The 144,179-nt window shown below is 33.4% G+C and overlaps 6 protein-coding genes and 1 long non-coding RNA gene across 7 annotated transcripts; 1 reads left to right on the top strand and 6 right to left on the bottom strand.

The window, feature by feature from the left end:
• Nucleotides 1-26,750: 26,750 nt before the first annotated feature.
• LOC131637943 (uncharacterized) lies at nt 26,751-27,395 on the bottom strand. Its single transcript, XM_058908509.1, has one exon. It carries the CDS (start codon nt 27,393-27,395, stop codon nt 26,751-26,753), a length of 645 nt encoding a protein of 214 aa, XP_058764492.1.
• Nucleotides 27,396-48,162: 20,767 nt separating this feature from the next.
• Nucleotides 48,163-48,943, top strand: LOC131637945 (uncharacterized). Its single transcript, XM_058908510.1, has 2 exons — nt 48,163-48,739; nt 48,822-48,943. The coding sequence occupies exon 1, from the start codon at nt 48,255-48,257 to the stop codon at nt 48,726-48,728; it is 474 nt and encodes a 157-aa protein (XP_058764493.1). The 5' UTR covers nt 48,163-48,254; the 3' UTR covers nt 48,729-48,739; nt 48,822-48,943.
• A 1,327-nt stretch (nt 48,944-50,270) lies between these two features.
• On the bottom strand, nt 50,271-52,027 carry LOC131637946 (annexin D8-like). The gene is made up of 6 exons (XM_058908511.1): nt 51,955-52,027; nt 51,526-51,671; nt 51,168-51,386; nt 50,873-51,085; nt 50,671-50,760; nt 50,271-50,571 (listed from the first exon to the last, which is right to left on the bottom strand). The coding sequence occupies exons 1-6, from the start codon at nt 52,025-52,027 to the stop codon at nt 50,371-50,373; spliced, it is 942 nt and encodes a 313-aa protein (XP_058764494.1). The 3' UTR covers nt 50,271-50,370.
• Nucleotides 52,028-55,078: 3,051 nt separating this feature from the next.
• Nucleotides 55,079-60,199, bottom strand: LOC131637949 (uncharacterized). Its single transcript, XM_058908515.1, has 4 exons — nt 58,212-60,199; nt 56,593-56,640; nt 55,588-56,152; nt 55,079-55,319 (listed from the first exon to the last, which is right to left on the bottom strand). Exons 3-4 carry the CDS (start codon nt 56,148-56,150, stop codon nt 55,295-55,297), a joined length of 588 nt encoding a protein of 195 aa, XP_058764498.1. The 5' UTR covers nt 56,151-56,152; nt 56,593-56,640; nt 58,212-60,199; the 3' UTR covers nt 55,079-55,294.
• A 129-nt stretch (nt 60,200-60,328) lies between these two features.
• Nucleotides 60,329-62,571, bottom strand: LOC131637948 (uncharacterized). Its single transcript, XM_058908514.1, has 6 exons — nt 62,308-62,571; nt 62,047-62,199; nt 61,406-61,499; nt 61,218-61,300; nt 60,852-61,005; nt 60,329-60,742 (listed from the first exon to the last, which is right to left on the bottom strand). Exons 1-6 carry the CDS (start codon nt 62,494-62,496, stop codon nt 60,507-60,509), a joined length of 909 nt encoding a protein of 302 aa, XP_058764497.1. The 5' UTR covers nt 62,497-62,571; the 3' UTR covers nt 60,329-60,506.
• A 1,780-nt stretch (nt 62,572-64,351) lies between these two features.
• On the bottom strand, nt 64,352-65,991 carry LOC131637951 (uncharacterized). The gene is made up of 5 exons (XR_009294544.1): nt 65,749-65,991; nt 65,454-65,643; nt 65,230-65,358; nt 64,943-65,038; nt 64,352-64,833 (listed from the first exon to the last, which is right to left on the bottom strand). It is a non-coding gene; the product is annotated as an uncharacterized LOC131637951 (long non-coding RNA).
• Nucleotides 65,992-83,615: 17,624 nt separating this feature from the next.
• Nucleotides 83,616-88,171, bottom strand: LOC131637947 (probable WRKY transcription factor 14). The gene is made up of 3 exons (XM_058908512.1): nt 87,151-88,171; nt 86,476-86,616; nt 83,616-86,010 (listed from the first exon to the last, which is right to left on the bottom strand). The coding sequence occupies exons 1-3, from the start codon at nt 87,903-87,905 to the stop codon at nt 85,344-85,346; spliced, it is 1,563 nt and encodes a 520-aa protein (XP_058764495.1). The 5' UTR covers nt 87,906-88,171; the 3' UTR covers nt 83,616-85,343.
• Nucleotides 88,172-144,179: the final 56,008 nt, after the last annotated feature.

Here is a 144,179-nt window from a genome sequence, read left to right as displayed (position 1 = left end):
AAAAGATTTACCATAGCTACACATGCTTGCTCACTAAGTATCAATACCTGAAGGGAATGCTACACTACAACCATCCACACCACAAAGCCCATACACTCCATACTATATAAACTCAACACTTCACAAATCACAACACACATTCATTCCTCACTTTTCCAGATTCTTCATACTCTCATTTCTCTTTCTCCTCTTCATTCTCCCATCTCTCTCCACTCTTTTCCTTCTCTGAAAAGTTTGTTACACACTGTAACAAACTCGTAACCGCCACCACCACCATCAACCATAACCGGCAACCTTCATCATCATCCACCACCAACAAACCACCATAACTCTCTTTCCTCACCTTCATCAACACCACCACCACCACTACTAATCAGCACCATCACGAATCTACCTTCAACCACCACCTCTTCCATCATTCGACCTTCATCTCCATGGGAGCTTCAACCACGATCTCCTTCTCGTCTTATTATCTCATCATCATCATCAATATAGCTATGGTTTGAGAGTAGATATAACCTCTCCATTACTCAAGATTTTGTGAGTTTATTTCTCAAAGATAAAAGCTGCAGCAAGTTTCTTCATCATCACCAACAAGCTCGCATCACATCGTGGAATTTTCTGAAGGTTGTTATTCAAGAACGGAGCAGGTAAGTCGCTGAATCTTTCTGTGCATTTCAGTTGTCATGTTAGGTTTCGTACAGTGTTCGCTTGTTGTTCATAGTGGTTGCTCGTTGCACTTGTCTGTTCAGGTTCTGATTGCCATGATTAAAAGCACATGCGTGCATTTCTTATGTGTAATCGTTGCATCTTGGTTCTGTGAATCATAATGATCTTTAGGATAGTTTAAAATCATTTTCGTGAAAGTTGTTAAGTTAGGGCATAGGTTCTTGGCTCGTGTTCACAATGTTAGAGGTATCAAAAATAAAAATTAGGGGCGTATTTGGAATCAGCGGAGAAATCCGAGTGGATCGATATAGGTTTAAGCTTTTTCTGGGCATAAACATGGTTGCAGACGGTGAGCTTTCGCCGGAAGGGATGACCGGAGTTCTTCTCCGTCGTTTGAATTCATGTGCATGAGGGTGAAGTTGGAAAGCACGCGTGGCACGACGTGATTCGTCTGTGCCCTATTTTATGATGCTTTTTGTCCTTTCTGCAATCATTGGCTTGTGAGGTGGCGTCGTGTGATTGGCCTAAGCTGAGTTTTTGTCTTTTGCAACTTAAAATTAACTTGACCCATTGATATCACTATTAACCCTAATGTCACGTTTTTGTTATTAGTGAATAATACACATGCTGCCAAATGATTAAAAATAAAATGAGATGGAATTGGTTTGTGTGAGCGTTGGGCCTCACTTGTGTTGGACCTGTGATGTTTCTGAAATCATACCCCTCTCTTGCTAATGCACCATCTGCTACTGGACTAGGCCTGAGCGCCCCTATTTTCCACACCCCCTCTTTTAGGCCCAGTTTTGCTATAACATGGTTCTAGTTCATTATCTTTCTGCTGATGCACCCCCTTTGCAGTTAGATTTTAATTTTCATTTTAATTTTGTTTTCTTTTACTTTCAACTCATAATTCTTTTTAATCACATAAAAAATGTATAAAAAATATTCTTGAGTATTTTAGAGTGTGTGAATAATTGTCATAAATTTTGTTGATTTTTCTTAATTGTTTTAGTCCTTTTAATAAATCTTTTTCTTCACAATACATTTGAATTTCCTTGGATTAACACTTCTTTGTAAATAACTCTCTAATAGATTTAGGAATTATTTTTTAGTCCCGATTTTTTTGCATAGAATTAATGGATGTATGTGTGCTTGTGAGTATCTTTTGTTTGCCATAATTCCCAATTTTATTTGTCGCATATTGATTTTCCTTTACCTATTCCATGTATAGTTTTTGTTAATAAATTGTATAGTTTTTCATTTTAAATCCCTTGTATAGACAACTTAGACTAGAATTTAGGTATAGTTCCCTATTGCATTCTTTTCCTTTTCAACTTTTAAAATACTTAATAAAAATCGATGAAGATCATACCGTTGCTATATTTCATGGTAGGAAGGAAATGATTGAGGCGTAGGCCTCGATGTATGTTCTTTCCTACTTAGCGGAGAAGAAATGGTTGAGGTGTGAAGCCTCGATGTATTTCTTAACCGTTATTTAGAGAAACGATTGTGGCGTAGGCCTCGATGTGCATTCTCTAAATATTCACAAAAGAACTCCTTTTTGTATTCCTACTTATCGGAGAAGAAATGATTGAGGTGTGAAGCCTCGATGTATTTCTTAACCGTTATTTAGAGAAACGATTGTGGCGTAGGCCTCGATGTGCGTTCTCTAAATATGCAAAACAAACTCTTTTTGGTATGATCTAAGTCACAAATTAAATCCCCTTAAAAAACACCAACCAAAAACACTTCAAAAAACACTAATAAATGGTCAGATTTAACACAAAGTAAGGAAGTGATGCGAGACCTTGTAGTGGGTTCTCGTCATCATGGAATTACCCTAAAAGACACAAACCAATCTCTCTTTTTCTTCTTTTCTTAAGGGCATTGTTATCTCCGCTCCATTGCATCCTAGGCTGTCCCCTTATGCAAGAGCGCGAGCGTTAACTCCGCCCAACTAAAAAACACAAAAACAAACAGAAAATCGTGAGCCGAGCTACGGTAACTCTGATTCCTGAAAAGGATACGTAGGCAGCGGGGTAGGGCCCGTGCGAGTACAATTCTTATTTTCCCTACATTTTGCATTCATTTCGCATTTAGACATAGACATAGATACACACCCTTTAGATAGAAGCAAACATAGGTGGATACCATCGAGTACGATGGGCGTGAGGGATGCTAGTACCTTCCCCTCGCGTAACCGACTCCCGTACCTTGATTCTCTGGTCGCAAGACCCTGTTCCTTCCTTTGTTAGGTTTTCTGATATTCCTTTCCCTTATGGGATAAATATATTAGTGGCGACTCTGTTCATTTTTTTCGCGAGCGTGCGACAGCTGGCGACTCTGCTGGGGACTACCTAAGCAAGTCGATCCTAGCCTTTGTTTGTTTCTTTTATTGGGTGTTTCTTTGTTTTTTTTATGTGCTTACATTCTGTATATATGTTTGTATATCATGTCTATTTCCTGTTTGCATATCATGTTTACTTTCCGCATGCATCTGGACTATATTATGGGTCCCCGTGGGGGCCACATATTTTCTCTGCTTGCAGGTTGGGTGGGGATGATTCTATGAGGTAAAAGGCCCAATACACAGGCTATGAGTGCACTTTAGGTACCCTAGGATAGAGTGGGAGCATGGTTTGTCTCGAGGTGTACGTCTCGGGATGGATCATGTGACTACGAGCAGAGTAGTGGTTTCAAACGGAGGTATTATCGTCACCCGCATCCGCGCTGTGATGATGCTTACCTTCGGGCGGACCGTATACTGCGTTTCATGACCTTACCCTGACCTAGATTCACCTGTGAGTGGGGAGGGATATACATGACAGGTACCGTTGGTGACTATTCTGTTCTGTTCGTGACTATTGGTTCTCCTGGTATTCAAAAAGGTGTCGGACCTTTGATCTCATGACATTTGACCTGTATCAGTTATTCAGAGGATTGTACAGTGGTTACTCAGATTATATGGACCTTGATCCCATGCCTCTGCATTGCATAACATCATCGCTTTGTCCACTTCATTTATGAGGGATCCTAAAGTCTATTTCAAAAAAAAAAGGAAGAAAAAGAAAAAGGAAATAGAAAAACAAAAAAGAAAAGAAAAGATTCTCTATAAAAAAAAAAGAAAGAGCTTGGGTTCCAAAAGAAAAGGAAAATGGAAATGTGTGAAAGGACTTTAGGATTCTCCATAAATGAAACATGCATTCATACTATCATGCATTTCATGGTTCTTTCAGAGACTTATGGGACCCTTTCTGCCAGAATTCAAGATCAACAACAGATTTGACTTCTCACTGCCACAAGCTCCTAGATCAACTATGGAACAACTCCTTGAGGTTTTTGACTGAGATGAGACCAGAAATGGGGATTAACATGAATCAAGGTATGAAGGCTCTTCAAGTTTTTTCTCTTAGACACGAAGAGTTGAGACAAGTTCCTTAGAAGCCAAATGCAAATGTTAATCTCACCTCAAGAGAAGGTCTTATGGATTCAAACGTCTGAGGCATAGTTGAGATTCCTATCACTCTTAAGAGGGAGATACATCATAAAAACGATTGGGAAATTGAAGTCTTCAAGTTTCCGATTAGTGGAATTGACAAAAGGTTCCACCTCTTGGAGAAAAGATTGAAAGCCATAAAAAGTCATGACTCCACTGATTCAGATGTTGTTGGTTTGTGCCTAATGCCTGATATCAAGAAATGCAAAGATCATCCACTCTCACTCCTAATGATCAATATTGAAGCTAAATTGGTAATCATCTCTTGTACATGTGTGGAAGTTGCTTGGGGCTCCCGCACGAGGGATAAGCAAGACGCACTCTTATCTTGAGCATTGCATCACTCGCATTGCTCGAATCCCTAAAGCAAGGCAAAGTTTACGACTCATGGGTGACTTCGTTGGGGTTTTCTTTTGAAGTAATCTGAAGTATTTGGAAGGAACTGCAGAAAGTATTCAAGCTCAATAAGTCCAGACGGAGCCAAGTCTCCTCAACAATGGCATTCATTTAGTTTCTTCACTGCATTCTCATTTGTAACATTTCATTGTTTGTTTAAGCATTGCTAGCATGTAAAAACTTGTTAATTTTTGAATGAAAATAAAAATACATTGCTTATGTTTGTCTTGAAGTAATCCATTCGTTTTCACTCATAAAATGTTTTTGGCATTACGATACCAACTTTACTAATTGCTTGCTTAGGCAAGAGCTGAGGGAGAATGATGAAAAATAAAAAAGCAAAATCTCCAATTATGTGCTTTTGAATAAAACCCTATTGAGGATGTACAGGCATTGATTCAAATCCCCAAACACTGGAGATATAAGGGAGATAGACCCTCGTTAACCCCTTTGAGCCTTGAAGTAGGAGTTCCTTTTCTAATCATAAAAAACCCTTATTTTAACCCTGGGGCAGGGTAGTGTTCATTTAACTTGATCGAGTGTTCAAAACTCACCAAAAGGGTATGCATCTAAGGATACAACAATGGTTATCCTTCAAAAGGTTGAGGAATGTCAAAACCGCAACGATTATCCTTATTCCATCAAGAGATCGAGAGATGACGATGCCACAATGGTAATCCTTCATCAAATCAAAGGAGTAAGGCAATCGCAATCACCTCCAACAAATCAAAGACTATGCGAGGTCACACGACTTGTTCAAAAAAAAAGAGAGCAAAAAAAAATGACGGAAAAATAATGAAAATAAAAAAAAGATGAAAAGAAAATGGCAAAAGAAAAAAGACGATAAAATTGCCAAGCAAGAACAAAGTCGTGTGATCAGACACCAAAAATGAAAGAAAAGGTGAGCGACCGCCATATCCAAAGAACCTCATTGATTCCTCAACCATTTCGAATTCCTTGTGAGGGATGAACACTCGTGTCGAGTTAACTGAACATAGGAATGGAGAACATCACGAAGGGGGTGGGTACAAATAATTTTGAGCCTAAAAATCCTTTGTTTTCTAAAAACCGTGAACCCGGCCAAATTACAACCCTTAAAAGTCCTAATTGAAGTAGGGTTTATTTTTGAAAGCGCACTCCCAAGAGATAGTGTTTAACTGACTCCCAATGAAGCGAGACTCATATCCATGTTGGTATCGTACTTTTGCTTTATCTTCCATACACAAAAATCGAGGTTGTGTCAACTATTGATTCGGTCACAAGAGGTCGCAACCTCACTTCATAAAGAGTTTTACAACTTCAAGACTAACATACACTTTGCATTAGAATTATCATTCTTAGAATTAACATTCTTTTGCATGCAAAATATGTGCTTAACATCAAGGAAATTTTCAAGAATGAGAATCAGTGAGCAACTTGATCATGTCAAAGTACAAGAGACTTGAGAACTTCGAGGAGGAAAAGCTAATCATCTCAAATGTTGACCATCAAGGGGCAAGTTATCCAAAAAACTCCGTTGGGCATGAACAGTTAATGCTTCCTTTGATTACCCTGAGGGGAAGAGTTTGAAGACTCCGTTGAGTGTGGTAAAGTTGTTTCCATGTTTTTTTTTACTTCAAAACAATGAAGGCTTGAGGATTCTAGTAAGAGGTACCTAATCAGGGGCAATTGAATCGAGGTTTGACCTCTCAAATTCAGCACATGTGGGGCAATCACGTCGAGGTACCTCTCTTGTGTTCAACCGATCTGGGGCAGTTACGTCGAGATTGGACAAATCTCTCCAAGGATCCTTTAGTGAAAATCCCTTCATGGGTCGTAAAGCTTGGGGAATTATCTTATGAGTTGTATCATTTCTCCCCAATCCTAGGAGTTTGCTTCTCCTAGAAAAGTCTCTCCCCAAGCATAGGAGTTTATTTCTCCTGAGAGTTTGTCTCATTCCTCAAGCATTGGAGTTTATTTCTCCTAGGAGTTGTTCCACTTCCCTAATCAAGGCTCCTTACCTAGATTTCTCATCCCAACATGGTGAATCGAGGGAATCTCCTCAAGCTGAAAATCCTCCAAACAGTGGCACATGGTGAAAAGTCAGAAGTTATTCTACACTCTACAAGCCAACAACAAGAATGTGCATCTTACAAGCCAAAGTCCAATATCTATTGGCACTTCCACATGGTCCTTAACACTAAGGGGATTCTCCCTGGTGTTTACCTCACTAATGCCTTTATTTGGCATCCTGCATATAGTGTTCACTGCATATAGCATTACATCCTCAAAAGCGTAGCATATCCGTCAAAGCGGATCATTACGCCATAGAAAAATTCAAACATGCATACAAAGCATAAGCCAGATAGGACAAATCAACGTTCAATCAAGACAATAATACATCCCCACACAAAAAATGTTTTTACAAACTCCGATTGATATCTGCTACTACATTACAAATCTCCTCCAGCCACAGTGCCGATACCTGGTGTCCTCAATCCCCAGAATAAGTCTCGTTTTTTCTCCCCAGTATGGATCGGACACAATGTCTTTCTTCGTCAGAATCGTTGTCGCCGAGGTTATCTCCCATGTGCTACGTGCAGATTAGAGTGTGAATGAGGGTGGGCATTCAACCCATCTCATTTTTCAATCGTTTGAGTAACCATACTTGGTGTGTGGCAATTCGAACGATTGCCACTCTGAAGAGTTACACCCCGCCTTTTGGCCTGAGGGATTAATGTAATTCTTATGCTTCGTAAGCATCAATATCCCCGTAATCCCCGTGGTTACTGTCATCTTATTGCCGAGCCTAGTCGTCCCTAGTCTCCGTGATCCCTTCCCTCGTACGGGGAATTTTTTTCAGATCCAACCCCTGTGTTGTGCATCCCTCGCCTCGTCCAGGCACACCATTTTCAAAACCAAATCCCAATCCCCGGTAAGTCCATCTACCAAGCTTCTCAGACACTCGTCTGTGTCATCCTTTCGATACTCGTCCGTATCTCCTTTTGATGCTCGTCTGTGTCATTCTTTCGATACTCGTTTGTATCTTCTTTTGATGCTCGTCCGGGTCATTCTTTCGATACTCGTCTGTATCTTCTTTTGATGCTCGTCCGTGTCATTCTTTCGATACTCGTCTGTATCTTCTTTTGATGCTCGTATGTGTCATTCTTTCGATACTCGTATGTATCTCCTTTTGATGCTCGTCCGTGTCATTCTTTCGATACTCGTCTGTATCTTCTTTTGATGCTCGTATGTGTCATTCTTTCGATACTCGTATGTATCTCCTTTGGATGCTCGTCCGTGTCATTCTTTCGATACTCGTCTGTATCTTCTTTTGATGCTCGTATGTGTCATTCTTTCGATACTCGTATGTATCTCCTTTTGATGCTCGTCCGTGTCATTCCTTCGATACTCGTCTGTATCTCCTTTTGATGCTCGTATGTGTCATTCCTTTGGTACTCGTCTGTATCATCTTTCGATGCTCGTATGTGTCATTCTTTCAATACTCGTCTGTATCTTCTTTTGATGCTCGTATGTGTCATTCCTTCGATACTCGTATGTATCTCCTTTTGATGCTCGTATGTGTCATTCTGTCGATACTCGTCTGTATCCCCTTTTGATGATCGTATGTGTCATTCTTTCGATACTCGTCTGTATCTTCTTTTGATGCTCGTATGTGTCATTCCTTCGATACTCGTCTGTATCCCCTTTTGATGCTCGTATGTGTCATTCTTTCGATACTCGTCTGTATCTCCTTTTGATGCTCGTATGTGTCATTCTGTCGATACTCGTCTATATCTCCTTTAAAACACTTGTCTATCTTACCTTCCCACCAAACATACTTCTGCTCCAACCACTTCCATGAAATAATCACCACCTTTGAGAACCTTGTATTGGCACTTTGGCTACGTTACAAGCTATCACCGTTTTTCCAATTACTCACTGTAAATATTTCCATCAAGAAAAACAAAAATTCTCTTTCCCCAGCAGATATCAAGGCAGAAATAAAAGGAATAAAAACCACTCCATCTCCTCAGGACAAATTTCAGGTCTTCGGTATTTAATCTTCTTCTACTTCGAGTGTTCGAAAGGCTGGCGCCAATCTCGCCTTCGAGTATAAGACGATTAAATAGGGGCAGCTGTCATACCCCAAATTTGTCCTACCCTTTAACTTCTAACTGGCTTAGGCTTTGCACTCATGTACATACATCACTTAGGTCATAATCCATACCCATGCATTCATATCATAGGTGTTATTCAAGGGCTAGCAAGAAAAAGCTCTGTTGCAAAGAATTTTGATCAGAGAATGAGAAAACTGAGGTATAATCATGTGGCTCTATGTTCATTGAAGTCCTCCTGGACTGGGGTGTCTCTCTGCTTCAAATCAGGGCATTGATTAGAGGGTACAAGCTTGCAAATCATCTGGTTCTTTAAATCAGGGTTTCTTTGACCAAAGTCAACTAGTTGACTTTCTGGTCAACATTTAATCAGAAGTGGCTTCTATGTGTGGAAAACTTCTCATACTGACTGTGTGGATGTGTTTGTTTGACTGGATGTGAGTGGAAGAGATTTAATCGGGAATTTCATCAATAGTCGGAAAAATCGGAACAGTTGACTTTTTGGTCAAAATCGGGAAAATCATTCAAATATTGACTTTTGGTGGAAAATTAATCAAGAAAAGTCGAAGAATGGATAAAATCGGTAGTTCGGTAAAAAGTTGGAAAAAATAGAAAAAAGACATTCCAACACTTAGAAAAATTTTTGATGTCTTAAATCTTGTTGAGCAGTCCACTTCAGCACCAGATTACACGTGGCAAACGACATTTTCCGGAAAAGTTTCCAACATCAAAGTTGTTCCTCTCATGGAGGAGAACAACTTTGTAGTTGGACACTTTTTCATTTGAAGCTTGTATGAAGAGTTAGAGTGGTGTGAAGTTGCTGGAGACTCATTTGAATCAAGTCACATTCCATGTCACAAGTCTGGTCATGACCTGGCATTTTAACAAACACATGACATGCCAAATCTCCAGCCATTTTTAGAGCTTTAAAGAAGTGCCATGAATGCAAACTTGGTATCACTCTCTTCTTTGCCATCTCCTCTATCCATTGAAACAAGAATTGGGATAATTGAACAAATATTGAGTGAGATACAAGCTTTCAAAGTTGTATCCCAACACTGGCCAAACACTGCATGCAGCCAAGGTGTCATACCCCAATTTTTGACCTAAGATACCACCTCATATCATTTGCATATGCATCATTTGCATCTCTAACAAATTGCATAGCTTGTGTTTGCTACTTGTGACTCAGCAGGATTTAATCAGGAAATCACTCATCAGTGCAAATAACACTCAATTAGGGTTTTGTTCTCCCTTCATCTCAAATGAATCATCTTCATCAATAATCAACATTTGGTCCTCAGAGATTCATTTCAACAAGCTCAACAGCTTTGAATCGACTGAATTAGGGTTTTGACTGAAGACAGCACACTCCTGACTTTTGCTCAGAATTTGACCTAATGGCTTGGGACATGATATCAAGACCTCAAGTGCATCATTTTGACCTAATCCATTGGCTCATAACATCTCCTACACAAAGATTGATCAGACAAATCCTCAGATCAGGGTTTTGAACTATCAGGGACTGAAATCAGGGATCACATTTGGGAAACCCTAAAAATCCCCAGGGAGTCAATCAAAGGTTTCAATCATCTTCAAATAATCCCTATGACAACATCCAATGGAAATTACATCTCAATTCAAGATCCACAGTCATCAATTTCATCTGGTCGACAATCAGGGTTTTTGACCTAATTCATTGAATAACTGACTTTTTAATCAGGACATGGTGCCACAACTCAAACCATGGCTCAATATCCTCTAATGCTTCAATATGATCCATTCATACCATTCATTTGGTGAGGGTAGCCTGTTTCATTTGAAATCTCCAGAAACGCGATTCGTCTGAAAAAAGTCAACTGTACAAGATTGCCATTGACTTTTGGGGAATTTTGGTCAACCATGACTTTTGAAGTTTTAAATCATCAATATATGATATGAGAAGTCATTTGATCAAGAAAAATCAAGAAAATCAATCAAGAATCAAAAAGTCAAAAGTTTGACTTTCATACTTAGAAAATTTTTCTAAGTGTTTTTCATGGTTTTTTCCAAACTTTGGGAGGGAATTTCTCAAAATTTCACCTACAAACTGAAAAAAACTTCCAACATGAAAGTTGTAGATTTTGATCCAATGAACAACTTTGTCACATATAATTTTTTTCCATAAGATCAACCATTTAAGAGATATGGAGCTTCAAAGTTGGTATCTTTTGAAAACTTCACTTAAAACCTCATTTTTCTCAAAGTTCATGGATCTTTTTCACCCACTTCCTTAAAGATCTTGAAGAAACTTTCAACTAGGGTTTTGAAGTATGTAATATGAGCTTTCCAAAATGTCCAAGAGCATGAAAAAATATGGAGTGTAGCTATGGTTTTGAATTTTGACATTAGTGACCATTTTCACTTGAAATTTCAAGCCATTTTTGCAAAGTTATGAACCAATTTGCCAAATAATGCAAGTAATGACACACCAAAGCAATGATTGAATGATATTTTCTGGTTTAAGATCAGATAGGAAAGAGATAAGAAGCTTGGCCAAAATAACCATGGTTTAGTTACTTTTAACCATTGCATTAAATGTGAAAGATTCATTTCTATCCCTTAAGCCAAATCATCAAACTTTGAAGCAAGTTGCAAAGCTCTGAGTGCAGACTCTTTGGCCTATAAATAGAGGTCCAAACTCCATTCAAAATCACACCAAAGTCACACAAATTATAGGCTTTCTCTTTCTTTCTTAGAATGCAAGTTTCTTAAGTTTCAAAGAGGTAAAATGCTCAACCTCTAAACCTTTGAATTTCTGACCAAAGTGATGCTTCCCACAAACCACAAACATCATATGGGATGTGTTTGATCCACTCACACACTCTAAAAACATCTCAAACTCAAAATCACTACCTCACTTCTCAAATATGCATAATCTAAGCCTTATCATGCCAAAATCCATTCAAGATCATTTCTGTCCAAAATAACACTTCTAACACCTCACATATATCACATATGGACTATCCAAACACTCACATATGATCTGTAACCTCATAATCTTCAGATTCGATTCACACTCCAAGGTTATGCAGTTCGGGTACCACAGCTTAGCACAGATGAATTCATATGGTTCCAAGCATCCAGACACCTTCCATAATCATCATTGAAGCTATTCAGATTGATACAAAGCATCTGTAACATCTCCAGATCAAAATCCAATTCTCAGTTTGGCCGTTTTTGAGGTAAGTGCACTTGAACTTCAAACTCATACTTGCACGCATCATAAATGAAATATGAGCATACCATCTTGTTTCTGCACCTATGAGGATCATTAACCCTCAATCAATTGCATCATAACATGATCATACACGATTTCACATTGAATTTCAGTTCTAGGGTTCTTCGTGTTCATCAGAAAATTGATAGTCTTAGAGTGAAAATAAATGAAATTAAATGCTATCATCATGTTCCTCGTCCAAAACCGAGCAAGATAGACCCTTCACTTGATCAATTTGGTTCAGTTTCAAGAATTTTCAAAATCAAATGGGGATGGTGTTCTTGGCGCCATTTTCTGTTCATAATTTTTAAATATCAGTTTTCAAATATAATTAAACAAAGTTGTTATAATAACAAGCTGCGCGCGCAGCTGGGTTGGCAAGTGTTTTGGCTGGTAAACACAAGGGCGTGGGTTCAACACCTCTAGGGACCAAAACCATTTTTTTACAACTATTTTTCTTTCATTTTTTAACAAACTTCAATTAATTATTTAACTAACCAAATCAATTCATTTTTCATTCATTTTTTACACACCTCTCATTTAATATATATATTTTAAGAATATCAAAAAAAATCATCAAAAAATATTTATTTGATACATTTTAAATAGTTTTAAAATGACTTGTTTTTTAAGTAATTTTAATACTTTTAAATACTATTTTTCATTTGATTTTCAAACTTAGTAACTTGTAAATATTTTTGAAGCAAATCCTAATCATCTAAGTGTTAATTGAGGGTGATCTTTTGATTAAATTGACTTCTTTCAAAATTCAAATCGTTTTAAAACGAGCGATCGCGATTCTTTTCAAAAACAATAAACCATTTCTTTTTGAAACTTTTGATTAAATCTTTTAATTGATCAATTGGTTTTCAAAATGATGTGGGGCCTCTCGAATATTAGAGAGTGTAAGTCCCATTTCTTTTCTTTTTGTACAGTTTGTTTTTTCTCAAAACAATAAAACTTTTTCAAAACAATTTTCAAATCATTTTCAAAACAACGAAACTCCAAAGAAACAAATTTTTTCAATATACCATGGGCCTCCATGTAGGTATAAGTCCCAAGCCCTTTTGTACATACCCACTCCAGTACATGAAATTAGGTATTTCATTGTACGCCTTTTGTACATATCTCAATCAATTTGTTTTTAACTTTGAATAACAAACCAAAAATGAAGGTTTCTTTAAATCTTCCCAAATATACCATGGGCCTCCATGTAGGTATAAGTCCCAAGCCCTTTTGTAAATACCTGTTTACATAGCTTTGAATAAACTCAAGTGGGTCTCTCCCCGAGTATGAGTCCCGAGCCCCCGTGTATACAAATGGATCATGCTTACAGGTATATTTCCTTCATAAACTCCATTATATACACACACTTTGTCATATATGTATAACTGTTCATATTTGTTCATGTACTTGTTCATGTTTGTTCGTACTTGTTCATACTTGTGATTGTGTTATATATGCTTATTCAACTTAGTACAACACTAGGTTCCCCATAGCCTCCTATTGGGCTTCGTGCAAAGAATCTCCCTAGTTTAGGTTAGGACATAGAGTATGGTTTCCCGGTGAAATCGCTCTAAGAGCTCAAACCAACTATACCATGCCTCCCCTTGGGCTTTGTACAAACGAGTGACCCTCCCATAGCCTCCTCTTGGGCTTACAATGCAAGGACCCTGGATTGTCCCTCCCATAGCCTCCTCTTGGGCTTACAATGCAAGGACCCTCGGATAGCCTCCTCTTGGGCTTCGTACAAGGACCCACGGGCTTCTTATAAGCATCCCCAATATCCAAATCAAATACCCTAGGAGATTAGACATTTATCATCTCTATGATAGGAGTATCTCTTCTATATCATCACAAACAATCAATCAAATCAAACTTTTTTGCCACAAGGCTGGCTAATCAATCAAACTTTTTTTTGCCACAAGGCTGGCTCATCAATCAAACTGTTTTGCCACCGTACTGGATGATTAATCAAAGTTTTTGTCACAAGGCTGACTTCATTGAAACTTTTGCCACAAGGCTGGCTGATTAATCAAAGTTTTTGTCACAAGGCTGACTTCATTGAAACTTTTGCCACAAGGCTGGTTAAACAACAAAAACATCTTTATCATTCTAAGCACCCTAAGTGGCATGGCCCCGGGCTTATAATGAAAAGATTTTCAAACAAAATCAAACAGATGTATGTGATGATATAGATTAGATACATCTAGCATTTAGACGACATTTGTCTATTTTCCTTTGCTTCCACTAGCATAAGTGGGAACTACGATTGCTCTGACTTTCTCAACATCCCTTTGAGAATACGTAGGCACAAGGTCGATCCTTGGCGAGCAAAACAAAACAAAAAACCACTCAAACCTTAGCACCCGTAGACCCCGAGCTACAGATGCTCTGATTCCCTCTAAGGGATATGTATGCAGAGGATCGCGATGATCTTTGCGAGCATAATCAAACAAACACCTTAGGTCCCACCTATTTCACAAGAACCTCCACCACAACAAGAATGGAATAAACAAAACAAAGAAACCTATAGAGTACTATAGATACGTTGGGTGCTAATACCTTCCCTTCGTATAACCAACCCTCTTACCCGGAATCTCTCCCCCACTTTTTAGGTTATTGCAGCTTTTTTCCTTTTCCTCTTTTGGAAACAATAAAAAGTTTGGTCCGTACAAAAGAAAAATCATTTTTATGAGCACTCGAGCCCAAAGAAGGCATCAGGTGTCTCATCCCGAAAAAAAAGAGGAACAAAACGATTTTTCGCCCGCGACACAAGGCAGATTCTTAAGGCATACGCATGCATTTCAGCAAACACATGGTGTGCCAAATGTCAGTGCCTTTTTCTCCCCCCACAAGTCTCTATTTTGAACAAGTTAGATGCTAAGACATTCTTTGCCATGTCCTCTACCTAGTGAGCGCAAGATTACTAATTTTGAACATGTGTGGACCAAGATACAAGCCATCAAAGTCATGCATATGGACACTGTATATGAACTGGGTAAGAGTAGGGCACATGCGTGGGCACAAGGCAGTTACGCATTGTCATGTTTCATTGCATTTTTGAGTGGGATAAAAACCCTATCTCAAGGGCTCATCAACACCAATTCTCTTCCATCATACGTCCTCTTCACATTGGTCTTAAGTTTGAAACAAATGGTGTCTCATGGAAGAAGATATAAGCTCAGAAAGTCATCATCATGATCATGTTGAACCAAGGGAAGGTTGAGCTTTATTTGCAACATACACCAAGTCATTATTTACTACAAAAAGCCATGCACACGCTGCATTTGAAAAAGGCACACAAAAGATTTACCATAGCTACACATGCTTGCTCACTAAGTATCAATACCTGAAGGGAATGCTACACTACAACCATCCACACCACAAAGCCCATACACTCCATACTATATAAACTCAACACTTCACAAATCACAACACACATTCATTCCTCACTTTTCCAGATTCTTCATACTCTCATTTCTCTTTCTCCTCTTCATTCTCCCATCTCTCTCCACTCTTTTCCTTCTCTGAAAAGTTTGTTACACACTGTAACAAACTCGTAACCGCCACCACCACCATCAACCATAACCGGAAACCTTCATCATCATCCACCACCAACAAACCACCATAACTCTCTTTCCTCACCTTCATCAACACCACCACCACCACTACTAATCAGAACCATCACGAATCTACCTTCAACCACCATTTCTTCCATCATTCGACCTTCATCTCCATGGGAGCTTCAACCACGATCTCCTTCTCGTCTTATTATCTCATCATCATCATCAATATAGCTATGGTTTGAGAGTAGATATAACCTCTCCATTACTCAAGATTTTGTGAGTTTATTTCTCAAAGATAAAAGCTGCAGCAAGTTTCTTCATCATCACCAACAAGCTCGCATCACATCGTGGAATTTTCTGAAGGTTGTTATTCAAGAACGGAGCAGGTAAGTCGCTGAATCTTTCTGTGCATTTCAGTTGTCATGTTAGGTTTCGTACAGTGTTCGCTTGTTGTTCATAGTGGTTGCTCGTTGCACTTGTCTGTTCAGGTTCTGATTGCCATGATTAAAAGCACATGCGTGCATTTCTTATGTGTAATCGTTGCATCTTGGTTCTGTGAATCATAATGATCTTTAGGATAGTTTAAAATCATTTTCGTGAAAGTTGTTAAGTTAGGGCATAGGTTCTTGGCTCGTGTTCACAATGTTAGAGGTATCAAAAATAAAAATTAGGGGCGTATTTGGAATCAGCGGAGAAATCCGAGTGGATCGATATAGGTTTAAGCTTTTTCTGGGCATAAACATGGTTGCAGACGGTGAGCTTTCGCCGGAAGGGATGACCGGAGTTCTTCTCCGTCGTCTGAATTCATGTGCATGAGGGTGAAGTTGGAAAGCACGCGTGGCACGACGTGATTCGTCTGTGCCCCATTTTATGATGTTTTTTGTCCTTTATGCAATCATTGGCTTGTGAGGTGGCGTCGTGTGATTGGCTTAAGCTGAGTTTTTGTCTTTTGCAACTTAAAATTAACTTGACCCATTGATATCACTATTAACCCTAATGTCACGTTTTTGTTATTAGTGAATAATACACATGCTGCCAAATGATTAAAAATAAAATGAGATGGAATTGGTTTGTGTGAGCGTTGGGCCTCACTTGTGTTGGACCTGTGATGTTTCTGAAATCATACCCCTCTCTTGCTAATGCACCATCTGCTACTGGACTAGGCCTGAGCGCCCCTATTTTCCACACCCCCTCTTTTAGGCCCAGTTTTGCTATAACATGGTTCTAGTTCATTATCTTTCTGCTGATGCACCCCCTTTGCAGTTAGATTTTAATTTTCATTTTAATTTTGTTTTCTTTTACTTTCAACTCATAATTCTTTTTAATCACATAAAAAATGTATAAAAAATATTCTTGAGTATTTTAGAGTGTGTGAATATTTGTCATAAATTTTGTTGATTTTTCTTAATTGTTTTAGTCCTTTTAATAAATCTTTTTCTTCACAATACATTTGAATTTCCTTGGATTAACACTTCTTTGTAAATAACTCTCTAATAGATTTAGGAATTATTTTTTAGTCCCGATTTTTTTGCATAGAATTAATGGATGTATGTGTGCTTGTGAGTATCTTTTGTTTGCCATAATTCCCAATTTTATTTGTCGCATATTGATTTTCCTTTACCTATTCCATGTATAGTTTTTGTTAATAAATTGTATAGTTTTTCATTTTAAATCCCTTGTATAGACAACTTAGACTAGAATTTAGGTATAGTTCCCTATTGCATTCTTTTCCTTTTCAACTTTTAAAATACTTAATAAAAATCGATGAAGATCATACCGTTGCTATATTTCATGGTAGGAAGGAAATGATTGAGGCGTAGGCCTCGATGTATGTTCTTTCCTACTTAGCGGAGAAGAAATGGTTGAGGTGTGAAGCCTCGATGTATTTCTTAACCGTTATTTAGAGAAACGATTGTGGCGTAGGCCTCGATGTGCATTCTCTAAATATTCACAAAAGAACTCCTTTTTGTATTCCTACTTATCGGAGAAGAAATGATTGAGGTGTGAAGCCTCGATGTATTTCTTAACCGTTATTTAGAGAAACGATTGTGGCGTAGGCCTCGATGTGCGTTCTCTAAATATGCAAAACAAACTCTTTTTGGTATGATCTAAGTCACAAATTAAATCCCCTTAAAAAACACCAACCAAAAACACTTCAAAAAACACTAATAAATGGTCAGATTTAACACAAAGTAAGGAAGTGATGCGAGACCTTGTAGTGGGTTCTCGTCATCATGGAATTACCCTAAAAGACACAAACCAATCCCTCTTTTTCTTCTTTTCTTAAGGGCATTGTTATCTCCGCTCCATTGCATCCTAGGCTGTCCCCTTATGCAAGAGCGCGAGCGTTAACTCCGCCCAACTAAAAAACACAAAAACAAACAGAAAATCGTGAGCCGAGCTACGGTAACTCTGATTCCTGAAAAGGATACGTAGGCAGCGGGGTAGGGCCCGTGCGAGTACAATTCTTATTTTCCCTACATTTTGCATTCATTTCGCATTTAGACATAGACATAGATACACATCCTTTAGATAGAAGCAAACATAGGTGGATACCATCGAGTACGATGGGCGTGAGGGGTGCTAGTACCTTCCCCTCGCGTAACCGACTCTCGTACCTTGATTCTCTGGTCGCAAGACCCTCTTCCTTCCTTTGTTAGGTTTTCTGATATTCCTTTCCCTTATGGGATAAATATATTAGTGGCGACTCTGTTCATTTTTTTCGCGAGCGTGCGACAATACTTACTCTAACCCAAATTATAAGTTTTTAAAAAAAGATAAATTATAAGTTATTTTACAATATTAATATACTCTCTACTATTTATTACTCTTTCTTCTTTCATTTCTTTCAATTCTTTTAACTTCTTTTCTCTATAATTAATAAAAGATAATATCATAAAACCATACATGATTTATCTTTCTCGTACAACATTAGTTATATTTTTTAATCTAATATCTAAAACGTTTTATAATTTAGTGTAGACGGTCACCAATGTTTAAAAAATGTGAGTCAAACTTGTTGAAATTTAATAATGTTTGATTAGTGGTGACAACTTTGTCTTATTCCAAATTTAAAATGTTAACAACGTTATCACGTATATGTTGGCTCTCTTCACAAGTATTATCAGTCACTTGTAAATTGAAATGTTTGAAAAAAAAACAAGAAAAATTGCCAATCAAGACGGTCGTCAAAATAAATATTAATTAAATAAAACATATAATTATTTATATAACAGTATTGGCTCTTAAGTTCAAACAATCAAAAGATAAGGGTCAAATTCACTTAGAGGCACCAATCTTCTCCTAACATATTGGAGGAGAAAGAAGAAAAAAAAGAGATTATGGAGATTCGGATGTTGAAATGTCGTGTCTATAAGTAGGAGCATGGTCACAATCTTTATCAGCTACTTGTATTATCGAGGAAAGTGTGTATTGGTTGACAAAATAAGATCAAGTTCAACAAAATATGCTTGGTGCTATTGAGGAGATCCGGATTTGTAGTCAAAAGCATGGCATTTGGATTGCTTATTAGATGATTGGGGCATTATAAATAAATAGTACTAGTAATTAGTAAAGTTCAAATGACGGAGCCAGGAATTTTTGACAGTCTGGACAAAAAATTTAACTGCAAATTACATGTGATATAATATATAAATAGTCAAAAAGTGTGCTACATAAGAGAGAAGAAACCTAACATGTGAATATTGTGCTAAATAAAATTAGGAGGTAAATGTCCTCTCTGAGACCTCTTTGCGGTGAATGTTCGAATAATATCACATCTTTAAGTGACTTGAATATCTCAAGCTCAGTATAATATCTTGCGTGTGAACTTGAACTCTCAAAAGATTCCGAGTTATTTAATTTATGAATGAATTTAATTGTCTTAAGCTTAATAATAAACTTAACTAAGAAAGAATTTAAGGAGAACTTACAAACCTTATCTTAATGGTCTGTTTAATTCAGAAGGAGTTTACAAACCTCATATTTTTAGTGGACTATTCTATCAATTAATTTATATAGGGTATATAAAACTATTAAAAATTAAATAATTAAAAAAAAACAAACAGTAGCAAAACAAAATTAAATAAAAAATTTATTGAATAATAAAAACCTAATCAAATAAAATTACATGTTTTGTGTTTTTTGAATAAGATAAATAATCTAATAAAATAATAAAAGAAAACATTTATTGAAAAGAACATAGTGTGTCAACTCTAAATGGGAGCTCGGGCGAAAAGGGGTCGGGGGCGGCCACTTCTGGTGCCACCGTCGCCGTCGATGACCACTCCGGTGTCGTCGATACCTGCTATGGGATCTCCCAATCAACCCTCTGGATCTGGTACGAAAGAGGGGATCGAAGGTTTAAAGGCTATTGAAGAAACCCTAAGTTCACCATTGAAGAAGATCGAAGAAATGGAAGGACCACGTAAGCTCTGGGTGGACGTTCTTAGTGAGAATCGGAATCCAATGAAGGGATTATCAATGCAATATGTTGCCCCCAATTTGGTCAATGGCGCGATAGAAATCGAAATTGTAGAGGAGGATATCGTTTCTGAAGTGAAGTTTTGGGAATCTGCTCTGATACTTTATGCGTTGGGAGAAGAACTGAGTATGACTATGGTGAAGACGTTCATGATAAAGACTTGGAATTTTGTCAAACTCCCAGATATGTACTATCATGACGACGGCTATTTCATTCTCCGATTCAGCTCGCAGGCGGATATGGATGCTGTACTGATGAAGGGCCCCTATACTCTCAGAAATATCCCGATGCTCCTAAAGGAATGGAAACCTGGGTTTGACCTTCAGCAGGATTTATTACGGACTCTCCCCCTTTGGATTAAGCTCCCTCAGCTTCCACTTCACTTATGGGGTGCAAAGAGTTTAAGCAAGATTGGCAGTGCTATAGGAATACCATTGGTTACGGATGAATGTACGGCGAGCAAATTGCGCGTATCCTATGCCCGAATTCTAGTAGAGGTTGATATCACAAAGGCACTCACACATGAAATTTCCATCAAAGATTGCGAAGGAAGAAAGCTAGCTTAGAAAGTGGAATATGAATGGCGGCCCTTGTACTGTGATCAATGTCAGAAAATTGGCCATAATTGCAAGACAAAGAGGAAGGAAAAGGAGAAACAATGGATACTGAAACCTAAACCTCTGGAGAATCAGCTGGAGAAGGAAAGTAATGAGGGTGTTCCAAAGGTCCAAAAACCGAATCATGAGAATGAAGAGGTGGAAGCGACGTGGACTACAGTGGCTACCTCAAAGAGAGATAAAGGTAAGAAGGTTCTCTTTGGCTCATCATCTGATTCTGTGGAATGTGTGAATGGTTTTGATGCGTTAAAGGTTTCGAATGACCCTGCTCTGTTCCCCTTAGGGGATCCATGTTAGTTTCTTGGAACCTAAGGGGGCTCAATAAAACGGGTAAGTTGCTTGAGATTCGCTCCCGTCTCAAAAGCTTGAACCCCGAGATTGTTATTTTGGTAGAAACGAGAGTTAAACAAGAGAAAGCCATTCTGATTAGAAATAAACTTAGTCTTTATCAACATTATGTGGATAACTACAATCATCATGTAAATGGAAGAATTTGGATCACTTGGGATGACAATAGGTATAATCTGCAGCTTGTTTCTAGTACTGACCAGTATGTGCATTGTGGAGTTTATGATAAGATGGGTAGTTTCAAGTTCTGGTTGACTGGTATTTATGCCCTGAACCAACTTGAAAAGAGAAAAGTCTTATGGAAGAATATGATAACTCTTCACCAGTCTATTAGAGGGCCTTGGTGTGCTATGGGCGATTTCAATAATGTGGCAGGGGCACAAGATAGAATCGAAGGGAACATGGTTGTTGAATCTGAGTATAAGGATTTCCAGGATATGATGTCCAGTACAGGTTTGAGTGAAATGGACAGTGTAGGGGATTTCTACACTTGGAATAATAAACATGTTACAGGGGTTATTTACTCAAGAATTGATAGAGTTTTGGGAAATGTTGACTGGTTCCAAGTTAACACCAATACTATTTTGAAGATTCTCCCACCTAGTGTATCTGATCATGCACTTTTGTGTGTTGAAGATAATACTACTAAAGGCATCAGATCTCGCAGATTTAAGTTTTATAACTATCTGACTGAGCTACCTGGGTTTGAAGAGGTGGTTAAACAGAGTTGGAGTCAGCCCATACAAGGGGAGCCCATGTTTGTTCTTTGGAGGAAATTACAAAGATTGAAACCTGCCTTAACTAAGCTCAGCAGGAGTCGTTCCAGCATTATTGTGGAGCTTACTAAAGCCAGGAAAGCTTGTTGTCTAACAGGATGGATGCTGTGGCCATAGAAAAAGTTGAAATGCTAACTACAAAAGTGATCGAATGGAATGAGCTAGAAGAGAGTATTATACGGCAGAGAACCAAAATTGATTGGTTGAGAATGCAAGATGGCAATAATGCCTACTTTTATGCCACTTTAAAAACCAAGTCCCAACACAGAAGTCTGAGTGTTCTACATCAAGATGATGGTACTGTTTTGACTGGTAAGGATGATATCCATCAGGAGGTGTTGAAGTATTATAGAAGTATTATGGGTACTAAAGCCCAAACTCTCAAACATGTGGACATTGATATCTTGAGAAGTGGTAAGCAAATTACAAGGGCTCAGGGTGATAGTCTTATTGCACGAGTTACAGAGGAGGAAATTCGTATTGCTTTAAATGGTATTGGAGACTTGAAAGCTCCTGGCATTGACGGATATGGAGCAAAATTTTTCAAATCCTGTTGGCATTTTATTAAGGATGATGTATTGGCTGCAGCTCAGGTATTCTTTGATAATTGCATTCTCTTTAGGGCTTTTAATGGCACTGTAGTCACACTTATCCCCAAGACAGAGCAAGCTAAAACAGTGAAAGAGTATAGACCAATTGCGGGCTGTACTACTTTCTACAAAATCCTATCAAAAGTTTTGACTAATAGATTGGGAAAGATTCTTCCAGACATTATTCATCAGAGCCAGGATGCATTTATACCAGGCCAAGTTATTCATAATCACATACTCCTAGCTTTTGAATTAATGAAGGGTTATACTAGAAAAGGTGGAACACCGAGATGCATGCTGCAAATTGATTTTCAAAAGACATACGATATGGTTGATTGGAATGCTCTTGAATGTATTCTTGGCGAGATCGGGATGCCTAGAAAATTTGTTAGCTGGATCATGTGTATGATTACTACTGTCAGTTACAGATTTAACGTGAATGGAGAGTATACTGAATTATTGCAAGCAAGGAGGGGGCTTAGGCAAGGTGATCCAATTTCACCTCTGCTGTTTGTTATTTTGATGGAATACCTGAATAGAACTATGGTTAATATGCAGAGGAGAAAGGAGTTCAAGCACCAGAGCAAATGTAAAAGATTGGCTGTAACCCATTTGTCGTTTGCTGATGACGTACTCATATTTAGCCGTGGCGATGCAAAGTCAGTGGGACTATTACTTGAGGCTTTCCATAGTTTTTCTGAATCAACAGGCTTGACTGTGAACCTAAATAAATGCAGGATCTTTTGTGGGGGCATGGAGCAGGATGTGATAGGTGTTATCCAGAGCTTAACTGGCTTCACTCCGGGTCAACTTCCTATTAGATATCTGGGGGTCCCTTTGTCTAGCAAGAGGCTGAATGTGAATCACTTCCTCCTAGTGATTGAGAGAATTACGAATCGTATTAGGCATTGGACAGCTAAGTTACTCAGTCGAGCGGGCAGAATTCAGTTAGTCAATAGTATAACTACAACCATTATGCAATACTGGATGAACTGTCTCCCGCTGCCAAAGTTTGTTATTCACAAAATTGATGCTTTGTGTAGGTCTTTCATATGGACAGGAAAAGCAGAGGTGAGCCGTAAAAGCCTTGTGGCATGGAAGAAAACTTGTAGCCCCATACACCAAGGTGGACTGAACATTATCAATTTGGAAATTTGGAACTCTATTACCTTATTGAAATGTTTATGGAACTTGTGCAAGAACACAGATGCATTGTGGGTGAAATGGGTACACGCTTACTACTTAAAAGGTAATTCGGTGGAAACTATCAATTGTCCTAACTCGTGCTCATGGATATTAAAGACTATATTCAACAAAAGATCCCTTATTCCTCTTATTCAACAACAGTGGTATACCATGCTCACCAAGGATCGTTTTGTGATGAAGGAAATTTATCTTAGACTTATTGATGATCAAAATAGAGTGGAGTGGCGAAATCTTATGAGAAACAATTACGCTAGACCACGGGCTCTCTTCACACTGTGGCTTAGCTGTCATAGCAGGCTGGCAACTATGGACAGGTTGAGTAAATTGGGTATGATTCAAAACGTGCAGTGTGTTTTGTGTGAGAATGCTGTTGAAAGCCATGACCATTTATTTTTTGAATGTCGCTTTACAAAGAATGTGTGGGCTGGAATTTTAAATTGGCTTGGGATTCCACAAATACCGCTTATCTGGAGGGACGAGTTGAGTTGGCTTATTTGTAATACAAAAGGAAAGGGATGGAAACATGGGATGCTCAAGATGGCGCTGGCAGAGACTCTCTATTTTGTTTGGCAATACCGTAACCAAGTGGTTTTTCAACACAAGAACACCAGCAATACCATAGTTAACAATATAATTGATACTATAGTGTATAGAGGCTGGATAAGGCCAAAGTATAGGAAACACATAGCTAATCTCATGATGTGAGTGTGTTTTTTCTTTGTTTTTGGTTAGTGCTTTTGGTAGCGTTTGTTGGGCTGGATCTTTATGCGATCGCCGTACTGTGTTATCTGTTTTTTGGTTAAATAAAGTTATCTTTTATCCAAAAAAAAATAAAAGAAAACATTTTTTTTTGTGTTTTCTAAAATATTTTTTAAGAATAAACTAAGTAAATTAGAAAAAAAAAGACAAAATAAATTAATTCTAATTAACTAAAAGGGGTCTTGTTTTTCTTTTATTTAATTTGATTTAAGTATATGAATTAAAAATCTTTTGGGTTTATTTTATATATGTTTTAACGAAGAGGGTTAAAAGTGGAGGTGATGTCATGTAAATATATATGAATTAAAAATATTTATGAATTAAAAACATATATGAATTAAAACATATATGAATTAAAAATCTTTAATTTTATATATTTTTAATTCATATATTTTTAATTTTATATATGTTATGTCATGTAAATATATTAACTTACTACTTAGCCTTATTTTTATGATAGTCATAACTAATGATAAAAAATAATACTGAAGTCTAGAAATATATAAGCCATGTGCTATATATTTCTTTTAGGAAAATGCTAACCAGTGCTCCAACTCCAAGGATATTCTTTAAGTAATTAAAATAGTATTTTTTTTAAAAAAAATACGTGTATTTAATGCATTAAAAATGTATTGAAAACTAAAATATTGACATTTATAAAAAAATATTTTTTTTATTGAGTATGCTTAAAGAGTGCCCTAAGGACACTCGTTAGCAAGAACCTCTGTTGTAATCATTGTTTAGTTTTAAGGGAATTTTTTTTAATTTCTTTTTTGATTCATAAATAATTGATTGAGTTGGGTCTGGACCATTAATTATTTATCTGTTTTAATTTTTACACCTTATTTTTATTAATTTTGCCCTTGATTTTGTCTAAAAATCGATCATTAAATTAAAAAGCGTACAAAGAAAATAGGGGTTGAGCCCGGGCGCATGCCCGGGCTGGCTGGGCCATAGAAGCGCTAGTGAGTTCAATTATAAGCAACTGAATAATTAAAATTAATTCAACCACTACAAAAGGCAAAGTGAATACCATGTTAATTTTAATTTTTGATTGAGAGCATGGTGTTTGATTGAGCATGCTGTTAGGTGATTCAAGCATGGTTTAGATTATTGCTTATTTGATGATTCGAGCATGATGCTTCATGGGAGTGAGTAGGATTGGCTAAAAAGAATTATTCAAAAGACTATATGTTTGTTTGAAAGAATTTTAGTTTTTTAGTTTTTAAAAATAATTTTGTAAATCAGTTTTAAAAAAGAATTTTGAAGAAAGAAATAAAAAAAATATTTGGTAATTTCATTTTTAAAAATTATTTTAAAATTGTAAAATATATGTTATTAATGAAAAATGTATCATTTTCAAATATTTTTTACTCTTTCTAATTTTCAAAATCAAAAATCAAGGGTCTGTTTGAAATAGTTTTTGTTTTTAGTTTTTAAAAACTGAAAAGTAAAAATCAAAACACAATTTAGCCATTTCAGTTTTTTGCTTTTAAAAACTGAAAAATTGTGAAGAGTTTTTAAAAACACATTTATAAAATATTATATTCAAACAAGTTTTTAGTTTTTAAATTTTCAAAAACTAAAATAGAGTTTTTAAAAAGCCTTTCAAACAGGCCCTAAAACTTTTAAAAGCTATTTTTGTTTTTTTAGCTTTTTAAACTTACAAATAAAGAATAATGTTTAAAAACGATTTTTGTAAAATGATCCATTTGGGGTGGAGTTTGAGGGCTATGAGGCATTGTGAAATGAAATGAAAGCATCGATGATGATGATGATGATGATGATGATGATGATGATGATGATGATGATGATGATGATGATGATGGATTCTACGACTATCAATAAACTTATAATTTAACTAGAAAAACAAAAAAAAAAAACTAAAATAACTTTCTGATTTTTCATATTGATTAATATAACATTTTAAATATCAAGTCATTTTTAATAGATTTTTAAACGATGTTCCCTTCGTTGTCAACTGAAGGTAAATGATACTCGAACTTCACAATCTTTCGTTTGTTTTTGTAAAATAGGCGATAGTGGATTTCGTCAATAATATCGTCAAGCGAGGTGTAATCGTTGAGTTTAAACGTATGCTCTGGTATTTTGCCGTCAGAGTAGAAGACACTTGTGACATACCAATGGATTTTAATATCATACTGAGACATTTTTGTGTTTGTGTGAAAGACAGCATAAGAAATTCCAAATTTATAGAAAACCTAAGTATGGACCAACCATTCTCTGTCACACTTCTTTCCGTATCCATATCCACGTAGAGACCCCATATTTATTGGTTCCTGAGGTATCTCTACGGAACATTCCCTAAAAATGCAACTTAAGAAACCTTTCGTAGATACATATTCGGAACTTTCGCTATTACAATTTTAAACCAGAAGAGAATAATAAGGAAAGTGAGTATATTTAATGTTAAAAAGTGAGTATATTGCAATATTAAAAAGTGAGTATATTACACTTCAAAAATTCAAAACGAATCAAAACAAGTGTCGCCAGCTAAATTTATTGGTGGTTCCCTCTTGGACTTTTCAACATTCGATTCATTTTCAACATTGTTCAATCTTTCGAATTCGTGCATCCTTTCAACAAAATGATCCGTCCATGTCTCGGCATTTGCGATTGAATGAGTCGTCCATTCCGGTGATGTTGGTGGTATGAAACATCCCGGTTTCAAGTAAACTTGTACAAAATGACTTGATTTTTCAAGCCATCCAATACACATAATGCAATCATTTGGATTTCTAGGTGGTGAGGTGCGGAGTGGAAAAAAGGTTTCCGAAAACTCGTATCGCGTCAAGTCAATGGACACCTTATCATATGCACATGCAATAAGATGCCTCATTTCTTGGAACCTCGTCCATTTTGACAACGGTGCCTGACAACTCAAGCAAGGAACAAGAGATTCATAAACCGCTTCAAGTTTTTCTTTCTCCCCGTACAACCGCGTGTACGATTCTTTACGCATCTTCAACTCTTGGATAAGTTGATGACAGACAAGCGCATGACTATCCTCTCCCTTATCAAGCAAAGCCGAAATGGCCCGGTAACCGCAATTATCGTCCCCCTTAACATTGACGATCCACTCGATGTATTTGTGCATAAAAACCAGCATCTCGTCGATGAATCCATGTGAGCATGCTATCACGATCATCAAACTCTTGCTTGTTATTAAAGTCACCACCAACATCTACCGACTTTACGATAACCCCTTGAACATTCGGAGAAACATCATTTGTAGAAACTAATACTTTTGAGATATTATCGGGGTGCACCATATCTATTTGTAAACAATAAGACAATTACAAAACTACTGTACAAAAACAACACAGACATGTTTCGGAGATGTACATTCAAAAATATCCAAATTACGGATCAAACCGACAGATTCTTTTCAAAAAAGTCAAAAACAATTTTGTTTATACCAACCATTATGTCCAGCCATATTTTTCATATATGCATATCCAAGATGTCTTTAAATGTTTTCGGAGATGCATGTCCGAACCACTTTTTTTAAAATTTATTATGATACGTTCGAACGTACATCTCAAAAAAAACAATTAGAATTTTGAGAAGTGTGGATCACCATAAAGGTGTGATAAGAAATTCTCTTGTGAAAAAGGATAAATATAAGAAAGAGGCACCTTAAGTCCAAAACAACTTTCTCTTTTTCAAGAAGAACCTCTTTTCCTATTCATGGATAATACTTACCCACCTTAATAGAATGAATTTTCCTTGTCTACTCTATTTAGTTTCTAAGAAACTGTCTTAAGAGATTAAAGGGAGTACCGTAAAAATGGAGGTTCCTTTTTTAAGTCTAGCCAAATGGAGAATAGTGAAAAGATGTCATTAGCTGGAGAGGAAAGTGAATTGAATAGTAAAGAAGAACAACAACAAATGGAAGGACATAACCTCTAACTAGATTTTGGTGAGTGACAATGCTCAAAATGAATAAAAAAAAAAATTATTTAGCATTGTCCAAACAAAAAAACCCTCAATGATAATTATATATCTTGAAGATTCTCTCATGTTAGGTTTTTCTTTTTCTTAAAAGATGAGGCATGCTATATATCTTTCAGAAAAAGAAATCTATCAAAAGAGTAATTGTTTCATAATGTTCTTCTTATCATTAATTAATCAATTAATTAAAAATTGAACTTTGAAAAAGAAGAGTATATCATCCATTTTAAAGTAATTAATTGTCTTTTTAACATATAAATTTTAAAAGTTTTTTTTTTTTGAAAATGCTTGTTAATACGAATAGCAACAAACATGAAAAATGACGAATGAATTAGAAAATTTCTTCACCCATCTCCTAATCTTCTTGCTCACCCCTGGTGAATTTACAACATTACCCCTTGTTTCGGAAGTTCATTTTCGAAACGGTACTTTTTTTTGGAAAAAAGGTGTTTTCGGAAATGAACTTCCGAAAACGTGTTTTTTTTAATATAAAATATTGGTTTCGGAGATGCATCTCCGAAATAAAGTTACATTATCAGAAAAAGTGGTGTTTCGGAAGTTCATCTCCGAACGCACCCCCATGATGGAATTCGGAAATGAACCTCCGAATTTATGTCTGGATAGAAGAAAAATGAAAAACAACAACGATTCGCTTTATTTAATCGGGTGAAGATTACAACGATAATATTACTGAAAATTAAAGTTACATATTGTTGAACACGGGTAGGTGGGGATGAGTCAACATTTTGATAACGTCGTCCGCCGATCTTTGAAGTTTGGCGTCCAACTCGATCGGGCCTTTCGAAGAAAATCGGTCGAACGTTGTCCACATAACCGCTAAATCTTCGTCGTTCTTGATCTCAAAAGGTGTGAACTTAATGCCTCCCTCGTCGTTAAGCGATGGCGAGCGGTACTCGAGCTTGACAACCTTTCGATTCTCGGGATAGCGCAAAAGCGTGTTGAGCGACGGTATCAATTCCGCAAACGGCGTGTCGCGCGAGAAGCGAAATTGAAACGGCATCGGGTAGCCGGTTTCAAAGTAGACGAATGCTATGTGGGGGTAGGTTTGTGTCATTTGTGTTTTGTGGTGTGAAGAGGATGAAGAAGAGTGTGTAGTATTTATAGACTTATTGGAGCATTGATGGCCCAACAAACCTTATCCTGCCTCAGGGGACATTTCGGAAATGAACTTCCGAAAATAGGCTCCAGACATGTATATTTCGGAAGTTCATTTCCGAATTATGCAGAAACAGAGGTGAATTTTGCATTTTGTGCATTGCATTCTGTTTTGTGTAAACAATACCAAAAGCATACAAAATAGGCATAAAATAGGCAATGACAACATAAAACATACTTATATTATATATGTATTGAATCGGTCCGATTTTACATGATAAACAACAATACATACAAGAAATGATCGTTACAAACAAAAACGATCCGGAACGAACTAAAATTCATCGAACCAATCGGTGGATCCTAAGTCCAAAATAGGCACGTTCTTCGACCGCTCTCTATTTTGCTCGCGCTCTTTGCTCATCATTTCTTCAAACTCCGCCATCCTCGAAACGAACGGATCCGGCCAAGTCTCCGCCTCATTTGAACGATGTGCCGTCCATTGACAAGAAGTAGCCGGTATAGGACAACCCGGTTTCAAAAACACTTGAACGAAGTGCCGCGATCGTAGATACCCGATGCATATGATGCGGCCTGACGCGTCCAACGGCGGTCGACTATGAAGTGGAAAGAAAGTCTCACTTAGTCCAAACCTCGTCAAATCGATACACACCATATCATACGCACTTGCTATTAGATGACCCATATCGGGGAATGACATCCACTTCGAAACCGGAGCGATACCGGTAAGTGATGGAACAAGTGCATCATGAATTTTTGCAAACTTTTCTTGATTTTCATATAGTCGGCCGTAGATGTCCCGATACGAAGTCAACTCCGCAATGAGTTCCCGTCGGACTAAAGTGTAATTATTTTCCCCTTTACCGAGCAAACCCGCAACGGCCCGATATCCACAATTGTCGTCGCCTCCAACATCAACGATGTTATCGATATATTTGTGCATAAAAAGTGGCATCTCATCAATGTAGACAATTGGTGATTTTTTGATCGGCGGTGTACGAGGTGGCTTCGAAATACGGGCTCCTTTGTTACCACTACACTTAGACTTCGGTGTCTCGTGAATTTCCGGGAACGATGCATCAACATGTTCAAAGTAGGAAGGAGATCGTTTTGTTGACGTGTCATCTTGTGTAATTTTGGACTTTTTCGGTGCACCTTTCGTTTTAACCGGTTGAGATGGCGGTTTCAAATCGGTGGTCTCCGGAAATGCGATCTTTCGCAATTGTTCTTTTATGTGCATTTTTGTTGTGTCGTCCGCTTTAGCAAACTTCTCCATTATCACTTCCAACTCGTCGGAGATGGTGATTTTGGAGTCATTTTCTTTCGGCGGGTCAAAATCATCAAAACGAAGCTTCTTCCAATGGTCGGCTACCTCATCCATGCGTATTGGTGAATTCAACTTCTTCTTTTTTTGCAAGTATACAAGCACATGGAAGGCCGTATGTCTTTCTAATGGTGCACCCACATAATGAACTATCGGGCCCCGTGGTCTCCGACCGCTTAGCTTCATGAAACAAAAAATTCAAACCCGTTCGAGATATGTTGTAAATCAATTGGGAGAATAGAATTTGGCCCTTATACCGGTGTTCCATAACCGTCTTGCTCCGACCGAACGATGTTTGAATTTCATTGTGTTGATTTTCAAGCATTTGGTTCACGGTGTCCCATCCCCGACACAAATCTCCCTTGCTATCACCCAACCACCTCTTGAAGACCGCATGTGCGGATTCAACACGGTTAGTCGTGGTGCAACCAAGATGTCTAACTCGATTTGTCCAAGCGCACACGACTTTTTCTCTAACTTTGTCAAGAATGGTGGATTCGACGTAATGACAAAATGTCCTAATGGAACCACACAAAGACCTAAAGTGTACCAATTTCTCGGTATACACCTCTTCGGAGTGTGCATCCAAAATTTCCTTCCATGCCGACATTATCCTTTCAACCACAACACCGGCTTTGACAACTTTACCGTTTTCATCCGGCCTATCTTTTGTCCCAACCGCGGGTTTCAACTTGCTTCTCACGTTGCAAGTTATGTGATACCGGCAAAGTAACGCAGTCGATGTCGGGAAGACGGTATCGACCGCATTCATCAAAGCATTGTCTCGATCGGTGACAATGACGTTTGGCATAACCTCTTGATCAACTAACAAAGACTTGCGAATTCCCAAGGCCCACGTAAAGTTTTCTTCTTTTTCACACTCCAAAAAAGCAAACCCCACCGAATAAGTCTTGTCCGTCGAGGTCACACCGACGATCTCTAGAAGCGGAAGCCTATACTTGTTTGTCTTGTACGTCGAATCCATGACTAGAACGGTTGGAAATGTGTTGAAAAATTTGATACTTTCGGGATGAGTCCAAAAAATATCACGCACGGTAACTTTGTCCTCGGAGGTTCGGAAGCTTGAAACATAATTGTTATCGCCTAGAAGTTTCAAAAGTTGTTGCATTTCCGACCGAGGGCCCATATTCAAAACCTTGAAATTGTGCTGTTCATTGTAAACTTGCTTGATATTTGAAACGCTATCCGGTTTCTTACGCTTCAAATCGGCAAGTATGTTGCGAGGCGCCACTTTGACTATCGTTAGGTCCGATATCACATTTCTCTCTTCGCGGGACAAACGACACGCCATTGGATGCCCGTGTAACTTGACATCCAAGGCATGATTATGCATTCTACAAATTACGGTTAACCGCCACAAATCATCAACCCTCCGAGTGGCACGCAACTTAAACGGACACCCGCACTTTCTCGATCCTGTGTCCTCGTGTTTTAGCACCCGGTTTGATTGTACATATCTACCACCTCGTTCGCAATTCAAAACAACGAAAGCTTTCCGCCTACTATTTCCGTTGTCCGACCTTAAAATAACAATTCCAAATCCATGTTTGTTAGCTTCCTTCCGAACCCAACCAATCAATTGTTCTCGACTACCGAAACTCCGATCATTTGTAAAATGTTGCCGAACATCGACCGCATTGATCATGGGAGTAGCGTCAATAACCGGATCGTTATTAACGTTGACAATTTCCGGATTTAATAATCCATCGTCTTGCACAATGTTGTCCGGATGCACCATACCTAACAAATGCAAAAATTAGCAAAATTGGCCAAAACTGTTTTTTTTTTAACTGCCAGGGCATATTTCGGAAGTTCATTTCCGAAATTTATTAGGTGATATATTTCGGAAATGAACTTCCGAACCATATCAGTTTTCAGCATAAATTTGTTGAATCAATGTAGTGAAATAGGGGATGAAATGAGAGATGTTTACCTGAAATTGTAGCTTTCTATGCTCCCTTTAACGTGATCAACGGTTTGAAACTTGATTTTAGGGCGAAAAATTGATGGAGATTGATTGGGTTTTAGAGAGGGTTTTGAGAAGTTTTGGAGAAAAATGATGAAATAGTGAAGGAGGGAAATTTGTATATGCAGAAATATTTTCGGAAATGAACTTCCGAAAATATTCACGGTTTTGAATTTTTTATGACTTCGGAGATGCATCTCCGAAAATACCAAAAAAGTGGTGTTTTCGGAGATGCATTTCCGAAGTAAAAAAAAAATCAAAAAAAAAAAACTTCGGAAGTTCATTTCCGAAGCAGGGGCAGTTTTGGGTTTTCGCTGGGGGTGACCCCCATAGGGAGGTGGATAAAGAAATTTTCATAAATTATTGTTGTCTTATTAAATATATGAATACACAGTTTTTCTCTCTCCTTCTTATGTATTTTGTTGGCAACGTTGATGTGTATTTCGTTGGCATATTATTCGTGCTGTATAGCACGGTTCATTTTTTATATAATATTATATTAATTATTATTTTGAATTCTATCCATAAATTGATAATATTTGCACTATAAAAGATTTAAATGCACCTTTACGACAATGACTATGACAAAATTTTAAAAAAAAATTTCTTTATAACATTTTAATCTCTGTAAAAAATCTAGAATCACAGTAATTTTAGAAAAGAATCTTAAAAATATTTAAGGGATACGCAAATTTTTAGATGCTAATGACTAAATAAACCAAATGGTTTGGCCATTCATAAACAAATGAAGTGGTGGGTGGGGGGTTAGAGAGCAAATTAAAAAAGAGTTTATGGTGTTTTCGAGGAGGTGGCAATAACATTTTCCTTAGAACACTCACGGCCCATTAAGTGTTGTGAGTCCATATACTCATCAAAGGTGAAATTATCCTGCCACCTTCTACCCACTTATATCAAATATTTCATATATTTTTATAATAATAAAATATTCATTTTATAATTTAATAAAAAAACAAACGAAAAATTTGATAGTTTAATTGAAAAAATTTAATATATCTAACTTTTTTATAAATTCGATATCTTTGATAGTTTTTCAAACTTTTAAAAAAATCGGTAGTTAATATTCAATAAAAAAAATTAACACTTCCGAATTTTTTGAATATTAGTTTATTGGATTTTTTAAAAAGTGATGTAGCTTATTGAAAATTTCAAAAAATCTAGTAATGTCAATGTTTTTTTTTGGGTCGAATATGATCTATCGATAATTTTCAATAATCAATAAATGATTGGATTTTTCAAAAAAATTGTTATTTTTTCAAATATATACCAGAAATCAATGTGTTTTAATCATAAATTTTCAATATTTCTTCAAAAAATCCAGAAAAACACAAAAAAAACATTAAAAAAAAATTTAATAAAGACATAAAGATAATAACAAGACTTATGTGAGCGTATTAGATATTAATGAAGAATAATAGGATAATTTCTCACATCAGTCACAATGATTTTCATATTTTAAATATTAATTCTTCAAATGTTCTATTTGATTTTGAGTTTAAAGATTTTGCACTATTGTAAAACAATTTTACACATACAACCAATAAAAACTCTTATATTTGCCATGTCATTTCAGTATTTTTAAAATAAAATTGAGATTTATTGTGATACATGTTTCTCATTGGTTGATAATGAAAATATTTTACACTGACATTTTCCTTTTTCTCTTTGGTTTTAGTAGGACACAATGACATGGTAATGAATAACTCGATTTTTAAAAATGTAAATAAAAAACAAATTAAAAATTAATAAAAAAAATATTAATTAAGATGTTCTAAAACATGGCAAACTTCTATAGTTGATGATTTGATTTTATATACATATAGATCAATGGCAAATAGGTATAACCATTCCATTTAGACTCGCCTCGTAAAAATCCGCGAAAAAATGAAACGGAACATGGTGGACATATTTGAGGGGCGGGTCTAAAACTTTGTCCCGTCCTCCAAAAAGTGAAGGCGGGGCGGAACGGACCCTTGAACATTGAATCTTTTAGATCTAAACATTATAAAAGGCAACTTCTCATCCAACTCTTGCCATATGGGACGCACCTTTGAAATCTAGAAAATGCTGCTGGATGAATTCGGAGATACTTCTTCGAACGCACTAAATTCCAATTTTTAAAAAATTTTAGTTTGGAGATGCATCTCCGAATATACTCCTAAGGTAACTTTGCAGATGCATCTCCAAAGTCACCTTTTGTCCATACTATATCAAACTACCATCCAATTTCTTAAGAAATAAGTTCGGAGATGTATATTCGAACTATTGTTTAGTAAATTCGAATATGCATCTCCGAATTCTTGCCTATGTCTTTTTCGAGAACCAGTTTAAAAATGTTGTGGTGTTTTCAATCCAAACTAATATTAATTTGAGTAGAATTGTTGTTGTTTGTTTCAACGATTAATAAAAACGAAAATTGTAGAACTGGGTAATGCGTTAATAAAACCGAATATTATAGAAACTAATATTAGAAAGATTATAACAGTACAACAATTGTTCTAAAAATCAATAATAAAAAAATACAATCAAAAGTATATTCAACTGAGTATGCCTAATCCTAACACCCCTACTCCTCCACTGCATATTGTAACCTAAGGCATTTCGCGCCTTGACAAGAATGGAACCCACTAGCTCAACTGCTTCATCTCCACCTTTCTCAAACAACCCAGACTTGACGCCGTCTCCTGTCATCCGCATAACGTTCTGACAAATCGGTAAGACATCAATGACATGATCATCCCTGACCTGCTTATTCTCTATAATCTCCTCATGAGTAGGCCGAGGTAGACGTCTAGGAGTATCTAGTGTCATGTATGGGTGTGACACAGAATAAAACCATGTCATGTAACCCTCAGCATAATGTCACTAAGATGTGGTGTCCTGACTCCGGTACTTCTTCGGTACCAAACGACACTCAAAACCCGCTAGAATTTCATCCAGCTCTCTGCGGATAATAGTGATAGGAGCAACTTGGAGGGGGGGACCTCGGAATGATTTGGACATACCCAAACTTCTGCATGCACTGCTCGGGCAGATACCTGTACATGATATTAGTCTCACATGCCAGCCATGCGGAATATAAGGAAATATGGTCAAATGGAATTCTATCTCAGTAACTACTGTATGGCATCCAGATAATGTCATCATGCTGAGTCCGGTCAATGTACACACAGAACGGCATGATACTATTATTCCCTCTGCTAGGAAGAAAATAATAAGCAACTAGATAATCTTTGGTATACTCAGGGTCAACCCTAAATTTGTGCATGCGGTGATAATAGGCAAAAATCCATCCCTGAAAATAAAAAAAAAAAAAATATTAGTAACAAATGTGAAAATAAAGTTGTTTGTAACTTAATAGTGAGATTTGGAAATTACCGTAAGTGGGTACATGAGCCTGTCATTTTCTTTGTCGTCCATTTAGAACCTTCACTCGGGTTAGAGTACAAATAAACCAAGCATTCGACACCTCGATTCCACTCTTGAATGGACTCAAAGTCGATGAAGTATTTAAGGTAAGCCACATCCACGTAGGTTGCACTTTTGTCCACAAACATGGACGTGCCAACCAAGAACATGAAGTAGCACATCGGGGCACACTCCCTGTGGTAGGAAACCCGCAGATCATTAGTGTCCGTGTTTTCACCTAACTCCAAGTTATTGTGATACAACTCGCCAATCAAGAGAACTTAGCATGTATAGCCCATATGTTATTACACCGCCTCATGGCTGCCTTAGGGTCAGCTTCGAAATAAATCACCATCATCTCCACTGCCTCAGCCCTAGTGATCTTACCATGATCCAACAACCTTCCTCTGATGGTAAGGTGAAGAGACAATCTATATATTTCAATGTAATAGTTATCTAGCTGATGGGATGGTGGAAAGATGATGTTTCATTATGCCATTTGTCAGCAAATGCAGCTTGCTTGCCATGGCTGATGATGGTGTACCAGAAAGAACAAATACTTGCAAGCCTAGAGTTATGGAGTGCATTTTTGAACCACTCATCCTTAGGCTAATAAAGATGGCGAATCTTTCTTGCATGGTTCATCGACTTTAGACATTCATGTTCCTATTGATAATAAAATACAACAGTCTTAGACGAGTTGAATTTGATTACAAAATAAAAAATATCACCGTTCAAAAATACCTCTCCGTCACATACATGCAAAGCCACATGCTCTTTAAAGTATATTAGTAAAGAAATGTCAATAGACCCTCCTGGGAAAGGGTCTACAAGTGGGGCATGCTCAACAACTGGGACTTGAGGTGCAACTTAGACATCCTGATCATCGTGCACACGATTTTGGGATCCCAACCCTTGTGATAGTCGACTCTTAGAGGGGTGATGCCTCTGTATTGTGGGGCTGAGGAGGGACGACTCTAGCCTGTTCATACTGACTTACCCTCTTGCGGCGAGCAGATGCGATAAGGGTGGGTCGCCCGAGTCTCAACCTTTCGTTGTTGTTAGCCATATACCTGAAAAAAATTAACAAATGAGATTAGTATGAGGAAGGGAATAGTTTAGAGACGTATCTCCGAAAACATGAAGCCGAACACTTCAGAGATGCATCTCCGAAAGAAAGCTTTGTCCAACTTCAATGACATAAGTGTTTCTGCAATTGCCCTAGCCATCCAAACTCATCCAAGATCATCTAAATCATTTAAAGACAGTCTATACATAAACTATTTGAAATTCTAATGTTATCTAATGCATTACAACTAACCTATTTGAGCTAATACGTTAATAAAAAATCAAGATAAGCTGTTAGTAACTTACTCAAAAATATGTTGATGAAGGTGTAACGTGCATCGATGTTGAATGCAGTAGTTGAAGGGATTTGAGAATGGAAATTGCAAGTAAATGTTGCTTCAAATCTTGATCTTGAGTCGAAACTGAAAATGGGTAGAGTGAGGTAAAGAGAAAGTTTTTTTTCTTTCTGAAAAATGAAGAAAGAGAAGAGGGAGGATCTAGTGCGAGCTTTAAATTTGCTCACCTAATTCGGAGATGCATCTCCGAATTAGTTTTTGAATTAAAAAAAAGGTGTATTCGGAGATGCATCTCTGAGTACATCCTATAAAGCCCTTTGAATATACATCTCTTAATTAACCCGTGGTTAAAATGGAGATTTGGTGTGTCCGGAGATGCATCTCTGAAAAATAGTGAACATTTTAAAAATTTCACACATGGCCTGAGAGAAATAGCAAGAGTGCGATAAAAAATTGCCTTATAAGATTATATGAAATAACGCGTGCCTACAAAAGCCCAACATGAAGCAAAATTTTATGAAAAAGATAAAAAATATATATATAAAAGTTTGAGAAAATTGAAAGTAATGATCTCATTCTTGTTATTATATACTCAATCCGTTTCTTTATAAGTGTCACTTTTATGAAAAAAAATTGTTTTAATTTAATTGTCACTTTTAAATTTCAATGGAGTAATTATTATAATTTTGTCAAAATTGCCCCTAACTAATTATTATGAAAGAGAAAAAGTATATTGAAATGATTAAAAGTTGAGGATATTATAGACAAAAAAATTATAGCTTAAAAAATAACAACCATTATTAATTTTCTTAATAATGTGTAAAAACTCAAAATATGACAATTAAAAAGGAAAGGAGGGAGTACAAGATATTAAACATATTGATTTTTTTAATAGTATTTAATCGTTTTAGGTGTGAAGTTATTATTTGTTTGTGGTCATGTGATGCAACAAAGTTTAGTTTTCCTTCTTGTGTCTAGTTTAAACTAGTAACAAATTCGTGCGTACGCACGAGTTTTGGTCTGGTACACGCATTTACTTACATAATATATTTATTTTAAATAGAAGATTAAAAAATAAAAATATTTAGATCAATAATAGATTTTTCGTATATAAAAATATTTAGATCAATAATAGATTTTTTCCCGTATATCATTTTTAAATAAAAAATATTTGGATCATAAATACTATTTTTTCGTATATAAAATATTTATATGAATAATAGATTTTTTTCCGTATAAAAATATTATTTTTGTTTAGGTATAGTTTACAAAAATATTTGTATAAATAGTAATTTTCATATATAAAAATATTTAGATCAATAATGTATTTTTTTGCATATACCATTTTTTAATAAAAAATATTTAGATCAATAATGTATTTTTTTGCATATACCATTTTTTAATAAAAAATATTTAGATCAATAATAAATTTTATCCCGTATAAAAATATTATTTTTTAGGTATCGTTTACAAAAATATTTTGATCAATAGTAAATTTTCGTATATAAAAATATTTAGATTAATAATATATTTTTTCTCGTATATTGTACCATTTTTGAATCATAAATATTATTTTCCGTATATAAAAATATTTAAATCAATTATTAATTTTGTCTCGCATATAAATATTATTTTTATTTATGAGAGGTGAAAACTGACGGTTGATGGGTGAGTTGAAGAATGAGAAAAAGAGATGAAAGTTGCAGTCTGATGAGAAGAGAGATGATCACAAAAGTGATATATGAATAGCAGACTTTTCAACACAGTCTACTTATTATGGAGGAATACTAAGCTTGTTTAGGTTTACTTTCAAATGAGATATGCAAAAAGACATTTGGTAGCAAACTAATTCAATTCTGATTGTATTATAATATTAAATGAATTGGATATGTCATTTGAAACAAATTAGAAGTACTATATGATTAGAGAAAAAGGTAAAATTGACAATATTTGATCCATTTTCATATCGTGGCATAAAATAAAAGGTTATTTTGGTGGAAATTTGCATGGTACAAATGAAAATGAAATGAGTTTAGTTTGGATTAACGTGAAAATGTGTAGGTCAACAAATTCAAAACTAATTAATACTGACCTATATGTGTAGCATCCATATTTAATATCAAGCTTATGTACCTTATTTTTATGAAGAAAATTAATTTTTTTTATATAAATCTTTTGTATCTATGTATCATTTGAAAGAAATCTATTTCCATTGCGATATGGCCGATAACGGCTAGTCCACGGCAGGTAACAGTTTTTTGATTTCCTCCACCTTCCGTCCGCTTCCTGCCTTTGCCTTCGTTTTCGTTTTCTTTTCTCCTTCCTCACCATGGAAACTTCTCTTCTTTTCTCTGAAACCCTCCTTCCTTCTCCTTCAACTTCTGAAACCATTCCCGTGCTAAAAAACAAAGTTGTATTGAAAACCTTTGCCAATGTTGTCTCTGACAACGTCTACTACATCCCCCTAAGCCAGTTCCCTCAAGCCTGTGTGAAAGGGGATAGACTCGTCATAACGATTCCGGAGGAGGAATAAAAGCTCGGAGTCGAAGCTTGCAAACACCATCTTCGTGGCAGAATTGTTTGGTCGAAAGGATCAACACCTCTTACTGTGGCTAATCTGAAAGTTAAACTCACGACACTTTGGCCCTCTATTGGTAAGTGGGGCGTCACTTCTCTGGGAAAGGGGTTTTTTGAGTTTACTTTTTCTTCTTTAGAAGATGTTCAACGGGTTAGATCAGTGGGTGCCTGGAACTTGCCTCAAGGCGTCCTTAAGCTATTTCCATGGTCCAAAGACTTTACGCCAGCAACACTCAAGCAAACCTCTGCTCAAATTTGGATAAGGATTCACGGCCTTTCACAAGAATACTGGAGACCTCGTATAATCTTTGTCATTGCTAGTAGCATAGGAACACCTATTTGAATCGACTCAGCCATAAACAAATCTGTCTTTGAAAGACCCTTTGGACACTTTATTCGTGTTCTTGTGGATCTGGACATGATGAAAGAATTGACCTACAAAATTTTGGTTGAGAGAATTGGCTTTGCATTCTTTGTGGATGTAGAGTATGAGAAGTTTCTAGAGTTCTGCAATTTCTGCTCTTGCATTGGTCACTCTGTTGAAAAATGCAAAAGAAAAGAGTTACCAAAGGATCAAGGAAAGGACACTGAAAACCAAACTAAAGTTGGCAAAAAAGTTTACATGCCCAAAGCGACTCCTGTTGTCGAGAAGCCTGGAGGGAGTAGGATGGTGGTTACACCACTTGTGGAGGTTCTGAATGCTAATGTAACTATAGGGGAAACTTCTAATCCTCATCGAGAACCACAAGAGGCTTTTGAATCTGATGCTGTAATCTGCAGCAACAACAGAAATATATCTCCTCAGGAGGAAGATACTAAATTCGATAGTGAATATGTGGATGCTACGCAATTGGTGGAGTTTGTCCCGGAAACTCAAATTGACCCTAATCTTAAGGATCAAGTAACAAACTTTTTAAATGAATCATGGGCCAATATGGCTGAACGTGAGAGGGAGGATGACAATGGCGTTGATCTCTTCCAAGACAAAGAATTCCAATTAGTTTTCAACAAAAAAAAGGAGGAATAGAAAAGCTTTAACTTTGAGTAACACTAGACCAAGGTCTAGTCCCAACAAACTTTCCTTATGAATTGTCTCTTTTGGAACATAAGTGGTATAGCCAATAAAGCCTCTAGGCTTGCCCTTAAAAAGATGATCCTCAATAATTCTCTGGAGTTTGTGTTTCTGGATGAATCGTGGATGAAGATTGAGAACTTCCCCCTTGGTTGGTTTGACAGGTTAGGTTTTAAGCTTTTTGCTGTCAATAATAGGAATAATTTATTGCCTAATATTTGATGCTTTTGAAAGTCTAACCTTGAGCCATCTATTGTTAGCACTGATGACCAGCACATTGACTTTACCATTGATTTACACAACACCACCTTATGTTTTTCTGTTATATATGCATCCACTAGCTATATTCATAGAAGAACTCTTTGGAATACTTTAAACAATCTCCCTAAGAATGTTCCTTGGACCTTTGTGGGAGACTTTAATGCTATTGTGTGTGCCTCTGAATATAGAGGCAGCCACCAGCCTGCGCGAGTCCCAATGGAGGAGTTCCTTAATTGGTCAGACTCTAATAACCTAATCCACATTCCCACTCTTGGTAACTCTCTCACTTAGTGTAATGGGAGAAAGGGAAGACAGCGAACTGAAAAAAGTCTGGATAGGACCATTTGCAATCTTGCAATGATGAATGCCTGCAATTCTGTTGTTTGTCACACCCTAATTAAGGCTAAATCGGATCACTATCCCATTATGGTTTCTATAAGGCTTGATACCATAGTTATCAAAAGCTAGTTTAAATTCCTAAAAATTTGGACCTCTCATGAGGACTGTGAAATATTCATTAGGGATGTTTGGAAAGAAAAAGTCTTAGGTTGTCCCATGTTCATTCTTGCTTCTAAGCTTAAAACCCTTAAGGCTAGTCTTAAGGTTTGGAACAAGGTCACCTTTGGGAATGTTCAGGATGTTGTTAGCTTAGCTGACAAGAATTTGAAGGAGATACAAGCAGACATACAGAATCTTGGCTACTCTGGTCTTTTGCAGGAAAAGGAAGCTAAAGCTCAACTAGAGTTTGAAAAGGCTTTATACATGGAAGAGGAGCTTTGGAGGGAGAAATCTCGTTTAAACTGGCATTTGCAAGGTGATAGAAACACAAACTTTTTTCATACTTATGCTAAGATTAAAAGGAAAACCAAAATGATCACCTCTCTTATGATTGATGATAAATTGGAAACTGATAATGTGATCCTTGAAAATCACATAGAAAAGCATTTCAAAAACCTGTTCAACTCTGGTTTTGTTGAGAATGATTCTGATTTGATTCATAGAGTTTTTCCTCACCTTGTTAATGAGAAAATGAATGAAAGACTTTTGTGTTTGCCTAGCCCTGATGAGATACACAATGTTGTGCTGAATCTTAACATTGATTCAGCCCGTGGCCCTGATGGCTTTGGTGATATTTTCTTTGTTAAGTATTGAGATATAGTAAAAAATGATGTTATCAATGCTGTCAAACAATTTTTCTTAACAGGTTGGCTCCTTCCCAATTTTAATGCTAATAATCTTATTTTGTTTCCCAAGTCCAAGGAGGCTAATAGCATTGCGCACTTTAGACCAATTGCAATAACTAACTTCAAATACAAAATTATCTCTAAAATCCTTGCTGACAGGATATCCTCTATTCTCCCTATCTTAATCTCTCCTGAACAAAAAGGTTTTATAGCTGGAAGGAACATCAAGGATGGTATTCTTCTTACATCTAAAGCCTTAAATCTTCTTGGAAACAAAAGATTTAGTGGAAATGTTGCCCTCAAAATAGACATTACCAAAGCTTTTGACTCCTTGAATGGGAACTTCCTTTTTAAGACTCTAACAGCTTTTGGTTTTAATTCTAAATTTTGCTCTTGGATCCTCACTCTTCTTAACTCTGCCAGTCTTTCTAATTGCTTAAATGGTAGGCAGGTAGGCTATTTCAATTGTTCCAATGGTGTCAGGCAGTGAGATCCTCTATCTCCCCTTATCTTTTGCTTAGCAGAGGATGTCCTCAGCAGAGGCATTACTTAGCTTAGGAAATTGAACAAAATTAATCTGATACAAGCTAATAGACACTGCAGAGTCCCCTCACACACCTTCTTTGCTGATGATATTATGATCTTTTGTAGGGGAGATGTCAAATCACTCACTGCAATTTCCAAACTCCTGCAGGAGTATGCCTCTTGCTTTAGGCAGATTTGTAACTCTAGCAAATCAATCATTTATGCTGGAGGAATGTCTCAAGATAGACACATCAGTCTGGCTGCTATCATTGGCTTCACTATTGGCTACCCTCCTTTTATCTACCTTGGTGTGCCAATCTTTGTTGGTAAACCTAAAGCTAAACATTTTTCCTTTCTTGCAGATAACATCAAGCTCAAGCTTGCTACTTGGAAGGCATCAATGCTGTCCATGGCTGGTAGACTCATGCTGGTGAAGTTTGTGATCCATAGTATGATGATACATTGTATCAGCATATATAATCTGCCTGCCAGTACCATATCCAATATTGAAAGATGTATGATAAACTTTATATGGATTGGTAATGTAGAAAAGAAAAAACTTGTTTCTGTGGCCTGGAAAAAGTGTTGCTCCAAAACTTCTGAAGGTGGGCTAGGCATTATTTCCCTGAAGAAGTACAACACTGCATCTAACATTCAACTTTGCTAGAAATTTGTGAATCAAAATCAAGCTTGGTCTAAGCTTCTAACGACTAGAGTAAAAAAGAAGGGCAAGCTAATCAATTACTCCATCAAATCCTCTCTATGGAAGGGATTCAAAGAATTGTATGACATAGTGATGGATAACTGTTCTTGGATCATTGGCAATGGGAAAACAATCAATTTTTGGAGAGACAATTGGGCTGGAGAGACTCTTGCAGTTAAATTCAAAATTCCAGAGAAGTTTCACCCTAACCTAAACAAAAGCATTCATGAGATGTGGCAGAATCAGACCTGGTCCCTTCATGCTAATATCATCCATGCCTTGCCAGGATTAATGCCTTACATTTCCAGCTTTTCTGTCTCTGATTTGCCTACAGAGGATTTCCTTGCTTGGAAAAATGTTGAAGGTGGTATTCTCACAATTAAGCAAGCCTATTCCTCAAACTATAAATCTACAGGTTCGAGTATCTAGACTCTTCTTGCTTGGGACAAAGATACAACCCCAACTCATTCTATCACAACATGGAAAATAATGCACAATCGTATCTCAACAGATGACAACTTATCCTTGCGCGGCTTCTCTTTCCCCTCCTTATGATATCTTCGTGATAAAGAGGTGGAAACAAATACTCACTTGTTCTTTGATTGTATTTTTGCCATGAATATTTGGAACTGGCTGTGTGAGAAGTTCCAACTGAGAGACAACATTAGGAAACTGGAGGACTGCTATTTTGTCTTGTGCAAGCCGTAGAATCCTCTGGCCCTTGCAGTCGTTAAGGCTTCTTTGAATTTCACTTTGTATCAAATCTGGTAGGCTAGCAACAAAAGCATGTTTGATAATCAAATCACTTACTGGAAAAACTGTGCTTCCAATATTGCGGCTAAGGCGAAATTGGTTGGGTCCTTAACCAAAAGAAAGGCAAATAACTCCATTCAAAGCTTCTCTTTACTCAAGGCTTTCGATATTGCTATTAGCCCAAGTAATCCTTTGATCTGTTTGGAGGTTTTGTGGTGCCTTCCTTCTCGCGGTTGGGTGAAGTGCAACACTGATGGTGTTGCTTTAGGCTGTCCGTTGATTGCTGCCTGCGGTGGTATCTTTAGAGATGAAGAAGCCAATCATATTTCCAGTTTGGCTGCGTATATTGGCCGGGGTTCACCGGTGGTGGCTGAGTTCATGGCGGTTATTATTACAATTGAGAAAGCTATCCATGAGAATTGAACTAGACTTTGGATTGAAACGGACTGTAAGCTGGTTGTGAAGGCTTTTGCAAACGTTCATCTAGTGCCTTGGGTTCTTAAGTCTCGTTGGCTTACGTGTTGGGCGTACACTCTAAAAATTGAGTTCTTGGTATCTCATATTTTTAGAGAGGCCAATTTTTGTGCGGACATCTTGACGAATATTGGTTTTGCTAGCAAAAGCTTCTCTTGATTTAATTTTGTTCACACTGATATTTACTCCGATTACTTGTTAGACAAGTCGGGTACCCCTAGAATTAGGATTTACTCCTAAGAGGTCTTGGCTCGATCTCTCTTGTGTCTTTGTAATCCTTTTTTCCTTTTAATATATTTTGGTTTATAAAAAAAAATCTTTTTATCTCTTTTCTTCTTTTATTTTGACGGGACAATAACTCTTTAATGTGATGAGACAATACACCGTACATACACATACATTAGGACTCAATTTTTTTTAGCCTCACACTTACTCAAATGTTAGTAAAATTACTATTTGCATTAATTGAAATTTCATCTCATTAAAATTATAACAATTTTTTTATTCCCTTTACTAACACTTAGTCATTATTGTTTTGAACTATATCTTTATTTTGTATCTCTCAATAAACAAACCACTTCTCACACCCACATCTTTCTAAATTTTTAGGGAGATACTAACTAATATTTTTTGGGTAATTTTTAAGTGATTAAAATGATAAATTTTTTAAAAAATATGTGTATTTAATTCATTGAAAATGTATTGAAAATTTAAATGTAGACTTTATATATATATATTTTTTATTTAATATGTTTAAAGAGTATCTTGAGGACAATCGTTAGCCAGACTTTTTTTTATTATAATTTTTTTCACCCACTCATTCGTATGTATTCCTTAACATATTCAACATTCATGTTCATCACAACTAAGATCTACTTCATTTCTTCTTTGTGTATTTTTTAAGTCTAAAAAATTATTTAATCAATTTACAATTGTCTTCCTCTCATCAAACTTGTCATCAATCAAATAGATTGACAAATTGTCATTTTTTTTTCCACAAACTCTCCATCTTCTTAGACTGAATTTTGACTCCTATTTATCCTTTTAAAAAACAATTTTGCTATAGAAAAACTCTCTTCCATGTTAAAACAAAAGTAAGGATCCAACCACACTTATCGGTAGTCACCATTGTAAAGGGAAGTATATTGGCTCTGACTTGTTTGAACAATTTTATTTATTTTTAATACTATTGATTTTCTCAAAAAAACATATTAATATTGTTGTAAAGAGAAAATATATAAATTAAGATATTACATAAAATGTGATACTATTAGCATCTATTTTTTTAGATTTGTTCCCACTAAAAATTTATTTTCCTATTTTTTATTTCAATTTATTTATTTTGTTTTTACTTTCAAATTTTAAATTGTGATGGTTTCAGATTGATTCATCAAAAAAATTAATGAATTTATAAATTTTTGTTGTTTTTGGTCTATAAAAAAATAAGTACATTTTTTTATAAATTTTTTTGTTAAAACAATTTGATATTTCTTAGTAACAAAAAAATAAAAATGATTTTTTTGTTATATAAATTTTTTTTATTTATCCCTTAGAATAATTTCAAAACTATTTTGTTGTCAATTAAAAATAATATGAGTATTTTATTTATTTGATAGAACATTAATAATTTCTTTTAAAAAATACAAATATTAAATTAAAATTGCGTAAAATGATTTCTATTGATTGTAGATCTTCTCTATATCCATGATTTTCAATATTCCAGTTAAAGAGTGATTTTCAACTTTTTAATTAAAGACCCTTACAAAAGAGAAAAAAACAAAAAGGAACATGTTAAAAATAAATATGAAAGATGGGAAATAAATTTGAATCACTTGATGTTCTTCTGAAAACAAAGGTAGTACCATATCTCTTTATATTCTAGTCTCTTTCATTTATAGTTAAATATTGACATCAATATCATAGATGTAGAATAAGTAAAAAAGATAAATTTACTTACCATTATTATTCTTGAAAACAAATGAACTGTTTTTCTGTGAAAATAATTTTGACGAAAAAAAGGAAAAAATGGAAAGAAGAAGGATGAAGGAAATGAACGAGGAAGAATCAAATTATAAGATAAGAAGAGTTGAGATAAGAATGAGAAAGAGAAAAAAAAAAAAGAGAAAATAGAAGAACTGAACTATAGAGTAGAGGGAGAGAGAACTATAGAGTAGAGGGAGAGAGACGAAGGAAGATTATATATGGGAATAAAAAAAATGAGAGCAATTTTGGTGTTTGGTTTAGTTTGAGGAAGGATGATGAAGAGACATAAAATTTGTTGAGGAAGGATGTTAAAGAGAGAAATAATGGTTTTCAAAAGAAGTGGTTTGTATGAAAAGAAACAAATACATATTTGCAAGTAAAGTAGACATGATAGTTACAGAGTTGATAGGAAATGAGATAAATAAAATAAGAATTATTAATATCGAAAAAGATTGAAAAAAAAAAAGAGTTCTCATGGGATAGTGCAAGAAGGGAGAATACCAATAAGGAAAAAAAATAAGAAAGCAAAAAGCTGGTTTTGCAAGCTAAAACATGAAGGTAGCCACGTAGACAATTTTTTTTGGCAAGAAGGACATATTTAGTATTTCAACAACAATGAATTTTCTTATATTATAGATTAATATATTATTTTATTAGAATTAGAGTTTAATCTAATTCTACACTAAAATTGTCTTATAAAATGAATGATATTAATCTATATAAAAAGTTTTAAATTTTATGTCTAATTAATATGGTGTTTGCAATTTTTGCCATACATTTTCTGACGTCCAATATTAATTATTTGACTCTAATATCGTATTAAAATTAGAATTTAGTCCAATTTATTTACAACCAATTTGTAAAATAAAAATTGTCATTCTATATAATTTTTTTCAGACGGTAATATGTAACAAACTTATATTTTCTCAATCTATTACATTTTCAATCCAATCAATTAGTTCATGTAGAAGTTTCATATTTAGAGATGAGTATTTCATCATTTTGATTTTGGCACATTTATAAATATTTTGTAATGTAACTTTTATGTTTATTTTTTATGACATTACATTTATTACAGTATTTTTTTTTATTCCACAAGAGTGTAAGAATAAAATAACGGTGTGAGTAGTAATTGCAGTTTTATTCCATCTCAAAATCAAGCTCCAGCCCAAAACCACTTTTCCATTTCTTCTCCTTCTCCACTCTCAACCCAGACCCCTCTGCACAACTCAAACTCAACAACAATGTCACGAAACTCCCTAAGATTCGTCAAACTGATTCGCTCTTTCTCCACCGAACCCTCTCGCCCCCAAAAAATCAACCGCATAGCAGACGAGCTTTTCAGCCTAAACAGATTCGAACGCCACGACTTCACCCTCCTATGGAGACTCAAAATGGGCCTAGACCGTTACGGTAGTGCTCCAATTGCCGGCGGCCTTGGTCCATTAGGTCCTTCCGCGCCCGGGTCAGCTGCTGCAGATGCAACCACCGCTCCTGCGGAGAAGACGGCTTTTGATATTAAGCTTGAGAAGTATGACGCTGCGGCGAAGATTAAGATAATTAAGGAGGTTAGGTCTTTTACTGATTTGGGGTTGAAGGAAGCTAAGGAGTTGGTTGAGAAGTTTCCGTGTGTTTTGAAGAAGGGGGTTACTAAGGAAGAGGGGAATCCTATTATTGAGAAGCTTAAGGAATTGGGTGCCACTGTTGTACTTGAGTGATTCTGTTTTTGGTTAGTTGTATAATCAATTGTTTTTTTGGGTTGTTTTATGAGAAAATGGCTGATTTTTGTTTTATGGAATTGTGTCTGCTAGGTGTTTGATGAAATGTGCAATAGTTGTTTCGAGTTATTTTTAATCATATATTCTTATGGAAGATGCTTTTGGATTGGAGAATAGCAATTGATGTTAATAATAATTGATGGTGATAACTGATATGTAAGAGTGTTAATTATTATTTTTTTTTTAAGTTATTGGTTACTCTTGGGTTGTCGAGATTGTTATAAGCGTGTGTTTGGGTGAGTGTTTACGAATGTGATTTTAAGTTATGTTGATTTTTGTAAAACTGATATTGTGTTATGTTGCGAAAGTGATTTTGAAGTGAAGTGGCTTATGTTTGGAATTTAAACCACTTGAATGCAAATGCTAGGTAGAGTTGCTTTTGCCATGGTCATGATCAAACACATGAATGTGAAAGTTAGGTAGAGTTCTCCTATCTTTTGAAATGACATAGTTCCGGTTGATTGATGGAAATATGAGATTGGCATATTTCTGGGTCGTAGTAGATAATGAAAATCTTCTGTACCGCTAATCTTACTGTTGCTTTCACTTAGAACTGATTACAACTTTAGATATTAATATAGAACACTTAGCTTTGTGGCAAGTCATCAAGGAGGAAGAGGTGGACATAATTGGTTTTCCTTCATTTCCCTGAGACTGCTGTGTCTGGTTTAAAATATTAGTCCTAATTTTAGAACAATAATTTCATGTATTTGGGTTGAGTTATCATAAATTCATAATAGCCTTTTTGGTATAATCCTTCCCAAGCCTCTATTTACTATAATTATGTCAGAATTAAGACAGGTTTCATTTAAGAGATTGCTTCAATTTTGCTCAGTCTCTGGCTTCTAAGCTTATTCATCTCTATAACTCCTATCTCCATCCATACAAGTTTAGGAAGCTATATTTGCAGGTAAGTTCTCTACTTTCTTCTTTTTCTTGTTTTGTTTTCACCTAACAGTCATGTCTAGTTTAGTGAGTTCTGTCATTTTTATTTTCATAAAGCTTATACTTTTTACTATTTAGAACTACCTCGTAATCTTAATATATTCTAGAATTTGTGAGTGGACTAATTCCATATTATAGTGCTGTATTTCAATACAAGCCGTTTTATCATTCTGTTAAATTATTGAATGTGGAAAGTACTTTGATATCTGCATCTTGGGGTAAGTAGCTTTGAAAATTATAACAACTCTGCTTGCACTGCATGCTGCAAGAGTAATATAACTAGTAATAAATTAAAATGTAGAAACTATAGATATAAGAAGGCTTTATATGACAAAAGCTTCAAAAACTCAGTAGTGGGCCTTTGATCGAGAGGGAAAAGAAAAGTAGTGAGCCGAAAACACAGCTGGGGAGAGGAAGATATGTTAACAATTCTTACATGTATAGGAATTTATTTTATCATAACATACTTTGAGAAAGACATTCATATACTAAAGCAATTTTGATGAAATGCTGAGTACAAGATTTATCTGTGCTATTTGTAGATAAACTATATTATTGTGGTTGCAAAAGTAAGCAAGTTTATTGTTATTGAAATACTAAACTTATTCTAGTGGAATTCTGCTAAGCTCAGTTGAACTTATTCCTTTCCCAACAATTGAAGGAGAAAAGTCTTGTAATTTCCCCATGTCTTCCTATCCACAGAATCTTGAATGCTGACATTGTTTCTCTCTAAAAAGTGGTCTTTGATTTCCTTTAAATCCTTCTCTGCACGAGTGACGATTACACGATTCAAAGCATCATCTTCATTCACCAAATCATTCAAGGCATTACATAGCACCTAAATCAATTTAACATATGCACAATTGATCAAAACTATAGAACAGAGAAATTATAAAGTAGAGAAGGGTTACTACATTATTTTCTTGACTTTTGTTACCTTGGCTAAATATCTTTGGGGGTCATTGATGCAACGAACAGTAGTACGCAGTACTCCAACGTATTCATCAACTGTAGTAGCTAATAAACCCTACAATTGTAATATAGTTTATTTGATAAATTTTTACAGAAAATACTGATAGATATGTGTGTTTCTCTCCTTGTATTATGTTTGGAGAAAATAGAATAGAAACTCATCTTACCTTGTTTATTGTTGTGCCAAATAAGTCCTTAAAAATATTGAAAGTCGCACTTAGCTGTTTCTTACTTCTTGTACTTAAAATTCTAATCATTTCGTCATCGTTGAAAGCTTTCCTTTCAATCAATTGATGAAGTATATTTGCTTCAGATTGGGCCACATTCTCATCAAACTCTTCTCCGTCGAATTTGTAAGTACTTATAACTGCAATCAACAACTGCATGAAAGTTCGAAAGTTAAGTACAACTTAGAATATTAAGTACAACTTAGTCTTTATTCAGCGCTTAAGAATAACATACTTTGCGAATATCGCCAATAGTTTGTGAAGCAACATCTTCTTCCAGTGAATGCTTGTAAAGAGATTGATATGAACGCTTTACAGCCAAAAGCTCTTCAGGATTTTTAGTGCAAGCAATCTCAATAATTACTTTGTAATCTGGTGTTGGCTTCTTTAATGCCTCATTAATCAATGTGGCTTCTCTTTCAGCTGGATCCATTATCCAAAGGATAATGGCTCTCTGATTTCAATGGTATACATATTTTGCAATTAGAATGTTTATTCAAAATATATAGCTACAATATTGTATTGTTAGAGTTTGAAACCTATTCCAATCAATCAATATAGAATATTAGTGTTATGACTTGTAATATCTTTACCTCAAAGTTTCCTGAAAGTTCAGATTTGAGCAGTTCAATAAGATCTTGATGATAGACTTCTTGATAAGCTAGTCTCACAAGTTTCCTTTGAGCTGCATCCCGGTTTGCTAGTATGGATATAAGCGCTGTCTCGTTTGTCCCGAATCCTGCAAGCAATACAAACCATGAATGTATTGTAACTGTATCTCAGATGGTAAAATGCTGCAGGTGTTATTGATGTGCTTAAGCATGAGTTCGAACCCGTAATACCGTCATTTCTACTTTCAGCATGTGAGTTTTGTCACTTAAAATTAGTGTAATTGAAAAATTATATTCATATAGTAAGTGATTAAAATGAAAATTTATATTCATATAGTAAGTGAAGAAACATGAATATGTAAAATTTCATTAGAAACATGAAATCTTTGTCAAAACAAAATTGAAGACAACCTTTGCATGCATTCATTATAGTTTCAGCGTCTTCGATGGGAGAAAAATCTTTTGCATCAATTAGAGAAGCCATTTTGTATTGTTTCTTAGCTTTAGTTCAATGATTTAGATTTTTTTTTGTTTGGGATAAAAAGATGTTTTTCGTTTTCAATTTATAGAAGAGAAAACTTAAAATAACTGTTTTAGTAATTAACATTCCTAGTAACTGCATATATTATTTAAGAAACTTCCCTTTTCAATAAATAAAAATAACTGAAATATGTTATTGTAAAAGTGGGTTTTTAACCTATAAAAAGAATCAATAACGAACTTATGTTACGTATGTTTAGGTTTACCGTCTAACAACTCTTTCTCACGTTCTAAAACACTTCCAAAAAACAGAAGCTAGAAATAGGGATTTTAAATTTTGTTGCAATTTAACTGCACAAATAAATATATGCTCGATATTTAACATATTCCGGAAATAATATATGAAAAGTATCATAAATAAAAATATTTTTTACCACAATAACCATCATATTTTCAAACAAAAAGAAAACGCTAGGCACATTGGCACAACCTTCCGCATTTGAATAAGACATGGCAATATAGAGCGTCAGGTGGTCTTAAGTGGTCTATATTTTATAGTATTTTTTAAATTGTTAATATTTTATAGTTTTTTATTTTATTTTCCTTATTATTTAATTATTAATATATTTAATAAATTATTAATTACTAGAAATAAAAAAATACTAATATTATATATGGTTAAAGTTGGATTACACATGCAAAAATACTTTTTTGCATTATTGCTTAGGATGCGATTGATTAAAGTGGTCATCGGTTCTACACAGACGAGGTTCTATCTGTCACATAAGTCTCGTTTGATTCTTTTGTGTTTGATACAAAGTTCTCGGGTTTAGATAAGGAAATTTCTTTTCCTACCTCCCTCTTTTCTAGATCACCTCCGGTGAAAAATCCAAAATACTCTCACTTCGGAAATGCATTTCCGAAACGCTTTTTTTTTTTCAAAATTTGTCTTATTTCGGAAATGCACTTCCGAAAACACGAAAAAAAGGTGTTTTCGGAGATGCATTTCCGAAAACACCCCTTTTTTGGGTTTTCGGAGATGCATTTCCGAAAACACTTTTTTTGGGAGGGGATGTCTTCGGAGATGCATATCCGAAATATTCCAAGACCAAATTGGTCTTGGAATGTTTCGGATATACACTTCCGAAAGAATTCAATAATTATTAAAAAATTAAAATCAAGGTGAATCAATACAATTAATAGGTATAAAATCAAGGTGAATCAATAAAATGAAGGTTAATCAATAAAATCAAGGTGAATCAAAATTTCCTAAACAATTTTAAAGTTAAAAATAATTTTTAACTTATATAAATATATAATATATAAATATATAATAATTAATATATAAATATATAAATATATAATAATTAATATATAAATATATAAATATATAATAATTATTATAAATTAAAACACTCATTTTTTTAATTTTTATAATTATTATATAAATATATAAATATATTTATAATTATTATATAAATATATAAATATATTTATAATTAATATATAATTATTATTATATAAATATATAAATATATAAATATATAATAATTTTTATAAATATATAATAATTATTATAATTATTATATAAATATATAAATTAAAACACTCATTTTTTTTATAAATATATAACAATTATTATAAATATATAAATAAAAAATTATAACCTATTTTGTAAGTGAAATTATTTTAATTTTTTTAATTAAAATTATTTTAAATTTTAAAATATGAATCAGGATAGAAATATATAATAGCTATTATTCATAACTCATAAATTATATCAAAATATATAATTATTATTATTCATTACTCATAAATTATATCAAATTTATGATATGAATTAATTAATATCTAAAAATTAATTTTTGGGATTTTTTTAGATTTTTTTTTGTTGTTTCGGAGATACATCTCCGAATTAGTCAAAATCCCAATTTTTGGGATTTTTTCGGAAATGCACTTCCGAAGTCTGGAAAAATTTAGAAAAAAAAATATTTCGGAAATGCATTTTCGAAGCAGGGTAAAATGGGGTTTTCGTTGGGGGTGACCCCCATAGGGAGGTGGGTAAAGAAAAAATCTTAGATAATCCAAAAACAAATCTTCTAATTCTTGAAAGTTTAATACCTGCATGTAGGCGCCACCGTAACTGAGTTCATTGTCCATGTTTTTGTAGTGCGGTTGTGTTGTTTGGGATGATGTGGTCACATTTGGACGGTAACCAAGTCAGTTGAATGGTGATATTGGTGTGAATGTTTTGTTGGGGAAATAAGGAAATTGTTATTTTGGTGTTTGGTAGTCTATGTTTGTTTTAGTTGTTTGTTGGGTGTTTTGGTATGTGTAAGATGGGTTGGTGAATGGTGTTTGTTAGTGATGATATTGATAAAAAAATCTCGTGGTTGTTGTTGGTAGTACGGTATGCTCTTGGTTTTGTGATTGTGTGTGTGACATGTATTGGTTATGGGTTTCAGTGTTTGTGAGTTGGCAATTTTGTTGGGTTGCGAGTTGAGTGTAAGTATGTTCACTAGTGCAGAAACTACTTTTTACATCGGGCAAAAACTACTTTTTACATCGGGTCTGGACCCGATGTAAAGCTAGGCGATGTAATAAGTTTGAGACATTTTACATCGGGTCAAGGCCCGATGTAAAAAGCAGCATACCACATCGGTTGAATTCAGATGTCTGATGTGAAAGATAATGCAATTTTTTTATAAAAAAAATATGCGCAATATTTTACATCGGGTATTCATTTTGCCCGATGTAATAGACGACCTTTTACATCGGTTGTTAGAAAGGCCCGATGTGACAAATCATGCCTTTTTTTTTGCCATATTTTACATCTGGGTGTGCATTTTACCCGATGTAATAGACTACATTTTACATTGGTTTTTAATACGGCCCGATGTAATATCTTTTCTGGTTTTTAACATAAATTGACTGTTTTTCCAATTTTCCCTATTTTAACCTGTAATTTTTTGTACCTAATTTTCAATATAATATACAAATACCATAGAGACCAATATAAGGTCGCTACTTTGCACATTTTTCCCACAACATACAGACCACATTTAACTGCACCAAATAGCTAAGATGCATATATATCCGTCAAAATATACAAAAGTATTAATTTAGGATACACAAGTGTACAAAATGATAAGAAAGGTTTACACGCATTTTTCTACTACAAAATAACAACACTAAACAAAAAGTTATTCTTTATATAACTCAAAGAAACATTTTGCCCAACGGAGCCGCAAATCATACAAATCTTCTTCTGTTAATTCTGTAGGATCATCAAATACCTACAATACGTAAATGCACAATATAGAGTTATTCTTTGAAAATTCTCATTAAGTTGCAATACGCAAAGTAAATAACAAATTAAATTTATTTTATTACTTGCATCCAAGATCCAATTATATTTGCAGAGACAATGTTCAACATATTTTTCATCACATAATATCCACAATCATTAGAGTTATGTTGTTTCCTTGTCTACAAATGAAAAACATAATTATTGAATAATAATCATAAAATTAAATATAGAATTATAATTTACATCACACTTACATTGGCAGTACGTTACCTTCTGGAAGCATTTGTGTCAACAATTCAAGCAATTCGGTAAAACTTTTATCACTCCACCCGTTAACTGCCTTCAGATTGAACAATTTTAACACGGCTGACAAACGTGTAAAATTTGTGCATCCCGGGTACAAAAGTGTATCCTTGTCAATGCATAAGCTATCATACACATGTGCCCTCTTAAACGAATCTTGTCCAATATCACGCATCATATCTTCTAGATGATCATCCATTTCTACACTAACATTATCTATTTGGAACACATTTGACGTTGCTACTACTTCACTGTGCCATATCCATTGTGTATAACTTTGACAAATCCCTTTACAAATTAGATGATTCATGATTTCTTTCTTACTAAGTTTTGGTTCTTTATTTGCACAACGAACACACAGACAGAGAATAAGCGTAGGAAGACTTTCTTCAGCACTACTTTTAGGAGGAGGCAGATATTTTTTAGCATTACTTTCAGCAAACTGCAGAAATTCCATCACTCCATGTTCGTACTCAGCACTTAATCGATTAGCTCTCATCCAACTACGATCCATATCTATGTTCCGAAATTAATGCATAAATAATTAAATCATTAAATCATTATGACGCCTACAATTGACATTAAATATTTGTCCAAAAGGCGGGAGTGTAGACATTATTTCTAATAAAATTATTTCATGAATGAGATGGTGTATTGAAAGATTTAATGACTTGAAGAAATTTATTAGAATTGAGAGACTTTTAAACATGAATGAGATGGTGTATTGTTGTAATTATTTTTTGAAAATTTATAACTAATTTAGTGTTGGATAATAACTTTGATTGGGAAGTTTATAACTAATTGTGTTGAGTTGTAATTTTGCTCTCAAACTTTATGTGTGTTAACTTAAAATTTAAAAAGAAAAACACCGCATTCAGAAAACCCAGAAATACACATGTCTGAAAGCTTAAACATATCAATATCCAACTCAAGTTAGGCCACAACAAGAAACTAACCTTATTACAAATCAGATGAACTCCAATCAGCTATGTATCTTCAAGTACCTAAAAAATACATAAACATATAATTTAAGCATGTTTTGAATCACATTCTATAAATTATAAAATAAACTATTATCCCTGAACAAACATCTTTTAAACATAAAAAGTTTAATAATTATGCATTTTTTGTATACAAAAACTACATAAACGGTCAATTATATCATATAATTGTATCATGTAATATTATTATTTACTAAATTATTAAATTTTCAGCATGAATATCAATACAACTTTGGTCCTTGAAAATATACTTTCATTTTCAAAGGCATCCGTACATTTCATATCAAGAAGCTCAAATACAAAAAGTCATAATAGAAAACAAGTTCACAAGTAGATTCACTATAGCTTAGAGCTACCCATTTTCACAACCAACACCATATAAACTAAACTAATACCAATACAGTATATTTCATGCCAAATATGTAATACATCCAATTAGCTCAGTCCAAAACCAATTCTAATAGTTAATAACATCTAGCTTTCAACCATTCTAGTAACCAAATTAACAAGCACTTTAGACCTATTCTAACCCCTTAACAAGCACATGTTTCCACTACCGACCGACAGACTACAAAGTTCTATATATCTTTTACTTATACGAGTACAACCCTATACTAATACTATATAGGCTCAACTTTTTAGATGATGAAAAAATTCAATTTTTTATCTAAATTATCTGAACTTGCAATTCAAGGGTAGATTGATAGACTCCACTTTTAAAACAAAGATAAGTCCAATTCTTTTTTCCAATCAAGAAAGTTTCTTTGAGGAGTAACATTAATTAACCATTCTTTTCTCACATCTCAGACTTAATCATCATTCTCTCTCTCTAAAACATATACTATAAGCTAGTACCACCTCTCTCAATCTTTCACTATTATACTTCTCCTCATCTCTTCACTTTATCATCTTTCTCTCAAATCTTCACTTTATAAGTATTATATTCTGATATTTATTCCTGGTTTTCTCTAATGTTAGCTCAGATTTATTCATCAATTATTTTTCATTCATGTTACTCTATCATGAATATTATTCCTTCATGAATTCATTCTATCATTCTTCATTAATTTATAAAACTAGCATTCTTTAGATTTTGTTTTTCTGGATCTAAGTTTCAAACTTCTGTTCTCTTGCTATAACTAAAAAGTGCAAATCTTTTTATTTTTTGCAATTGGTTTTCAACCGATTAAACTCACCCGAACCAACCGACAAACGGCAAACCGCCAAAATTAAAACCGATGGCACCAAATGGACGATAGTGGATGAGATATTGTCATCTGTGGGTTTCTTCGGATCGAGGTTTTTTCATCCGAATCCGTCCGAATCCGACCAATGTCCACCCCTAGTTAATATTACATATACACACATCAAGCTATTCAAAGCATCTACCAAATATCCAAACCATCATAATTTTTTGTTCAAAACAATCTAAAGAGCATACAAAAATCGAGCCATATCATTATACTAGCTTTCAGTCCACCACAAACCAATTCAAAATTCCATATAACATATATATCAGCCAGAGAATTAAACATAACAGATGCTAACAAAAAGGATCAATTAAAAAAACTTACGGAAGAGGAAGGGTCGTGCACCGTCAGACTCAGGCCGTCGCGGGCAGGCTGAAGCAGGAGAAGAGCGAAGTAACGGAAGAGGAGGCGAGGTCGTACACTAACGCAAATACGCGGTTTGGTGGAGGTCGTGGATCGACGACGGTGGCGTTACCGGCGAGTCTGCTAGGCGTTACCAGCCGTCGTGGGTTTTTGTTCAATCGCGCAGGAAGGGAAGAAAGAAAAGAATATGTTTTGTGTATAGCTAGCCAAACATTGTGTATATCTTTTCTGGGTTTTTGTTCAGTCGCGCAGGACGGGAGGTGAGTGGGTCGGTGAAGGTGAAGCTGTACCGCACAGAGAAAGCAAAGAAGGAAAAAGAAATTTTGTTTTTTGAGTGAAGAAGGCTAGGTTAAGTTGGAAATAGTGGGAGACTTTTCTCATCGGGTAATATATGGGCCGATGGGAAAATCTCTTTCTGGTAGACTTTTTCCATTGGGTTTTGTATGGGCTGATGGGAAATCCCTTTTTGGCAAACTTTTCCCATCGGGTATTATATAGGCTGATCTAAAAGCCTTTATAAAAAAATTTTGTTTTATTTACAGTAATGCCACCGTGTAGACTTTTCCCATCGGGTATTGTATTGGCTGATGGAAAATCCCATTCTGGTATACTATTCCCATCGGGTATTATATGGCCCGATGTAAAAGCCTTTATAAAAATTTAGTTTTATTTACAGTAATGCCACCGTGTATTGGATTTTTAATTTTTTAGTTATTTTTCCCATCAGCTCCATGAAATACCTGATGTAAAATTCTTTGGCATATATTTTTCACATCAGTTATTTTTATACTTGATGTAAAATCTTGTAAGCAAATGTAATATTTTTAGTAGTGGTTGTTGGTTTGTTAGGCGTTTGATGATGAAGTTTGTTGGCGTGAGTCGACTAATTATCCAAGAGACAATAGACCACAATGAGGAGTGGGTAAATGGACATTAACTAGTCGAACTACATAAAGATTGGTGCGACAAGCCTTTCATCTTCCTTGTTCATAATTGGCGCATCTATATAAAGAAAGAGTAGGTGCAAATTCAAACATACATGTGTTTTAGTTTTCAAATGCATGCGCAAATTGGATTGACTACTAGACTACGAAGTTGAATTATTATATTTTTTTAAAACATGAGTAATTTGGTATATATGTGAGTATAACAATGATAATTTTACATTGTCACCTAATAAAAATTATATCTGTTTATTTAAAAGTAACTATAATATGCATGTCCTTTTACTTTTTCAATCTATAGATACAAAAGTTAAATTATTGTTACTAGTTCCTAGTAGTGAAATTTGGATTGTATGGCAGAGGTCGAAGTCAAGTGATTCACATTTGGGTGTTGAACTTGATTCACTCACCTCTAAACTTGATGAAGTGGTCTATTTTCACTACAATCAATCTGAATATGATGGGGAAGTTTATTGGAGGCTATGATTATTTCAGAAGAAATTTAGGTGTGGTAGTTTAGTATGGGAGAAAGTGATAAGCGATTAATGGAATTGAAAATGATAAGATTCTATGTGATGTGACTTGAGTGCAAACTTTTGCACTTAACAGACCAACTTGTATATCAATCAAAATGGCCACATGAATAGAGTTAGTGTACTATTCAACAATAATTTACATACCTATACAACTGGATGCAATGTATCCTGCAAAAGTACATAAGATAATAATAATTTAGAAGACTCGCCATGTGTATATTCTATTAAGCACAAACATGATACTGGAACGCCTACACGTGTGTCATTTGACATTGACACATGTCAGACATTAAACACGTATTTTATTACTCCCTCCGTCCCAAAATAAATGTCGTTTAAGGTTGTTACACACAGATTAAGAAAAGTAATGATTGAGTCAATAAAGATAACATTTTTACAAAATTACCCTTAATTATTATTGGGTGTTATATATTATCATGTCTTGAAAAGAGTGTAGATAAGGGGTAAAGTTGATAAAAGTTAGTTAATATTGCATTGGGAAAGTAAAGAGACTATTATTTTGGGACAACTTTTTAGAGCTAAAAAGACACTTATTTTGGGACAGAGGGAGTATTGAAATAAACCAATGACCTGAGACTTTCAAATTATAGTTCAATCATGTATTTTGTCTGAATACAAGTTTTAACAAATATGAATGAATCAATGAATTTTATTCTGATATACAAATCTCTAGTAATTTTTGACTGAGTGCAGGTTTGACATTTATTATCCGTATCATTGTTACATGCTATGTTATTTGACATGAATATGACAGGTTACCAAGGAATTTCTTGACCATCCCATGCAAAGAACTTGCCATTGTCTTGGCTCTTCACATTGTTAATAATGTGTAACAGCTTTTGGACTGAGAACTCTTTGCTGAAGAGCTTTTCTTTAGGAACATTTTTTTGAAATGGCTTAGAAAGATCTGTGTCAACTGTGCCAGGATGCAATAGAATACATATGATTGGATCCTTCTTCCTTGCAAATTCCAACGCGACATTCTTCGACACTGTGAGAACATATGCGGAAAAAAAACCACTTGTGTCAGTATATAAGTTCAAATAAGTCAATTCAAACAAATCTAAGAGGACGGTGATCATGAAAAAAGAGAGACATACATTGATTAAGAGCAGTCTTTGAAGATCGATACGAATGCCAACCCCCGATACGATTGTCGCCAATAGATGCAACCCTTGCACTCAAACTAGCCACAACTGCACCACTTCTTTCTGTGCCAATGGCAGCTCCAGCTTTTAGAAGAGGCCACATGTGCTGATTTAGAAATTCACATAATCAAATGCTGCCTCAAATTATTGAGAACACACTATAACATTGAAGGAAAAGAAACACATACAAAGCCAAACAGAAGCAACAATAGATAAAGATTGGATCCACATACACATAAAGAGCGCATATTCACTTCTAAAATTATGATAAAGAGATAAACAAAGAAAAATTTGTTACCAAATTCAGATTGACGTTACCTTGATAACCAAGATAGGACCAACTGCATTAACCTCATACGCAAGCATTAAAGATGACTTCTCCAATTTGCTCAATGTGGTTTCTGTATTGTATTAAAAACAAATATAATCATCTACCACATATTTGGCAGAAACATAAAACATAGTAACAGACTTTACCTCGATATTCTATTATGTCCATTACTTACCTGGTTGCAATACTTTAGGTATTGAAAGAATCCCAGATGCATTAATGAGAAGGTTTAGATGGCCATATGTCTCTTTTATTGACAATGCAGATGCCTGATATATTACGAAATACACAAAGCTTAGCAAACGAATAGGTGTTTCGAATTTTTCAAATCTAACAGTGAATGTCTTAATGCTTAAACAAGAATATATCTTCCTATAGATAGCTAATCATGTTGTCTGTCAATTGAAAAAGAGCAACAATGCCATAACCTAACATCAGTCTCAGAAAAAGGGCACTGCATTTGCTAACTTGCTAACTCCCTTGACAAAAGTTTCCATTTTGGAATGAACAAGCAGGTTAACTTAATCAGGGTCAGTGTTGTCAAATAGCAGCTAGAGCGCCATAGCATGGCGAATTTGAACAAACATATGTTGTTCCGCAATATGCTATTTAGTACAATGTGTTGTCAAATAGTGATTATAGCAATGCTATAGCACGGTAGCATAGTAGAATTTGAACAAATTGCTATGTAATCGCAAGTGTTAGTATCGTGTAAGTAGGGTTTTGTAACTAAAAGGGTCACCATTCACTAAATTCCCGTTTACTGTATGTAAAAATGACAGAGAGAAAGAAAAAATAATTGATGAAAAAAAAAACCTCAATAGAACTTTCAACAGTCAAATCCAGTGGCAAAATTTGAAGACGATCATCAAATCTATCCTTCAATTGGAGAAGCCCAGTTGATGAATCAGGATTACGGCAAGTAGCAACAACATGTCCTTTATCATTATTCTCCAACAGTTGTTTCACCTATACAATGCCCATGAAGAAAAGTAAACATTTTTGACATTGTGAGAATCGCCCAGAATGAAAAAAAAAAAAAAAAACATTGATTTTGAGGGAGAAAAAAGATCTTACGAATTCAAGGCCGATTCCTCTGGAAGCTCCTTGAACTAAGGAAACCCCATTGGCTTGAGAAGATGATGATGATGAAGAAAAGGCCCTTCTTGCTAGTGATAGAATCCGAGGGGAGCGTGAAGCCATGAAAGTGTTTCGGGTTGGTTGTGGCAATTGCAATAGGGAATCATATGAAAGAGAAAAGAACATGAAGCGTGGCAAGATAGTGACCAAGTAAGGAATTTAGTTAACAAACATAGAAATATGTTAGCTGTTGTTATTAGCAATTGTAACATGTTGTTGTACGTGGAAGTCACAAACATATAACACATATTTCACTATTGAATTTTGGTAGTTGTAACCGTTTAGGTAGGTACGTTACATTGTTAACCCATCATATGGCCTCCTATGGTGTAAAAATACCTTGGTTTTTCAAAGATTGAGAGGTCGTTGGTTGAAAGAAGATGATTTGATTCAAAGTTCATTAGCGCTAGTATTAAGAGAGGTAAGTGTAATCAAATTATTGCGTTGAAGGTTGGTGATGGTTGGGTTGAAGTTTGAAAATTTGTTCGAAAACCACTAGTTTTTTTTTTTTTAACTTGTTAAGAACTAGTAACAAACCCGTGCGTCCGCACGGGTTCTGGTATGGGACGCGCATTTGTTTCAGATGTATATTTTTTAATAGAAAAATATCTGATACCCGTTAAAAAATAATAATTGAATGTATAGAAATATGTCTGATACCCGTGAAAAAATAATAATTGAATGTATAAAAAAGTGTCAGGTACCCGTGAAAAAATAATAATTGAATGTATAGAAAAATGTCGGGTACCCGTAAAAAAAATTAATTAAATGTATAGAAAAATGTCTGGGACCCGTAAAAACATTTAGATCAATAAAAAAATTTAATATAAAATATGTGAATAATAAAAGATAAAAAAATATAATAAAAAATAAAAGCTAAAAAAATTATGATGGAATGTCATGACATCGCGCCTGCAGAACTGGAAGAAAGATTCAGTTTGTACTTAACAAATACAGAATATTCTATGTGAATATTATGTAATCCTATGTGGCGCATATTATGTAATCCTATGCGTTCGCACGGGTTCTGGTACGGGACGCGCATTTGTTTCAAATATATTTTTTTTAATAAAAAAATGTTTGATTACCCGTGAAAAAATAATATTTGAATGTATAATTAATAAAAAATATTTGAATCAGTAACTTCATGTCCCGTTAATAATCAATATTTTGATCAATAACTTCATATTCCCGTGTATAAATATTATTTTTATTTAGGCATTGTTATCAAAAATATATAGATCAATAATAAATTATAGTTATATTTTCAAAATAAAATTAAAATTGTATCAAATTTTAAATTTTTAAAAGAAAAACATCAATAATATATATTTCAATTATTCATATATTATCTTAAAAAATATTATATGTTAATCTGTGCGTTCATGCGAATTTTAGACTTGTTACCTGTGTGTTCACATCGTACTGTTGTGTTTAACTTAAATTAAAAATAAATTCTATTTTTTATTAACTATTTTTTTTAATGCTAGCCATTTTTCTTAAAATGAAAAAGAAAAACATATTAACAAATACGTATTTTTCATTTTGTTTAAGAAAGAAATCTTTTGTTACTTTATAAAATTATCCCTTAGTAATAGTATAGTATGAGCTTAGTAAATTAAAATAGTTACAAAGAGAGTAATAAATATTAAGGACTTCAATAGAGAAAACTATATTAATGCTTCATTGGTATTGTAAAATGACAATATAAATTGCTCCACACTTTTTGCAAGATACTTATTTCGTGCAATAACATTAGTTCTACTGATACAGAAACATTATATGGAGAATGGCTCAGTCGAGATTTATAGTAAAAACTCAAAACAAATTATATAGAGAATGGCTCGGTCGAGATTTATAGTAGAAACTCAAAACAGTCCACTGGGGAGTTGGAATCACAATTGAAACATGAGTTTTATTTTATTAAAATTCAATACACTATTTTTCATCATATACTCACTTTATTCATTCCATAGTTGCATGGCCTTTATTCACAGTTAGAAACATATCCTAATCATGATGAGCCTATTGTTGCTGACCTAAAGGATTAGGATGGTAGCTGAAATTGGAGTATGCTTAACAATAGGTTTGATAAAATCATTCTGCAGAAGATTGCAGCAGTCCCGCCTCCCTCTGATAATGAGGATAACGATCATTGCTTTTGGGGAGGAACTATAAACTGCATGTTCAAAATATAGTCTGCCTACACGGTTCTGACCAATACTGCGAGAAGCCAACATTTGGACTGTATATTAGCAAAACTTTGAAAAAAGATAAATTAGTTTAATTGAAGATTACCTTTGCCAACCCAAACTCTGTAAGCTTGACTGAACCATTTTTCATCAACCAATATATTAGAACACTTGATGTATGCAAAAACTTGAGAATTATTTAAATAGACATCAGTGCTCAATCAATGCTTATCAATTCAATTCCAATGAGTTGTTTAAGACTTGCCAAAACCTGCATAAAATCAATCAGTGCATATCAGTTCAATTCACATAGCATAACCATTTATTTTATATATCACTTAGCCTTTACAAAATACCAGTAATAAAACCAGTATTAATACCAATATTAAAATCATCATTTGCACATATGTAGTACTCCCGCCATTCGGTTGACGAAGATAATTCGGAACAAACCAACTACGATGATTGACTTCATCCTGCTAAAAGGTTTTTGTCACTCATACAACAATGACTCATCTCAAACTACACCACAAGATAAGCAATATAAAAGACAAATTTGCTATGGGCTCATAGTTTCCGAATCTACAAATCTATATAAAAGAGGATAATCTAAAAGTGAAGCTCACTGTACACCTTGCATAAAAGCACAATTCCATGAATATTTTACCTTTATTTTCATTTCTATTGTCTGTTCTTGAAATCCGTTTCAGATTTATAAAAGGCATAGTTCGACGATCAAAATTTCCTTCTTCAATAGACAAGTAAGAATCTACGTTTTCATCTTCTGGTTTTTCATCTGCTGCATCCATGCAGTCATATTGTTTAAAATCGTAACAGAAAAGTCTGAAAGCGGTTTAAATTACCTTGACGCCGAGAATAAGTGTCACCCACCTTTTCGGTAACACAATCCACCACAGGAATGCAGAAAGCAAAATTTAAATTCTAATGTTTCATATAAAGCAATCCGAATAATTGCAATTTCTAACTCTCCTCATTTGAGTTGTTGCACCCGATTGCATCTGGCATAATCAAAACAGAGAGCAACCGACTGGAAATGCAACACTAACAACGACAACGACTCCTAGAAATTAATGAAAATTAATTAACAAATATAGACAACACATGTGGCCATAAGAATGTATCGGTAAATAAGCTTAGTTTTATCGTTCAACATACAAAAACCAACCTTTTTCCAAGTCATTCACCTGCACCAGACCAACCAAAATATTGATAAGAACATGACTCCGAAAAAACCAGCTGTAACAATGACTCCGAAAAAAATCAGCTGCCTCTTCAAATTAGGAGGAGTTCCAATAGTTTTCGTCATTAAAAGAAAAAAAGATTAAACTATAGAATCAAGCGAAAAAACATCACCAAAAAAATGTTGAAGACAACATAGAAGACAATAATTAGAGAAACATAGTAGTTCATTGATGGAAATTGTTGCATTCACTTTATCAAAACTATCGGCTAATATGTTAACATGCATCTCTTTGTAACTGCAATGGAAAATAGTACCTCGTTTTAAAAAAATTAGAATTTCATACATTGATCTTAATCAAAACATAGAGATTGCTGACTCCAAATCATCAAATGAAGATTTGATACCAACAAAATGGTTTTACCTTCTCTAGTCGCTTTTGATTATCTCCTCCAGGCCCATATATTAGACCAATGAATTTGTACCCAGTATATTCTGGTAAAAGTACATATAACACTAAGACTTTAGAAACACTACCATGACAAAGTATGAGCAAAAACTGAGCTGCAATAGGAAACAACTTTAGGAACTAAGGATTTATGCATGCACCTGTGAGCTACAATAGAAAACAACTTTTTCAAGGAATCATCAATCTACACATAAAATTTACAAAAAGTTAATAGATAGAAACACTACCACGACAAAGTATGAGCAAAAACTGAGTAAAATATGCAAAAACTTAAAATTCAAATTCTACAATCAACATAAAATTTGATGATTTTAACTTAGAGTGGACCAAACACACTGCATCTTGATAAGCCTCCAGATGTAAATATTGATATCATTGTGATGCTAAAACAATAGTTCCAACTCCAACCAAACTTCATATTTCATATGTCATAAATGAAACAGTTATATAATAAAAGTTGTAAAGACAAACAAATGAAACAAAGGTGAGTAGTACCAAACAGAATAAACAAATGAAAGATATTTACGACTTGCGGCACCGATATACCAACATCTTCAACACCTGAAAATAACCAGAAAACAAAAATAAAACTTCATTTGGCAAATCTGAAACAAAAAAGCTAAGAAAGTGATTGGTTTGGAACTTTCGTCGAACACTTTGAAGGAAACCTGTTTAAACCCGGATATGCCACAATACTAAAAATAACTCATTCCAAAACCAAATCTCCAAACAGTTTAAAACAATTAGACCCAGATCTAAAATATAAAAAACCCTAAGCCATGGAAGCATTGGATCTGGAAAAAAATGAGAACATCAAAACCCTCTTCATCACCACTTAGTAACAACAAAAAACTCCAGATCTAAAGAAGAAGATGCTCACCTTATTCTCAGATAAGTCATGTTCGTAGTTTCGGAACCAAACGAAAATCATAAAAACAATGTTAGAGATGCTGAATAAATAAACAAATGAACCAAAGCTTTGTTGTGATTCGTACCTTCCACTACTGGCTTACCTTATAAATCTAAAATTTCACGAAGGAAACACAATATGAAACATAGTGAACATCTTCCCATGGTTTATTTCCACACTGAGGCACCGCACGTGGAGCCACCAGAAACCGCACTATCGGCGAAGCTTCCCCCTCCACGTGAGCCAAAACCACCAAACCTGAAACAACAAACACAAAATCGAAATCAAAATCGAAATAAAAATCGAATCTATTTGAAACTCAATAATAACAATGAAGAAGGAGAGGGAGAAGGAAGAAGAAGAGGATGAAGGAAGAAGTCTCAGAAAGAGAGAAAAAGAAAATGAACGAGAGAGAGAGAGAGAGAGAGAGAGAGAGAGAGAGAGAGAGAGAGAGAGAGAGAGAGAAGTAAATGAATATGAGAAAAAGGAGAAAGGACGTGAGAGAGAGAAAAAATTGTTTTGAAAAGGTAGAAAAAGTTGTTTTGAAAAGGTAGAAAAAGTGTAGAATTGGAAGGAAGTAGAAGACACCATCCACGCGTCAGGCAATTTTCCAAAGGAGGGTAAAATTGGGATTTCAAGAACAATCGATTTTCTTATATTATAGATATGTTAGGATCAATTAGTAGGAAAATACTTACATAGACACAACCATAACACCTGTACTTACACACAACCAATCATATTTTTTTATTAATTAAAAATTAAAAATAAAATTATGTCTCTCCTCTTTTATCTCAACCACCCCCATGATGCCAATTAAAAACGAAATTAAAATTTAAATACATTTAAATTCTCTTTCTTTTTATTGGTTGTTCCTAAAAATATGGGTTTAAGTTCGTGTCCATGCAAGTATTTCCCCAATTAGTATTGATTAAGATCAATTAGCAGAAATAAAACTTTAATCTCGTATATATTGTAATTAACACATTGTATATTGTAATCAGCCCATATGCATATAAATGTTTCAAGTTTGATTTCATTTGATACACAACATTATACACAAATACCTTTTCAATATGATATTATAAGGTGTAGGTTTCATGATCCTTTCCTATTTGCCCTAGTAACCTCGTTGTTCAAAATACACACGTTAGTTGCATGTCTCCGATCTCTGCCACTATGCGTCCAATCAGCGGTGTAACACTCCAAAATTTGATTAATTTATTTAATCAAATTATTGGTGTTTTATTTAATTATTTAGTATGTAGTATGCTTTAATTAAAAAATTATTATTTGATGTGTGTATGTGGTAAATAGTAGGGTGTAGTGAGAGTATTAGCGAATCGGTAAAATAATTAGAATTACTAGTTATTTTTAATTAATTTATTAAATAGTGAATTTGTGGCATTGAGGTAGAAATTACTTTATTTAGAAAAAGTGGATCGAACCCATGACTAATTATATTTTTCTCCCTGGTGTAAGTGCGTCCCAAATCTTCTAAATGACCCCGAGGTATAGTCCAGATGCCATTACACGATTCTAATATTTGGAACTAGAGAAGTACATGAATGCAGGCTTAACTATAATCCCACTATTTTGCATGGTACTATGAACATCCTTAGATTTTGTATAGAATTAAAATTTACTAATGTCGTATGCACTCTGAGGTATTGTATTAAACTTAGGCATATATGACATTCATTTAATTGTCTCAGATACACTCCTATCTTTAGAAACCCTTACATTAAATGAATTTATGAAAAATTTGTTATACTATGTCAACATCCATTTTTCACTCCATCCGAGGGAATTTTTCTTTGATACGTCTTTTGTGAGAAGATAAATAAGGTTGAACTTCATCAAGATTATTCAACATATACAAATGTGCTTTAAGAACTACATCTCGAGCCATTGTCTTAACATTTAAATCCTGAGTATTTTTACCTTCATATCTTCCACCATGATGATACTTAGGAATTCATATAGAGTCTAATTCTAACAAATAGTTTGAACAAGACTCAATAGCTTCTTGTGTGATGTACCTTTTGACGATCAAAACTTTTGAACGATGATGATTCTTCGCATACCCTTTAAAGATCTTCATATATCGCTCTATTATATACATCCACCTTAAATAAACATGACCAATAAATCTAATCTCACTGACTATATAAACAATTAAGTGAACCATAATGTCAAAAAAAGATGGAGGAAAATACAGCTCCAATTGACACAAGATAATTGCAGTCTCATGTTTTAACTCATATAAATTTCCTTGATCAATGATTTTAGTACAAATAGAATTGAAAAATAAGTACAGTCTAGTTATTTTTTTCTTTATTTTATTTTTTTGGGGCAAATTCCATTAGTAGAAGTTGTTGCATCAAGATATGACAATCATGAGATTTTAATCTGATTAATTTGAGATCTTCATTGGTAGAAGTTTCTTGACATTTGAAGAGTACACTTGGAAAACTTTGATGCCCTGCAAACACCCGCAAAAACTATTTTTCTTTTCTGCATATAGAGTATGACATGTTGGGAGCAAATATGTTATTTCACCTATTTCTTTTGGGGATAAAATCTTGTCTTATACTCATTTATGCCAACTCTTGACAAGCTATCTTTTGTATTTTCTTGAATGTTGATAAGTGTTCCATTTAAACTATCATACACATTTTATGCATATGCATCATATCAAGACAATATCTTGTATCGAGGCTAGACTAATATGGAAGATCGAATAAAACCGACCTATTTTCCAAATATTTTTTCCACAGGCCCTTTTTTGTTCTTTTCAAAGATAACATTAATGTGTTGTTGTCATTTATAAATTTCCTCCTCAGTTAAGGGTTTCAGAGTGATATCAAACTCTGACTCACCATTAAAAGCCTTCCGCAATCTATGATATGGATGATTGGGGTCTTAGAAATTCTTGATTCCCAAGATAAATAGTCTATCAGCTTCACATACAGGACACACTTTATGTACCTTAATGTTGTATCCTAATAAATTATTGTAAGTAAGAAACTCATTGATTATGCAAAACAACATCACATACATCTAAAACTTTTCACCTGAATACACATCATCAACATCAACGCCTTCCTCCCACTAAATTTGTAAATCTTCAATCAATAACCTTAAATAAACATCTATATTATTTCTTGGTTGTTTTGGACCCAAAATCATAACATATAACATCATATTTTTGCTTCCTGCACAACCACAAAGATAGGTTATAAATTATGATAAGAACATGACATGAAGTATTGTTAGTAATGCGATTACCAAACGGGTTCATTCCATTGGTGGTAAATCCAAGTCTTAAGTTTCTAGGCTTGTGGCCAAAATTCAAAAGCAACAAACCAATTTTCTTCTGTTATAAATAACCATCTACTTGGCGAATTTTTCCATCACATTTTTCTCCTACATGCCATCTAATTTTTTTTTGTCATTTACATTAGCAAACAGTCTATTGAATCTTGGAGTTATTGGTAGGTACCATATCACCTTGGGAGAATGATTATTTTTGCTTACACCATCATCATTATCAGCACCATTGTCCTTCAGTTTGTGACGTGTCTCACCATACCTCGCCCACACATTCTTCTTTTCATACTCTTTCCTATATATCATGAAATAATTATGATATGCATGTATTTTTACAATGTTTAATCCCATTGGACACAATAACTTCTTGGATTTATAATTACGATTTGACAGCGTGTTACCTTATAAAAGCATATGTATATCAATGTTATTGTCAATCCACTTATACTTAAATAAGACAATTTAAAAATAACATAATCAATCTCCCAAATCTTCTCAATGATCCCAAGATACAGTCTAGATGCCATTCCATGATTCTAATATTTGGAACTAAAGAAGTACATGAATCCAGGGTTAACCATAATCCTACTATTTTGCAAGGTACTATGATCATCCTTAAATTTTAGGGTTAATGAACTTTTTCGTCCCTTTAAATATTTCAAATTTCGTTTTTAGTCCCTCCAAAATTTTCCTTCAAGAAATCGTCCCTTCAAAATTTTTCTTTCGAACTATTGGTCCCTAATGTCAAATTTCGTAGCTAATCGGTGGCTAAAGTCGTAGCTAATCTCTAGCAAATTTGATGTTAGGGACCAATAGTTTAGACGAAAAATTTTGAAGGGACGATTTCTTAAAGGAAAATTTTGGAGGGACTAAAAACGAAATCTGCAATATTTAGAGGGACCAAAAAATTCATTAACCCAAAATTTTATATAGAATGAAAATTTACTAATGTCGTATGCACTCTGAGGTTTTACATTAAACTTAGGCATATATGACATCCATTTAATTGTCTCAGATGCACTCCCATCTTTATAAACCCTTTCATTAAACTAATTTATGAAACATTTGTTATACTCTGTCAACACCCATTTTTCACTCCATCCTAGGGAAGTTTTCTTTGATACGTCTTTTGTGAGCAGATAAATAAAATTGAACTTCACCAAAATTATTCAACATATACAAATGTGCTTGAAGAAATACATCTTGGGCCATTGTCTTAACATTTAAATATTGAGTATTTTTACCTTCATATCTTCCACCATGGTGATACTTGGGAATTCCTATAGAGTATGATTCTAACAAATAGTTTGAACAAAACTCAATAGCTTCTTGTGTGATGTATCTTTTGAGGATCGAAGCTTTTAAACAATGATGATTCTTCGTATACCCTTTAAAGATCTTCATATATCACTCTACCATATACATCCACCTTAATTAAACAGGGCAAAAAAAGTCTAATCTCACTGACTAGATAAACAATTAAGTGAACCATAATGTCAAAAAATGATGGAGAGAAATACATCTCCAATTGACACAAGATAATTGCAGCCTCATGTTCTAACTCATATAAATTTCCTAGAACAATAATTTTATTACAAATAGCATTGAAAAATAAGTACAGTCTAGTTATATTTTGCTTTTTTTTTTGGGAAATGCCACGAGTACTTTTTTCCAGTTACAGATAAAATTAAGAGTAAACTGGCTGCTTGAAAGGCTAGTCTCTTATCTACAGCTGGTAGAGTCCAATTTGTTAAATATATGGTTTAGAACATGTTGATGTATTCTATGAGTGTCTACTCTTGGCCGGTTGGTCTTATTCAAACTATTGAAAGGTGGTGCAGAAATTTCATTTGGTGTGCTGATACCCAAAAGAGAAAATTGGTGATAGTGGCCTGGAAGAATTGTTGCCAATACTATAACAATGGAGGCTTGGGTTTAAGGTCCTGAAGGCTCACTAATGATTCCACTAGCCTGGAGTATTGTTGGTCTATTGCTAATGGAATACAGAGTTAGACAACTATTTTGCGTGACTTGGAGTAAATAATTCATGAATGACTTGATAGAAAATATAGTTTAGAACAACGACAAAATTAATATTTGGAACGATAATTGGTGTGGTCGAACCCTCGCTTCAATTTTTCAAATTCCCGCGAAAAGACAACAAAACTTGAAGGAAAAATTGAGGAAGATTATGCAAGGCAACTCCAATGTGCTTCCTGCAAGTTTGGTTCAATTTCGTCTTGGAAGTAGTTTGACAGTGGACATCTCATAATCAAGGATGATTCAAGAATTTGGAAGCAGTCTGACAGTGGACATCTCATAACCAAGGATGCTTACAACTACCTAAATGGTAATGTTCAGACTAGTGATTGGGAAAAGATGATTTGTCACTCATACATTCCGCTCTCGAAATCCCTCTTATTCTGGAGATTGGCCCTTGACAAACTACCCATTGATGACAAAATTTCCAATAAGAGTTTCCTCTTACCTTCGGTATCAAATTTGTCTCCTAATGCAAAGGAAACCATTACTCATCTTTTCTTCAATTGTCGGTACGCTAAGTAAGTTTGACAGTGGTTGGAAAACAAGATAAATTTCCATGTCTCTTGCCTGGCGGACTACTGGATTTTTATGGATGGGGCTGCTTATGCTCAATGCAAAACAACTATTATTTCTGCAATCACTAATTTTGTTTACTGCATTTGGCAGTGCTCTAACATGGCCAGGTTCAAAGATAAGCTCCTTCCTTGAAATCCGCTTGCAATACCATTGAATCTTGGACAAAGTTGGTTGGAGATACAACATCAGGATGTGCAAACTTTCCCTCCAGGATTTTGTGGTGTTAAAAATTTTCTTCGTACTATTCTTCCCCATAAACCTCAAATTATAAAGAAGGTTTTGTGGCGTCTCCCTCAACATGGTTGGATAAAGGTCAACAATGATAGGACCTTAGGTGGAACCCCTCCACATGCAGTTTTCGGTGGTATTTTCAAGAATGATAACAATGAGCATTTGGATATTTTTGCTTGTAATTTGTATCCGGTTAATGCTTTCTCTGCGGAGCTCATGGGAGCTATTTTGACAATGGAGTATGCAGCTATTTAAAATTGAGCAAATTTATGATTTAGAAATCAATTCTATGTTAGTTGTAAAAGCATTCAGTAAACTTTTTGCTGTACCTTGATTATTAAGGAACATATGGGACAACTATATGTTTAGGATAAGTAATTTAAATTTTCTGGCAACTCATATTTTCATGAAAGATAATCATTGTGCAGATAAACTAGTTAACTTAGACTTATTAATCTCTAATTTTAAATGGTGGTCGGATCTACATACATATTAGCTTTGGATTTCAATAGGATAAAACTAAAGTTATCTAGTTTTAGAATTAAGGTTTTGGCTCAATATTCCCTTTTTTTTTACCTATTTTTTCATATATTTCATGAGCTAATCCCCTCTTTTGATTAAAAAAAATATTGTTGACTTCGTTTGGTGAGATTCATTACCATATTTTTTTAAAGAAGACTTTTCTAGAAATAGAGTAATTTTAATGATGCCTTTTGTTTTGAGTTTGGTCTTATTGTAAGTTGTGTTATAGAACTGTATTATTTTTTTCACCAAATTTTATTCCTCAAAATTTTTAGTAGGTGTTTAAGTGAGATAGTTGCCCAAAATCTTTGCTGTCCTCTTAGATTTTCATCTAGTCTCCTCATCATGTTGTTTGTATTTTGTATTTTATTTATCAACAAATTTGTTAAGATATTACAATGAGACTAATGTATTAAGATGATGCTGGTGTCAAGTTTTTCTTGTAATACCCTTACACTTTCATTTTTTGCTTAAGAAACTTTTATAAAAATAAAAAAAATAATTAACAAGATTTTAAAATATTACATGTGCTATTTGTGATATCTCTATGTGAAATAAAAATATCAATTAATTCATATCATTCTTTTAGAGTTATTTATATTTGAAAAACTAAATGGTAGATGTCACTCTCAACTTATAATTATATATGTTTTTTAAGTGAAATATATATATATATATATATATATATATATATATATATATATATATATATATATATATATATATATATATATATATATATATATATATATATATATATTTTTATTTAAGATTAATTTATATTATTGTCTCAAATACAATTTACAATAAATTATTATAATATAAATTTACTAGTCATATTTATCAAAAAACTAATTAACTTAATTAAAATTTGACATAAAATAAATAAAAACTAATTTACAACTTAGTTATAAAGATTTTTTTTGGAAGTAAACCAATATATGTTTAAAAAATTCTTAAGGAATATTTCAGTTTGAAAAAGATTTAACCAAAGCCATTAAACATTCTCCAAAATGATGCAAACAACGATTCTAAATTCGACAAAAACTATATTTTCCTTTTCTTAATTATAAAATTTTGACCAAATTATAATTGAAAAGATGTTTGATATGTAAATCATACTAAGATTGACAGAGAAAAGCAAACTAACCAGCCCATCAAAAGAGTAAAAGCAATTATACTTAAATGATCAAACATTTGAAAAAGAAAAGAGACTATAAATAAAATGATGAAGCTTTTTATGTGTCATCACTTCAAAATCATGAACAACAGTAACTCCCACAAGAACATCAAGTTGCATGATTAATATTATATTCCTATGGGCGAAACCATTATTAATACTATCAAACTGTTGTTTTCTCTCTGTCCATTGAAATGACTACTTGATTTGTTGGGGAGGTGAGAACCAATTTCACTAAAGTTTATGGATTTGACAAGACCATATCCAATAACTTGGCTTCATATGGATTAAAGTTGTTTCCATTAAGAATTTGAGATATGTGGCTTGAAGATGCTTAAGCCAAATTGTCACATTTTGGATTGAAAAGAGAAGCATCCACTAATACTAGGTATGGACATGTATCTTATGATAGCTAATTGTAACATGAACTTGACATTAACATGCATAAGCAGATAGATTTTTTTTCTTACTAGGAAATCAGATAGGAAGATTTCTTGGACTATAAAGTTATTCCGAGAGAGAGTTTGACTATTCAACATAGAGTTTTGGTTATGAATGTAAGAATCAAGGAGAGCTCAAAGATAAAAAGTTACATGGGAGTGCCACATATCAAGTAGTGGAATTTGAATGATGAAAAAAAAAGAAGTTTCCAACACAAGATATTGGAGGAAGGGTTTGGACAACCACAAGAAAATGCAAATGATATGTGGAATAGGATGGCTCTAGAGATTAGAAAAATGGCTAAAGAGACGTTGAAAGAATCAAGAGGTTTTGTAAATAGGAGTAAAAATCCGTGATGGTGGAATGAAAGTGTTCAAAGTAAAGTTTGAGTAAAAAAGGGATTGTTTTAAAGAATGGTTTAAGTGTAAAAATGTCGAAACTTGAAAAAAGTATAATAAAGCTTAGAATGAAAAAAATAAAGCGGTGATTGAAGCAAGAACTCAAACTTTTGACAGATTATACCAATATTTAGAAACCATGGATGGAGAAAATCTATATATAGGTTTTCTAAAGGAATATAAATAAAGACAAGAGATTTGGATCAAGTGAAGTGTGTTAAAGATGAAGAAGGGAAAATTTTGGTTTAGAAAAAAGATATAAATGATAGGTAGAAGAAATATTTCTACAATTTATTTAATAAATGATATGATATCTCACTGGACTCTAGCAAGCTTGACATTAGAGAAGAAGATGGAAACTATAATTACTACTGTCGGATCCAGAAACAAGAGGTAAAGGAAGCATTGAAAAGGATGAGTAATAATAAGGCAGTTTAGCCAGACAACATACATATTAAAGTATGAAAAATTATTGGAGATAGAGATATTGAATGCCTCACCAAACTCTATAATGAAATTATGAGGTTAAAGAAAATTTCAGATGAATGAAGAAGAAACACTCTAGTTCCAATATATAAGAATAATGGGAATATACAAAATTGTGAAAATTATAGGGAGATTAAACTAATGAGTCATACCATGAAGTTATGGAAAAAAGTGATTGAACAGAGACTAAAAAAAGAGAATAAAGTCACTAAGAATAAATTTAGCTATTTTGCTTGGAAGGTCAACCATGGAACCAATATATCTATTAAGACTTGTGATGGAGAAGTATGAGATGAACCAATAAGACTTACACCTATTTTTTGGACTTGGACAAGGCGTATGATAGAGTGCCTAGAGAGATTTTGTATAAATCCCTAGAGAAGAAAATGGTTAGTATTGCATATATTCAATTTATCCAAGATATGTATGAAGGGGGTATCAACTAGTGTACAAACATAGGATGAAAAGACAGATGATTTCTCCATTACAATAATTTTACATCGAGGTTGAACCCTAAGGCCATATCTTTTTACGTTAACTCTAGATGTACACACGAGGATTTAAATGAGAGATTGGAGACATGTTTTTGAAACACGTGGTTTTTGCCTAAGGAGAAGTAAGATGGAGTAAAGTTGAAGACGATATCATCCCTCCAATATCATGGATCCGTAATACAAAATGATGGAGAAATAGAAGGGAATGTACACCATTAAATTCATGTTAGGTGGCTGAAATATAGGAGAGCTTAGGGAGTTTTATGTGACGTAAATGTACCATTTAAGCTGAATGGAAATTTTTTTATCGAAATGCAGTAAGACCTATGATGTTGTACGAGACTAACTGCTGGGTTGTTGAGAATCAACAAGAGAATAAATTCATTGTAGCAGAGGTGAGGATGTTGCGTTGGAAGTGTGGTAAAACTAGACAAGATAGGATTAGAGATAAAAATAATAGAGAGAGTGTTGAGGTAGTACCTATAGTCGAGAAAATGGTGAAAATAAACTTAGGTGGTTTGAATATGTAGAGAGAAACATGTAGATTTTGTGATAAGGAGAGTAGATTAGATGGAGAAAAGTTAAACAATTAGAGGAAGAGGAAGAACTAAAAATACTATAATAAGAAAACAATAGTATATGAAAATTGTTACAACATGTAATTTACCATCAACCACCCTAAGGCCCCCAATATACCTACACCCCTTAAAGCAAATATTTAACTATATTTCACCACACTCTAACACAATTGTATAATAGAACAAAAAAAGTCAAATAAATATTTAAAGTGCTTTTGACAATTAGTGCATTTTATAATTAAGAATTTGAATCCTTTATATAACTTTATACTTCTTCTTCTTTTTTAAAATTAAACGATATATGACTTAATCACATGTAAATTTTAACCAATACCAACATGATTAAAATGTTATTTATTCTCAATCGTCTATTCTCTCTTCATCTTACTCTTAATGTGGGTGAATTATTAGTAAGGATGATGAGTGGTGTAGTGGTTCTCCTAACTTTTGAGTGGTGTAACGATTATTCCTATTTTATGGTTTTTTTAATATACTAGTTGGTTGTAGTCTTTTATTTTATTTGTGTTCGTGAATATGAGTACTATTTATATTTTGTAGTTTACATTTATATGGTTGATTTTATAGTTGTCTTGCAAAAACATAAATGTTAAATAATAATATTAAAGTATTTAAAAATAATCTGACTCAATAGAGAAAGGGAAGAAAACATGGAGAAATGGGAAGCATATCCATACAACATATTTATATTATTAAAGTTAAAATATCTTTTTCGTTTTTTATTTTGAGTTCGAGATTTATATTGGTCTTAAATAATAAAATATTTATATTGATCATTAACTTCATTAAAGGTTACTACTTTTCATCTATTATGTTATATTTATATTGACCATTAACTTAGGTACATTTTGCAATGACTTGCATGAGAAATACATAGATGCAAACCATCTAAAGACATAACACGAGAAAAATGAAAACTAAACACTCATGGAAGATGAAGCATAACACTATTTTTTTAAAATTGTATTGTATATGTTATTATCATAATTTCATTGTTTAAATTAATGATTATTTTTCAATCAAGGTAAATATCTTTTTCTTTCGATTTTTAGGATTTTTAAATGAGGATTATGAATTTGTTTATGATTGAAATGTTGCTTTTTATCGTTGTTTTAGGGTTTAGTGTTTACAATGGATGAATTCATTCATATTGTGATTCATCAAGGAAGGAAGATTATAACTAAAAAATGGTCCAATTCGATCTTGTTAAATGGAGTTATTTTGAGATGTTAGGCATTTTGGAAAATCTTGAATATAAAGAAGTGGATATTATACTGATATAAGGATTCTACATTTTTTAATGTTAAAATAATATATTAATAAGGCTAAAGCCCACAGAAAAATACAAGGAAAAAATATGTATAACAAGTATAAGTCAAAAGACTACAAACAAACAAAAACAACAAACATTGAAAAAATATAGAAAAGAACATCAGAAGAAATTACAACCAAAACAGTAAATAAAAAAAACAACTAAGAGAACTCCGGTTCAACTCCACACTAAAACACCACCCCAATAGAACCCAGCTAAATCTCATACCACAAAATCACTGAAAGCAAAATCAGATTCACAAGAAGCAATAATAACCACATAAAACCAGGGAGCCAAGACAAGAATCTTGATCCACCATTAGATCAAACACATGATACGATTTTGAAGCCAATTGTTGAAAGATAAAGAGTTCAATTGGGATTTATGATGGAGCCAACTCCAAGCAAAAAAAAAAAATACATTTATCCTCTAACTCTTTCGTATTAGATGATACATCAATGGAAATCTTATTATTACGAGCCAACCAAATAGTCCACACCATAATATACCAAATCAGAATAAACCAACCCCTCATCTTAGCCCTAGAATCCCACATTTTATTTGAATATATTGACAAATGATAAAGGTGCGGAAGCAATTTCTCATTTATCAAATGTTCATTTCAGTCTGGAAGTCTCTATACAACATCCACTATGACATCCTATGTTTTTTTAAAGAAAATATAATGGAAGAACTTCTGGATGTTGTCAATTGATGAAAATAATCTTATTTTAAAATTATATCAAGAAGTTGTCATGAATGATCAAGTGAAATAAAATAAGAGAGTAGATAATGTTGTGGAAGAGGCAATTGCTGTGAATGATGAAGAGGATAAAAAAATAAGAAAGTAGAAGAAGTTCTCAGGATTAATGATGATGAACAAAATAAGGAAACAAACAATATTGTGAAAAAAGTTCCCATGATTGATGGATCTTTGGCTATGCTCACGGTAGGATTCACGAATGCTTTTAACCTGGTAGATTGATCGTCCATTTTTCAAGAGGTGAGGGTGACATGCCCATCTATTTCTTTGTGGGCTGAGTTTCTCTATGGTTAGAAAGCAAGGTTATACCTCGAGATGGGCATATCATGTCAATCACTAGAGTGCAACAAGGTGACCCATTAAGTCCACTCCTTTTTGCCTTTGTGTTACACCTATTTATTCATCATATCAGTGACAATTGTAAGCTTCTTCTTCATACCAGATACCTCGATGATGGGTCCATCATAAGGGATTCATAGGAGGTGGCTAAAGCCTTTAACATCATTCGGGAGACCAGTTCGGGATTAGGTATCGTACTGAATATTCATAAAACTGAGATCTTTTGGCCTTCATGTGATGATAGTAAACTTCGTGGGGATTTGTTTCCTTAAAACATTTGGGAGACCGCTGTTAGGGATGAAGTTGCTTGGAGGGGGTGTTAGTCAAGGTGAAGGCTTTATTAAGGGGTTGTCCATGGAGAGAGTGATCAGGGATGTTGAGTTCATGCATCTTCTGCCATAACTAAAGGATCCAAGGAGTCAGCTTCTTCTACTTCATTCTTGCATGGGTATCACTTAACTATTTTTTGGTCTTAGAACGTGTCAACCTAATATCATATGGAGAAAATACCTATTTAGTTTGATAAAGAGTTGTGAAGCACGGTTGAAGACGTCGTGGTTGGTGGTGGCCTTATTTTTGGGACCTTCAATGGAGGGTGGCTTCTTTACCTATTAGAGTTTGAGGATTGGGTTTGTACACGGAAGTAGAGGCGGCCTCATATGCTTTAATAACTTCTATGGCCCAGTTTTTGGAGTTACAGGATCATATATTGAGAGACGGTGGGGTATAAGGAATGGACCTTGATTTTGACAAAACTTTTGATAGTCTTAGTGATGTGATTCTAGATTTTAACCATAGCGGTTTTACTAGAAAGGACATCGTCCCTCCTAAAGCACAACATATTTTGGTGAGTTCTCTTTTTAGTAAAAGTGTTCATGACATGGAAGTAAAGATTGAAATGGCTAGATGACAAAAAGCAGTTTTTGTTGTTTGCTAGCAGCACATGCTCAAGATTTTCTCATTGCTATCGTTGTTGACGGTCTAGGTCAATATATGTCTCTAATAGAGTAATGTACCATCCTTAAACACTGGCTTATGATTCTCTTATTTCTCGGTGATGAGGTTTGTCATGTTTGCTGCAAGGCGTGCTTGGATTCATTTGGGGAACACGCTATTCATTGCAAGGAGCTTCCAAGATTCAAATACTGACATTACTTTGTTAGGGATGTCCTATTTGATATATTTAGATGTGCAAGAATATTTGTGAAGAAAGAGGTGTCTGTGAATTTCTTGACTGACCCACAGGAGGAGACATCGACTCTTAGGTCAGCAGATGTTCTGGTGTATTGACTGAGATTTCTCCACTGGTGGGGCTGAGGAGTGGAGGTTTTACTGAGGGACATGAAACTCTCAAAGCCACTTCAAGTAGAGTGGACAAGCTTGAGAAAGCGCGTTCCGACAATCAACATGTTTTTATACCATTTAACTTTCCCACTTTTTGTTTTCTAGCACCAGAAACAGTGAATCTTTTACTAAGAGTGCAAAGGTTCATGCATAACAATTTGTGTCACATATGACAACGAATATAGTTTGTAAGAGAATTGAATTTGCCACCTCAACTTCAAGATAAGAGACCTAAAATATATATTAGTCTATTATTAATAAAAATAATTTAAACTATTAAATTTAATTAAGTTTAACATTAAAAGCTAGTTATAATTTTAAATATTATTTTACCCCTAACACACAAAAAGAACACATTTAATTATTGTTAAATAATACATATTATTTACTTTTATTTCTTCTATTTTATATGTTTGAATGGTGTAACTAAAGTCTTGTGAGCATAATGGTTATGATTATTAATTTTTATTGGGTGTTTTTTTTTTTTTTTTTGTAAAACAGTGATTGCAATGAAATTAATAGATAATTTTTTTAAAGTTGTATTTTGGTAAGACTTTTTTATATTTAAGTTACTCTATATAAACTATAAAGTAACAAAATTAAAATGTTTTTACTAAATATAAATATAATTGTCAAAAACTTTAGAAAAAAATTGATTTTTTCACCGAAACAAAAAGCACGTCAGTGTTAATTATGATTTTTTTTTATTGGATCCCATTAACCGTTAGGCTGCAGACGCAATAGGTTTTGATTCCCACATGTCTTACAGATGACCCTACACATGTCAATTGGCAGTAAAAGTTCCTGCAAAAACCAAACTTATAACTGTTTCAGATGAAAAGGGCCCATAAAATTTATAATCTATTCATAAAAAGTCTTAGATTATGTCTAAAATTTTTTAAATAACTAATAAAATAATAAAAAAAAGGGATATGCACTGACACATTATGTTAACAAATCACAATCATGTATCTAATTAAAACCTAATTTTTATTTTAAAAAACTAATAATATAGCAAGTGTAATAATTTCGATTGATTGTATGTGTAAAGTTAGTTTACACCGTCAACACACTACCTTTAAACTCTAAAATAATAATGAATTCAAGATCAATTGAATTATAAAATATAGTATTCTATGAAATATATGTTTATTTTATATATAAAATATTTATATTAAACTGTAATTGATTAGATAAGGTTTAAATATATAATTTATGTTCCTTAATTACAAATACATGTTCTGTATTTTTTTTATATTTATTGATTTTTATTTATATAATTTTTTTAAACTTAAAATAAATATAAAATATCTAATTTATCTTTAAAAAGAAATTTCAATTATTCGAGTAAAAGATATAAGATTGGCACTAGATTAACAGAGGCAGGGGCGGAGCTATAGCTCAGCGAGCCCGGACACGCGTCCGGGCTCAACTCCTCCTTTCTTTGTATTCCCCCACTTAATAGTTGATTTTTTAAACAACACTATGGGCAAAATTAGTAACTTTTAGACAAAATTAAGGGCAACATTAGTAAAAACAGGGTGTAAAATTTTTGGACAAAATTAAGGGAAATTTTTTTAGACAAAATTAAGGGTAAAATTAGTAGAAATATGGTGTAAAATTAGTAAAAACAAGGTATAAATTTTTTGCCTGAGCTCCCTAAAATTTCTGACTCCGCCACTGAACAGGATTTGGTGACTTTAGACTAAAAAGAAGACCCCATGGCCCAAAATGTATTTTTAAAAGTACTTGAGTATCTTTTAGCCTTGTAAAATTCACATATCTTTTCATGGAAAATATTTATTCTCATGAAGCATGAAAACAAGAAAGATAAGAGAAAAATATTAACCATTTATCACAACTACTATTTTCATGATTACTATTAAAAAAGAATTATTTAATTAAATTTAATGGAAATATTTAAAATAATAATTATGAATGGTTGTGAGTGATTGATTGTGTAAAACTCATTTTTTATATATTTTAAATAAACAAAATTATAAATGCAAGTTCAAGAGGATATTTTTAAATTTTTTTTGCTATAGCAACACATAAGTAAGTGAAAGAAACACCACATATTCATCCAAAATCTTAAGGTGATAAATGTGTGAGTTCTTTCATTTATAAAGTGTTCAATCTTAAATTTTTTAAACAATGTGCAACTAACCACTCACTTGTACACAATATTTTGCTCAGATTTAAGTTCTGTCTAAGGTTTAAAAAAGTCGATATAATTTTTTTATTAAAAATCTTTATAAAATTCTTTAAGATCTTTTATTTAATTTTTAGTGCCTCTGCGAGATGGATAAATGAGTTATAATTTTTTAATTCATAATACAACATATAATAACTTTTGAAAGTGGATGTGACATAAAATATGATATATTCTTCATTTGAATGGCTTTACATAAGTTTTTAGTGTATTCCCTTAAACCCTAATTCTTACTCTAAGGAAGAAGAATTTCTACACACTTCAAGAGAGAGATTTACAATCTTTTACTAGTACATATATCTATTACTGTTTTCAACCCTCAACTTCTACATTTCTATAGAAAAACCTGAAATTACCATCTAAGGTATTATACATTTTAGGTTTACAATTATTGAAATTCTCATATTATCAATGTATCCTATCTCATCTCTAACTTCTTACATATCCTCTAATCAAGTTATCAATTAGTTTAAATTTTTCAATAATTACAGTTAAATATTATGTACATATTTTCCATACTTATTATTATATCAATCTATGATCATGGATTATACAATTATAAAAATAAAACATGCACAAATAGTTGAGCATGCACATGCTAAATGATTAAATGCCAACCTCGTTTTGCTGGATGGATTTTGTTATCTAAACACAAACTACACCCACCATAAATATAACAGTAATAATATACTAACAATTGTATAATCATTTTCTCAATGATAAACTAAAAATTAATAATATAATTTCACATTAAAATTCAAATCAATGAACACAAACAAGTCGGTGGATAATAATAAGAAAACACAAAGCTGAGGAACCAAAGCATGCATTTCACCTCTCATGTCACACATCCCTAGACTAGTAGAGGTGACTGATATGAAAAGTCAAGCTTTATATATTATATATATTTATAAATAAATAAATATAAATATATAAACTTTAACCTTTAACCTTTCTATATACATATTCTTGTCTTTTTCATAAACTTCATCTCATCAAGACATCAACCATATCTTGGAATCCAAATTCTTCTCTTTTTCACTCATTTTGCAATTAGAATAATAATACTCTCACATGCAAGCTTTGTAAATAAATTATTTTTTCCACTTGAAAAGATGAAAGGCCTAGTCTTATCTTTTTTTTTTTTCTTTTCATCATCAATCTACTCAACATCATCACTCACTACTGAGTTTTCGAGTGATCATGTCTTGTATATAGTGAAATGTACTTGTTTCAACTATTGCAACCTTCTGTTCCTCAGCTTTCTGTCCCATCCACCAATATTCCAAAACGAATGTGGGACTCAGTTTGGTTTGCTTCCAATCAACCAACCAGCACTCTTTCTCTTTTTTCACTCTACTAATAATTTTTCTCTCTCTGCCTCTTCTGGTAAATAACAAGAAAAAAAGTTGAATTTGTATTACCTACAATCTACATAATACATGCATTCAAATAGTGGATATATTTAAACTCTTGAATTCGATCGTTTTTATATAATAAACGAACGAATTCAAGAGTTTACGTATAAAAGACTAATTGAATGTGTTTTATATCGGCTGCAGACAATATAAATTCAAAAAATATAACTGTTGAAATAACAACGAAAATATGAGACATGAAAAATATATTTAGTCATGAATATTTAAAAGCAAAATAAAGAACAAATATTGTATTTTTCTGTCTCTAAATTTTTGTTGCTATTTCAACTTTTTCTATAGTAAAGAAAAAATGAAAATTCTTAAATATGTTTCCCTCACAAGACACACTTCAAATGAGATGATAAGAAAGAACCAAACATGACCTTGAATAGTATAGCACCTTCACCAAATAATAGTAAAAAGCAAGATTGAAAATTAGGTCTCTTTTTTGTGAGGAAGATATAAGATATTGGTTTCTTCTAGGTGCATGCATTCAAATTCTAGGTCTTGTTTTCATAATAACCTTCTTTTATTTGGTTCTTCAAATGAGTTGTTGGCATTATTGTTGTTGTTGTTGTTGTTGTTGTTGTCACCTGACCAGTCAAAGAGATGAAATGCATCTAAACTCTTGGATTGATGATCTCTTTGATGAATAATATCATTGCTTGAATTACCACCAAAACCTTGATTAAACAATAGGTCTAATGGATCAGCTTCAATTTCACCTAACTCAGCAAAAAAATCCTCATGACTTTGATTATTTTCCATCAAACAAGGCTTATAAGAAAGTGCATCATTGAATTCTACTCCTTCATCCATCTCAATTTGCAACTTCTCTATATCTTCCATACTCTCTTCCTTCACACTGTTAACAACTGGTGAATCATTTCCATTTCCATCACTCTCTTGATGTTGTTCTTCTTTTGTCTTTGTTGTTGTTGTTGTTGTTGTTGTTGTTGTGTCAGTTTGTGGTTGAGATGAAGTTTCTGAGCTTTTCATGGAAGTGCTGTTTTTGGAGGGTTGAGATCTTGTTGAACCTGCTAAAGCATTTCTTTGTGTTGGCCATGGATGATTGTGTTCTGAAGTGTAGGTTATAACTAACATGTTTGGATCTGTTCTGCTTCTCTCAACTTGTTTCCTTGCCGAACAACCCTTTGAACTGCTGCATCTGTAATAACCCCTAATAACACCAAAAAAAATTCAATAAGAAACCTAAAATCCAATGAAAAAATGAACTAATTCAAATAAATATAAGAATCTTGTTCAAATTTAAACTAAAACAAAGTTACATAACTTAATAAATCTCAAATCTCAGTAGATCGAGGCAGCAAAACCAGTCAGACATTTACAATATTCGTCACATAAAATAATAGTAAGTAGTGAGTAAGATTTCTTAATTGAAAAACTAATTAGCCTAGTTGTTTTTTTAAAATCCCTATGTATAGCAACTAACAATATTCAATGTTGAAGCTAGAAATATGGAAGGAACATAATAGTACATTACAAGGAAATGATTTAATTTAAGTTAAAGTCAAGTCAACATGATGATTTAATACTAATAACATTAAGAAGCTAAATCTCAATGTGTTTTTAATTCTTAAATTATTATGTACTTGTAGTTCTGAAAAATTTCTAACTAATTTACCTTGGATAAGGTGAACCTTTAATGGGTTTCTGACCATATTTTCTCCAAGCCCACAAATCTGAAGGAACAACTTCACCAGTTTGTCTACTGTTTGCAGCTGCTGGTGCAGGAATACAAACCACCTTTTTTGCCTGATTCTTTCTACAATTAATCATTACATCAAAATAATCACTTACCATTTATAAAGAGATATAGAAATTTTTACAAAAAATAAAAACTATAAGCTAGGTGTTTTTGTTGATGAAATTCAAAGAAAAAGGAGTTTTTTCAGGTGATTATGTAAGAAAAATAGTTTTAAGTTTTAACATGAGTTGCTTGAAAGGTCAGTTTCTATGACAAGAAGCTAACACTACTTTTCAGGTGAAATGAATTTTTAAAAGTTATAAAAAGCCTCAAAGAAATTAAACCACATGTTATAGTCTTTATATTATCATCAACTCATCAACAGTGTCACATGAATATATAGTCAAAATTTTGTTAATTCTCACAAGAAAATGAAAGAAAGTGCCTAACTATTGCCAAACCCTACTTTGTCTACAGTAATTCAAAAAAGTGATTAATTCATGATTTCATTTATGAAATTAATTATAGTATTAGTAGCATAACATATAACATGGAGAAGCATATAAATTAATTAGATGACATTAATTATTATATTATTTAATGATATCTTACCTTCGTTTAAGGCCTGTATTATTCCTTGAAGATGAGATCTGAACTGTTCCTGATCCTGTGTTGTCTAGAAGAGAATCCTTAGCATTAATATTGATGTTGGTTGAAACAGCAACAACAGGTTTAATTTGCCTTGGAGAAGGTGCCATGGTGGAAGAAGAAGATTCATAATTTGATAGCTTTGTTGCATTAGGAGAGATCTGAATCATGTTTGAGAATATGTTCTTACATGGCCTTGAACCTGATCTCATCATCTCATGATGATTATGATTATGATGATGATCTTGATCAAGTGCAAAAACAGAAGCAGAAGCAGAAAGAGAAGAAGATGATGAAGTAGTAACGCTAACACCAGAAGCTGCTGCAACATCAATTATACTACTAGTTGGGATGTTGAAGTAGGAAGAAGAAGGTATATGATCAAGCTCTTGTAGAAATGGATCTCTTAAAGTTGAGAATAATGGATCACCAAAGATGTTCATGTTCATGTTCATGTTGATGTTGTTTGTTGATCCTGATCTGTTGTCTTCAAGAATAGAATTAGAGAAACTCATAGGTTGATGATGCTGATGATGTTGATGATGAGGATGCCACTGATTATCATCATGATGATGTTGTAAGAGAGGTTCAGAAGATGATGATGAAGTGATTGTACTATATGCTCCAGCTCCAGTACCAGTAGCTCTGATTATGTCAGTTAAATCACCTTGGTAATTGTCCATACTTGTTGTTGATGACACAAAGATACTACTACACATAGTTAAGGGAAAAACAAGAGTTTCTTCTTATACATGTTTTGAAGCACATATATAGGTATTTTGGGTATTAAGGAGGAAAGAAAAAGAAAGTTAATAAGGGGACAGGTTTGAAACTGAAACTGATTCTTGTGTTGTTAATAAGAAAGAAACAAAAGAAAAAGAGAAAGATGAGTTTATAGAAAGAGAAAGAGAGTCGCTGACTTTTCACATCTCCATTCCATACGCAACATGGAGAGAGAGAGAGAGGGATAGTTTTTTAAATTTACATAAATAATTGGCATAGACTAATTAAATAAACACAACTGCAGAGTGGGAGAGATTTATTCTATACAATATTTTTTTTGGGCTAGAATAAATGAAATGACGCAGATTTGAATCTGTATCTTTATATTTGATATCTCTGCTCAACTATATAAGTGAAATGACGCAGACTCAAATCTCTGTCTTTATATTTGATGTTTCTGTTCAACTATCAACTGAATTAGTTTGTGTCTGATGTTGTTTCAGGATTACAGTTTAGTGACTCTGATATGACATACAATATTTTTTATATTTATTGTTTTTATAAAGGAGGTATATCATTCTGCAACTTACAAGTATTTTATTATTATGGATTACTATAGAATATGATTAAGGGTCAAAATGTTTGTTGGGTAGTGATTTTCTATCTTATAGGTAAAAGTAAATAATGTTGGGATATATACTATTCAAGTTGCATGTGTATGAAAGAAGTGGTTAATTATAGGGAAATCAAATCAACTGTTGTTTTGAGTAAAATTTTGAATTAAGAGGGAAAAAGAAAAGAAAGAGGAAAATGATGGGAGAATGGTGATTTGAAGATAACAATTGACAGGAAAGAAAAGAGGCGGCAAGTAGGCGTATTTTGCGGAGAGACGTTTCGAGCCATTCAATAATCAGAAATCTACTAAATTTTTTGATAATAAGCAAAGAATGTTTTAACGTGCCATGCCACCTATCTATTTATGTATGATGTTCCTTCAAAACAATCATGTACTACTACTATATATTTGCCGTTCAACAAATTTCCTTCAAAATATTCCTAAACAACTAATAGCATAATAATAATATATTATTTTACTGATTATTATTGACTGTGACAATATACCTATTAAAGAGTGTTTTTATTTATTTTAAATAAAGCTATTGAGTATTTTTAATAAAATTATGAGGTTAAAGTATGTGTCGGATGAATGGAGAAGAATCACTTTAGTTTCAATTTATAAGAATATTGAAGATATATAAAATTATGTAAATTATAGCGGGATTAAATTTATTAGTCATACCATGAAATTATGGGAAAATGAAATTGAACGGAGATTAAGAAAAAGAAACTCAAGTCACGGAGAAGCAATTTGGTTTTATGTCTGAAATGTCAATTGAAGCGATCTATCTATAACAGTGTGTGATGAAGCAACATTGGATGGATCAACAAGACCTGCACTTAATTTTTATTGACTTGTAGAATGCGCATGATACAGTTCCTAGAGAGATTTTGTGAAAAACCACTACTACGGAATACATATTTTTACCATGATTGGGTGAAAGAGTTTACTACGAAGTGTGGTATGTGCCCTATTTACAACCACATACTACTAGTCGTGATAAAAAACAGTAGCACGTAACATACCACTACGGTTGTTTAAAAGAACCGTAGTAAAAGATTGAGGTCAGGTGTTCAATTTCAAACGCCTGTATTTTTTTTTGCAGCCATGGTGATATGTTTACTTAAGTTTATTATAACTTATGTGAAATGCTTATTTCATCAACTGCTCACTAAACATATAATCTTTCAATATAATTTAGAAAATTATAATATGAGATATGAAGTTATATTAGAAGAACAAGTTACACTTATCAATGTTGTATAAGCTTTCTACAGCCCATAATTCGTATTTCGCAATTTAACGGTTAAATCTTGTTTCGACGCTTATAGTTCTTCAACTACTCAATTCTTTCACCTCTAGTTCATTTTATAAAATATTATTTGTTTTTCAAACTAAATTAGAGGTGAAGGAAGAGATAGTTGAAGAACTAGAAGTATTAAACCAAGTTCTAACTGTTAAAGAGTGAAATATGGAAAATGGATTACATAAATTTTGTATAACATTGATAAGTGTAATTAGTTTTCTAATATAACTTAATATCTCATATTATAATTTTCTAATTCAATTCAAAAAGTTATATAATTTGTAACGGGATGAAAATCACTCAAACCACATACGATATAATTAACGCATCTTTTATGACATGTTGACTGAATGTAACGAAACTCTAGTTTTGAAGGTATATCATTAAACAAAACTTAACAACAACATACATCCACAATAAACCTTAAACAACATACAACATACAACTTATATTTACAAAAATAAAATCATCATCAACATACCTTAAACAATATAAAACATACAACTTTTATTACCAACAACATACAACTTTTATCAACAATAATATACATTAACAACAACATACATCATATATCAACAAACACTACTACAAAATGCGAAAACAACAACATCATGGTCAACATGTTTCTTCACTACACCGAGGTGACATCTCTAAAATAAGGTGCTTCCATATTATTTTTGTTTTTTGATTAAAAATTAATTGTATATAACAACGGTTGAGCATACAACCGTGGTAAAACCATCAAGTTTTCATAGGTTCGAACCTCCGCGCCATCATATATATTATTCCTTTAATGTTAAAGCCCGTCTTTTCTTTTTTATTTATTTTTTATATAAAAAGCTTAAAGGGATATGACTATGGTTGGTACGTTCCACCGTTGTGATATATTTATAATAAATAAATACTTAACAATACGATTGGTGGATAACTGTTGTGAAATAATTTACCCATATATAAGCGAATGAACTCTCACTTATTGACAGTAGCGCCGTTTCCTTCATAGTGAATCCCCAACACCCATTTTTTCTCTTTTTCTTTTCCATTAGCCGTGAATCTTGTGCTTCATACGTTAAGGTATTTTTCTTCTTACATTTTATAGTTACATAGTTCTCCATTATCTCGTTTGTTGCATGTTGTTTTTTTGTTGATTAATTGTTCTTATTTTTTTTCAGATTTGTCTTCACTACCTTAACAAAGACCATATTTTGGCTATGTTACATATTGTTAGTGTTCTTATGAAAAAAGTACAAGAAGCATGAAGCTATGATGAAAACTTCATCCACATTGTATTTTTTTCATAGCTTCACAAACAAGATGTTTTTCATGGTTATTGTAGAACTCAACAAGAACAACGCATTTTAGTTAATGAAGAAACAACAGCGACAACAAACTTCGTCTAGTTTGAGATACTATAAGAAGAAATATAAGAAGTAAGAAGTTGTTGTGTAAGCTTCTTCCTATTTTTATTTCTTCTTCATAGCTTCACAAACTTGATAAACTTCATAATTAATTTTCTGTTCCACGATTAGTTTCAATAAAAGGTGTGTCCTGAAAAATTCATAATATATCTTTGTCATTGCTCACAAATTTATAATATATAGTTATGTTGTATGTTGTTATTATAATATGTAGATGGTTTGTTTTTCCATACACCCCACTTAAAGTACATTCAGTTAAATTGACATAGATACTATAATCTGCAAATTAAATCGTATTTGAAAACCAAATTAAACAAACCATTGTTTTCGGATTATATGCATCTCATTGTTCATTTGATGTTCTTTTACATATAGATTATTGTATAATGACCTGGCTCCTCAGATGCATCGTTGTCTTAGAATATAGTTAAGTTTCATTAACTACAAGAAATTTAACTATAATCGAAGACAACGATGTACCTAAGGAGTTAGACCGATAAACCACAATATATATATATATATATATATATATATATATATATATATATATATATATATATATGCAAAAGAGCATGAAATATGCGATGAGATGCATGCAATCAGAAAACAATGGCTTGTTTAAGTTAGTTTTCAAGAATATATTAATTTTCATATTATAGACTTCTTCATCAACTTTTATTACTAACAACATATAACTTTTATCAACGACAACATACCTTAAACAACATACAACATATAATAGGCAAAAACAAAATCATCAACAACATACAACTTTTCATCTACAATAACATACAATATATATCAACAAAAACAAAATCAACAACAACATATAATATGGAAATGTCTCAAGAACCTGAAATATGAAGAGGAAGTGAAAAAAATGAGTTTCGTATAACACCTTTCCTTGATCCATAAAAGATGAAGAAGATATCTTCACAAAATTCTAACAAAATTCTAAAATGAGTTTCGTATAACACCTTTCACTTATAATCTTAATATTTGTATTAAATGTAAACTACCTTTCACCACGATTACTAAAATGACCATGATTAAATATAGGTACATTTTATAATGGTTGCCATTTTAGACCGTGGTGAAAGGTGAAGGATAGAAAAACACTCAGAAAGGGGGGGGTTTGAATAAGTGTAGCTTTAAAAACTTGACAGATAAAAATAAATTGCACAGTTATTTTTATCCTGGTTCGTTGTTAACTAAACTACTCCAGTCCACCCCCGCAGAGATGATTTACCTCAACTGAGGATTTAATCCACTAATCGCACGGATTACAATGGTTTTCCACTTAGTCAGCAACTAAGTCTTCCAGAGTCTTCTGATCACACACTGATCACTCCAGGAACACTGCTTAGATACCCTCTAAGACTTTTCTAGAGTCTACTGATCCACACGATCACTCTAGTTACAATCTGCTTAGTTCACTCCTAAGACTTCCTAGAGTATTCTGATCCACACGATCACTCTAGTTCCTTACAACTTAATGTAATCAATTCAAGAGTATTACAATTGCTTCTTAAAAGCGATAATCACAACTGTGATATTTCTCTTAACGTTTAAGCTTAATCTCACTAATATATTACAACAGCAATGTAGTGAGCTTTGATGAAGATGAAGATTCTGAGTTTAGATTTGAACAGCGTTTCAGCAAGTTTGATATAAGTTGTTTTGGTGCAGAATCGTTAAAATCGTCAACCTTGCTTCTCATCAGAACTTCATATTTATAGGCGTTGGAGAAGATGACCGTTGAGTGCATTTAATGCTTTGCGTGTTCCGTACAGCATTGCATTTAATGTTATACGCTTTTGTCAACTACCTCGAGCCTTGTTCACGCTGTGTCTACTGACGTAGCCTTTAGTAGCTTTTAACGTTCCTTTTGTCAGTCAGCGTAGCTTGCCACTTGTACTTTCTTCTGATCTGATGTTTGTGAATACAACGTTTGAATATCATCAGAGTCAAACAGCTTGGTGCATAGCATCTTCTGATCTTCTGACCGTGAAGTGCTTCTGTTGCGTGATACCATCTTCTGAGCTTCAGTGCTTCTGATCTCATGTTCTTCTGATGCTTCCATAGACCCATGTTCTGATTCTGCTTCGACCATCTTCTGATGTCTTGCCAGACCATGTTCTGATGTTGCATGCTGAACCCTTTGAGACAAAGCTTCTGAGCGCTGAATTATGCGTACTCTTTATATATTTCCTGAAAGGGAAATTGCATTGGATTAGAGTACCATATTATCTTAAGCAAAATTCATATTATTGTTATCATCAAAACTAAGATAATTGATCAGAACAAATCTTGTTCTAACAATCTCCCCCTTTTTGATGATGACAAAAACATATATAAATGATATGAATTTGCGATCAGAAAGAATAGACGGCAAAAGACAAATTACACAGCTATAGCATAAGCATATGAATATGTCTCCCCCTGAGATTAACAATCTCCCCCTGAGATAAGTAATCTCCCCCTGAAATAAATACTCGAAGAACTTTAATAAAAGACTTCCCTGATTATTTCGGTAGAGACGATCATATAAGCTTCTGTCTTTAGAGAATTCATAGCTTCTGACTTCTGCTTCCATAGGACAGCTTCAGAACTAGAATTTCTTTAGATCCCTAGAACACTCACAGCTTCTGATTCCTGCTTCCATCTAGGACAGCTTCAGAACTTGAATTTCTTTGATCTTCTGAACATTCACAGCTTCTGATTTCTGCTTCCATTCAGGATAGCTTCAGAACTTGAATTTCTTCGATCTTCTGAACATTCACAGCTTCTGATTTCTGCTTCCATTTAGGACAGCTTCAGAACTTGAGTTTTCTGGATCTTTAGAACTTTCACAGCTTTGAATTTCTGCTTCCCTCGGATAGCTTCAGAGCTTGAATTTCTACCAACCTCACTTCATGCTAGATTTGTATCAGAACATTGTTGAATGTACCAGAGCATCATCAGAGCATCTCTACATCCTGAAATGTTACAGAACAAAAACTAAACGACAAAAGTCAGCATGAACGAGTTAGAACATAAAATGTATATTCTAACACATTATATGTATCAGAGCTATAACATTATATGTATCAGAGCCATATAGGCTGAAAATAATGTATCAGAGCAAATAGAATTTTGTCAAAGTAAATAGACAAATATAGATCAAATTCTATTATCAGTGCTTCTGATCTCTGAAGCTTGAAAGCACTCGGCTTGCTTCAGTTTCCATGGTTTTGCTTCTTGTGTTTGCTTTGAAGACTCTCTTCACTTCTTTATACCTGCAAAACACTTAAACCATGTAGAACTTGCAGTTCTTGTTAGTGAATGTGTGGGAGCTTTACCCAGCAACTGATAGATTAATCAAATCATTTATCATTTATCTTCTCCCCCTTTTTGTCATAACATCAAAAAGAATATTTCAAAAGATTTAGATGCATAAAACGACAAATAGAATCACTGGAATGTAAAAGCAAAGAAACTTTTCATTGATAATCAAAAAGGATTACAAGAAGTTCCTATGTTTAACAAGCAGATGCAACAAGGAAAAGAAAACTACAAAGACCAAATCCTAAGACCCTAGCTAAGACAAAGTCTGTGCCAGCATGCCATGAAGGAGTGAAACGCCTCATTGACTGCTTCTCGGGCTTTCAGGCGAGGAGTCAGGGAGACTTGGTTCTGATGCAGATCTTCCACCATCTTTACCAGAGACAGCATTCCCAGCAGGTGAAGATGAAGAGATTTCTTCCGAATCGATTAAGGGAGAGGAAGGGTTAGATGAAGAGGAAGCGGAGTCTTGAAGGTCGAAAGATGAGGAAGAAGATGGAGATGATGGAGGGCTTTCACCAGGAGGATGAAACACACGTCTAGAATAGTTTCCAGACAACATTGCTTCGAATGGATTCACCTTGAGAGGATCATAGGTGATTTTGATCTTTTTGGGTTTGGAAGGTGATGTTTCAACAGCTTTTCTTTTGTTGTTTTGATCATTTTCATTATTTCCTGGGCTTGATGAAGAGTTCATGATGGGTTTGCAGAAAAATGAACAGGTAGGGTTTGATATGGAAGAGAGAGAGAGAAAAACTTGATGAGGAATGCAAGGAGATAGAGAAAGATGAGAGGGAAAGAGAAGAGTTTGAAGAGTATTTAAAAGAAAATAAAATGAAACGAATGATGAATAGCATTTAATGTTACGTGACGTGAGGAGAGATAATAAAGACAAATGAGGTGACTAGCACAGTTACCTATGGTCGGTGTCCCTTCAACTGCACGCACGCTTGTCCAGGAATAGTGAACACGTGTTTACCATCTGGATAGCCAGTTACAGCTGTTTTGCTTTTATAGAGATTCTGAATCAACTTAGACACTGAAACGTTAGTAATAACTGAATCACAATTTCTAATTGATTTCTATCAGAACTTCTTAAAAAAAATTCATTTCAAAGGATACTCATACGTAAGAATTTCTCATCTTCTCATTCTGAGCTTGTTTCTGAAGACCCAATTTGTGCCGATTATATTGAATCCATCTGGTCTAGGAACAAGATCCCAAACATCATTCCTTGTAAACTGATTCAGTTCTTCTTGCATAGCAATTATCCAGTCTGGATCTTCTAGAGCATGATCAACAGAAGTTGGCTCGATCAAAGATACAAGACCTAATTGACAGTCTGCATTGTTCTTAAGGAATGCTCTTGTTCTGATTGGATCATCCTTCTTTCCAAGAATGACATCTTCTGAATGACCAGAGATGAGTCTGGATGATCTTCTGACAGATGGTTCTTCAGAAATACTTAGATCCTCCAGAGAAGCTGATACTTGATCTTCAGATTCTTTGCTTCTGAGAAGCTCTGCTTCTGATGCGTTGCTTCTTGGCTCAACAACTTCTGATATATCAATATCACAATCTGCAAAATTATCAAACTGCTTTGGTTTTTCAGAACCAAGCTTATCATCAAACCTGATATTGATTGATTCTTCTACAATCAATGTTTCAGTATTGTATACTCTGTAGCCTTTTGAGCGTTCAGAATATCCAAGAAGGAAACATTTTTGTGCTTTGGAATCAAACTTACCAAGATGATCTTTAGAGTTCAGAATAAAGCATACACATCCAAAAGGATGGAAATATGAAATGTTGGGCTTTCTATTCTTCCACAATTCATAGGGAGTCTTATTTAGAATAGGTCTGATAGAGATTCTATTCTGAATATAGCATGCAGTGTTTATTGCTTCTGCCCAGAAATGCTTAGCCATATTGGTTTCATTGATCATGGTTCTGGCCATTTCTTGCAGAGTCCTATTCTTTCGTTCTACAACCCCATTTTGCTGTGGAGTTCTAGGACAAGAGAAATCATGGGCAATACCATTTTCTTTGAAGAACTCTTCAAAGGATCTGTTCTCAAATTCACCACCATGATCACTTCTGACCTTTATGATTTTACACTCTTTTTCAGATTGAATCTGAATGCAGAAATCAAAGAACACTGAATGAGTCTCATCCTTGTGTTTCAAGAATTTTACCCATGTCCAGCGGCTATAATCATCTACGATGACTAATCCATATTTCTTCCCTCTGACAGATGCTGTTTTGACTGGGCCAAACAGATCAATGTGCAAGAGTTCTAATGGCCTTGAGGTAGAAACAACATTCTTGGACTTGAATGCAGGTTTGGAGAACTTGCCCTTCTGACATGCTTCACAAAGAGCATCTGATTTGAATTTCAGATTAGGGAGTCCTCTGACCAGATTCAGTTTGTTAATCTGAGAAATCTTTCTCAAACTAGCATGACCTAATCTTCTGTGCCAGACCCACTGCTCTTCAGAAACAGACATAAGACAAGTCACCTTCTGACTCATAAGATCTTGCAGATCTGTCTTATAAATGTTGTTCTTCCTCTTGCCTGTAAATAGGATTGAGCCATCCTTCTGATTTACAGCCTTGCAAGACTCTTGATTAAAGATTATATCATAACCATTGTCACTCAATTGACTGATAGATAAGAGGTTATGTGTTAATCCTTCTACAAGAAGTACATTAGAAATGGAAGGAGAGTTACCAGACTTTATAGTTCCAGAGCCAATTATCTTGCCCTTCTGATCTCCTCCAAACTTGACTTCTCCTCCAGACTTAAGCACCAGGTCTTGGAACATAGACCTTCTTCCTGTCATGTGTCGTGAGCATCCAGAGTCCAGGTACCATGACATGTTGTGCTTTGTCCTTTTTGCAGTCAAGGATATCTGCAATAGGAATAATCTTATCCTTAGGTACCCACATTTTCTTGGGTCCTTTCTTGTTAGATTTTCTCAAGTTCTGATTGAACTTGGGTTTAACATTGTAAGCAATAGGAGGAACAGCATGATAATTCTTAATGTGAGTTTCATGATATTTCCTAGGTTGTGTCACATGCTTTTTGGTGTGTGTTATGTGAAAGCTTTGAGCATGTGAAGTGTGCCTAATATCATGGGAGTGGCCATACTTGAACTGATCATACAATGGCTTGTATGTGATTTTCATTTCATCAACAGGTTCAAGTTTGTATGGGGTTTCACCCTCAAAACCAATGCCAACTCTTTTGTTTCCAGACACAGCATATATCATAGAAGCTAGCTGACTTCTGCCAATACTTCTAGATAAGAACTTCCTGAAACTTAAATCATATTCTTTCAGAATATGGTTTAGACTAGGAGTGGATTTTTCTGAATTAGAAGGAGATCCAACATTATTGGATAATTTTAAAAGTTTTTCTTTTAATTCAGAATTTTCCAACTCAAGCTTCTTTGTTTCAAATTCAAATTGCTTTTTCAGCTTTTTGTATTTGAGACTAATCTGAGACTTGAGTTCCAGTAGTTCAGTTAGACCGGAAACTAACTCATCTCTAGTAAGTTCAGAAAATACCTCTTCAGAATCTGATTCTGATGTAGATTCTGATTCGTCATCTTCTGTTGCCATCAGCGCACAGTTAGCCTGCTCATCTTCAGAGTCTGAATCATCTTCTGACTCATTCCAGGTTGCCATAAGACTTTTCTTCTTATGAAACTTCTTCTTGGGATTTTCCTTCTGAAGATTTGGACATTCATTCTTGTAGTGTCCAGGCTCATTGCATTCATAGCACATGACTTTCTTCTTGTCAAATCTTCTGTCATCAGAAGATTCTCCACGTTCAAATTTCTTTGAACTTCTGAAGCCTCTGAACTTCCTCTGCTTGGTCTTCCAGAGTTGATTTAGCCTTCTGGAGATCAGGGACAGTTCATCTTCTTCTTCAGATTCTGATTCTTCAGGATCTTCTTCTCTAGCCTGAAAAGCGTTAGTGCATTTCTTGATATTAGATTTTAATGCAATAGACTTACCTTTCTTTTGAGGCTCATTTGCATCCAGCTCTATTTCATGACTTCTCAAGGCACTGATAAGCTCTTCCAGAGAAACTTCATTCAGATTCTTTGCAATCTTGAATGCAGTCACCATAGGACCCCATCTTCTGGGTAAGCTTCTGATGATCTTCTTTACATGATCAGCCTTGGTGTATCCCTTGTCAAGAACTCTCAATCCAGCAGTAAGAGTTTGAAATCTTGAAAACATCTTTTCAATGTCTTCATCATCCTCCATCTTGAAGGCTTCATACTTCTGGATTAAAGCTAGAGCTTTAGTCTCCTTGACTTGAGCATTTCCTTCATGAGTCATTTTCAAGGACTCATATATGTCATAGGCCGTTTCCCTGTTAGATATCTTCTCATACTCAGCATGAGAGATAGCATTCAGCAAAACAGTTCTGCATTTATGATGATTCCTGAAAAGCTTTTTCTGATCATCATCCATTTCTTGCCTTGTCAGCTTTACGCCTCTGGCATTTACAGGATGTTTGTAACCATCCATCAGAAGATCCCATAGATCACCATCTAGACCCAGAAAGTAACTTTCCAGTTTATCTTTCCAGTATTCAAAGTTTTCACCATCAAATACCGGCGGTCTAGTATAACCATTGTTACCGTTGTATTGCTCAGCAGAGCCAGATGTAGATGCAGGTGTAGGTGTAGACTTTTCACTTTCATCAACCATCTTTTACTGAAGCGTTTTTCTCTTCCTGAATCTTTTCTAAACACGGTTAAGTGCTTGCACCTTAGAACCGGCGCTCTGATGCCAATTGAAGGATAGAAAAACACTTAGAAAGGGGGGGGGGGGTTTGAATAAGTGTAGCTTTAAAAACTTGACAGATAAAAATAAATTGCACAGTTATTTTTATCCTGGTTCGTTGTTAACTAAACTACTCCAGTCCACCCCCGCAGAGATGATTTACCTCAACTGAGGATTTAATCCACTAATCGCACGGATTACAATGGTTTTCCACTTAGTCAGCAACTAAGTCTTCCAGAGTCTTCTGATCACACACTGATCACTCCAGGAACACTGCTTAGATACCCTCTAAGACTTTTCTAGAGTCTACTGATCCACACGATCACTCTAGTTACAATCTGCTTAGTTCACTCCTAAGACTTCCTAGAGTATTCTGATCCACACGATCACTCTAGTTCCTTACAACTTAATGTAATCAATTCAAGAGTATTACAATTGCTTCTTAAAAGCGATAATCACAACTGTGATATTTCTCTTAACGTTTAAGCTTAATCTCACTAATATATTACAACAGCAATGTAGTGAGCTTTGATGAAGATGAAGATTCTGAGTTTAGATTTGAACAGCGTTTCAGCAAGTTTGATATAAGTTGTTTTGGTGCAGAATCGTTAAAATCGTCAACCTTGCTTCTCATCAGAACTTCATATTTATAGGCGTTGGAGAAGATGACCGTTGAGTGCATTTAATGCTTTGCGTGTTCCGTACAGCATTGCATTTAATGTTATACGCTTTTGTCAACTACCTCGAGCCTTGTTCACGCTGTGTCTACTGACGTAGCCTTTAGTAGCTTTTAACGTTCCTTTTGTCAGTCAGCGTAGCTTGCCACTTGTACTTTCTTCTGATCTGATGTTTGTGAATACAACGTTTGAATATCATCAGAGTCAAACAGCTTGGTGCATAGCATCTTCTGATCTTCTGACCGTGAAGTGCTTCTGTTGCGTGATACCATCTTCTGAGCTTCAGTGCTTCTGATCTCATGTTCTTCTGATGCTTCCATAGACCCATGTTCTGATTCTGCTTCGACCATCTTCTGATGTCTTGCCAGACCATGTTCTGATGTTGCATGCTGAACCCTTTGAGACAAAGCTTCTGAGCGCTGAATTATGCGTACTCTTTATATATTTCCTGAAAGGGAAATTGCATTGGATTAGAGTACCATATTATCTTAAGCAAAATTCATATTATTGTTATCATCAAAACTAAGATAATTGATCAGAACAAATCTTGTTCTAACAAAAGGTAGTTTACATTTAATATAAATATTAAGATTATTAGTGACACACCCATATTGTAAACAAAAAGAAAAATACTGGTGCTGGGATTTGAAGCCTATAAGCCTTAACAAATAATTACGATTATTATTATGGACTGTAGTGAAATGTATTTTAATAAAAGAAATAAAAAGACATACGTCTAAATAAGATCTATTACCCCGGTTAGTTTAATAGTCATGGCAATATCATGTTACGTTAGGTGCTTTTTCTAGTAGTAAGCCTTAGAGAAGAAAGGGGGTTAAGATTTCATAAATTTGAGTTATCCAAGATATGTATGAAGTGGGTATCGACTGATGTGAGGAAACAAGGTGAAGAGACTGACAATGTTTCTATTACAATAGGTTTGCATCAAGGTTCAACCCCACGTCTCTACGTTTTTCCTTAAATTTGGATGTAGTCATAGAACACATCCAAGATCCAGTACCGAGATGCATGCTTTTTGTAGATGAAATAGTCCTTCTTGGAGAGTTGAAGGAGGATTTAAACGAGAGATTGGATACTTGGAGACTTGCTTTTGAATGTGTTGTACCCTAATTTTTGGCCCTGAGATCCCACCTCAATTTTCATTAAGCACCAAGAGTGTGATCATCATCATCATCATCATCATCATTATTATCATTATATATAATCATTCACGCATCATTTGCTAACCAAAAATATACAAAAGATTATGTTTGCTTGTTGTTTGTTTCACAAGGTAGGTGGCTGATCAAGAGGCTCAAGCAAATTAGGGATTTGAGGCTCACAAAGGAGCTCAAGCTTTCTCATATGCTCAAGTGATTCCCCTAATAAATATCCAAGTACAAGTGTGTTTCAATTCAAGATCAACAACTTTCAAATTAATCTGGTACACAATTAGGGTTTTTGACCTAATTCTTTAGGAAGTTGACTTTTGGTCAAAGCATGGTTCCATGGCTCAAAACATGATTCAAGGGTCTCAAATTCCTCATTATAATCCACTCATATCATCCATTTATCTAGAAGGTCTTGATTCAATTGATGGTTGGAAGAAATCAATTCATTTGGAAAAAGTCAACTGTTCAAGATCACCTTTGACTTTTGAGAAATTTGGTCAACCATGGACTTTTGAAGCTCAAAATCATGAATATATGATTATTGAAGGCATTTGATCAAGAAAAATAAAAAATAAATCAAGAATAAAAAAGTAAACATTTAGGGTTTTGCCTTTTTCATGAAGAAATACATGTTTTTTACTCAACTTTGAAATGCCATAACTTCCTCAATACTTGGCCAAATTTTGTGCTTAATGCTCAATTTGAAGCGAAAATCAAGATCTACAACTTTGTCATTGTGAACTTTATTCCAAAAGATGAATGGTTTTTAAGTTATGAAGCTTCAAAGTTGTTAAATTTTTTAAGCATCTTTGAGACCACTTTCCATCAAGATTTCTTGAGAATTTGAAGAAACACCAAACATGAAAGTTGTAGATGATGTTCATGGCTTTCCAAAAAGTACTAGAACTCCTCCATAGCATTTGTGAGCTAGGATATTCGAAGAGATGAAGTTAGGGTTTCATTCTTGAATTACAAGCCATTTCCATTAAGAACCAAGTTGCAAATCCATGCCAAATCTGCATGATCTTTGTTTGCAGACCCTCTTGCTTGCAAATCTTGCTATAATCAGACAATTAAATAAGTCCAAAGAGTTTTATCCAAGAGCTTTGATCATTAACCATTTGATTCATAACATTTCAAGAGTAAAGGCAAGACTTCCATTTTAGAAAAGGAGCTTTAATCACCAAAACTTTGTCTTGAGCCCATACCTTTTTGCTTCTGCACCCAAAAGCACTTCAAATCCAACAGGAAACCATCTAACGTGCAGAAGATCCCCCCCTATGTTTTTGATTAAAGTTTGCAAGTACCATGGGAATCATAACTTCAAGATTTCTTTACCATGAAGCAAAGTCACACAACTTTTGTTTGAATCAACCAAATGGTGTGATTATTTCCCCCACAAACCATAAATCCTCCATATAAATATAGGCTCTTGCCTCTTGTTTCAAACATACAAAAATTCTCAAAATCACCATCTCACTTGAAACTTCAAATTTGTCACTTTGGATAAACTTAGCATTTTTAAGTTCCAAGTATTTTTTGTGTCAAAAAACCATTCAAACACTTCACATACATCATATAGAAGCTATTTTATCATTCACATTGAATTTTTAACACCTCCTACCCAATCCCCCATTTGCACTTTTCACCACTTGCAAGAGGATTCGAGTATAAGCATCCAGGCTATTTCCAGGTGAAGTGAGCATTCAAATAGCATCACTAAGGTCCCAGGAAGTTGTGAGGACCATCATTTGGTTTCTGGAAGTTCTCTAAACACTCATTCGATCTTCATTTGTAGAGGTAAGTTTTCAAACTTGAACTCTCTAACTTCTGTATCATTTTATGTTAGTTACAATGTGAGGATCGAAAGCCCTCAACTGGTTGCCATTTATGTTGTGCATATATCATTTAATTTTATTTTGAAAAATTAGATGTAATATGGTGGGAGAACTGACTTTTTGTTTTGTTTTTCGTAAAACATGTTGCGATTAGCAAGAGTCGCCACCGACTTTTATTTTATCCAATTTTATTAGGAAAGGCATAAAAGAACAGGAAAGACCTTTAAAAGATTTTGAGTTCGGGGGTAGGTTATACAAAGGGAAGGTGTTAGCACCCTTTATATCCATGGTTATCCATGGGCTCTTAATTGCTTAGCTCACTTCGTCTGACTTGTGTGTGTGTGTGCGTGTGTAATTTTGAAAAATATTTGGAGTGCCAATAGTAAGGCAGACTTTGTAATGATTCTTGTACGAATTTATACAAAGTGTTGTCTGAAAATATTTTGTATGAAAGCGGGAGGTGTGAAAATGAATTTGTGTGTGAGCAAGCAATCAGGAGCACCTACCCACTAAGTAACAGTCTTTCCTATTCTATTATGTTTTCTTTTGGAGATAGTACTATCCATCTTATTAGTTGGTAGGAAATCCTATCTATTGGATGTGAAGGGACAGACGTAGGGTCATCGAATGGTCATAGAAGGCAACATTGTAAGGATACCTTAGTAATTCGAAAAGGACTATCATTATTTTTCCGTAGGGTCATCGAGGGACAAGATCATCTTTTTGTAGGAAACTCGAAGGGTCGTCGAGGGACTATGATCTTTATATCGAAGGGACTATGATGATATTAATCGTAAGCGTCTTTTGCTAAAACATCCATACGTTCGAGGGACATGACCATGTAATCATAAGGCAACAAGAGAGGTTACCCTAAAGGTAAATGTGTGAGAAGTGTGTTGATTCAGATATTTAATCTTGAATTTAGGGTTAGCTATGTGGAGTTATTAGTCTTGTCATACAATCCTATTAATCACACATCTAGCAGTTATAAGGTGCAGCAAGTTAAAGTGCGGAAAGTAAACCCTAATTACTATTACAAGGCTTTGGGGAAGATACATAATCAGTAAAACCCTAGCAGAAAATAAAGTGCGGAAAATAAAAGTCTTAATTAACTATTACATCCCATAAACAGTTACATAATGTGTAAAAATACGAGGAAATTAAACTACAGTATTCAATCATTCAAGAGTAGTCGTAAGATAAAATCAGAAAGGAATTAGAAGGTTTTAGGGTTAATGAAAAATTAAGGTTTGAAGTTAATGGTAATTAAAACCTAATTCTAAATTAAATTATGATAATAAATCTAATTAATTAATTATGTACACTAATTGAGTTAATTAAATCTAATTATACCTAAATGTCTATTATTCAATCTTAATTAATAAACCAAAAATTAGTCTAAATCCTAATTACTAAGTTAATCAAAATTATGTCAAAAAATTAAATCAATTAAACCTAAATCTAATCATTTTTGTACTGATTTTTCTTATAAATTAAATGATTAAGCTAATTAAATTAAATAGCCTAATTGATTAAATTAAATTAATGTGAGAAAGAAAATTAGTTGGTTAGTTAAAAACCCTAATCCTAATTAGAATGTTTCTATGGGTTAATGAAATAGCTAAAAGGTGATTAATTAAATAAAGGTAAAAAAAGGAAGTGGAAAAGTGTTGGAAATTGTTAGTAAAAAGAATGTAGGATGCCAGGGCTTCAACCCACGTCTCTTTGGTTATTGGTCCACTCTCCTTGCCAGTTGCGCTACGTTGATCAGTCGCTAACAAAACCAAAACCAATCAATAAATATAAAATGCGTTTTAAATGGTTAATTAAAAAAGTGAGTCAAACTGGGGGCCATTCTTTTTAAACGGACAAATCAAAACGCACGAAGGCGCCACACATGCAGTCAATAAGTCCAACTATCAGAGCCACCAGACCGGTGACGTAGCGATCGTCTTCCCCGACATATCACCACCATAAACCTGCAAAAATAAAATCAAACAACCAAGCCAATAACCCAGATCACCTAAATCAACCCCTGCGAGTTCAATGATGATGTTACTTTTGACTGAAACGACCTGTAGCCATGAATATGAGGAACATGACCTTTGTGCCCTAACAATGGCATATCATTATACCTTCATTAAACCTCACGAACGATGGTTCTAATTGTCTCTAAACATCATCATGATCATGAATATATGCGTGGAAATCATTTAAAGTGCTTATATTAAAAGTTTGAATTTGAAAAGTAAAAGCAAACCGGTGATAATGAACAAGGATGTTTGAGCGTGCGTGGAGCTTCAAGGATGGTATGGTTGTGTTCTTGGGACCTTCAAGAGGATGATTGAATGCTTGGCTTTGGCTGAAACTTGCTGGAAAAAGTTTTCTATTGTGCCCTACTTCTTGCAAATTTTCTCCTCTTTAGACCCTATTCTCTTGCAATCTTTTCGTCCTCCTCTTGGTCTGATGTTTACATGTATTTATAAGAGAGTGTATTGGGGTAACTTGTGGGCTTGGATACCAAGTAATTGGTGAGGTGGAAATTTGATTGAAAAATTAAATTATTTCTTTCTAAATTTGGTCAATCTCTCTTCATAACCATGCACCAAAGAATATGTACCTTCATGGGATGCTCCTTGGGCTTTTATTTGATCCAAACCACAACCATGCAAATTAATTCACTTATTTTTGTATTTTACTTAATTTATTTGACTTTTAATTGAATAAAAATTCAAATAAATATAAATAAAGGTGACAAAATATGAAGATGAGTTTAGAGGTCCTTATTAGGCTTATAATCATATTTGAAATGAAAATCTTAGGCCCATTAGTCAAGAAACTCAAAATTGCTCAATTAGGTTGTCATGCATTCTTAAAAAATTGCCCAACTTGTACCATTCATAACTTGATTAATTCTTATCATATGAAGGTGTTCTTGAGCTTTTTAGAAACCTTAATATGTCTACTAAAATCTCTTGGTGGTCATTTGCCCATGTGGATCTTTTATCTTTATGTAACTTGCTTTGACAAAAGATGTGTTTTTGTTGACTTTCAAGATGACATGTAATATTTTGGCCTATATCTCTCAAATGAAGCATTTTTTTGCCTTGCCTTTGGTGTCACAAAGTTGTAGAGAATTGAATTTACTTCAAAATGAGATTTGGTTAGGAAATTTATGATGAAGCATGTGAAAGTTATGCCTGGTCAAAGTTCAGTTGACATTTGCTTAAAAACCCTAATTTAGTAACTTTGATTTTTTTTATGTTCTTTGAGATTTACTTGATGAATCATGATCAAACCTTGATCAAATGATTAATGTGACCTCGAATCCTTGATGTTGACCAAAAATCTTGAGGTTTGACTGTATATTGACCATAGTTGACTTTTAGGTTCAACACAATCGACTTTTGATCATTTGAGCAATTGACTAGGCAATCTTGCACTATGAGGCTTGAAACTTGGCATGGAGATACTTTGAGACATATGAGGTACTATGAAGTCCATCTGAGTCCTTGTAAGTTCCATTTCCTTGAGAGAAACCAAAACCCTAGTTAGAGGCCTATTGCTTATGAGGCTTCTTGAAACAAATTGTCTTGAAGATGTGCGGGAAAATTTGAGGGTTTAACATTAGGGTTCTTGAGGATTTTTGGAAAACTCTTGAGTTATAGGTTGAATAAAATAATGCTTGATACATTTCTGGAATCGTGACAAAAAATAAATTAAGTTTCATGTTTATAGTTTTTAAAATGATTAAGTTTTGAGCATGTGTTGAAGCGGAATAGAGGCAAGCAACAAAAGTTTTTGAAGTATTTATCCGGGAAATTATCGTCTCCACAGGGACTAGTGCATTGAACTGCCGTTCAACAATTTCCAAAGTTATGAGTTTGGATTAAATTGTATAAAGCATAAAAACGGAAAAGTAAATATTAACACAAAATAATTCATTCTTCAGTAAGAAAGGACTTATCAAGCATTGTATATAATCTACTTCTCACAAACTTAAACTTAAACCTAGAGTAGAGAGAACTACTATATCATCTCGGCGGCAATCTCTCAGCACACCTCAACAACACAGCAGACGTCCATATCAATCGTATCGACGATCTCTCAACCGACATAACCAACACGAAAGCATTAAGCTTTGACACCCATAAATATTGTTAGCTCTAAATCTATCTCTAAAATCCAGAAAATAACAAATAATCATCCTAGATAAGGATTCAAGAAGTCTATCTCTAAAACAACCCAAATCCCTAGCACAGAGCATAAATCTAAGACAATAATCAACAAAGATTTGTAAAGCAAGCTTTATATAATGCCATGGGAAACAAATATACATGATTTCAAAGTAAATATATATACAAAACCCAACCTAGAGAAATACATAGAGATAAAGAGAGATAAAACCACAAATCTTCCATTTTGTCAGTGTCGGTTGATGAGCAATCCACCTCCGAATCACCGAATGCAAGACCCACAGTTATTATCTAAGCTAATCTTAAATAAAAATGGGTGGAATTGGCATGAGAGCACAAAAATCCCCAAAATCAACCACACACAACCTTAAATGTTCTAAGATAAAAATATATACAAAGTATGTCCCGACGCGTTCGTCCGGCAAGCCAAATGCTCTGCCCAACGAACGGTTTTATTCTGGCCACACAGCCTGCGCCATGTCAACAAATGGGCAAACATATCTTCATTCGCTCGGCAAAGAATTGCTTCACCCGACAACTCCTTATTCTTCCACCCAGCAACTAAGAGGCGGGCCAAGGTAGAAGCAAGACCATTATTTTCCAACGCTCGCCCGACGAGCAAATTGCTCCGCCGGGCGACTCACACCAGTCTGTAACTATTTATTTCTTCAATTGCTTCTTCTTTTATTGATCCAAAATTACATCCTTGAAGCTTTATTACTCAATGCTCCATACATGCTCAAATACCTACAAAATAAATGAAAAACTATTAGTCGGTATATAAATGAATCAAAAACTCGATTAAACACAAAATCTACATATTTATGTAATATACACTAAAACTCGTCTAAATTGAGGAAAAAGAGAAGATAAGTGCAGCAAAACTATACACAAAAATAACTACAATTTGACACTTATCAGCACGAGCATTTCTGGAAAATCACGAGTTCAAGGAAGAAAATGAAGTTCATCTTCTAATTTCATGAACTAATTTTAAAATATATTTAGTCAAGTGTACTTTAAATCTTGGATGTATCACCACCCCAGTGGTTGCGCGCCTGCCTTTAAGTCTCTCACCTTGCCAAGGGCGTGGGTTCGACCCTCATTTTTGCCACTTTGCCATTTTTTTTCATTTTTATGATTTCTCAAGTTATTTTACCATATAGTTATATGTTTGGGCCTAATGATTATCAATAGCGTTTGGCCTAGTGGCTAAGGTTTCAAGACCTGCCAAAACCAAAACCTTATTTTTTTATCACTAGTTTCCTTTCTTTTATTTCATAACTTTGATTAATTACTTGAAATAGCAAATTAAATCATATTCATTTGAAATTTTGTAGACCCTTTATTTACCTTGTACATTTTAGGAATATATTTAAAAATACCAAAAATATTTATTATTTATTCAAATTTAAATCAAACTCTTGTGCATTTTAAGTCAAATTCAAATTCAAATTCAAATTTATTATTAAATATATTATTTATTATTAAATCAAATTCAAATTTATTTACCTTGTACATTTTAAGTCTTTTAAAGGCCTTTTAAATCAAACTCTTTTTAATACTTTTCACCTATTAATTTGTTTAATTTTGTAAACCATTAGGGTTAGGGTAAGCTCACCTTGAAAATGTTTACATGGTCCCTTATTTGATTCACCTAGGTTTTCTATTTAAAACTTTGCGAATAAAAATTATTAGGTTTATGTATATATGCTAAAACCCTAATTTCAAGATCCTTGATCTTTTGATCCCAATGCAATGCCATGTTGATATTGACTTGTTGCTTTGATCTCTTTGTTATCCACTTGTACATACCATTGTTGATTTACATTTTTTACTTTTATACTTTGGTTATGTTATTATCTTTGTATATATATACATTGTCAACTAACCCTACATTCATGAGATATTTATCCATCCATCATCACATCATATTCATACATACATAAAATGATCTTGAGGTATGTCATCCTTTTATCCATCAAACTTTTACATTTGAGTTCATTTATTAATATCTTATTTATCATAAACTCACACCCTTGATTGTATCCATGATACATATGTTATATCACACACACCACTTGAGATATTCACCATGAATGATTGCTTAAGATGTTGCCTAAACTCCAAAGGAATGAGAATGGTATTGACTAAAATTGTCATGGTACTCACTTTATTTTCTAACTCTTTTACTTTATGCTTAGTATTGTTAAAGCTTAGAACTTTATCCTTTTTTTTTAAAAATGGTTTTGTATTATGAAAGCTCAACATTTTTAAACTCAAGCCCTTGGTTTTGTATTGTTAAAGCTCAACCAACCTTTTTTTTAAAATTATCCTTTGCCTTCTATTGTTATAGCTTGGCACCTTTTAAAACTTGTAATTATTAAAGCTTGACATTTTAAAAACCCGTTGAGTATTGTTAAAGCTCAACACCCTAAAAGATTTTGCCACTTGGCTCTTTATTTTTCTTTTAAGGAGAACTAAAAATGTTCTGACGTCCCTATTGTTAAAGGGGTATGTAGGCACACGATGTGATGTTATTTTGAGCACACTTTTAAAATATTCTTTTCTCATCATCCCAATCTATTTAAACAAAAACACATAAGCATTTTATAACAATAATAACAACAATAATATATATTTCAGAGGTTCCTATGGAGTACCGTAGTTTTGAGGGGTGTCGATACTTTCCCCTTGTATAACCAACCCCTGAACTTAAGATCTCTGAGAAGTTTATTAGTTTTGATTTTAAAAACTTATGTGGGTTTTATTCCTCTCCTTTTCCCATTTCCTTTGGAAATAATAAAGCACGATGATGACTCTACTAAAATGTTTAAGGTAAGTAAATCAATGGCTCTAGTCTCAAAAACTTCACCGCTACAGAATGCATGGCTTTCGCCTAAGGCGAAGTAAGACGAAGTATATAGAATGTAAGTTCAACAAAATAAAAAACTTTTCTAACCTAGAGGTAAAAGTTGGAGACCATATCATCTCTTAAGCCACATGGTTTAAATATCTTAGGTCCGTAATACAAAATGATGGAGAAATACAAGAGGATGTAAACCATTGAATTTAAGTTGGGTCGATGAAATGGAAGGGCTTTAAGTGTTTTATGTGATGCAATGTTATACGAGAATAAAATAAGTGTAGTTGGGATAAGATAAGAATTTTTTAGTGGAGGTGTCATGAGAATCGGCAGGATATGATTAGAAATGAAAATATTAGAGAGTGTTGGGCTAGCTCCTACAGTATAGAAGATGGTGGAAAATAGACTTAGCTGGTTTATGCATGTAGAGAGAAGACCTATAGATTTTGTGGTAGTGAGAGTATACTAAATGGAGTGAATTCAAACAAATAGAGGAAGAGGACGACCTAGAAAGGCTATAAGATAAGTTATTAAGAAAGATAATGAGATTAACGATTTGGATAGAAGCATGGTTCTTAATAGAAAATTATGGCGAAAGTTTATCCATGTAGCTAACCCCCTTAGTGGAATAAGGCTTGGTTGTTGTTTTTCTTGTTGTTTTTGTTGTTGCATTGACTATGAAATATACTTCTTATCAATTAATAAATTTGACGAGTAACCTAACACTTGAGTTAAATTTTTTGTAAACTAAATTGATATGTTCGACTTATCATAAATTAATAAGCATTGTTCGAATATGATTAAGTTTCTTGTCAGAGAATTACAACTACAAACAAAAAATTACTAATTACGAATAAGAACTATGATTGAAAAGGATATTCTTTGTATTAAAATTGAGTAACATACTTCGTATACATTGCCTTAAAGATTGTAAATCTTAAGAGTCAATGTTTGCAACTTATTGACTAATGGGTTCGAAGAAACATACTTTTTATTTTTAGGCTAATTTACCTATATATAATAGATGTATAAATAGATGGATTATGCATTGACGCATGACATTGTTTTAGAAAAAACTAAACTAATTTCCTAAATTTTTTTATCCAAGTCTCTAATATTATTATTGCACTTTGGTTGCGTTTAATTTCTCAGTCTTCAAATCTTTGTATTTCAAACATATCTTTCTTTTTCTCTTGTTTCGAACAAACTTGTTGGTTCTTTTTCAAGTTATCTAGCTTAAAAAATCTTTCAACACTTTAAATTTTGAGTATTACAGAGGCCCTTCAAAATAATAACTGGAAAAGGTAAGTTTGACATTGATATTTTTTTACAAATGATACAAATATTTTGGAGTTCCTCGAACTTTTTAAAAAGTAATCATTACTTTTTGAGCCATCGACAACTAGCATTGGGAAGCATTACAATTTCACACGTTCTCCCTCAAATTCCCATCCTTTATAGCTTGGTGCATAACTTCTCAAATTTTATCTCTTTTGCAACATGTCTAAATCATAAATGTAAGGCACTGTAGCGGTGAAATTGGTGAGACTAAAGCCATGGAAAGACTTATCTCATTTTGTTTTAAACAGAGTCGTCACTGCGCTTTATTGTTTCCAAAAGGAATGGGAGAAAGGGCGAATACAACCCACAGAAGTTTTTAAAATCAAAACTAATAAACTTATCAGAGATTTGGGTAAGCAGGTTTGTTATACAATGGGGAAGGTTTTAAGCACCCCTCATATCCATGGTAATCCATGGGAACCTCTTTGTAAATGTTATTGTTTGTTTGTACATCTTTTAAAAAAGTATATATGAAACTTGTTTAAAATAGAGAGTGGGGATGGGAAAAGAAGTTTTTTTTGAAAGTGGGCTCGATAAGACATCGCATCTTAGGCCTACATACCCCTTTTAAACTAAAGGGAAGTCAGAGCTTTTGTAGTTCCCCTTAAAAGGAAAATAAAATGGGGCCAAAGTGGCCAAAATCTTTTTGGGTGTTAAGCTTTACCAATACTTAACAAAACATTTTTGAAAAAGATTAGGCTTTAAAATACCTAATAAGTTTAAAAGGTTAAGCATTAAAATACTTAACAATTTTAAAACAAAAGGGACCAAGCTTTAAAATACAAGGTCAATGGGTTAGGAGAAGTTTCACCAGGAATAATTCTTCTCTTAACACCAAGGTTTTAAAATAAAAGACCTAGCTTTAACAATACAGGGTCAATGGACTAAGAATAGTTTCACCGGGAATAATTCTATTCTTTAGTACCAAGGTTTCAAAACAAAAGGGTTTGGTTAAGCTTTAACAGTACAAAACCATAAAAGACAAGGTAAAAGCTTTAGCAATACTTTTAAACAAAATATAAAAGAGATTGGAAAGGGAGTTTGAGTACCTTGACAATTTTAGTAAATATCATTCCCATCCTTTTGGACAAAAACAACAAACTTAAGCAATCAACAATGGACACCTCAAGTGTGTGTGTGGGATATCATGTGACACAAGAACAAACAAGTGAGTATGATAATCAATAAATAGGAGAGATGGATGTATCTAAACCCTTGGATTCAAGCTCATGTATGAATGATGAATTATTGATATGATGAATAAACATGAGGTTAGGTAAACAACACATATGAGAAAAATTAACAAGATAATGGTTAAAATAACAATAATGTACAAAACAAGGATTAAATCAACAAATATATACAAGGTAACAAACTTGATTAATCATGGATAAACAAAGATCAACATGTTTCTTTTTGGGTTAGGGTTTTGAAATTAGGGTTTCAAATTAGGGCTTAATCATAAGCACCTAAACCTAATTGATTTTTTTAATTGTTAAATACCAATTTCTTTAAGAGAAATGGTCTAAGGTTACATGAAGAGGTCAAATACATCCTATTCTAACCCTAAACAAATATTTACAAAGACATACACAAAGTTCTTTAAAAGAAATAATCAAAACAAAATGATTTTTTAGTTGATTTTTCAATATAAAAGACATGTTTTGGATTAATTTTTAAATAAAGAAATATTAAATATTTTTGGGATTTTTCAACATAGTATGAAAATACATAAGATAAATAAATCACACAAAAAACAAGGAGTTAAAAAGATTAAATTTCCTATTTTTAATGATTTTTTGAAGTTTTGTGAAAAGTGATAAAACAAGTGATAAAAAACAAATGATTTGTGCGCTATAGGGTTTGAACCCACGCCCTTTAGCTACTACCCAAAACTACACCACTGGGCCAACGCGCGCTTGGTGTCAGTGGGATGCTTTCAAATAAATACATAGTAAAATCACATGGAAAATATGAAAAAAATAAAAGGAACAAAAGGTCTGGGCGAGGGGGATTTGAACCCCAGACCATGGGCACGCCCTAAGTACAAGCATTGTTACCAAGTGAGCTATTATGATGAAGTCGTAAGTGAACATACACCAATTAACTTAAAATAAAACAAATTTTAGAATTCAAAATTCCCTCCACCCAGACTTCATCTTCTTCGTTGAAGAAGAACAACATCATCATTAATGGTGATTCTGATTTTTCTCAAAACTTAATCAATTTTAAAAAAGTAAAACACTAACATGCTCATATTTTAATCACGATTTCAACCATGCAACTAACAATAACTTAAACTCAATCAATCTCATGAATTTTTCAGAAACACATATGAACCCTAAAAATCATTTTTTAAATTAAACTCTTGGATCAAACAATTAAGCCCTGAAACCTTAGGGCTATTACTCCCTACATGATTCTGAGTGGATTGATAACAAGAACCGATCAGAATAATGCTTCTACAGATATGTCAAAGTTTGAGTTTGATACCTCTAAAAATGGGGACCATGACTTGTGTTAGAGGTACTACAGAGATGCTGCAACAATCTGGAATCCTTCAGTGATGTCCAATGGAGCTTTCTGGGCACTTAGAATGGGCTAATCACCTCTCCTTCTTCAAACTCGATACCACCTACAAATGAACAAAGTTATGCCTAGAACTCAAGGTTCAAGGTGTTACATATCCAAAATAGGTGTTTGGGTAGCTTCTAAATGATGTTTAGAAGGTATCTAACACAAAAGGCCTGAAAATGCACGAGCCAAATTGATTTTGACAAGTTTGGTACAAGGAAGTGCTTTAATGGAATTTTGAAAGATGATTTTCTGTTTGGGGCCTTTGGTAAGTGTTTAAGGGTTATGGATAGCTTCTATATGATAAATGGAAGCTATTTGAAAGGTTAATTTGGTTGGTAAGTGTTTGGTTTGGATTTTGGAAGATTAAGACCTTAAAAAGACCTTTAATGGAGGTTGAAATGTGATTTATGATTAGAGGTGTTTGGGAAGTGTTTGGAGGTTATCAAAAGCTTCCAAATGATGTATGGAAGTTGTTGGAAGTGTTGGTTTACTTCCAGAAACTTTCTAACTCAAAATGATTAAAAAAAAGGAAATGACACAAAATGAGAAGTTTGGAATCAAGGGTGACTTGGCGAAATTTTGTGTGTTTGATGCAATGGCAAATGCCCTCTATTTATAGGCAAGATTTAAGGTTTGTGAAGGGAAAAAAACTCAGAGTTTTAAGCTCCTATGTGACTCTTGTACCATCTTGCTTATTTGTGAAGAAATGAGATTTTTGGTTTTTCCCATAGAAGGTACAAGGCTTAAGCATGCTTGGTGTGACCTTGGTGTGAACTTTGGGAGGTTGCTTGTGGCATTTGAAGTGCTTTTGCTTCATAGGAGACATTGTAGTGGCTCAAGAGAAGAGTGGTTGTGATTAAAGTCACTTTACTAGAATGGAAGTGTTAACTTTGTGCCATTAATGGAATGATCACTTGGATAATGTCTTAAACACTTAGATTATAGATCAAAAGAAAGTATAATCTACTGATTATGGTGCTTGGAACAAGTTACATGGGTTGCAAGAAAGAAATCTTTGCATTTGAAATAGTTTTGGTTCATAACTTCTTCATCTTCATTCTTGAATTCAAGTGTTCATGGTGCCTTATTCACAAAATCATATCTCATTTATCAAGCAATGAATTTTCATGATAGTGATCTCTTTGGAAAGCCCTTGCTACAAACTTTAATCCACTTATTGAAAGTTTCCCTAAACTCTTTTTGGATCATGGAGAAAAAAGGCCTTAAAGTTAAGAAAAACTAGGTGAAAACACTTAGAATTTTTCTAAGTCTTTTGAACATAAACCTTCTTACTCCAAAATCTCTCAAAATAATCACTTTTAACCAAAAGTTGCATTGTGATAAGTTGTTTGTTTTGTCAATATCTACAACTTTCATGTTTGGAGATTTTTGAGTTTGTAGGCAAAATTTGAAGTTCCCAAAATTAGGTTAGAAATCACTTAAAACCCTAAATTTGACTTTTGTTGACTTTTTGATTCTTGATGAATTCTTTGAATTTTCTTTGATAAAATGTCTTCAATATCTATATGATGATGATTTGGATCCTTAAAAGTCCATAGTTGACCATTTTTCTCAAAAAACAAAGGTTGACTTGCACATTTGACTTTTTCTAAATGAACTGCAATTTTGTGATTTTCTTATGAATCAAGGTCTCCTATTAAAATGAATGATTTGAATGGATTATAATGTTATCCTTGAATCATAGTTTGAGTCTTGGAGCCATGTCCTGATTAAAAGTCAACCCTCTGGAGGAATTAGGTGAAAAACCCTAATTGGAGCTTTTGATGAACTTGAAGGTGATTGATCTTGCATTGAACTATCCTTGGACTTTGATATTCATTTATAGAATCCTTTGAATCATAGAATAATGTTGAATTCCTTTGTAGGCCTCAAAACCTAATTTGCTCAGCCTTCTCTTGATCAGTCTCTTGTCTTAGGACACAAGCAACAAACAACAATTTTTTGTATTTTTTTGTTAGCAAATGATAAATACATGATGATTATGATGATAGTGATGATCCTAACATTTAATATATGGTGGAATCTCAGTGGTCAAAAATTGGGGTACAACAGGCACTTATAAGATTACTTATAAAAGCAAAAATGTAACTTCATTTTCTTCTCTTTTACAATATTTTGAGCTTACACCGTTTGTATTTTCTCTCATTAATTCCAATTCTAAACTTTCTTCATATAATATGTCTTTTATATCCCAAATCACTACTTCTATACCTCCAACCATGGATTTCCAAATTCCTAAGCAAGTTTTAAAAGGGAAAATTGACTTTAATCATGAGTTTGAAGGTGGTTAGGTAGAAAAGGACATATGGAGATCTCATGTGTTATTCATATTCCTCATAAGTTCTAAAAGTTTAGTCTTTTAGTTTCATTTCCTCCTTTTTAATATTATCTACACGCTAAATCAATTTTCTCATTAAACTCGCCCATTGAACTCTAGGTTTCTATAAATTTTTACGAACTCCTTTTGTTCTATATTTGGTAGGTTTAATCCTTCCAAATCTAGTTCTAGAAAACCTTATGTTAATATCTTATACATTGAATGACTCTCCCGTGTTTCTGCCAAAAAATCTTCCTTTGGGAAGCAAAAAAAGTATCTATTGGTATTCATAAATTTAGGTTTAGCTCAATTAATTCCGAGTTTAGACATATTAACTAAAAAAAGACATACCCTTCTCTAGAAATTTAATTTGATTCTCATATGATTCTATTTTAGCTTAATTTTGATAAATGACATAGAAAGTATTTCACCAAGCTTACAAAAACATTCTATGCATATTTCAACCTTCCTCATGTTGACAACTTATTTCTATAATAATACTTCTTGAGTTGTTACTTTTTTTATTAATACCTTAGTTGAGAAAATTCAAACTAGAACATAAAACATTAAACTTGTGCTAATATTTTAACAAAATACCCCAAATAAAAGAAATTTTTCATTTTTTCCCCCTAAGTTTTCTCCTTTACCTAACACTTCTTTTGGAGTAGGTGATGGTAAATTCGGCAAGTGTACCAAATGTCGTCAAGTTATAAAATCACAAAGGTAGCTCAATACACCCACACTATATTATTGCTCACACACCCATACTATATTATTGCTCACACACCCACACTACATTAGTTCTACTCTTAAGGCCACCACCCCACACAAAGGTAGCTCAATATACCAAAACACCAATAATACCATCAAATAAATCACAAACCGCCAATTAAATAATAAATAAAATATTCATAGTGTTACACATATATTGCTCAAATCCTTATCTAGGATGATTATATGTTAGTTTTTATACTCTATAGATAGAAATTATAACTAACATTCACTTGGGTATATGTACGTAATGCCTCTGTGTCTGTTGTATTGTGTTGAGAGATCATCGGTGTGAGCAACACAATTGTCTTTTGTGTTGTCGAGGTGTGTGGAAAGATCGCCGCTGAGATGACACAATGAGTTTATGGTTGATATGTGATGACATTGACGAGAATCGTATATTGAGTATAACTGGTCGATAAGTTTAAGTTTGTGACGAGTGAATATGTTTGCATGCATGATAAGCTAATTCTATATGAATAATGTATTTATTTTCTATTTATATCTTTTTATTTTCTATGAACCGCCCAAATCAGACATTCTTGTTGTTTTTTGGCTTCTTGATTTTTGGCAATCTTGAAACATATATTTTTCTCTTCATCAACAAAGATGTTAAGGCACATTTACAACTATCTCCACCTTGACTTTAAACCTTGTAGATACCAATTTAACAATCAACAACACTGTTGTTCTCTAATTACCTTTTTGTGCCTAGGTAATTTAACAAACCTACTAGTATGATTTATCAACCACCCTTGACTTCACCTATTTTCAAATGCCTCCCTGAAGGATTTTCTTCTTTTATTTTTCAGTCCTTCAGCCATATTAAAAACATAATATCCAAGGCTAACATAATTGTCCCTTTGAGATGCTACAATAACCCTTTTTACCTTATCATGAGTCAAATGATAATCAAATATCTCTGTAGCCATTCTCTCATTACTACTAGTATTCATAGTAGGAAACTCCACCTCAAACTGATTTTTCTCCGTTATAGTTTCTCCTAGGCTTCTCCCTTGGTTTTCATTATTCTCCCTCTGAAGAAATTCTCTACCAACCAAGTAAGTTGTTTTATCTTTAGCTCTTCCCCAAAAACTCAATAACAACTCAGCGGTAGCATGCATTTTTATCCCTTGATTCCTGAAAATTTTATTATACTCCTCTGAAACTTTCTCAAGGCATTCATAACGCCTTAAACTCAAATCTCATAGTTCTTCTTTGTCATGAAAGTCTCCACTAGTTACTGATGAATGTATGACAATATTTGCACCTTCTAAAATATATAGACCACATATTTTATAACCTTTTACAATAATCACTTCATCATGCAAAATCTTCAACACTCCATGTTCAACTCTAGTACAATAGCCTAGATCGTCAAACATACTTATAGATAACAAACTTCGCTTGAGTTATGAAACATACCTAACATTCTAAATAACAAGTTTACAATCATCAAACATTTTAAATCTGACCGTACCAATACAATTAACCTTGCATGCTTTATTATCACCAAGGCGAACTATCCACCTTGCATCATCTTCAAAGTTTCAAAGTATTCTATTCTTAGACACATGTGATAAGAGCAACTTGATTCAATGACCCACCTACCTTCAGTTTCCAAACTCGATACTACTAGTTCACTGGCATCCTCATAACTTTCCTCACCCAAGGCAACGTCAACTTGAACAAAATCTTCATTGACCTTTCTCTCAGGAAAATCCCTTTAAAGTGACCAATTTTATGACAATTAAAATATTTTACCTTTGAATTTTCACACCTCTTTGATTTGGACATCCCTTTACGCTCACCTCTTCCTCTTGACATATTTAAGCCTTCACCGCTATCTTCAATCTTTAAATCTTTTCATTTTGAAAATTATTTGGATTTCACCGTTGTCTAGACTTCATCCAAAGTAATAATACCTTCCTTCCCATAAAGAAGGGCATCCTTAAAGTTCTCAAAGGATCTGGGTAATTTTTGTCCTCATCATCAATCTTCACTTCAAGATCATCGATAATCTTGTGAAATTTTGTAAGCAACTCAACTATGGATTTGTCCTTCACCATTCGGAATGAATAAAGTTGTTGTTTTAGATACTACATGTGAGCCAAAGACTTTTTCATCTACAATGATTCAATTTTTTCCCACATAGAACCGCAGTTTGCTCCCTGGCAACTTTTCTTAGAACTTTATCCCCGAGGCACAAGATAATGACACTCCTAGCCTTATCCAACATCTCGGTCTTATGTACCTGTAAGCCCTGCAGATATCGATACACTTCAAATCATTGATACACTTCTCTTGAATTAAAATTGCTTGCATCTTAATTTTCCATAATCCAAATTCGTTGTTACAGGAAATTTTTTGATCTCCCATCTAACCAAGGTGCTCACTTATAAACAGTACCTCTTTGCTCCATGCTCACCGCACCACCTGTTGGGAATTTTGTTATGAATTACAAAAAAAAAATCAATATCAATTTGTGAGGAAAAGAATAGTAGAAACTAAAATAAATGGTCTACAACAATAATAATCCGTACAAAGATAATATAACATAATAAGGAAAGAAAAAGACGAAGGTTTGTTTACCCAGTTTGTTCAAACGATCTACTCTATGGGAGAGAGTAGCTCTCCAATTCACTATACTCAGAAAGTTGTTACAAGAAATTATATCTGAGTTACAAGAAAATAGCCTTTTCCTTCACGTTCCCAAGAAAAACCCTGAAGGCGCCCAAAAGTTAACCCTATTTTCTACCCAAGTGTTTCCCAACCTCTTTAACCTTCAATATATGAAAAACTCAAACTCAAGGTGTAAACAAGTGTTTCCCGATTCCCCAATTCCCTTAGATAATTCCAAAGGTTTCCCAAAACCCTTGTCTTTCTAAGGTTTCCCTTGTGAATAGCCAAAACCCTATGCTATGTCTTTAAACCCTTGATCTCCCTTGTTGCTGTAAGCTATGAGATTGTCATCCTATAAACACAACAAAGAGATACATATTTATAATAGAAAAAACCCAAGCCCAAAAAACACAACCCATAAATTATTAGAATAAAATATTATAAATACATCATAATATATTTTATATTAATTTATAATATTTCTAAATTAATATATCCAATATTCTAACATTAAATAACGGATCTGTAAACCGAACCAGTCAAACCTGAAATTTGTAGACCACCCAAACCGGATATTGTTATTGTTTTCGGTTTCTTGATTTTTGGTAATCTAGAAACATGTTTTATTTCTCTTCATCAACTTTATGAAATATATAAATAGGAATGCTTGACTAGTTATTTTCACATATCCTTTTGCATTATTTTAGTTAGTTTTATAGTTTAGTGATATTATCAATGAGAGAGAGAGAGAGCTAGAGTTGTTATAACGATGAATACTTATCAACGTTGATCTAAGGAGGACTGAGAGACCATCCAAAAGAGATTATGCTTCTACACCTTCTATATAGCTACCACCTTCATGTTTAGTTAAGTTCTCTCTTATCGGGGTTAGGTTTGTACCTTATTCTATATTTTATGTACTTTATATAAACACATTTGATCTATCATCTATTTCTTAATGCATATTATATTTGTATTATGCTTATGGATATTAGAGGTGTCAAGAGGGACGCATAGGTCTATACCAAGGGTAACTCGTGGTTGTGGATTGAAGGACATGATCATTTATAACATGAATATATGGAGCTAGTTGATTCTGAAAGGTGATGTTATATTTTACCTAGATAATCATCTATCATGGGTAGAGTCTAAACACAGATCTAGACATAGTATTCACATATAATTATTGAAGTGTAATGATTTTGTCTTGTTTAATATGCCTAGAGATCTTCGAATAAATAATATAATTGATATCGCATTGTCATTTCATGCATGAATAACATTACCAAGAAACATTTGATAATATCTGTTGATGATTAAATTGAGAATAATTGATCAATGATATGATTGTAATTTATTATTATTATATATATTAAAATAGACTCCGAAGATTTATAACGCTTCAACTATTTTAGTGCCACATCATCTAAATTTCTATTTGCCACACTCTAAAACTCTTCTTCGTTTTTCAAAAAGGTAAAACACATATTTATTCTCTGTGAAAGGTAATGAGTTCATACCCTGACAAATGCAAAAATGTGTTATTTTCTTAAATTTTAAATAACATTATTTATATTTATCTTGCAATTATTTCTTTCTTATAAAACTAAAATAATTATACATTGGTTTATGTATCAATTATTTACAAATCATTATTAAAAACTTTATATAAATTCTTACTACAATATTCTTACTACAATATTTTCTATTATAATTCTATATAATATAATTTAAAGTTTTACCTTAATAATTTTAAAACTTAACTAAAATATAAATAAACAAATGAAGACATATTGAGCAAGCTGGAAAAAAAAACCAAAAAGAAAATAGATTAAGAATTGTATAAAATATTAGTTGGACATATCTCTCACTATAATATTTTTTAATGTAATTATATCAAATAAATAGGAAGTAAATTTCATCAACTATTGTATCTATTGAAAACAATTATTAAAAATATCATATAAATTCATACTATAATATTTTTAATATAAATCTATAAAATAAAATTAAACTTGTTTCTGATGTAGACTTTGATTCTAATATGGAGCAGCAACATCTTGATAGACTCTAGAGACGTTTGAGACTTCTGAAGCAGCAGCTTGTTGAGAAGTGTTCTGGAGATCTTCTTTCTGAGTCATTCAGCAATTCATGTACCTACAAAAATTAAAGAGAGTAGTCTTTTTGACAACAGCTTTTCTGACGATTCTTTAGACAACAGTCATAAATCATACACAGCTTTCTTATCTGCAAACTCAAGAAAACATTAGAAAGACAATTGTTAAATATAAAATATATGTGTTGTTATCATCAAAACTTAGAGATGAGGTGTAGAAAAAAATCTTGTTCTAACACAAAAACTTGCATCAAATAGACTTGGCTCAATTGACATAGTTGAAGAGATAGGAGTCTTTGAAGCAATGAAAGAAGAAGTAGAATATTATGCAAATAACTTATACAATTTCTCTTTTATGTTGCCTAACTTCAAGTCCCAATTTAGTGGATCAACCACTTTATAACAATAGCCCAATAACTCTAACGTCATGCTTGTTCCGGATATCAAATTGGTAATTTCATAAAATGATAACAAGAACCTACTCATTTTTTCAAGTCTCGTCCACTCTTCCTTTGAAGGATTACATATATAATTTGCATCATAACAATGAAGATTTTCAAATGCACGTTGATACTTAAGTGCACTTTTAAGCATCAAATATATTGAATTCTATCTTGTAGGCACATGTGTAGCCAACCTACTTGATACATCAATTTTGTCAACCATATCAATGCATTGCTTAAATCTTACCATCCTACTCTCTGAACCCTTCACATGTTTGATGCTTTCCCAAATCTTTTGCAAAGCACTAGAAGCTACTTTAAGTCCCACTTGCACAATTAGATTTAAGACACGTGCAAAACAACGAACATGAAAGAACTCCCCTTTGTGAAGTCAAAACACTCCATCTATTTTGTTTTGATGAAGACAGAGTAATAATTAAATGATCATGACAAAAGTATGGAAAAAGCCTCAAGTGCATTTAATCAAATCAAGTACTCAAAATTCATCATGTGTGAAAGCTAGCATCAAAGAAATTATATTTTGAAGAATAGCATTGATCTTGATTTATTGAGGTATAAGCATGCAATTATATTGATAATTTTAGTGCTCAAATTATTCTCCAAAAATCACTTGCATGCATTGGTCATTTGTGTTCAAAATCACTTTCAAATATTTTTTTTTAATCATATTTGAACCATGTTAAAACTCTTTTAAGTATAATTTTTTATCATGTTTGAACCATATTAAATAACTTTCAAATATAATATATTGACTTGAATAAATCAATAGATGTTGCATTAGGTCGGTTCAAATATTTAGACAATTCTTTAAATATTTTAATTTTTTTCAAACATGCAGTTTTTGGTAAATTATGGCTTTTTTAGCCGCCGTAATAACACAAAAACCGCCACAATATACAACGAGGTTTGAAAAACATGCAGTTTTCAAATAAGGTTTGAAACAGTATTTTTTAAATTTGAAATTTGAAAAATACTGCGAACTTGTTAAGTCAAGTGACCCTTTTAACTGACTTAAGAAGTGATGTACATAATTTAAAATTATATATTTTCATGAACCATTGTTATTTTAAACTATTGCAAACCTTCATGAAAATGTCTCAAAATTTACCATGTTTCATAGAGGTGTTATGCACTTATAAATACATGAAATTTCAAATTAAAAATCACCTTTTCCATTGCAATTTAACATCATTTTTTTACTCAAATTTTCAAACAACTGTTTTTGTTCTTAATATTTCATAAAGAATTTTCTACATGTATGTTCATAACATTCTAGAAAATACATATCATTCTCATATATATTTGGTTATTATTGACTTGCTATCCAGGATTGTTGGAAGCAAGGGTTTTTGATTAGTGAGAGGATTGTTCTCATCATCAATTTAGTAAATTCAAGAGGATTGTTCTTGGTGGTTGAAATCTCGCTGTCCAGGATTGTTGGAAACAAGTGAGTCATTAAGAGAGGATTGTTCTCTTAGTGTACTTAGTGAAAATCCAAGAGGATTGTTCTTGGTGTTTGGTTTGTCTTGTGTAAGTCACAAACAATAGTAAAATCTCTTTCATGTTGAAAGGGGACTGAAGTACTCTCAAAATGTGAGGGAAACTGTTGAAGCAGGCATAGCGGCAAACAACAAAAGTTTTGGAAATATTTATCCAGAATTTATCATGTCCACAGAGATAGTGAGAATGCCATTCAACAGTTTCTATGGTTTCGAACTTGGGTTTGAATGAACAAAAGTATAAAAACAGAAAAATAAATATGAACATAAAAAGAATTCATTCTTCGGAAAGATAAGATTTATCAAGCTTTGCATACAATCTACTTCTTACAAACTTAAACTTATCGACCAGTTATACTTAACCTACGATACTCGTCTATGTCATCACGTATCTCTCACATAAGTGTCCATCTCTAAAGCACCTACGAGACAATTCACAACTAAGGTTATCTCTAACGCAAAGTCGCGAGAACTTCCGTATTCTCGCGTCGACGATCTCACGCGCGCCGCTCATTCACGAAAGCATTAAGTACATATAGGGCTGGACAAGAAGTTACCAACCGACCGAATCCGATCCAGCCCGAGTGTTTTTTGAGTGTTTGGGTCGGGTCGGGTCGGATACACGGGTGGGCGGGTGAACTAAATTGGATTTAAGTGGATTATTTCGGTCGGTTCGGATTGAATTATAGAGTCCGTCGGTGACCGAAACCGACCGAACCCAGTAACTATTAGGGCCAACCCCAGTTCCAACAAAGCCCAACCCAGTTATATTGAAACAAATCCACACCCATTTCATACCTTATTTAAGCTACTAACCCTACTTTCTTCTTCATCAATGTTGTATTTCTCCCCTTCATCTGCGGCGCCGGATAACCTTAATATCTCTCTTCATCTATTAACCTTTATAGATCGAGATATCTTCCTCTTAGTATTTCTATCTTCATTTCACTCTATCTCTTTGTTTTTTTCCCATTTGCAGGTAATATATTTATTTTCGATGGTGATGGTGCTTGCGACGGTGGCTCGCCGGAGTTGTAACCTACGACGGGGAAAACAACTGCATCACAGATTGACGTTCTGCATCAATCTATTTACTGGTGTTCATAGTTTGTTTTTTATTTTGATTTGCCTATTTTATTTTCTTCTCTATTTCTACATGATGTGTTTTGAAATGGCCCTTTTGAAGAGGATTAGAAATTGTTTGTTCAGGTTAAAAAATACATTTTTTATATGAAATTAAATTTGTGTTATTGTTTTTTGTTTTGTTTTATATATTAATTTGTGGGTGTTTTTTCTGATATAAGATCTGATATTAGTGTTTTTTTGTTTGATTTTGTGGGTATTTTTTCTAATATCAGATATGATATTAGTGTTTTATTGTTTGATTTTGTAGGTGTTTTTTCTAATATCAGATCTAATATTAGTGTTTTATTGTTTGATTTTGTGAGTGTTTTTTCTAATGTCAGATCTGATATTAGTGTTATTGTGTTATGGATAGAATAATTTAAGATCTCATTATTGTGTTTGGATGTTGTATTTTTTTTTTCTATTTTTTAAAATTTTGTTTCATTTATAATTTAAGATCTTATAGTTATTGTTTTATTATCTTAAATTGTATATCAAATTTAAAGTCTGTTTTTTATGTGCAGATTTGATATCACTTCAAGACTGAAATGAAATGCTCAATGATGCAAAGGAATGACAAAGACTTTTCTATCCCGAGTTTAACTTATACTTAAAAGTGGATCAAAATAGGAACATAAGAACATTTATTTATTACTCTTATTAACATAAGAACAATATATTATCAAATCTTAGTGTTTTTGAATTTTATTCTGTATTTGTTGTGGATGATTTTATATTTTTAGCATGTTATTGATTATTTAATGGAATGGATCTAAATAGGGTGTTAAAATTAGCCCAGTATTAAAATGATTAACAGATTAAAATAGATTAAATATATTAAAAGTAATCAAGTTTTGGAATGATTCAACGGATTAAAAAAAATTTATTTTAAAAATAAAATAAAATAACATAATTATTTAATAACAATTAAAAAAAGTAAAATGTAATAAACAACATTTATATTTTGTTCTTAACTGTTTCAAGTATGCCCATTGAGTGATAAATTTATAAGAAAAAATGGCTAAATTATGTATTTGGGCTTATATTTTGAACCAGCCCATTTATTAATCAAACCCGAAATTAACCGGTTAATTGAACCGAACCGAATAAATCCGAATCCGGAAAAAAACGGAAAAAAAACCGGTCGGAATTGGGCCTAACATTTGCACCCGAGGGTTGGTTCGGTTGGTTGGTTTGGGCCCGAATCCGAACCGAACCGAACCGATGTCCACCCCTAAGTACATATACCCACAGTAATTGTTAGCTCTAAATCTATCTCTAGAGTTCAGAAACTAACAGATAATCATCCTAGATAAGGATTCAAGAAATTTTCTCTAAAGCAACTCAAATCCCGAGCACAGAGCAAAAATCTAAAACAACAATCAACACATATTTATAAAGCAAGTTTTATATAACGCCATGGGCAACAAATATACATGAGTTCAAAGTAAATACATACACAAAATCCAACTATAAGAGAAAACACAAAGAGGAAGAGAAATGAACCGAAAATCTCCCGGTTTGTCAGCTCCGATCGATGATCAATCTATCTCCAATCATCCAAATGCAAGCTCCATAGTTGTTTTCTAACCTAATCTACCCTAAGAATGAAGGTTTGATGAGTTGGGAACAAATACCCCAAAACATAACCTAAAAAATGTTATTTTCCCCCTTTTAACGAGTTGCTATATCAGGAAATCTCGCTTAGCGAGCTTGATCTCGCTAAGCGGGTAGCAGAAAAAACCAAATTTTGTTTTCGCCATAACTTGAGAACCGTAACTCTGAATTGCGCCCGGTTTGAAGCGTTGGAAAGCTTATTCAATTCTCTATCTAACAATGACTAAATGACAACCAAATTGATGATTTTTATCATCCTTATTTTGAGCCTTATTCTTTGATGAATTAATAAATTTTGCATTATTGAAGCTTAGTCTTTGGTCCTTATTACTCAATGCTCCAAATATGCATGAATACCTATAAAATAAATGAAAGACTATTAATTGGTATAAAAATGAATCAAAAACACAAGTATGCACATATTTACACAAAAGTTAGGATTTTATTACAAAAACCATAAGAATAGAATCGATAAGTGCCACAAATATATACTCAAAATATTGATACTTTAGCACTTATCAGGAACCAGTATACATCATTGTGTTCTTTACTTTTCCGCATTTACCTTTTTCACAAATCATAACCAGTAAAGAAAGTAACACATTTCCAAACTCTTGCACCAAACCAGAAAAATTAGAACTTGTTTCTAAAACCGGATAAAATTTCAAGGTCCTAATTCACCCCCCCCCCCCCCCTCTTAGGCGCACTCTTATACTTACACCCTTTACATAACAACCAATTTTGCAAGGCTAGTTAACTCTTCAAATTTTGTTGCATGACATCATTTGTTGAAGCATTATCCAAAGTAATGCTAAAAACCTTCTTCTTTATTCCCCAATCAGTCAAAAAATCAAAATTTTTTTACACAACTCAAAACTAGAGTGAGGAGGAGGCATGTGACAAAAGTTAGGGATTTTACTATTTAACTTCCAATTTTTATCAACATAATGAGCAGTTAAAGTAATATAGCCCTTAGTATTAATTGATGTCCATAAATAAAAAGTTAAATAAATCCTACAAAGAGTGTTGGCTATTTCTATCTTAATATTTTCCTTTTCCATATTGTATATCTTCACAACATCAACCTTGGTGGTATTTCTAGTGATAAAAATGTAATCAGGATTCAAGTACTGAAGCCAAGAAGTAAGCTCATCAAACTCAGCAAATTTAAAAGGAAGGTCTCGCTTGATAATTAGCCGATAACACATTTCATAAGATATCAAATTATCAACCTTTCAGGATTTTAGCTTTCACTGCATGTCTAATATCATCTGACCAACATCTCCAAAATTAACTTTCTTACAAACTTCAAGATGACGTTTTAGAGAAGTTGTACCATATCATTTTCCTCCACATGCATATGATGAATCACATTCATTGCATTTTGCTTGTTGTCTTCCCTCACTATCCCACCTTTCTATCATAGTAAAATACTTCCACACATGGGACTTCAACTTTCTTTTAGTGTTCTTCATTTTACTAGGTTTCCCTAATACATTACTATTAGGTTTCACCGACTCACAATCTTGTACAACAGTTAGGTCTAAATCCACACCATTATTTTAATCAATTGGAGCTAACAAATCCATATCCAAACTAAGTCCTAAAACACAATAAATAGAAATAGAGATAAGAATAAGTCAATAATAAAAATAACAACAATAATAATTAGATTGTCACACTACAAGAGATCACCCCATCAATAAGTAATAACAACATCAGTAATAAGAAAGATAATTGGAGAAGAGACATTAAAAATGAAGAGTTTAATCAAAGATAACAACTAACGTCTTTGGATGAAAAGTTAAATATCATGCTGTATTAATTTTGTACCAAGATATATTGTGGTCTATTGCTGGTTGCTATACCACTATGCAAAAATCACTAATGTGTTATTTAACTACTGTATACCAGTATGCAGAAATCACTGTTGTATTATTTAACTAGCGGAATTAATAGTATGCAAAAATCACTACTGTATTATTTAACTACTTGCAAAAATCACTAAGAAAATAACTAATTGTTTTTTCTTGCAAATGATAACAAGAACATCAGTACTAAGAAACAACAACATCAACAACCTCAATTTCACCCAAAACTGATATGTGAAAAGTTGTCAATAAGTAACAACAACATCAATAATAAGAAATTAATTAATAACACATGACAATAAGTGATGTGTGAATTTTTCTGCTATTAGGGGTACATGTCGCCCCATGATCGTCTTATGTTTCAAATTTCACGATACTTTTTGGTTCTTTTTATCCACGTGTGTAGAACTCTCTTAAAACACGGTTCTTTTCTATAAACATGGAGCACAAGTAAATATTTCAATTGTCTAGCCCTACTGAATTTTGACTCATTTTTTAGAAAGGTTCGACTATTTAACATTCAATTTTATGTACACTTTTCTATCCTTTGATCGACTAAGCGGGCATTGCCTGATCTTAAATCACAAGTCTTCTAATTCAATTATTTGCACTCCCTTAACCTTTGATCCATTGACAACCAATTTACATCAACAATAGTTCTATTTCCCTCTACTCAATCACATGGTCAAGATAGTAATCAACTAAGTTCACAACATGCATGAAGGCTTATTTCTTTAAATAGAATGAGTTATTAAGTGTGTGTCTGTGTTTGACTGATGTAGAAGATAATAACTTAGTTGATGAAATATTGTGAGATATAAATACGACGAATCAAACATACAGTAAATTAACCAAATAAACAATCAATCAATTAAACACAAAACTATTCGGCTTAACACCAAATTTTGTATGACAACAACAACAGGCTGTTTGGTTTGACTTATTTAAACTTGTCTTAAGCCATAAATTTTGTAACACTGTTTGAAAGGACTTATTAAAACAACTTTTAGCATTATTCATAAATTTTTTTGAACTTTTATTATAAATTCTCAAAAATAAATTATGCAAATAATTTTATATATATATATATATATATATATATATATATATATATATATATATATATATATATATATATATATATATATATATATATATATATATATATATATATATATATATATATATATATATATATATATATATATATATATATATATATATATATATATATATATATATATAATTTAAATTTAATTTATTTTTGTTACGAAAATAGCTTATGCAAGCTTTTTCATAAATGATTATTTTCATAAGTATTTGTGATATAAACTCTAAATAAACTGTTTATCTAATTAATTTCAAGCTAACAAATGTTAAAAATATATTTGGCCACCCAGCCATGCTGACCCGGGTTGAATTATTTAACACGTCAACAATAAATTTGATTAGATTAATTAATATTGAACAATGTTATATCTACGAGAGTGGTCATTAATTAAGCAAAGCTTGTAGAAAAAGACAATAGAATGAGAAGAAAATATTGATTTTTGAATTCATGTGTGCTTGAGAATATCCATGTCCATTTACTCCATTCAAAGTCAAAACGAGCTGACTTTACATGCCACCTAGTATATTGATTTTTGAATTTCTTTTGGGTGAGCATTCTTCTATTTTTGTAAATAAACTATGTTAGCTTATGGAAATTGATCTCATTTTTCATCATCATTTTAGGTCACAAGCAAGAAAAAATCTAAATAATTAGTATTTAATTACAAATAGAACTAAAAGACAAATTAACATTTAGCTACTTGAGGACGGCTTTTAGAGGAGTATTATTAATAATAATCAAGTTTCTAAAAGTGATTATGATGAGATTGTGAGAGATGCAATTAACTAGGAACTACTAATTATAAAGTATGTCGGAATGATAAAGAACAAAGATTAGAAAAATATTAATAGCTTAACCTAAGTTATTTAAATATTAATTAGGGTTAGTGTATATCTTTCTTAAAAGGATATATAATCGTTTGTTTAGTTTGAAAAGTTAATTCTTGGTTAAGTTTAGTCTTGTGACACGTTCAAAGATGATGCTAAAAGAATCATATCTTGTAGATAAAATGATACAAGCATGATAAGACACTTTTGAAGGCTCTCATTTTTATTACTTTTTTGACTAAGAGGTTTCCAAACGTTTTCTTCCCTTTTCACACTATTATTTTTTTTCTTATGTGTATACAAATCAACTATGATGTGGGGACAAAGAGGGACCATAATTTTGTTTTAATATTTGAGGGAAGAACTATGATATTTTGACACAATTTAACACAAAATATATGTATGTATGCAATTCAAATTTTTTGGTAAAAAACAAATATTTTTTATATAATTTTTTATATAATTGTAAAGATTAATATCTCGAATAAAAAGAATCATAATAAATAATAAAAAAAAATTAATTTTTTTAACTCTAATATATGTGCAAGACTGAATTCAAATATAAATTTTTTGATAAGGCTGAATCTTACCACTTATCATGTTATAGATTGATGTTTGATATTAAACAGTGTTGTTTACCCTCGTGAAAATTTCACTTTTGATTAATTTTTTAATGGATTTGCAGAGGTTTTGAACCTCCACAAAATAAACTTCGTTATTTATTTTTACCATTCATCAAAAAAAAAATATTGTTTAACATTATTTTGTAAGAATTTTTATTTTTTTTGAATTAATTACTCTTGATACATGTTTTGAAAAAAACCAAAACAAAAAATTGTCAGAAAATAAAGTCTCTCACCGTAGTCAGCGCGTTAAAAACAAACATTAAATTTATTTATTAATTTTTGTTTATATTTTAATAAGTACTCCCTCCGTCTCATAATAAGTGTCCCATTTGAACTTTTCACGGTTCTTAAGAAAATGATTAGATGTATTGATTTTAGTGATAAATTTAATACCATTTACTAAAGTACCCTTATTTATTATAGGTAGTGGAGTAGTTGGAAAACGTGAAAGTTAATATATAGGGGTATACTAGTGGAAAAAATTAATAAATATTGCATTGATTGACTAAAGGGACATTTATTTTGAGACACAAGAAAAGTGCAAATGGGACACTTATTATGAGACGGAGGGAGTACTATTATGGAATGTTTGAAGTATTCAAATTCTTAATGGGCCAATAATTAGAGAGAATCATCTTTGTGTTTGATGAGACATTTTGAGAATCTAATGTAAGACACCTTCAATATTTCTCTATCTTCTTGAGGGCATTTGATCACTACAAATTTCGATTTTGATATCATTTTGAGAATGCTCCAAAACGGATACTATTTTGCCAACCACATCTATAACTGTTCATTGCCCCCAAACTCTTAAACTAGTTGATTATAGGCTTCAAATCAAATCGTGCTATCGAGTTATTGCGATAATCATGAGGAGACACCAATTGTGATTGTTGTCCTATAAACAATGGAAAATTGTTTTTATACTATTTGTTGTTTATTGATTCTCTTATTTATATGTAATGTTTATTTTAGTTAATAATAGTTTTTTGAAGTTTAATAAATATTAATAATTAATTTAGTAATAATATTTTTATTATTATTTATAGTAATATGAAAATTAGATGATATATGATATAAATATATATTTATAAGTGATGTGTAGTCTTTACCTTATATGGTCTAGTAATGGAGAAATGGATTAGAGGTGATATCTTTTGGAAATATGTTTATGAGTGATATGTAGGTTTTTTTTATTAAAATAGTGATATGTAGGTTTTATCTTACAAATTATAGATTTAAAAGAATGGGTTAGGTTTAATCCAAATTATAGAATGGTAATATAACCAATTCATAATTTATTGAACTTCTACTATCTACTCATTTTTATCAAATTTGCTCTAAATATCCAATCGTGTGCGAGTGGAGTGGAGTGTTAGGAATCTCATATTAGATGAGATATGGCATGTAAATGTGTTTTTAAGTGCTCATTAATTGTCACTTTATAAAAATGGATTTGTAAGAATAAATTAACTTAATATAAATTTTAAGATATGGTTTCAAATATTATCCAAGATGTATTATGTCACCATTATATTGAATCACCTAATAATGCTCAATAAGCTCAATTCTAAGCACAAATATGTATTAAGACCGCTAATATTTTAAGAGATATAGATAGATTGAACACGTGTTTAGATGTAGTGATAGTTTCTCACCTTAATTACAAGATGATTTTGTAAGAATTGAGTTAGACACGATCCATATTATAAGATAAAGTGGAACATCACAATTTTTATGATTTCACCATAGTCTATAGTCTAGTTAAATACTCATTAGAAAGATGTCTTTTGTTATTTGAAAATAAAAAATAATAGATTTATTTTAGTGTAAAGTTTCTCTACGAGTATACATAATCTTGTAATATGCATTATAATGTTTTATTTTCATTCTATTTAGTTTTCTTTATGAAATATTTAGAAAGTTAATTCAAAAGTGCCTATCATGATTATATGTAGGTTAAAAATCTAATTCATCAAATTTTCATGCCTAATCTAATAATGAATCTGATATCTATGTTATCTTATGTACTTTTTGTTTATCTTTGGAAAGTATCTTCGTATCTAGGGCCAGTTTGTTTCAGCTTTAAAAAAATGGATTTTTTCTTTGTATTTTTGAAAATAGATTTTCTAAAACCGTTTTTTAAAATATTACAAGTTTTTTTATATTCGTTTTTTTTAAAATGAAACACTTAATTTGACATCCTATAACATAAACATACATAATTGTAGACCAAAACTTAGTCAAAATCATAATTTTTTCAAAAAGTTGTATTTCAAAAATGATTTTTATGAAAATCTATTTGAAATAGCTTCAAAATTAAGTGATTTTTTAAAATTTTGATATCCAAATTTTTTCTCCATAAATAGATGAAATACCTAAAATCACATTTTAAGAATAACTATTCAAACAGATTTTTCATTTGAAGCTTTTATAAAAAATTTGTTTTTAAAAAATTTTTTCGCAAAATTTGATAACACTATAAAAATCATTTTTAAAAAAAGCCAAAACAAACGGGCCCCTAATTTAGTGATGAACCTGCATTACTAAAAAAAAACACGTTTTATTTCAGATGTGAAATTTAAATTCGGTTACAGAAACGAATTAATGAAGAGTGTATTAAAAAACTGTCATTTTACCCCTCAATTTTTAAAACACCAAGTTATCAGCACATGAGTACTACTAAATCTGCACTTTTATTATTTTCAAAACTATCGCATCATACCTTTCGGTTGATCAACAAAATTGAAAGATAAGATAGATTATTTTTTATAAAAAAAATTTGTTATATTATTTACGCAGAATATTAATAAATTAATTTATTTACAAACAATATTGTTTATCCAGAATATTACACTGTTTACATATAATATTTAAGTAAAAATTAATTTGTCAATGAAGATTAGATGTTGGATCTTCGAACCATTGAATTTTGGAGAAGGTCAAATGCTGAGTGTCGGGATATTTTCAAAGAGAACAAGATATTTTCAAAAGGGATCAGAAATATATTGCATCCAACATTTTATCTTTCCCGACATTTCAATGAAACGAAGATCCAATATTTGATCTTCACCAATAGTGATAACGATGAATTAGATTTGAAAATCATTATATAAATTTATAGAAATATTATGCGTAAATAAAATGTATTCATGTGGGTTCATTACCAACATATCTGAGGATAAAATGTCTCGGTGTATAGTGCATATCAATGTAATTGGTATTGTTTAATAGTTTAATATATTTGATCCCTATGATAATATGTTTGATTTTGAGGATCCTAAAAGGGAGAATTTCTATGTGGATGGTAATAACCTTTAATATTCATTTACATGACACTTGAGATGTATCATCCAAATATATGAGACAATCCTACATAATTTGGGTTTGTCACTCAATGTAGTTTTAGCAAGTACAATTAGCACCTGCCGTTGGACCCAGAAAATTGGCATGTGTTACACTCATTATCATTCACCTTTTGTTTTCTACACCTTCCCTGCAAGGATGTAAAAATGAAATTCCAAAATTGTTGTCAACATCATTTTTAAAGGGTTGCTGAGGGAAATCAAGTTCTTCCCGCTAAAAAATATGTCACGTTGATTTTGATAGCAAGCATCGTACCCGCCAACCCTAAAGTAAATTTGGAGAAGGGGTTAGAGTTTAAAATCACATTTTCCAACAAAGATACCATTACCATTCTCCCTCACAACAATGACCTCATGGTTATTATGATACAATATGATGATTTGGAAGTGAAGCAAGTTGATTGACCTTGGAAGCTCAATATAGGTCATATTCCTTCATAGCGACTTTCAGTGGTTTCGAATTGATCTAGATGACATCTGAGAATTTCAAGATTCTCTAGTTGGTCTAACAGGTAATCATGTATAGTTGAAAGGTCACACAATTCTTAAAATGATGTTCAGTTTGGGGGCAAGCACAAATATAGTGAAGGTAAAATATATTGTAGTAGACACTTTGTCTCCATATAACACCATCCTATGATGGCCCACCCTTTACTTAATGGAAGCGGTGTTATCCATCCTCCATTTAAGCATGAAGTAACTACTACCTGGCGCAAGAGCTGGAGTGGTTTTGGGGGAGCGGGAGGTTGCTCAAGAATGTTATTAAAATAATCTAGAGATAAGAAGGGATTAAATTTCCACAGTCGTCGTACCACTTCCAGACACACGCGAAGTAGATGGTTTAAGTTGGGATCCTAGATTGGAGACATAATAAAGGCTCTCTCCCACAGAGGACCTAAAAGAAGTCCATATTGAACCCTCGGACCATCAAATTTTCAAGTTAGGTACCTTTATGTCTGATTCTGAGGAGGGAGTGAATAGGTCTCCCTAATAAGAAAAAACATAGAATCGTTCTCCTGGGTGACCTTAAATATGTTAGGGATAGATTCCATGGTGGTATGCCAATGTCCCATCATTCACTCCATAATGAAACCTATTTCTTAGAGAAAATAAAATATGGACGGGAAAAATAGGAGGCCATTAATGAAGAGGTTTAGAAGTTGGGAAATGAGGGTTACATAACTAAGCTAAAGTATCCATCTTGGATAGATAACATAGTCTTATTGAGGAGGTCTTCGAACAAATGGCGTACGTGTCTCGACTTCACTGACTTAAACGTCGTCTTCCTTAGAGATACATATTCACTTCCCAACCTAGATTTTCTAATTGATGGATCCTCCCTCATGTTATAAACCATGAGCTTCGTGGATGCCTATTATGACTATAATCAGATTAAGATGGACCATATGGATGCACCAAATACAACATTCATGTCCAACTATGGGCACTATTACTAAAATATCATGCCTTTTAGACTGAAGAATGCAGGAGCAACCTATCAATGGCTTATGGATGTCGTATTTTTAAAGTGGATATGACATAACCTAGAAGAAAACGTTGATGATATGATTGTGAAGACATCATAAGCGTTAAAGCCACACTGCATATCTAGAAGACATCCTGGAATCAGTTAAAAGGTATAACATGCGCTTAAATCCTGCCAAATAATCTTTTGACGTGTATGCGTGTAAATTCATGGGATATATGTTAACCAGTAGAAGATTAGAGGTTAACCCAGATAAGTTTCAAGCCATTATGAATATGAGGAGTCCATCCAGAATAAAAGAGGTTCAACCACTAATAGGGTGTTTGAACTCCCTAGCACCCTTTCTTCCTTGTGCAAGTTACACAACATTCCAATTCTTTAACATCCTAAAAAATAGGGATAAGTTTGAATGGAAGAGCGAGTGTGGGAAGGCTCTTTCCAACCTGAAAACATTCTTCGAACCGCCGCCCATATTGATGTGCCTTATAGAAGGCATGCCCCTCTATTTATTGTTATCTATCATTGATTAGTCAATGAGCTTTGTGCTTTTTTGGAGATAGACAAAGTTAATAATCTTATCTACATTCATGTACCTATCTATGATTGATGGTGCAACAATCATTATGAAATGTGTTAAATGCAAGAAACACACCAATCTACATCATACACTAGTTGAGGTCCTTCATTTGTCATGTCGTCTTGTCCATTTTACAATGAAGTATGGACATATTAGACCTATTGGTTCATGGCCAATTGAAGTTTCTAATTATTAGAATATACTATTTCACAAAATGGATTGATATTGAATTTGTTGCCAAGATCACATATTAAAGGGTTATCTGCTTTTATTGGCAGAAATCATGTGCAGATTTGGTTTACTATGAATTATCATCTTTGAAATTAAGTACCCAATTCATCATCTCCGTTATGGTTGACTTCTACTGAAAAACGGGAATTCATAATAGGTTTATTTGAATTGTCCACCACAGGCGAACAATCATATTGAGTCGGTAAACAAAGTGATATTAGGTGGGATAAAGAAAAAGTTGGATGAATCCAACGAGTTCTAGTTGGAACAACTCCATAAAGTATTGTATTCATATCATACCACCCCATTAAAAAACCAAAGAGACTCCATTTACAATGGTTTACGATGCTAACAATATGCTTCCTGTTGAAATTGACATGCCCACATAGAGGTGTTCTCAACTCAGCAGAGAGGAGAACGAGAGAGGACTTAGATTTGGATCCAACCTAATTGACAAGACCCAATATGTCTTCCAAATTTGGAAGTTCTCGTTAAGAAAAGGGAGGCCATAAGGTATAACTTAAAAGTATCTCCAAGAAAAATGTAGGAGGAAGACCTCGTACTTAGACAGGTTGTCATGCCATCCCAGTAAGGGAAACTACAACCTAACTTGGAAAGCCTGTATCGCATATGACAGAAATTTCCTAATAGATCCTACAAGGTCGAATAGCTGAGGTGATGACTCGTCCTAAAAACATGGAGCTCGGCTAACGTAAAATATTATTATAGTTATTCGTTTTTCTATTATTTCTTTTAAATAAGGTGAAAGGTGCTAGCACGCTAATGTACGTATTCTCTTGAAAAAACAATTTATTATCGTGTTCAAAATAAGGTTGATCCATTTCTAAGTTCATGTAGATGTTGAACTTCCGTTGAAAGACCATTGTTTCCCTTAGAAGGAATAAAAATGTTGGACTTCCATTGGAAAATCTTTGTCTCCCTCATAGGAAAAGCGAATGTTGGTTTTCCACTAGAAGTCTCTTTCCATCCTAAGAGTCAATACAAATGTTAAACTTCCATTATAAGATCCTTTCCTCCCTCTTAGGAAATTTAAATATTGGACTTCCATTGAAAGATCCTTATCTCCCTTAAAGGCAATAGAAATGGTGGATTTCCATTGGAATATCCTTGCCACCCTAAGAGGGAATATAAATATTTGAACTTCCATTAGAAAATTCTTGTTACCTAGAAAAATATGGAGGAGGGACTCAACAAAATTTCCCCCTGAGGGACTTAACCTAAAGTCTCGCCTAAGGGAATCAACTAAAAATCTAGCTTGAGGGAGTCAACTAAAGTATCATTTGAAAGAGTCAACTAAAGTCTTGCATGAGGGACTCAACTATAGTATGTCTTGAGGGACTCAAATTAAAGTCTCACTTGAGAGACTTGGCTAAAAGTCTCGCATAGAGGTCTCAACTAAAATTCTCAAATGGGGGACTCAGCTAAAGACTCACTTGAGGAACTCAACTAAAGACTCTCGTGAGGGACTAAACTTAAACTCTTGTGTGATGGACTCAACTAAAGTCTCGCCTAAAGAAATCAACTTAAAGTCTCGCCTAATGGACTTAACTAATGTCTTACATGAGATAGTCAACTAAAGTTTTTCTTGAGGCACTCATATAAAAGTTTTACAGTAAAGAATCAAATTAAATTCTAGTTTGAGGGACTTAACTAAAAGTCTCGCTTGAGAGACTTGACTTAAATTTTCACAAAAGAGTTTGGGCCTAAATCACTTTGTCCTTTACAATATCTAGTGCTTGAGAGATTGTGTACTGGTATACCAGTAAATGACGTATGTGTATTTGTTAAGGATTCACAAGATTTGACAAGCGATTCGCTAAGGGCAGACACATCTCCCTCCGAATAGGTTGTCTAGTCACATAGTCCTCATAACATGTGCCCATTTATCACAATGTTCTCCTATTGTTTGGTACACTCACCATTTGACCAAGTCACTCGCCTTATGGGCTTGGATGAAACTATATGTTGCCCACTCACATAATGTGGTAATTAACATATCCTAATGCACTAATGTCATGGAAGCTATGTCAAATATGGAAGGCCACATCCTTTTGAAAAATTGGGAAAATAACGGCTTCACTCCCCTAAGAGGATCAAAGTAAATTGTCCATAGTTCCTAGGATCCAAACCTATCAATCTATATAAATATCTCTATCATTGGGTTAAGATGAACATTCAATTAACTCACCAAACACTCTTCTCACCATCCTTGCATGAGCTTTCTCTAACACCCATAACAACTATAAAAACCCTCAGGCAACCATACACAACTAGGGGTTGTCACTCATTGTAATTTTAGCAAGTACAACAATGCTTGTGGCACTTAGTTTTCCAAGTCTTGTCCGAGGTACTCATCTTTACAAGTGATGCTTGAGAGTCTCATCCCGGATATTTCTTGAAGGATTCATTATCGAGAATACCAATAAGACCACTGCCAATTTAAATAAGTAAGTTCAATTGTTCCAAGGTCTCATGCTTGAGAGATTGTGGACTAGGGACTATTTCGTTGGACCTATAAAGGAAAGGTCCTTTATAAAACATCTTAAACTAAGTACAGTAATGTTAGGCATGTGTTGGAAGCAACGATGGACGCCTGAAGTAGAGTTAGTTATATAGATCGCCCGAAGCAAGGTTAGTCGCTCAAAGCACATTGCAGGTCGCCCTATAGGGTCGGGCCCAAAATTCATGATCTACCTCATTTAACACATGTGACTTGTGAGGTGTTCAATGAATAAAAGTTTAAAAGTATCACTCAAAGGTAAAAAAAACTATACCCTCCACGTTTTGAGGGAGGAAATTATTTTCTCTTGGGACCTTGCCTAGGGATCCACTATAAGTATCACAACCTCATAATTGGGAAGGGATGATTTATTTACTAATTCACAACACACTAACATACACATACAAAGTCTCTCATCATTCATATGTGAGTTTACTCTCTCCTGCCTTCATTGTGTATTTTGCAAGTACAAGAATAAATATATTTGTATAAACAAATATATATATATATATATATATATATATATATATATATATATATATATATATATATATATATATATATATATATATATTTATTTCAAAATAGTCTATCATTGTGAAATGAAAATAATATATTTTTTTATCATAATCAAGTCAATATCAAGAAATGAAAATGATATATTTTTTATCATAGTCAAGTCAACATCAAGTGGATATTCGAAAGAAAAAAAAAACACTTACTAAACAAGTAAGGTAAAAAAAACTACAAAATAAATACGACATGAAATTTAAATAATTATCAAAATAAATGGGTGTGAATGCAATGCACAAATATTTTATTACCCACTCGTTAAATATTTTGACATGAATATCTTATTATCTATTCGCCATATATATATATATATATATATATATATATATATATATATATATATATATATATATATATATATATATATATATATATATATATATATATATGTTAATTTTAGAAAATATATATATGACTATTATACTACTAATATAATTGTCCATTTATTTCATAACAACCATACATACATCACTTAGATAAGAAGCATTTATTTTGAATATGTAACCAACTATTAAAAATATTTATTGAATTGCTCACCAACTCCTACAAAGAATGAATTTAATATAAGATTCTTAAAAGCAGCTATAGGTATGAATGAATACAATAAGTAGTATAGTATATAAATACATATCCCACAAAACCCGAGCTAGCTAAGCATAAGTACACACACTAGTTGTAAAATCAAATTTATAGATTGAGTTAAGACAAACACTTGCCTCACGTTTGAAGCATGACAACCCAATGACACTTGCCACAAAAGAACAAAACTAAACTGGGATTCTTTCACCATTACTATAACTAAGTTTTTGTCTTCTCACCATCACCCTACCATGTGAAGCAGGCCTCTAAATTAATGTAACATATGCTCATGTATTTACAAATGATACATTATTAAAGAATATACCTAATAGGTCTCTTAAATTTAATGCCAACCCTTCACACTCGCTTACACTGCATTTTCGTATTAAACTAATCAAATGTTTAAGCCCCAAATGTAATAGTAATTAAAATATTGTTTTTGGTATTGCTTGTGATATTCTTGTTTTTGGCCACGCGGGACACTTGGCATAGGCCATGACCCATGTACATCATATAGCCCTTGAAAATTGGAATGGTTTTCATGGACGGCTTTGATCATGCATGCCACCTTTTAAACTTGAAGTTTTGAGGAAGTGATGAACACATTCTAATGAACCCTTAAACAAAGTCAAAGTAGGGGTCCACTTTAAAATTATGAATCTATTTTTCCCTTTTTTCCTCTCTGGATTTTTCAATTTGCTAGCTATATCAAGATCATGTAGGAGTTGTTTGCTTCATCCTATATTTTGTACTTTAGAATATGTGAGTACATTTTATATAAGAAACAAACCAATAGAAAAAAGACAAATTGACATTAAATCGGGTATGGTGGGGTTCTTGTAGCCGACCACCAACCACAGTGCCTATTTAATAGACTTAGCTGTAGAATTTTATGCAGGCTAGCCTATGGACCATATCGTCACTCACACGTCCATTTAATTCCACATAATATAAATTAGGGCTGAAAAATCGGGCGGTTCGAATCGGTTTCGGGCTCAAAATTAAAATCTAGTGTAAACTGCAGATTCATTTTTAAAGTTCAATTTCGACCAATAAATATTGGTTTTTGACGAATTTGATTAACTCGGTTTAACGGATTAATCCGATCGATTTAGTCGGTTTAACATTTATAAAGTAAATCTATAAAAATGACTCATCTTTTATAAAATTTTCATATATTTAATTTTTAATATTTTTTAAGAAACTATTAAAGAAAAAGTATTCTTTACTATTAAAAAATTATTAATAATATTTTAAATATCATTTGACGTCAATTTGTCATACTTTAAACCATAAATATTGAATAATACTCAAAATTTTATGTTATATATGTAGTCTCGTGATTACACAATGACACAATGACACAATTAAATTATAAAAATGATAATAATCTTATAACATTATGAAGATTGAGTCAATCTTATGGTAATAAAAATAAATAAAATAATTATTAATTAAATTCAGTTGATTTCGATTTTTGTCGAATCTAAAATAATCATTTGAGTTCGACCGAAAAACCCTATACTACCTAAAATAAACAACTGAATTAATCCAACATCCGATCCTACTCGATCCATTTGTATAAAAAAGATAATGGGTCAATCGGTTTGAATCGGACAGTTCAAATTTGTCCACTCCTAATTCAAATCCTATATATATATATATATATATATATATATATATATATATATATATATATATATATATATATATATATATATATATATATATATATATTCAACAATAAATGATTATCAATCAAATTAGCCTTTAACACAAGTGCTACTTTGAAAATATCTTACCCCACTTCTTGGTTCTCTCATTCACCATACGAGTTGCCTAAAATGTCCCCTGCTTCTATAGATGTACCTTCGGAAGCACCTTTTTTTTTTGTTTAACGTTGTATTGTTTCGTAGATGTACATACAAAAACTTCTGTAGATGTATCTACGGAAGTATTTGATGTTATATTGCGCCAGACTCTTCCGCTCCCCCATTCTTCACTTTTTTCATTTCCAAACCCTCCAAACCTTCAAACCTCATATATCAAACATCACAAAACTTGTTTTCTTCCTCTTGAGTTGGCCGATAACGTCAACATCAACTACCAACACATTCCAACAACTTCCAAACTCAATTTAATCGGATAAGTTTTCGATATTTCGAGTTATTTTAGAGTTTTTGTAATAGAGTTTGAATTCGATTTTTAGGTGTAGAAATGATTGGATAGTTATAGAAATATAGTTTAGAGACAATGTAGGTAGTGTTTGTTGTGTAAAACAGACGATCAAGCCACCAAAATGGAATTTTTAACCCTCTACAACTGTGATCAGACGCCATTGTTGCGTTTTGGAGGTTTCAGAACCTTTCGTAGATTCATCTACGGAAGAATGAAACGTTGGGTCATTCCGTAGATGCACCTACGAAAGAGTCTCAATTATTTGAAACTTAAAGGTACTTCCGTAGATGCATATGCGAAAGAACAAATATTTGTTTTCTTTCTTTTCTTGTTATAACTACATATTATTTAACTCGATTTTATTTGTATCACAATGCAGACATTATGGTCGACTATCCAGACCGCATTATACACGGGAGGACCTGCACAGCATCCATCCGTGCGACGTGATCGGATGCGTGTAGTATCACAGATAACTAATGGAGCTTTCGTTTCGGCTGATGTACCTGTTACACCCGTTCCAGCCTGGCCTTCTCCATCTGTTCTAGTCGAGGGGCCTTCTCCGTCTGTTCTAGCTGAGAGGCTTCTCCATCTACTACTTCATCCAAGAGGCCTCAGGATGATGCTAAGGGTTCCTCACATATGCCCTTCGTTCGGAGACGCCGACGGGTCAGTTCTTCTACTTTTGTGCGTGTGCTAGTGACGGCCAAGGGAGAATTTCGGTGCCACCTCTTGAGCTACACGAGGATGATCTAGGGGGTCCTAAAGATGCATCCCTGTTGACAGGGTATGTGGATCATTCAGCCAGGCATATTTGGGAAAGGGAGGTAAAGTTTCTTTGATTGTTACTTTTTTAATTCGGTTTATGACTTTGCTTGAAGGTAACAGTGTTTTTTATTCGGTCATGCAGACCTTCAAAGCTTTCTCTGAGTCTACAGGGCTGACTGTGAACAATAGAAAATGCAAGGTCTATTTTGGAAATGTTGAGGACAAAACCAAGCAGGAAATCAAGGAGGCTACTGATTTTGAGGAAGGCCCTCTCTCCCCATTCAATACCTTGGCATCCTCCTTACAAGCAAAAAGTTGTCTGTTAGCAATTGCATTGGCTTGGTGGATAAAGTTGTTAGCAGAATAAGGCTAACTAGGTAAAAAGAGAAAAAAGGATAGAATTCTCATTATCGTAGAATTTTGGAGGAAGCGTGAAAAGAAGAGAGAGTTAGGGCAAGAAGGGAGAAAAAGACTCAACCGTCGAATTTGGGAAGAAGGTCAATCTAGCTAATAACCTAAGATATATAAGGGGGGTTATCGTGATTATTATATTTGATTTAAGGGATTGATAATTGTATGTTGGATTTTGTGATGTTATTGGTGATTTTGATGAATGATGATGATTATTTACTTGGATTCCATGATTATTATAATGTATGATGTTGATGATTGATGAATTGGTAAAGGATAATGTAAACTTTGAGTCAGATCTACCGTGTTTATGGATTTGAAGGTCAAGGATCTAATGAAGATTGTTGGAGATCTAATGAACATTTGTGTTAAGAGTTGCATTTTAAATTTTTTGCTTCTTAAGAGAAATAACACCCTCTTATTTTCCAAAGATACTTGAATTCATCCTTTTAAAATG

Source organism: Vicia villosa, unplaced genomic scaffold (assembly GCF_029867415.1).
Source record: "Vicia villosa cultivar HV-30 ecotype Madison, WI unplaced genomic scaffold, Vvil1.0 ctg.002117F_1_1, whole genome shotgun sequence".
Taxonomy (NCBI): Eukaryota; Viridiplantae; Streptophyta; class Magnoliopsida; order Fabales; family Fabaceae; genus Vicia; species Vicia villosa.
The sequence above is the reverse complement of the archived record's forward strand: the minus strand, read 5'-3'. Positions and strand labels throughout refer to the sequence as shown.

Excerpts from the sequence above, each read along its gene's own strand:
- LOC131637943 (XM_058908509.1), bottom strand. The coding sequence starts at position 27,395 with ATGCTGGTTTTTATGCACAAATACATCGAGTGGATCGTCAATGTTAAG.
- LOC131637945 (XM_058908510.1), top strand. The coding sequence starts at position 48,255 with ATGTCACGAAACTCCCTAAGATTCGTCAAACTGATTCGCTCTTTCTCC.
- LOC131637946 (XM_058908511.1), bottom strand. The coding sequence starts at position 52,027 with ATGGCTTCTCTAATTGATGCAAAAGATTTTTCTCCCATCGAAGACGCT. Across the intron at positions 51,086-51,167 it reads CTATTGGCGATATTCGCAAA|TTGTTGATTGCAGTTATAAG; the intron begins GTATGTTATTCT and ends ACTTTCATGCAG. Across the intron at positions 50,761-50,872 it reads TTGGCACAACAATAAACAAG|GGTTTATTAGCTACTACAGT; the intron begins GTAAGATGAGTT and ends TTACAATTGTAG.
- LOC131637949 (XM_058908515.1), bottom strand. The coding sequence starts at position 56,150 with ATGGATCGTAGTTGGATGAGAGCTAATCGATTAAGTGCTGAGTACGAA. Across the intron at positions 55,320-55,587 it reads GAAGGTAACGTACTGCCAAT|GTATTTGATGATCCTACAGA; the intron begins GTAAGTGTGATG and ends TACGTATTGTAG.
- LOC131637948 (XM_058908514.1), bottom strand. The coding sequence starts at position 62,496 with ATGTTCTTTTCTCTTTCATATGATTCCCTATTGCAATTGCCACAACCA. Across the intron at positions 62,200-62,307 it reads GAGGAATCGGCCTTGAATTC|GTGAAACAACTGTTGGAGAA; the intron begins GTAAGATCTTTT and ends GGCATTGTATAG. Across the intron at positions 61,301-61,405 it reads ACCTAAAGTATTGCAACCAG|AAACCACATTGAGCAAATTG; the intron begins GTAAGTAATGGA and ends AATACAATACAG.
- LOC131637947 (XM_058908512.1), bottom strand. The coding sequence starts at position 87,905 with ATGTGTAGTAGTATCTTTGTGTCATCAACAACAAGTATGGACAATTAC. Across the intron at positions 86,617-87,150 it reads AATACAGGCCTTAAACGAAG|AAAGAATCAGGCAAAAAAGG; the intron begins GTAAGATATCAT and ends GATTAATTGTAG. Across the intron at positions 86,011-86,475 it reads AAAGGTTCACCTTATCCAAG|GGGTTATTACAGATGCAGCA; the intron begins GTAAATTAGTTA and ends TGGTGTTATTAG.